Here is a 144179-nt window from a genome sequence, read left to right as displayed (position 1 = left end):
GAGGGCTTCTGCCGCCACCCTCATTCATCACAGCGATGATAGTTTTCTCTCCATCTCTTCTCTCCCCTCTCTTTTACTCCCCATCTCTCCTTCTGTCCCTTTTCCTCCCTCATTCCCGCTTCGCCACATTTGCATTTGTACCCTTTCAGCCGTTCATTAACGCTTGATAAATGCCGCCGTGCAAAAAGGTTTCCTTAAAGTCATTTAGTTCACGAGTCATGAATATTTCCTCCACCTCGGCTCAACCTCCGCCACACCCATCATACGCAGTCATTTTCCGACTGCACGGCTGCAGCTCAGCTTTAATGCAGGTCATCTGTCAGACACCCACTCCTTATTATCTCTTACCTCTGTAGATGTGGCGCGGTCCTGGACACCGGCAACTAATTTCACTGCCGAGAAATGGGAGATATTTGACTTCGAGCACACCCCAGAGATTGGTGTGGACTGACATCATGTACCTCTCATCCCATCACTCTCACTCTGCGCTCAGTGTCTGAGCCAGAGGGGTGGCACCGGCCTGCAGCTATAATCTGACCGCCAACCTCTGCTGTAACCCAGTACAGGAGTCAGATGGCATCAGGTTATTGGCTCATTAGCGCCATAAATGAATACTGCGCAGGCCTCATGAATACAGAATCAAAATGAAACTAAAACTAATAAACTAAAGTAATCACACTATATTAATCCCCATGGGGAAATAGTTTTTTTTCCACCACATTGACCAATCTAATTTCTCGGATGCGGAGGTGCAGCCACGTTAAGGCGCTACAGGGAGCTGATGGGGGTCAATGGTCTTAGTCAGAGACCTACAGAATTTGCAATCTCCCGATCCTCCACTGTTCAGTGTTTTTGTGAGGGAAGTAACAAAGAAGACATATAGTCAGGAAAAATAAAATCCAAAAATGCTTAAGAAAGAAAGAAATTACAGCCTAAAAGGGTGTGACAGTGACAACAAAATCACAATAAAGTAACAATATTACCACAGAGATACAAAAACGACAAAGTGCTGCAAAGAAATGCCATCGATCCACCTTCATTCAATTTGAGCTCTGTTTGCATGGCAGAGTTTTCAAGTGGAAACAGTAAACTGAGGTTGTGTTTTGACTCTCGGCTTACACAACAAAGGCACTTTATGAAAACTGTTTCGTGAGTGCAACTTTTTTTTAAACACCATGCGAACAGGGAAAAGGCAACATTTCTGAAATATACATTGCTGTCATAGTCACATGTCTGAGTAGAAAAACAATAACAATGCAGGATTCAGAGTGTTTGTGCTGCTCATCTTTTTTTGGAATCTAACAATGCTTTTCCAATGACGTGTACATTTATTAACATTTACTACACAATCGTCTGCATATGTCATTATACCAAATACTGACTGGCTTATTTGTGACCTGGTGATACTAAATGCAAAAAATCCTAAATAAATGGGAACAAAAAACTGAAACACCCCCCCCCCCCGCAAAAAAAAAAACAAAAAAACTGAAACCCCAGATAAGACAAGAAAAAAAGGAAAATAATGCAAAGCAGCCGCAAAGAAACAATAAGTTCTTACAAAACTGTTTGCAGTATTGTATTTCCGTGTTGATTAAATTCGTCTGTGTGGTTTGAAAGCTATAATGTATTTTAAAGCCTGTGGAGGAGAATGTGTTTATGTTGTGTCCTGATCCACAATGTAATAAAAAAAAAAGAAACCAAGCTGAAGTAGGTATACAAAAGTTTACAAAAAGAAAAAAAGAAAAATCACAGAGGAAAACTTAATTATCAAGCATTGCCTGCAACATAGAACAGCCACACAGAGACACCAGACAAAACTCTGATTTCAAGTCTGTGAATTACAATAAAATCAGTTGTGACCTAGTGGAAATACTTCTAAATACAGATGCAAAGTCAGTTTGGATCTCTTTCAGCCTTCAGGGTTCTCACTGCCGTCCAGAACGGTCGGAGGAGGGAGCGTCTGTGTCCGCGGCCCTGTTGACTCATGATCCATTCATGACGGAAAGATATTTGGAGTTACTGTTAGCAGCTATTTACTGAGATGGTTTCGCATTGAAATATTAATTTCAGGGGGCATTTAAAACGGGCAGATTGCCGTTTCCAGTTTTTGTTTTGTTTTTATTTTGTTTTGTAATTTAGAGTCTTTAGAGTTTTATTCATTATATTGATGCGCTTCAGTGATACGTTTCCTCTCCTGGAGTTTCAGACCCCTCCAGTGACCACTCATCATCAGTGCTTACTCTTTCTTTCCTCTTTCATTCCTCTTTCACTGGGACTTCTTTACCCTCTCCCTCCTTTTTTTTCCCTCTCACTGCTCTTTCTCCTCATCTGCCCTGATTTTGCACTTTGCAGCAGCCATTAGTCTAAAGTACATGTCTCTCATGCATTAACCATCGGCCCACATTGGCTCCCATTAGAACTGCCGTCCCTCACACAGGAAGAGAAGAGGTGGGAAACGAAAAGAGTTGGTGAAGGGGGGGGGGGGGGGTTGAACAGCTCGGCTTGGAGAACGGGAATAAAACATCTTGTGCTTATATTTTCGGGCACAGAGGACAAGATGAAAGACTGCTCATTGTGTTGCGTTGACTTGATGGATCGATGTCAGACATACTGTCTGAGGCAGCGTGTGGGGAAAAAAAAACCCAGCAGGGAGAGCAGTTTCTCTTGTTGAGAAGATTGTTTCAAGAAGCAATGCAAGTTTATTTAGAAGTGGAAAATGTCAAAAAGTGCTTTAAAATAATCAGACACAGGCATACACAATGAAATAATAAGTCACTTTTCAAAAATGTGTACCGGATCCACAATCCTCCGAGGTTTGTAGCAGCCACCTTGAAAATCTCCTTTAGTTTTCCACCTGTTCAGAATTTCGAGCAGGACCTTGAAACGACCTGGACGCCTGTTAACTTGATCATAGGTGTTACATGACAGCGTCTGACGCCCTTTGTCAGAAGTCTTGCAGCAGCGCTTTGACCTACTGGAAGGTGGTTCCGACATGTTCCTGCAATACAGGTAGACAGTGAACGAGAGTAAGAAACAATAGCTTATACGATCATTTCCAGCTGAGCTCTGGAGGGAGAGCTCAGCGTAGAAATGTTCTTTAGATGGTAAAGCCATGAGCGAATCGAACCATTTACATGCTGACTGAGCTTTAAAGACCATAAGGTCCATAGAAACAATGAAGTTTTGTGAGGCAGATTTACCAGCAGAATAGAAGAAAGCCAGACCTTCGGTCACTTTAGGTTTGACATTTTGCATTCAGTTGAGAGAAATGTTCTAAAATATTTTATACAGTTCACAGATTCCAGCCAAACTTAATATTTAGACAAATCTAAATGAATGTCATAGAAATGGTTCAACATTTCTTTAAAGTTTCTTATAAGACTCCCAACAGATACAGAGACCAAAACTACCACAAAACAAGTAAAGTCCATCCATATTTTATACGTTTCTATCCTGTTCATGGGCACTTGGAGCCAAATCCCATGAGCAGGTTACACGCTGGACTGGTCGCCAGTCCATCAAGGGCAAACACAGAGAGACATACAACCACACACTCACATTCACACCTATGGACTGTGGGACAAAGCCATAGTACCTGGAGGAAACGCCAGCTGGTAGTTGAACCCATGACGACCTCACTATTTAGGAGGTGAGAACATTAACCACTGGCCACCGTGCAGCAAATTAAGGCCAAATTTACACAACAGTGTTCCACGTGAAAACACATCGCTTTTGCATTTTCATTTCAGAAAAGCTGCTGCTGTGCATGAGCCTGCGATTCATTGGAAAAGTTGCATTTTCACGTTTCCACAGAAAGTTTCATTTTCATTGAATGGTTTCATTTCCATTGAATGGCCATTTTACACAGCAATGACCATTGCTGTGTAAAATGCAAAGAAATGTTCCTGTTTTTACATGTTGTCATGAACAGCTGGATTCCTCCCGGACTAGGAGTATATCGAAGAATATGTGGGTATTTACCGCACATAACTTGAGTTTCATTCATTCATTCACTCATTTATTCATTTTACATCAGATACAATAATGGCAGTATAATAGCTAAAGGGGCTGAGCTACTCAGAAGGTGTTTGTGCAATGGATCTTGTCCCAACTACTATGGAGCAACTGGACAGTTTTCTAAACAGTGTTACAAGAAATTCACGTGGATTTATTTCACTAGAGGCAAAATACTGCTTTTGTTAAATATTATTAAAGTTTAAGATTCGGAAAGGCAAGCCCTCGAGCACCTGTTACCTCCCTGATTAGCAATGTGTATTTCACTGTGTGTAAATAATTAAAACCTCTTCTCCAGTCATGTCTACCCAGACTACCAGCACAAAATATATTCAAATAGAGGCAGATGTCAACTTATCCGCAGTGCCTGGGAGGGTTGTAATTCAGCTTTGCTGTCAGACGGTAATGTTCAGGCCCAAAAATATCTTTGAAGATCTGCAACACACAGTCAGGTGAAATTCATGTCTGCAAAATCTGTTTTGACCATTGTTAAATTAACAGTCTAGGAGTTCAAGTTCAGTCCTGAGGTGCAGAATGAGACAACAGCAAAATAACTAAAATTAAGATATGCACACGTTATTTGCTTGAACGTGTGCTCTGTCAAAGTAACCCATTGTCTAACACATCTCAGGTGTGGTGCTTTTTATTAAAAAAAATTCTCTCAATGAAATTTGATAAGACCCAACATCATGGCTTTGTTTACAATCAAGTGATTTAATTTTGATTTTATGTCCAGTAAACTATTGCTGTATATGGCTAATAAATATCTGCGTACTTTGTGTTGCGGCTGGTGCGTCCGTGTCTGAGGATGTTCAGTAATGCAGCACATTGCAGAATGTATCATCACTTTAGTAACAGGAACACTTGGGAATACTCTGGTGCTGTCCAAACGTCTGCACCCTTTTACTCAATATGGTTTTTTTATGGTATTTCTGTTCAAAGCATGTATGTTCTCCCTGCACATGCATTGACTTTCTTTCTGCAGTGCCCACAGACAATCCAAAGACATGCCTAATTAGTGCTTAATTGAGCCCTAGTTGCAAGTGTGTGTGATTGATTATATGCATTGTCCTGCATTGTCTTTGGTTCAATGTCTGCTGGATAGATGACTCTAAAATGTCTATGAGTGATAGGACAGAAGCTGGCACATAGTATATGCTATATTTTCCAACACTGAGTGCTAGAACTCCTCACAAGGCTCTGCCAAATCTGTGGTTGTTACCATTTACCAATGAAATCCACTCTTCGTGTTTTTTTTCTCACTACTTCCTGAACATCAGTACTACTTTATCCAAACCAGGGGATTGGGGTGCTGAAGCGACTCTCGGCTTAATACCTTGGACAGGTTGCCGAGCCATCATAGATTCGCATCACTGTCATCACACAGCGTTGTCAAGTAATGAACGAGGCAACGCATCACTCAGCAAATCCTTGATCGTCTGCTTCCAATTGCAAGTCTCACTCTGAAGGTGACTGTCTTCTGATTACAGCCTGATTATACGAGATACAGATTTGCACCTTGTATGATTGTGGTTTCATCACAGCAGTTATGTGATTACGTCCACATTGCGTTTCTTTTTATGGTGCTAATTTGAAACCCGTAAATGTTATTTTCTACAAGATGCTTAATTTGGTACATGGTGGAGAAATCCGTGTCCAGACGGCTCTCAGACTTTGACAAGCTCACTGAGAGACACTAAGGGGGCCTTGTCACAACCACAAATTATTTATAATGAACCATAACACAACAACAATAAATATGTCCTGAGGGTAAAATGAGTCAAAGCAGCAAAATAGAGTCGTCAAGCAGAAAATAGAAAGGAATTGACTTAAATAAAACTGCAGTGTGGGTGTTTTTTTTTTTTTTTTGTCGCTACAGGATTTTCTGGTGTGACTACCTCCGTTAGCATGTTGGATTAAGCGCAGTGCGTTTTTTTTTTTTTTTTTTTGTAAGACCCCATATCCTGCAGCTGGCAGTGACACCGAGACATACACTGGGAAAAAGAAAAAAAAATATTGTGAATGAAAATAACTGCTTTGGCACACTTTGGTCAATGTCAAATTCTGGTTTCTTCAAAGAATTTTAAACAGTTTGCCAAAATATTGAGAAGTGCGTCTCTGTTTCCCGTGTCATTTAATGGGGAGGGGGGGTCGTATAATGACGTCTCTATTTTGAGCTCTTGGTGCTTTGCCTTCCTCGCAAGAAGAATGTTTGTTTTGCTACTATAACAGTCTCTTTGAATCCCCGCAGGACTCGGAGGCCTCCACTCTCCCGGCCTTGATATTGATGCAACGTGATGTTCACATCTGTGTATCTGTGAGGCATTTTATTTTCTCTGGCTGGTTTCTTCAAGCACACTATATACTTTAAGTTTCCATGCAGGAAGGATGACATAATTGGCCTGCGTACAGTTCTGGTTCCACCTTTTTTTGCTCCAGCCCATCACCTGATATTAGTACAAGCTGAGTAAAAAAAGTACAGCGTTTACTCTCCTGCCATGTTGATATGGAAGATCAAGACTCCGTCTTATCAAGTATCACAAGAAGAGAGGAAACGTTGCACCATATACGTATCTATATACACACTGAGTCAGGTGTGCAATCAGGTCAACAGAAAATGAGACGCATGTTAAATTAAATAAAACTAAACCAAAAAGGGTTGAATTTGTCAATCGTCTGTTGCATACATAATTGTGTTAATGCTTAACTATCTCAGGTCTGTTGTTCTTTATCCAACCACAGTTTTGGAACATGCGAAATAGAGAAAAAAAAAATATCTAAAACATCTATTATCTAACTGTCATACATTGCAGGTTGAAAGAGCTGTAAATCTAAATAGATACAAAATAAATAGATAAAAGATCCACCAAATGTAAGATAACTTGCATATTTTTAAAAAAATTATACTGTGTATATATATATATATTTTTTTTTTTTTCCTTTCAAACTGTGTTGTGTGCCAGTGAGCATGTATTATTTTTAGTAAACTGTGTCTGCATTTGACCCCCATCTCATCTACTGGTCGAGCCGGGCGTCAATCTCTGATCACGAGGTGAAGATAACAGCTGTGCAACATCAGTCAAGCCTTATTCCACACAGCGCAACAAATCTGGTGAAGACTGATGAAAAGTTATTGAGAATTAACCAAGCTGAACATTTGATAGTACAACCTACGAGCCGCTCCTTGCCACTCATTCCGGCAAATCGCTGACGGTCCATCTGCTGCAGTAGCGTCATGTTCACAAAGTAAGGACGAGTGGGAAAACTCTCCGACAGCCGTGAGCGGAAGTGCTGCATCTTTCATGTCTGTACAAATTCATTTGGATTTTTTTGTCAAGTTCATGCTTCACCTTCTTGGTGGCGTTTGCCCTTGTGCCTCATTGTTGGCCAGTTGAGACGAGGCATTGTTTCAAATCCAATTAGCACAGGGCGCTAGATTAGCATAATTAATTGAATTCTGTGGCGAACTGTAGCTTCCACTGACAAAAATGCCAAAAAAACAAAAAACAAATCATGGGTCTTGTTTGCACTTGCATATTTTCAAAGCTATTTCAGGGGGTTATATGGGCCAGCTAGGGTAACCAGCAAACCATTTCAGAAGTAGTAATTCATGTTGTGCATTGTACAATGAACTCCTCCCGATATTTTGCATGTGCGTAATACGCGTGTGAGGATCCAGGTTTACCTGTACACATTCAGTCTATGAGGCCCTGAAGAGGAGAAGAAAAAAAAAAGAGCTTTCTGATGTTTGTACCCCTTCAGATTTAATTATCCCTGCTGGAATTCTGCATCCTTAATAGTAGCAGACGTCCCTGTATAATGTATGTAATGTTATCACACAGGGTAAAGTCTATATAAAGTGTGGAGCCGAGCAAACATCTTGGCTGTGTTTCCAGTCCAGTGGAGGGCAAACACAGTGACACAGACAGCTGACAGCTGGGGAAAGAAGTTAACTGTTCAGTGTCTGAACGTCATGGGAAGGAAGAAAAAGGAGGAAACTGGAAAGGAGGCAACAGAATAGTAAACTGCAAGGAGCAGAGATATTTTTTTTTTTCCCCAAAAGGTTTTAAAAGTTTATATATCCAAATCTTTACAAGGGACTTTAAGATTTTTTAACATTATTCATCCACTTTACGAACAAAATGAACATAATCTTGATCTATATTAAATTGGACATGAACAAGCATTAATTGTTCAGAAAAATAAATGAAATTAAGAAAATTGTAACAGCATTTACGACTCTAACAGTATTTATAAAAACAAGTTACATATTAGGGGCATGTGCAACATTATATCGCAAATAACACATTACACTGGAGAAAAGGGCTGTACGAAACGTGTTGCACAAAAACTAGTGAGAAATATTTCACATTTTGACACATTTTTATATTATATATCATCAAATCTGTGTGAATTTGCTCAATATTATACTTTACTGAGAGATTTAATAAGAAATAAATGGTGCACAGTTGTGGAATTTTCCTATTTTTGTGACATTAACAAACCTTGAATATGAATTGACTCTTGAAAAGCCCATCAGAAAGAAACACGTGGTTGAAATTTAGCACGTTTCAAAAATAGAAAATGTTGAGGTTATAAGCCATTCTGACTGTCGCCTGTCTATATAAATGTCTGTGCACCCGTCATTGTTAATAGCATATTAGCGTATAGTGTTTTTAGCATATGTTAGCATATACCGCATTGTTTTCTACACACGTGTGTCTGGCTTCATATCAAAAATAAACAACAGTGCCACATCATGGCCAGGCATGCCAACTAACATAATTTTCAGCATTTCTACCGTCGCCATCATTTTCATGATGTTGCTGTGTATACATGAGAACCTTTCTGAAGCAAAAGAATTTGCCTTAATCCCACAAAACAATGCAACTCATAGTGAATAAATCAGTTTTAATTTAAAATGACATTCATTTAAAAAGTTTATTATCCAACGTTGCAAATTGAAAAAGTTTCTGATAACATTTTTTTAATTCATTTGCAGGACAATTTTAATTTGTCATTTAGTTGATAATTTGCACATTATTTCCATCTGAACATCAATGGCCATGCAGCACATGTGCGAAAACATAATAATCCCAGAGAAGAATCCAAATTGAGCGCTTACTTTAAGAAGTGCCAGTATGAGCCACTGAGTCGTTGCGAAGCTCTACAAATATATTGGATTTGTTGATGAGCATCAGGGCCTCTAATGAAAATTAAATAGCCCCTCAAGTGTTTTTAGCCTTTGAATAGAATTAAATCTTATCCCAACAATTCTCCCTTGTTCTTCCTTTTCTGAGTTGAGGGAGGGAATAAAGAAGAGCGGGAGAAGCTGATTAAAGAGACAAAGAAACTTCTGGCTTGATGACAATGAAGCTCATCTAATCTAAAGCTAATCCCTTTTATTCTCTCCCTCTGAGACCCAGCCCTCCCTCACTGACCCATCGCTGCCTCCTCCCTGCAGTCTTTGCGCTCTCCGCCGTCTCACCATTTCGGTCTTAATACTAATTCTCCGAGGCCTGACTGCGCATATAACTCTTCATGGCTTGATAAGCCCCTGATAAGCAGTCTGTGTGCCGTCCCCAAGGACCTGGGGTCTTGTGTTTTTTTCTTTACGACCTCTCTTTGAGGTCCAGGTTTCCTCCCTGTGGAGAAGCCCGGCCCCCAGCTCTCATCCGGTGACCTGTCCGAGAGAGCCGCTCAGAGCTGACGGGATCAAACGCGCCGGCGCCGAGCTCGGGGAATAGAGACGCTCCGCACACGCTCAGACTGGAGAGGAGGGATGAGACTCACTCGCTTTTCATCTCGTGTCTCTTCCCTCCGTCCATCTCGCTCTCTTTCGCGGCGAGCGCTGGTGCACGCGTTTCCACTCGGACGTGCCGCTGCATACGGATGCGCTCGGGTTCTCTGCGGCTTTGTGTTTTTACTTTGTTGACACTTCTTGGCAGAGGCGCGATGGGCTGACTGCGAAGATGTTAGTAGGTAGATGTAAACAGAGGCACTGAACCGGAGAGCGAGGTGGACGTGTGCTCCCACATGGCGGCGATACAGCTAATCACATGATATCATAGACAGCTTCCACCGGGTCCCACAGCGGGGGGCCGCCGCCGCTGCAAAGAAGAAGAAGAGTTACTCCAGTCTGACAATAGCAGACGGAGACACAAACACCCTGAATTCATGGATCTGCAGTAACATTAAGTGACGAAATGTTTCATTTTTCCAGCGTTTAATATCATTCGCATATGTGTTTCTGGCTTGACCATTCCAATACTGACAACAGTCATGATATATCATAACCTCCAATCTGAAAAATACTAAATGTAGGCTGACTCGTCTGTTAAGAAAATATTCATGTACCGGTACTCATTTGCAATAGCACTTCCCCTTAGTTTTGAAATCCCGCAGCAAGTGGAAATAATTATTAATTCCTGAAACATGATAAAAAATATATTTGCATTCAGGGAGAGAGACTGACTTCTACTGACAGCCCATAATTTAGAGGTGAGCTCTAACTGTGAGAAACAAGTTATTGTAAAGCATTAATTCGACAGACTAAATGAGACCTGGAGAGTTTTCTTTTTTATCCCAATGTAATTCTTTATTACCTCCTATCTCTTTTGTCCTGTCGTGATTCAGAGTTGCAAAATTCTGAATCACAGATGCAGAAAGAAAAAGTTGGAAAATATCTCGCGGGCAGACGTGGAGTATTGAGGAACAAGTGGCGAGGAAGGCCAAATAATTGATATTTGGCCTGAAGACTATATATCGTGGTTGTTTTTGTGGCTACCCATTAGCCACAAGCTAATTAGCGGAGCCACCACGACGTCTGCTTTCGGCAGGACTTCTGCTTTCTATACAGACCAATCAATGAGCCTTGTTTCTTCTTTACTTCCTCTCTGCTCAAGTGTTTGTTTCAGGCAACAGCGCCCCCAAACCAGCAGCTGTTGTAATTGCGTTACATTTTCCAGGCGATTTGATCATGCAGCATAAACACAAACCAAACCAAACCAATACCGCCAAGTGAACCTAGTACCAGACTATCCGAAGGTGAAGAGCCCCATAGTTGCCCAAAAGAAGTGGACTTTCCAAGAAGGTCGCAGAAGAGAACTCTGGTCCAACATTATAATGCTCAGCACAGGATCAATGCAAACAAAATGATAATGTCCCCAGTGTGGACATGTTCGTCTATTTAGATAAATATTTGCTATGTACCTGTCCATCGTTGCGATTGTGTTAGTACATACCATATGATAAAAAAAAATTATTCGTAAGAATGTTTTTTGGGAAATTTCTTTTCTGACAAGATCAACAGAACACTGAAAATTTACCATCCTCTAAAACATTAAAGACAAAGATGTTTTTTTTCAAAAAACACTTTTTTCTTCAGTCCTGCACATACTGTAAGTACAACATTCATTTGTTTTCAAAACTTCCATCATTTAATTCCAGTTTCCTCAATGTCACTGTTGTTATTTAACAATAATCAGTAATGGAAATATATACGATTTCCCAAAATATAAACTTTATTGCGTCATTAGTTTTTGGTTAGTTTCTTTCTTTCTTTCTTTCTTTCTTTCTTTCTTTCTTTCTTTCTTTCTTTCTTTCTTTCTTTCTTTCTTTCTTTCTTTCTTTCTTTCTTTCTTAACTTGATCTAAACACAGATTTAATCAAAGTTCTTCAATTTGATCAAAGCACAAAGGAGGATAAATAAAGAAAAAAAAACTATTTTTGAAAAAGTACTTTTTCTGAAAAAACAAAATGACTGAATTCCATTTAAATCCAGAGTCCAGTAGCTGAAACGCACAAGAGTGTGTGGCTGCAGGGCCTCGCGTGCCTCTGCGGACAGTACGGTGGTGCGAAACAGGAGATACAACCTGACAGAGGCCTGTTCGACCGTTGATCACCAGCAGTGGTAAAGCAGATAAGGAGTGACAACAGAGTCTCTATGATAACACAGGTCAGATTTTGGTGACAGTAACAAAGAATTGGGGCAGTTTTCTTTATCTGTATCGAGACAGATAACAGCAAAAAAATACATTTAACCCACAGCAAAGGTTATTATAATGATGATGATGATGATGATGATGATGATGATGATGATTATTATCATTATTATCATCATCACAAATCTGTATTTTGAGGTGTGGGCAAAGGAAAATATTGAACATATCAGAGCATTACAGATGATGAATTTTGAGTTTGAGGCGAACAAAAAACACAATAAACAACCACAGGATCTGATTTCAGATAAAAAAAAACAAACAAGATATCTCCTGCAAAAACAAATTTCATCATAATAACAGTATGGATTGTGTGTATCATGACATCAGTTTCCATGTTTCTGCCCATTTTTATCCACATGACCCTTTAGCTGTTCAGGCCCTTATCGCTCGATATCATGACCGTTGACCCTCATTTAAAAAGGTGATTCAGGCTCGTGTGTTTTCACCCGAAGTGCTTGTGAAGTGTGCTTATTGTTGCTGCAGAGCCGCTCACAGCATGGCTGACGATGACTTGAGAGCTCGTCTCCTGTCTGAACTCATTAGCATAGACGTCCGTAAAGGGAGCGAGAACGTATGGCTGCGACGAACGCAGTGACCTGGTTTGCTTCAGACGATTGAAGGACCATCTATAAATAATTATGAGGGAGTGAGTCTGCTCCCTTTTAGCTCCGACTCCTCAGAGTCACCGATTCTCGCCGAGCCACTGAATCTGACCTCAGGGACTATTGACACCAGGGGGGTGTCAAACATGCTGCCTGCTGGCCAAAACTGGACAATAACAACGATGTTTGCCTCCAGAGTGTCATGACTTCCAGCCTGGTATTCTTCTGGGACTTGGTGGTTTTTATACTTGAGAGTCACCCATTATAGCAACACAACTCGCTCGTCTGTCCAACTCGTGGCCTGGCATGATAACTACTTTTTCTTTTCAGCTTTTTTTTAAAAAAAACAACAAACTTTATTATGGGTTAGGGTTAGGGTGCACAGAAACAGAATAAGAGGAATACAATATAACAATACAGCTATATGATAAAAAACTACAAACATATAAAAACAAAAGTCAGTGTATTGGAACAAACAATGAATTACCAAATACAAAATGTGTGCGTCTGTGTGAATTTAAAAATGTTATCTATGATTTTTCTCTGTTTTCACACTGTTGATATTTAAAATTAAGCTAATGGCAGGTAATATTACGTGGCATTAGCAATAGATGATGGAAGTTCCAGGAGGCGGTTGTATCTGGACCTAACAAGCAAGATCAACATGACTTCTCTTATTTGTCACCAGAAGTTGTGAATTCTATAATTCCCTTTGAGAGTTCAACTGCAGAATTTGTCGCACGACTGGGGTAGAAAGCTGACATACACGTAACCTTATTCAGTTAGAATATTTATAATTTCAGCTGGGCTCCTCATCGTCACGTTCCAAGGAAGGAATAAAGAAAATAAGTTGCCGTGTGTTAAGTGGAGCAAATATTGCTTCTTTTTTTTCTCTCTCTCTCTCTCTCTCTCTCTCAAATTAGCAAGCAAAGATAACGGAGTTGGCTCCGGGACATGTTCAGGTGTGTGAAGTAAAGGGAAACGGAAAGAAAACATCTGGGCTTCATTCACCCGCCTGAGTCTGTACACACATTGCAAAGGATAAAAACACATGAACGCATTGAACCCAGCACTTTAACTGTTTCGCTGGACACACACGAAAGGTTTAAACTAAGTCTTTTCCTCTTGGAGCAGCTGGCAGGTTAAATGCCTTGCTGAAGGGCATTAAGAAATTGCTCTAGAGTTATTTATTTCCCAGAATAACTCTACCCACACGCACACACACAACGGTGTGTTTAAACCAGTCAGCGAAATGATTTCAGCGACACCGTGTAGTATTGGATCAGCAAAAGTGAGCCAACAGGAATCCCGGGCTAAGACCACTCGGAGGTTAAACTGGCGCTTTGCTCATCAAAAGCAAAGCGTTCCAGTACAGAATGACTGTGATTGACGCAAATAGATCGCCAAACGTTGTGCAGAGACGGCAGCCAGGGGATTATCTTTCTCTCTGACCTCCGCGGGAAAGATGCAGGAATATGTACTCCGTCTCCGTTTCTCCCCGCGGTGCTGCGTTCTCACCTTTAGACGTGAGTGACGAGGAGTGACCTTTGACGGGCATCGTGTGAGACGGAAAGCGGTGGAGTCCATTAGCGGAAAGGTCTGGACCAGGCGGCGGGTGTGAGCGGTCGGCGAGTTGAGTGTCCACACTTGACCTTGCTGCTCCTTCCAGGTGGAGGCACGGCCAGGATCTCGCTACGTCAACAATTGTCATCATCTGTGTTTGTGGAGTTTTGTATATTTAAGTCAGAGAAAGTAGCATTTCAAACTATTTCATTCAAATGAAGAATCTCTCTTACATAAAAAAAACTAAAAAACAATTGATGGTTCATTAAGAAGAAATGAATGCTTCCTATTTTTAACATACATAATCTTGAAGTTTAGAAAGTTTTGTGCTTATGAAAAATCTAAAGCATTCGTCTCTTTATAAAGTTATTCAATAGTTTGGGTATAGCAGCTTGAAAACACAATTATTTAATCTTTTTCAAATAAAAACAAACGGAGCAATAATGAACCAAAAAAAACAAAAAAAAACACGTAGACAATAAAAATCCTATCACTTTTACTGTCAGTCTGGTCGCATCCTGTTTTTTTGTTTCTTTTAAATCACATACTCATAAACTCAGGAACAAAACAAGGTAAAGCAGTAAGTACTCAGATAAACAGAAGTAAACCTTGTTGTTGATATAGCCTATGTTTGTTGTCTTTTGAATCATTCCTTTCTCATTTCACCGTCTGATCGTACTGGAAAGCATTTTGGTCACCTTGAGGATTATAAAGCACTTTATAAATACATTTTGATTTGATTGATTTTCAGTAAATATAAAAACAGTTAGACTTAAAGAGAGAACAAAAAGACATTTGCTGAAGGAGCAATTGAATCAGATCAGCCAGACTCCATCTTGAAACTGGAAATGTCATTGTTGTTGCATTTTTTTCAATATTTCTTAAAGTCATCAATGCAGACTTGGAGATACCAGAAATGCTGAAATCATAGCCATTTGTATGTCAGGCCATTAGGTAGTGCTGTATTTTTTGTAATACAACTTCAGTCAAGCCTTGTTTTTCTCTGTCCTTCATGATATAGGATCATTTAGTATCTGACAAAGAAATGTGTCTCCATATTTGCAGGTAATCTTGTGCTTAATGTACTAAATGGTAATTTTGTTAGAGAAGAACTGGAGTGAAGCACAAATATTCAGAATCTATCTTATTAATCCAAGTAAATCCACGATGCCTTTAGTTTGTTCTTGAGTATGGGATCAGCTTTCTAATGAAGAGGGAAGAAGCCTGTTGAAACATATCAAAGAAATGTTGTAAAAAAAAAAAAAGACTTTTCTGAAAACAAGAATGCAAAATACTTAATTCTTGTTTTTGTTGAGGTGCTCACACATTTGTGATTCAGAGTTAAAACATTGCATGCTGGAAGCCATTTTTTTTTTTTAAAGACTCCCCACATCGTAGCCTTGTTTGAACCCAAATCACTTTATGATGTAATAAAATCATTACAATGTTAAGGAAAAAAATGTTTTGCCTCTCCTATAAAGTTATATTTAAAAGGTTTGTAAGGTTTGGGCTCAGTTACATTATTGACCAGTTGTATTGACAGTTTTTAATTACATTTCAAGCTCGGCTCTTTTGGTACATTATCAACCCGTTATTATATTTTGGGTTTTATTACATTATATTTTATTACATTTTGGGATTTTGTTACATATTGGGCTGTAACAAACCTTTCAGCAATGGGTGTCAAATCCAGGCTCATGCAAATTAATTTGTTTAATTTTACCTTGACAAATGAGGCTTTTGTTAATGATGTATTAATGGAGAGGCTTCTTGAATTTTGAATGTACAGCCTTTCTTTGTTAATGATACAAAAATTTTTAAATTCATGTCTTTTATTTTAATTAGTTCAGACAGCACTTCAAGATATTTCACATTGAACAGTCCTGCTATGTTGTCAAGTAACTATTGTGCCTGTAAAATCTCACCAATTAAGTGTATTTTTGTTCTGCCTCTCTGCATTGATCAATCTGATCGGCAAACACTCCATCAAAGCAATCGTTTGGTGGCTTCATTAAAATTCTTTTTCTTTCTCTCTTTTAGTGTTTTCGATGCTTTCCCACCAACTAATTAATAAATAAATAAACAAATGAACCTACAATTGTGCTTCTTGCTCACATATTCCTCCACGGTCATTTAACACAATTCAAAGTGCGCCGTTAAACCCACTGAGTGCAATTTCCTAACTCGGTGACAAAGCGGCGTTCTCGACGTAAGTGACAAGTGTTTCTCACAGACGTACATGAGGCATTCATCACATCCAGCAAAGGGGGAATCGCACGCAGCCGTCCTTTCATTTCCTTTCAGTCCTCTCTGAACTAATGAAGAGTTATTACCGGAGTTACTCGACCACAGGAAAACCCTGTCGCGCTCTCTCTGGCGGAGAAATTAAAGTTAATTGACTGTACTAGGATTAAGTCTGAGCCACAACCAAATCAGGCAAAGTTATTCCAACATCCTAAAATTCCACATTTACCTTTCAATCGTCACTTTATGCTGTTTTTGTGTATTTTTTTCTTTTTTTTTTAATCATCACCAAGTATCAATAACGTAGCTGTAGTTATTGCTTTCTGTGCTTTCAGACCTTTCAAAATATTCTAATATTTATATCTGGGATCATTGTGTGAATGCTGAAGGCAGTCACACACACACACAAAAAGACCACCTTGTCAAACCTTGCTTTTTCTTAGCCACTCAATTTGCAGCTTTTCAAGGCCATGTATAAGTCAGTCGCTATTGAAAGACTGCATATATTTTTAAACCATCAAAGTTGTTGAATTTGAGGAATAAAGTTCATTTAGTTGTTTCAGCTTGCCGTGACGCATCAATTAATTAATTAATTACTGTTGATGTGAAGTTTACAACTTCCTCCAGTGCTGCTGGAATAGAACGGGGTTCATATGACGTTACGCAGCTGTTTAAGATTTTATTTCCTTCAACTTTAAATTGATTTAGTATAATAATAGTAATAATAGTTTGCCAAACTTCAAGGCTCTGGTCGAACATTCATACCTTCTTTGAATGACAAACTATGAGTCCAACAAATTCTAGAACTCTTACACTTTTTTAAACTCTCACATGTTCTTGAACTAGATTTGTGAAGATGGTCTCTCTTTAAACACAGCCATTACCTCAGTCATGAGTGTGCATTTAGAAGAATTCAAAATCAACGTCTGCCCTCTATACAGTATGTAGTCACTTGGGTGATAAAGGATTAAGTTATATATGTATATTATTTTCTCTTATGACTTTCATATGTGCCAGCAGCCCTCTGTGGTTGAAGTAGAAATACGATTTCATTGCCGGTTTTTAAAGTCAGTTGTTACCATTTAGACTCTATAGCACTGAAAATGGGCAGCACTTACTGCCCTTTAAGTGAATAATCAATATCATGGCCCATTTATCGTCCATAAAATAAAATTGAAATTGAGTCAACTCTGTCATTTTATAAGCTGGAGAAGACCACCTATGCATTGCATTGAAAACAAAACAAAAAAAACTTTTTACAGCAGAGCACTGACCTACTTTTTATTTCTGATTTCTGCTTTTGAGTTTTCAGTACAGATCTTTTCAAACCAGGCTTGAGTGATTTGCTGTGTTATCTCCCAAAATTCCATAAATCTTCCATCTTTACCGACATCTGTCTTATCGCCCCTTCTGGAGTTTGCGCTCTACCTGTCTGCAGGTTTTCCGTCGGTAATGTTACCCAATGCCTCGATGGGCTTTTCTAAACAAGCGGTTGAACTTTGCGCCGACCTCCCGTTTCATCGCTCGGAATCTTTCATTATTCCTTTGTGTGCAGAGAGCTGCAGGAGGCTCGGCTATACAGAAAGAAAAGATTTGAGCTGGTCGTCCGCGTGCGCTTTAGTGGGGCTTCGTCTTCTGTAAAAGACGTAAAGACCAAAGCAAGAGAAACACTGTGACGTGAATGAGTATTGTAACGGAAGCTAAAACACAGCTTATCTTAACAATAGGTCATTTTTACCGTTTTGCTCGATGAAGTGCTGAAAAAGAAGCTTCGCTCATAGCCAAAAAAAAAACTTAAAAAAAAATGATTACTCTTCATTGTTGTATATCATTATCATTAGGATGAAATCATCCAGGAAAACCTCTCTTAAGACCTGCCCTGTTGATTAAATAGGCCTGGATTATCCTGCGCTAAAATGCTAACAACAGCATTTTTATCGAGACCATTGTCGTACTTGATCTGAGTTTTAAGCACACGAAAACATTTGGCATGAAGTCATGTGTTTTATTAATCATTTTATCATGCAAATCAGGATCCTCTGCATAGAAATACTGCAAATGATGCCAGGAGACGATCGACTCAAAACCTTCCCGAGATGAACTGAATTTTCTGGACACTCCTTTAGAGTCAGATAGAGTCAGATAGAGTCAGATAGAGTCCCCACTTCTTTTCATCTCAATGGGTGAAGTCAATCCACAGGTCCTCCACTCAGCAGCTGTGTTGAAGCCTCCTGTACTTTATAAGTAATTCTTTATAGCAAAGTACCTTCTAGCGATTGCTATGGTAGCGCTCGTCGGCCCTGTATACGCAATAACGTTTTCAAGTGAAAATGGAAACCTTTTGTTACCTGTTCCGTGTCTGTTTACGCGACGATGGCGCTCGGAACCACTGAAAACGCGACTTTTTCAAATCAGCTCCCATGGTGGAACATTTTGAAAATGTTTAAACTCAGAGTGTCATGATTCCATATTCTCCTGGGACTTGGTAGTTTTATATTTCTGAGTAATGTAATTTCAAATGTTTGAAAGCACGCCGCACTGCTTGTCTTTCAGCCTCTATCTTTAAACCAAGAGTGCCATCTGGTGGAGTCAGAAAATAAAGAAAGTGGTTGCATGAAGCTTAATTTGCTCATCACTAGTTGAGTCACCATAATGCCAATCCAACTTCTTTGTCTGTCCACAACAATGTCCGTTTACTTGCAAATGTTAATGTTTGTAGCCTATTGTTCTCTGCATGCACGTGTGTGTGTGGCTTCATTACAAAAACAAACAATAGCACCCACTAGTGGCCCAACATGAAAACTATTAATGATGGCCAAATGACGCTTCAATTACATTATAACCTCCTCTATCTCGCTTCTACACTACAAACGCAAAACTCACTGACTGTGTGAAGACAGTGCGTGATGCTCTACCTCTCGCTATCTCCGTAATTAAGAAAATTGGGGGGAAAACAGAGGTTGAAAAAAAACCCAACTAAATCATTTATATGAGGAATCCGAAGTTACTTCAGCCAGATACATTATTTATATAGCTTACACTTGCACTAAAGTATAAACTTGTCTTGCTCAACTCAGCAGAGCAGGAGAGGTGGCAGTGGAGGGTCACATTATTTCAAAATATATCCTTTTCCTTCAAATATTGTTGCTTGGCTCAGTCCTCCAAGGCCATAAGTCTTTCAATGAACTAACTTTTGTTTTTAAACATTGCTTTACATTAATAAAGTAGTAACCATAGTTTTGACATCCAATTAAGGGGGATAGAAGTAACGGGGGAATGGACAATCTCTGGCATTACAGATTCCCGACCTGAGTGCTCTAATCTTTACTCATTTATTCAGAGAAGATTATCTGTGTATATATGTTTAGATATGAAAGTAGCAGGGTGCGAAATACAGAACAGCTGAATCGTAACCCTTTTAATAGCACTCATTTATATACTTTGAAATTGTTGTTTAGGGATATAGCTATACATTTTTAATCCTCTCAATTTCAGGAAATCGGACATTTATAGAACTTTAACAGATTTTAGAATGCTCATGTTCAAGAACCGTGACACAATCTATAGCTAATGAAAATCATAAAACTGGCTCACATTTTAGCTCTCTCACAAAGTCTAGCACAACAATGTTCAACAACATTCTGGAACATTCATAAATTATAGTGCAAACAAATTCAATAACTCTGCCACATGCAGACAAAACAGTAATTCAGGAACACATTATTTAACGCTAACAAACGGCCTATCACAAATTCTAACAGGCACACAAATGTTAGTACTAGTTATTTGATATGGTCACTCACCCAAAATGCTTAACATGGGAAATGAGCTTCCTTGAGTTGATTTTCTTTCAGGCATTTTGCATTTGTATGTCATTTAATTATTAAAGTGAGCATGTTGGTTAGGAAACCTCAGGTCAATATTAGTGTAACTGGAACAAACATAAGCATCTTAGATCTATTATTTGGTATGTCTGAGTAATATTCTTTAATTTTACTACTTTATTCAAGTTTTCAGATGCACATCTTCTGTATTATTTCCAACACAGTTTGCTGACATGGCATCTATATGGACCACTTCTGTCCTCTGGTGGGCAAATATAGAAATGACATAAACAAAGCCACAGTTTCCATTTGAAAAATGGGAACAAATCTATGAATTCTTGGTTTGCATGACCCTTATGAATAAAAAAGGAGGCATTGTGGAGTTTTTAGCTAATTAATCTGTGTATCCCACACCCACTGCTTTTTGTTTTTTGTGAGTGAAATGTTACATTTCTTAGTGTACATTTCGTGCCTCATAGTCATGGATCTCATGACTCTAGTCATCTTTGTATACTTTGGGGAGATATTTTTATCCGGTGCCCTATGACTGCAGGCCTACAGTAAGTGAATTAATTCATCCAGCACAGTCTGGCCCTGTGGGACTGGTATGGTGTGTGTGTGTGTGTGCGCGCGTGTGTGTGTGTGTGTGTGTGTGTGTGTGTGTGTGTGTGTGTGTGTGTGTGTGTGTGTGTGTGTGTGTGTGTGTGTGTGTGTGTGTGTGTGTGTGTGTGTGTGTCCAAAGGGACTTCAGGCCTCTGTTTTCACAGTGGGATCTCATCTGTGCTCTGAATAACGCTGACCCACAAAACAAGCTGATCATCAATTGACTCACACTTCATGAGGGGTTATTGTCGTGCCATATAAAGCTAAGGTTGTTGATTTTGTTGGTTTGTTTGTTTTAATCCTTTTCACATTACCGAACAACAGCCATCAATGTTCTCAACCACCTCATCAAATTCAGGGGATTTCTGGAGCCGAGCCCAGGACCACCACCAGGTCAGACACACACACACAAGGTCACAACACATACAGTATTCATGCCTAGAGGCGGCTTAGAATTATCTATTAAGCTCAAATAAAACCCTGCAATGCCCCTGTGTCGACGCACAGGTAATACTGTTTTGGGACTTTTGCAGAAAGCCAGAGTACATTTAGATAAATCTACTATTTCCCATCATCAACACTCATTTCAGTTGCTGTAGTTGTCATTCGAGTTCTATTTCTCATCAAGTATTCACAAAGTAATTCCTGTCGGTGCATTCAAATGAAGCCCCAGCAGATGGGCTGTTTTTTTTTTTTTTTTTTCCAGTAGGAGACTTAAACAAATCGAAGTTTACTACATTACAGTCTGAATATTCAGTGCCATCTGTTTTAACCCCTGCTCCGCATCTCTGCCTTTCAGTTTGTAACTTCATGAACACACCGCAAGCAACATTTGCGTCCTCAAGCGATGAAAAATGCACCCTCACTGGCGCTTGTGTTTAATTATTAGAAATGTGTGGAAGGTGTGAGGCAGTGCAAGAGCTTAACTGGAAGCAGCTGTGGCTGTTAGATAATTGATGTCACCTTTGGGGGTTGTATTGATGGTGGTGGTGGTAGTGGTGGTGATGGGGGGGGGGCATCATGTTGTACCACAAGATGTCGCTGCTAGGTTATTTATGAACCGAGTGCATCCTGTGAGTGCGTCCCTGTGTGTGTGTGTGTGTGTGTGTGTGTGTGTGTGTGTGTGTGTGTGTGTGTGTGTGTGTGTGTGTGTGTGTGTGTGTGTGTGTGTGTGTGTGTGTGTGGCGCTCCGTCAGTGTATCCTATAAGCACCTGGGGATCAAACTGTCTGGTGTCACTCCATCATGAAGATCATATGCTGTCACTTTGATGTGCGCCTGTCGTTGCTCACATTAACACCTTACACGATGGACTGAAAATGTCTTGTGACATTTATTGTATGTGAACCACGTCTTCCCCTGAAAATTAAGGTTTATAATAATAATAATAATAATAATAATAATAATAATAATAATAATAATAATAATAAACTGGTGGATAAATAAATAACGTGGTTCATGAAGCTTCATGTAGCTTCCTTTGGCTGCAGTACCCTTGGCCTGCCGGTACCTGTCAGCTCGACGGCCCGATCCCCGGACACAGAATGTGGTTTTTAAGATATAACAGTTTATTTGGCATTCTTCAGCCTCATGGATGCAGATGGTCTTGAAAAAACCATTCCAAAAGAAACAGTCTGACCCAGATACTATACATGAGAAGAGAAACTGTTACATCTTAAGAACCAAAGCTGCACAAACAATCATTCTTTCAGCACAAACAAGCAATAATGCAGCACTAACAGTAACAGTAGAGTGTGTTTTTTTTTACCACATCATCTTTTGACCATCTTCACCTTGAAAATAAGCCACAAATCTAAATGTTTGGGAAAATGTCACACCAGTGGTGGCTGGTGGTAAATTTCTTCGGTGGGGCTCTTTAGTGTTATTCAATTTCAACCCATGTTAACTTCATTTAAATACAGTGCATTTATAAACTATATTACAACAATCTTCCCATTTTTTTTTTTTTAGATTAAGAGAACGCCACAGTGATGAAATATTATAGTTCTTTTTAAAAAAACAAGAGCACTTGTTTTGGTGACGCTTTTGTTGACATGTAAAGAAATATAAGCAGATGCTTCATTAGTCCCTTTGAGAAAATGAATGTGTTTTGGGGATGGTTTACTTGAAATGACAGGCAGTCTGAGTTTAGGGAAAACAAAAGGTATATCAGGTATATTTTCAAACCGCATCAATCCCGTCAGGCCCTGGCCTGGCTCTGCTCTGCCTCGGCAAAGAAGCGGAGCCAGCATCGTCCCGGGTTAGCTCTTGTTTCACGGGAGCTTTGGCAGTGGAAAGACAAAGAATTGGTGCTCAGTCATGCCCTGGCTCCGAATTAGCCCCTGGTTCTTTCCGGTGGAAAAGCACCCTAAGTTAGTAAACAAAACGCTGACAAATTTGCTCGTTCTGCGTTAACTCTCTTTGACTCTGGTGCTATCCGAGAGCAAGATGCCCCATCTAATATGGCGGCGACGCTGCATCACTCCCCAGCAAGAAAAGAGGCCTATTGGCACACTCTATTGATGAATTAATGCAAAGCAAAGAACAGTTAGGCGACACATTAAAATCAGAGCTGCTTGTGGAGATTTTCTTCTAAGATAAAAGACAAAACCCCAAATTCAGACAAAGTTTAAATAAAATGAGAAAAAAATAAATAGTAAATTTTGTGGAAAACTAACACATGTGTAAGACAGTACACAACTGAATGAGATTTTAAAACCTCCCACATCCAGTGAGGAATATCTTCCATGTGTCTCCCGTCACACATTTCAGGCAGAAAATCATTCAAGATCTTGAACAGTTTCCCAGATCTTCTGACAGAAATCCTCCTTAAAGAAATTACGCATAACATACAAAATTGTTTGTTTTATAATTTATCTCATTTCATGCCTGTCAAAAAAAAAATTACAGTCTCACAATGAAAATATATCCTTCTAGGGTTCTTATTTTAAGTCTCTCCGTGAGTATCCTGTGAAGGAATGAAGGCATTTAGACGAATGCAACCAAAGCTAGTCTCACAAATTAACTAATGATGTTTGGGTGGGTAAAAGTGGTTTTAGTAGCATACATGACCTCTGTTCAGCACAAATAAGCATAAGCTGCATTAAGTAATCGAGGCAAATCCCCAATTGCTCAACAGCTCCAATTTGTTTCCAAAAAGAGGTGAGACTCCACAATAATTGTTTACCTGCTTCCCCCCACCCCCCACCCCCACATTCTTTAAAAGATTTGCTTGTGCTTTTGTACATTCTGAATTCTAACATTTCCACAAAATGATACTAAGATGTTGTGTTTTTGCTTTTGTTTTCTTTTAAGATTTCCCTGTTGTCTGTGGATTGTTTAATGGATTATTAAGCCATTTTCTCTCCTTAGTGCAAATAAGTTCAGCTGGCTTACTAAAATACCAGATATGTTGTTTGCTCTATTGATTTCTGTTAAATATTACCCAGTGAGTGGAACAAAAACAAACAAACCTTTACCGAAATATTCATGTCACTTTAATGAGACATACCTTGAAATCATCACTTTGGGACAAACACCTGTGGAAAGAAAATCAAGTCACAATATGCATCATGTCCTCATTGTTTGACTCATTGAGCACACACACACATGTCTTATTTATTTATGTCAACATTGTGAAGAAATTCTGGTGTTCAGTGTTTTTGCTGAGCTGCTGCTGGTGTGTGCGTGTGTGTGTGTGTGCGTGTGCGTGTGCGTGTGCGTGTGCGTGTGCGTGTGCGTGGTCATTTCCTCTTTTGAAATGCCCCCTTTGAGCCTGAGCTCGTACTTGGAGTCTGGGACACACTCCAGTAAACCATTGTGAAATCCCTCCCTCTACTTGTAAATCTTCGTCGTACAACAGCGTCTCAGTCTCCAGTTCTGTTCAGTGGACGAGTGGGACTGAGAGACAAAATGCAGGCGGTAATCAGAGGATGCGTCCTTTTTTTGTGCGTGACCCTGGTGAAAAGCAAAAGTAAGTCAGATTCCTTCCAAGCGATCAAGCGCCTCCTCCACGTTTCAGGCTAATGTTTGAATATTGCAATCATGCAACAAAAAGTGTGTTTTTCTTCGAACGCTGTCCCACAGATTGCACACTGGAATCATTTTTGGGAGGAAAGTTGCACGGGCCTAATTTTGACACGACTGGTATGGAGGACGTCTACACCGACACGAGACAAGTGAGAGTGGGCTGCAAAGTTGGCTTCAGTGGCTTTTTTAAGCTCATCTGTGAGAATGGAGTTTGGAAATCAAAAGGCGCAGGATGTCAGGGTAAGTTGGGGCTTGGGAAATATTTACTCCGCCGTTCATCGGTGGGAATTACTGCACCAAACACCAAAACTGAGCAAAGTTTTATTCGTCAATATTTTAACACTGCACAATCTGCAAAAAATAATGGCGCTCAAACAGTGGAGTATGCTTGTTTTTTTTTTGTTATTTTAAAACTCTGATTAATTGCTATTAACTACAGTTGATGTATGTGTAACAAAGCAGAAATGTAGCAAATTGATTACAAAAGTGATTATTTTAACTACTCGTAAACTCACCATTTCTAGTGTAAATTGTCTTGGAGTCTTTAAAAACTTTATTGAACAGAAAACCTCTAGAATTCTAAAACATTCTAGAACTCTGGCAAAAAAAATTCAATAAATTAAAAAAAAAAATCTGTCAAATTCTACAATTTCCGCAAATACTAGAAATCTTAAATGTTCTCGATGTCTGAAATACATTAGCATGCCCAAAAATTACAATTGTGACACATTTTAGGAATCTTAAAGATTGTATAATGCACTAATGTTCTTACAACTCTTCTTTTTTTACTATACCCACAAATTCTAGAACCTCTAGTAATTCTCATAACTCTTCAAAATCCTACCATTCTGCAATCCAGCAGCCACACCAAAACAATTTCTCAGGCCCCATTTGTGTGACATTTTCACTTGACAACACCGAATCCGTTAAAAAAAAAAGCAAAACAAACAAACAAACAAAAATACTGCAGCAGCAAACACACTGATATTGCTGTAGTTAGTATGCCAGGCCACGGGAGGATGCTGTTGCTTGTGTTTGTAATGAAATCACACAGACGTGTGTGCAGCGAAAAGTACCCTATAAACATAAAAAAAAAAAAAACAGAAAAAAAACGAGAGAGCCAGACATTCTTTTGGACTGATGGCGAATCAGATGCTACCAGGGGTGAGTCTCAACTATTAAACGATAGGACTATATGGATTTAATATATATCAAACTATATAGATGATAAAACTAGAATATAGACCGCAAGTCATACCACTATGGGGTCGCCACATTTGTTTGCAGGCACATGAACAGAAGGAACTATTTACAAGGGGGGGGGGGGGCTTATCTAACAAACAAATACAGTAAAATAAACAAAGTCTTCCCTCCTTGTCTAAAATAACCCCACACATATGGGTCACATCCATCTGATCCACTGGAGATCTTAATCCTTCCCTCTTTCAGTACCAGTGTACTTGGTGGATTCAGCCAATCAGGTCTTAGGGATGGCACAGCACTAATTACATACTTAATTGGCAGATCAGGGAGAAGCACATAGAAGACAGTAAAACACTAAACACACAGAAAGACTGCAGTCCTAACAATGGTCAATAATGTGCACACACTTTAAATGAGCTGTCAGCACAGTTTGCATCTGTTTAATGAGTGAATCACACGTTCATTCACAGGAGTTCATAGAAATAATAATCACCAGGACAAAAGATTTGACGAACATTCTTTCACTGCAGAGAGAGACAGCAGCTTTACAATGGTTCAATGCACGAGAAATGAAGAAAAAAATTCCACTGGAACTTCAATGTTTCTATTTATGAATAATTTCTTAATAGTCATGAGCTATGCTATACTGCCAAATGTAATGTTTAAGATGCTATTCCTGGTACATTTGTGAACTCAGCATGGTCTACTGTGTTCGCCATTCAAACACATTTTCAAGTGTGACTCCCTGCTACATATTCATATTCACTGTGTCTGTTTTCATTTTTTTTTTTGAAGCCAGATCGTGTGGTCATCCTGGTGATGCCCCATTTGCCGATTTCCAACTGGTGAATGGGACTGATTTTGTTTTTGGATCAAAGGTTTTGTACATCTGCCAAAAAGGGTAATAACCCCCCCCCCCCCCGTGCAAATCGGACAAATTAGTGATTTTTTTTCTTCGTATTTCAAACCCCTTTGTGAGCTCCATTATTTATTTTCTAACTCAGTTACCACATGGTGAGTCGCAGGAACCACCGGAATTGCATGATGGGAGGTTGGGATGGAGCTGTTCCAGTTTGTGAAGGTAACCTTGAACCATGCATCTCTTGTTTGTTGTTTCAATACCACGATGTGTTTATTTCTTTATTTCTTGATGTAATACAATATTCATTTTCCCTTGCTTGCCAATAACTCAGTGTGATCAGAGGTTTTATTTGCCATCCTGTTTATGCATCATTGTGCTTCTTTTCCATGAAGCTCAACAGTGTCCAGCGATCCATGTGGAGAGTAATGTCAAGGTGATTGGGGATCCGGAGGAAGCAGCGTTTGGCAATGTGGTTCTATTTAGCTGCAAACAAAGTTCCGAAGTCCTGAACGGACCACTAGAGGTTTATTGTGATGAAACAGGCCGGTGGAGTGGAATTGGGTGGACTGGTCGCAGTCCAAGATGTGAAGGTAAGAGGCAGCAGAAAGTGTGAGGAACACCATGAAAACAGGCAAATACCTTTAACAACTCACTGGAGCATTGTCACATCTCAAATAGTGATCCCAAAACCAAACTGGTGAAAGTTTGAGATCCAAGCATGGCTCTATAAAAGCCAAAAGAAAAACCCAAACACATTGGTCAAAGCAAAATGACAATGTCCCTTATTGAAGTGGTGATTGGGTTCGGTCTCCAAATTGGATTTTTTTTTTTTTTCACATTGAAAGTAAAGTAATATTGGAAAAAATTGGAGGAGACACAAAAAGCCTTTTAAAGTTTAAGAATTGGGAATTTTAAATAGGGATGCGTGATGATATCTGCACAATATTGGTATCTGCTGATACAAAGAAAAAAAAAAAAAATCTGCATCTGCAACACAACAAGCATGAGCACACTGAAAAAGGTGTTATCACGCATAGAATGTCCATTGTGTGTGTGTGTGGTTGTTTGTGTGCGTGTGTATGTGTGTGTGTGTGTGTGTGTGTGTGTGTGTGTGTGTGTGTGTGTGTGTGTGTGTGTGTGTGTGTGTGTGTGTGTGTGTGTGTGTGTGTGTGTGTGTGTGTGTGTTCTTTTAACAGAGATAAAATGCCGTCCACCCATAATTGAAAATGGTGTTGTGGTTGGAGATGTCGAAGAGTACAGAGAAAACGAACCGCTGAATTACAGGTGTAATCCCCAGTTTAAAGTAGCGGCTGTAACGTCTTCGAAATGCATGAAAGTGGGACAAGCAGCAGAATGGAGTCCTGCACCTATGTGTGAACGTAAGAGTGATTTCTGATTCACTGGTCACATCACATTGAAATATAATGTTCTTACTAGTCACATTAACTCAACCTAACGGCTACTGATCTTGTCACTAACAGAGAGGATTTTGTTTTTTCTCCAACAAATACAGAAATAACGTGTAAACTGCAACTGCCGGCTCTCAGTGGAACTACATATGAACCTGCTTCTAAAAATATGTTCATACCTGGAGACACACTGAAAGTCACCTGTGGGAGCACATACTGGATTGGGAGGCTTGAAAAAACCTCAACAAAGGTGACTTGTAAAGCAGATGGAGAGTGGACTGTCAGACCAGTGTGCCAAGGCAAGAAACAAACAACAACAAAAACAACATACATGACCTTCAAAGTCAAGACACATTTTGAAATTATTAAGTGTTTCTCTGACTCAAAGTTACTTCTGAGTAGAAATGTGCTGTTTTTATGAATACAGAGGTTATATGCTCCAATCAACGTGATCCACTTCTGTCATACTGGGGCGTCCAGTACTGGCAGCAGAAGAAAATTGGTGACACTGCAGATTATACCTGTAAGAGCGGCTACATGAATACAAATGGTGAACGTCGGGCCACATGCACCAGAGAAGGATGGACACCAAAACCACTTTGTCAAGGTATTCTGAAGTTCACCTCATACTTTCCCTGTTACTCATCTTACAGTTTTATTTCATTTAAAATAAAACAACTGTTGTTCTGGAGTTCAGAGATCTGAAGACCCACAGATAAATACTGTTCCTCAGTCTTTTGGTCCTACAACTCAAGGACCGTCATCTCCTGCCTGAGGGCCGCAAGTTAGGATCCAACAGTTTTAATTCAGAACTTCAACTAAATATTTGACACTCAAATGCAGGGGAGAGGACGGGAGAGGACGTGACGTAGTGCGTAATGCTTTCTGGGTAGTAAACTGTCAGGTTTAGGCTACAGACATTTATTAAATCTGCAAGAAAGAAGAAGACAACACGAATGAGCTTTGGTTACTCGCGAGGAGAATGGCCTAGGAGCGTGTTCAGATTACACCTCCTACCCACTCTGAGCTTCAGACCATTTCTCCTGCGGTTTTATTTCATTAAACAAAGGGGAGGGTTTACAGGATACACATCATAGTAACAAAACATTCTGTGAGTTTTAACAGTTTATCAACTATGAATACAATCAAAGGACATCCCGCGCATGGGACGTCGAGATGGCAGCTGTGTGGAAGACGTGGCTCATCTTGTTTATCAGCCTCGGTCAGGTTGACCTGCTCAGAACATGTGATTAGTGAGCAGCGCCTGAGAGGCGCTGCTAAGAGAGAATACACAGAAATAAGATGGAACTTGAATATGAATATAATTAAGCACGAATATGGCAACTACATATAAAATTACTCTGACATATTCCCCCTGTTTGTCATATCTTATGCTTAATTTCTCACACCACTTGTAACCAACCACTTCCATATTGATTTTCAGTTGCAAGATCATTTTCGCAAGAACACAAAACATTTACACTCAGGTTTCTAATGTTTTACTGTTACTCGTAATCTTCAGGGTCTGAAAAAAAGGTCGGGCAAGGATGGAAAGTCATCATCCTCGCTAATTTCAGAGTCATGATCAGCATTCCCCAACAACGGATAAGCCTGCGCCAGGTCCTGTCTTATGGGAGAGATAGCAGTGTTGATTAGGCGGGTGAGAAGGGCGCGGATACATGGAATACAGCAGCAGCCACACGGGGTGAGGATGGCGATGAATATAGCCGAGGAGACCAAAACAGACATTACTAGAGCTTTGTATCTCCCAAACATATCAACCCAACCATCCCACATAGATGTGTCCACGCCAGAGTGATCTTTCATCTTTTTATTCAAAGTACGAAGACCCTCCACGGCGCGTGTGAGCGTTCCATCTGCTGCTGTGTTGTTCGGAATAAGGGTACAACATTTGTCACCAAACATCGAACACACACCCCCCTTCTCTGCCAACAACATATCAACCACTATACGTGTCTGGAAAGCCGTCGTCGATGTTGCTGAAAGCATCAGTCTGCAACAATTTCTCAGAGATTTGAGTTACATGCAGGGGAAGGACGTTTTACTGGAATGATTAAAATTATGAGTGCACACAATCCTTGAGCTCGCTTAGGAAGGCCATCATAGATTTTGTTTGGGCCACACCACCACCACACGTCTGCTCGTGCTCATGGTGTGAATTTGGCTGGAGCTTGAACTGTTTCAAGGCACCAGGAGTTGTTTAGGCTTCCAAGGAAATGTTTAGGGTTTGTGCTCGTGATGTTTATGCAGGTGAAGTTCTGAGGTGCTACGGTGTATCTTTTATGTCATTAGTTAAGTAGTCAGTAAGTCTGTTTGGAATAACAGTACAGCACATTTTCATATGTTGACAATGAGACAATGTCTAAAAAGAAAAAAAAAAAAAAAAATCAAAAGTACCTCCGATCTAAGGCATCTGTTCCTGTCTCGAAAATTATTTTCCCCAAAAATTTTAACGCAAACTAAGTATTTGTTTTTCCTTAAACAGTTATTTAAACTGAATTTATTAATATTAAACAATTGAAGTTGATCTTGTTGGCGGTGCAGCAACATCAGTTCAGGATCCACCTGCAACATCTCACATCAGATTAGACAGTTCGATAATTTTATTAATGATCAACCACCAAAGAAATACTGACTTTAAATTATTGTCATTAGAATTTATTCTATGTGCTCCTTATTACCAAATGTGTCTTTTGAAGATTATCTTTTAACTCTCATCATGTTTTTTTATTGCTTTTATATATATTTATTGCCATTCCCCCTTTTATAACAGAAATAGAAAACATTAAATAATCTTTTACTTTTAATTTAACATTACTTTTAATTTAAAGTATTCCCCATTTATCCTTTATTCCACATCAACACAAAAACATCTCCAGTTGGGTCACTGTGCTCCTCCTGTTCTCCTCTGTCAGCGTCTCCCATGAGAACTGTCCTGGACAAAACATCGTCTCGTGAGGAAGTCATGTTTCCACCTCATGCTCGTCGTCTGTGGTGTTTCTGATGTGTCACAACAATCTCTGCAGAGAACCCACGGTCTGTCCTGAACTTCTTATCAGGCAGGTGGTGTTCACTTTGTACCACAAACAACGTCTGAGTCTGATGAGGGACTGGACAGCGATGGTCAAGAGGACAAGAGGCTGAGGTGACAGTCCGAGGATGCATCAGTAGATTTAATTATCATCATTTGAATTCAAAGGGAATGGCTTTGCCCGTCGCATTAGTTTGACTTTAAACAGGTAAAAAACCGTAAAACTAGTTATTTTCATATCTCTTGGTTGGTTCATTTATTGGTTTATTAACTTTATTCATACACTTTTTCCTGTAGAAAGTTGAATCACTAAATTTGGAGTTTGAAAGTATTGCCCTGGTGGTGGTCTGTTTAAATTGCATCTGATGGTTTGTTATTTGGACTTTTAGTTCAGTTCTTTTGATATTAATTGTTATGAGACCCACAAGATCTCTTTCTGAAACTTTTACTCCTGGTAAGTAAGTAATTAAGCAAAATTTATTTATAAAGCGCTTTTCACAGATAAAAATCACAAAGTGCTGTACAGGAGAAAAGGTAAAAACAACAATATAAAATGTATATACATGTGTAAAATTTAAGTGACACTAGTGAAAAAATACCCATCAACCAAAAGCTCTTCTAAATAAACATGTTTTCAAATCATTTTTAAACGAGACGACATAGTCTGCCAGGTAGACAGTATTAACTAGAACCTGTTCTGTTAGTTCTTTTAACTAAACCTGCTGGTTGGAAGTGATAACTTTAATTTAATTTAATTTAATCAATTTATATTAACCATGTTTCTTTTCATTTATTTTACTTGTTAGATTAAATCTACATCAGTTAAAAACATTATTTTAGAATAATGGCTGGTAGTGTGTTTGATCTGGTTTGGTTTCTTTCGCTGTGTTGAGGCGGTTCCCACAGGAACCACACTAAGGCAAAAAGCATTATTACGATTGCTACGACGGTTAGGGTCCGTTTGACTTTGTCATTACTGCTCAGTTCGGCTTCCGCTAAGTCACTTCACGGCTTGTAATGGTTCTTCTGCTGACTTTCAGGTCTACCCAGGCTCTAAACGTCTGAATCCACCCTATTATCAGTCTTTTGCTCGCTAGGTGGGGTCGGAGACTCAGCAGTGATGACTTTTTTACAATGTGATAAATGTATCTAAGTTTGCCTTTCTGCTATTTTGAATATTTTTCCACTAAACCAGCTCTTTCTGGACAAAAGCACAACGATTTTTAATTTAATTTAATTTTGTTCCTAAATGTTCTGATACCTTCTATATGAATTTGTTTACCGAATGGCTTCCATTATCGCTGTAAATTGTTTTGCTATTCCGTATGTTGGGATTATAATTTTTTGCAAAGTGCTTTTGCTAATGTTCCAGTATCTGGATGTTATGTTGGAAATAGTTCAACATTTTGAAACAAAGCTAACCACACGAATCAGAAGAAGCAGACAGAGAAAGAAAAAGTTGGAAAATATCTCGCCAGACGTAGATCAGTGAGACATCTCAGACCCTTCTCGCTGATCCGGGGGACTCCGAGTTGCCTCCAGTTCAACCTCTTCAGCACAGCAGGGGCCAAACTGAGAGCCTCCTCCCAATTAGATATCCATGAGACAACTTTAATGGGAGACATTGTGATCAGATGAACCACCTCAATTGGTCCGTCTTCATTTGTAGGACATGTAGGTCGGTGTTGGATTTCTCCTGGATGATTCAGCTCCTCAGTCTATTACATAGAGTGAGTCTTACCACCCTCCAGAGAAAACGCCATGACCCAAAGTTCATGACCAGCTTGTTCTAAATCCCTCCGGTACCGAATTAGTACTACCTAAATGTGGGACCAATCGCAGGATCAGTGAAGGTTTTGAATAGGGGCAACTCGTGCACCAATTCTGCTACAACTTCAGACAATAAAAGAACGCCTTACAGAGATGGGAGTTGAAACAGGGTCCTCAGCCAGCTCTCTCCTCCACGCGTCCGCAATGTCTTTGATTGTTCATTGATCTGCCGGGACTGGTCTGAACTCTTTCCAATTCGACTCGCCAGCAGATGATCACCTACAGGTTTAGAAGGGCTGTGTGAAAGTAGAAAACTTGCATTTATCCACCAATGTCATTGACTTCAATCATTTGTTTCTTTCAGGGACATATTGCCAACGGCTGGACATTGATAATGCATACATTACCTACAACAGCAAGCCGAGCTACAGCAATGGCGAAACCGTCTATTACGCATGCAGAAACGTCGGCAAACAATTTACCATCTCCTGTTATGATGGCGCTTGGACCGGAACGGAAAGGTGCCCAAGTAAGACCACGCAACTATAGTACATTTTACAGAGTCATTATGGCATTTGGAGTATGATGTGACGTTTAACTGACATTTTCATCTATAACTGAAATTCATTTAAGATTTCCAAACTGTAACAACCCATTTAAATCAGACTGAGCATTTTGAACTGTGATAACTAGTTAGTTAGTTAGTTAGTTAGCTAGTTAGTCGGTCAGTCAGACAGTCCTTCAGTTAGTTAGTTAGTTAGTTGCCAATAATACCAATAAAATTAAGTAAAGAATTAAATAAATAAATAAATCTGAAGCTGGTATTTCATGAATAACAGCAAGCAGTGTACATTAATGTACATTGATGAAACATCTTATCTTATTAGTCATCTTATCTCATCTTATTGTTTTGATGGGATGAATGAATGAATGGAAGGTTTATTTCAAATACAGTGCAAAAATTTAAATTGTGTGCATTCAGTTAATAGTGTAAAAAAATTCAAACATACTTTTTTTTCCTGAAATTATTATATATTTTTCCTTTCCCTTAAAAATTCAAATTTCTCCTAAAGATAATAAACCTTACTATGATCTTGATGATGTCGCCTGCCCAATTTGCTAAACGGAATAACTAAAAATACTTTATGTCTTTTCTTTTAGGTGATGATTCCTGTGTAAAACAGGTGTTTCCAAATGGATTTGTTGTTGGGCCTTTCAAAAATACCATCTTCTACACCTGTAATGTCGGTTATAAGCTTCCCACCAAGGGCTGGTGGGGAACTGCCAGGTGTCTTGGTGGTCAGTGGTCTGGACTCCAATCATGTATCGGTAAATATCTGTCTGTCTACAGTATATCAGTCGCTGTTAGTCATTGCATAGAAGCATACCTTTGACACGGTGACTTTTGCTGCCTTCTTGATTACACGATCTAAGCTTTATGCTTTGTAATTCACCCCAGGGAAGACAAAGTGTGGAGAGCCTCCAGAGATTCCTAATGGGAAAGCAACAGCACTTCAACGGCCTGGCAATGAGGCTCAAGTCCTGGAGATAACCTGTAATAAAGGATACTCCTCTGATATTGACCAATTGACCTGTCAGGATGGAAACTGGCATTCAAATACAATATACCTTAAAACACTATGCACACGTGAGTGACATTTAGTTTTTATTGTGGTATATACAAGTATTCATTGGTATGGTATACATTTTAAAAAGCACATGTGTTCTCTTGCAGTGATGACTCCTGTCTGCAGTTTTCCACCCGAAGTTGAGAACGCTGTTGTTTTGGAGGTTTATCAGAGGGAGTTCCTCTCTGACTCTATAATAACTTATCGCTGCCGTGACAATTTCACAATGGAAGGCGAGGACACAATTAAATGCATAGCAGGACAATGGGAGGATAAGAACACCAGATGTATACGTATGTACACTTTTCAAAGCCATTTTTGTTTGGAAGCCGCATATAGTCGATTACCTCAGCGCAATTTAATCAGATAAACTGGGTTTCGTCTAATAGATATATGTGGTTTCATCAGTCCATGCTGTTCCCTTAAATAGTCTGACAGGCTGTTCAGGGGAATGACCTTGTGCAGAATAAGCAGCTAAACCATGTTGGTTGACTTGTGGGAAATGCCGGTTGAAGAATGGGATCCATCCCCACCATGTGTGGATAAAGTACTTGGACCAGACCAACTCCATGCAGGCAGAGTGCGTGGCGTGTCAAACACAGAATAAAGAATTGCGCGTGTTGAGAAAAAAAGAGCGTTAGATCTTTAGTATCATTTAATCCCGACGAGCCCAAATTTTAAGCAGCTCACTCGGATTCCTTCTGGTTCTCATGATTGCCTACCCCTGCTGTGCACATTCCAAATAAAGCCCCAATATCCCGGTTGCATCACAAGCACAGTTATTAGGAGGCAGATGAACTAATGTTAGTATGAGATAAAATCACTAATAGTTTGTTGGTAGTTTAAACGAAGGTGATTCAACAACAGAAGAAAGCAAAAATAAGAAACGTTTGTTCAATTTTCTATTCAGATATGTGATTAACCTTCCTCTTTTCTCTTTTTCTCCTTCAGAAAAACCATGTCCATTGCCCGAAGATACTACCGATGGGACATATAAGATTATTTTTGGTAAAGGGTTTGTTTTTGGAACCACGATCAAGTACACCTGTAATGAAGGGTATGTAACATCTAGTTTAAATCTCATGTGTCGATGCATGTTCTCATTTGTCCAGGCAGCAGGTGTCAATAAACATCCCATCCATTTGTATTTCAAACCCAATAACACACTGGGACAGACACTGCGACATCTACGGGGTCACAAACCACTCTATGTAGATTATCCATTATGAATAAACTTCATAATGGAGAAACCAAACAACTACTGGAAAAATGTTTGGTCCAATAGAAAAAGAGTAGTGATGTTCAAATTACTGAAGAGGCATAATGAGAGGTCATTTATAGCAAATTTTCAATATTCCATTTTGTAATTGTGTCTGGAATTACATTTAAAAAATATATAGATACATGTATGTATTAAAGCGGTTGTTTAAAAAATGTATAAAATAAATATATAATAAAATATACATTTAATTATAAATACAATTCTCACAAATATTAGAACTCTTACCAAATTCAGAACTCCGACACATTCTGGAACTCATACGAACATTAAAACTTTCCCAAATTTTGAAGCTCTCACATGTTCCACAAGTATCACAAACATTTATATTCAATTCCTAGTTCTTCAGAAGCTTCCATTTCAGTGTCGTTGTCACCGTTTTCCTCCTGTGGTCTGTTGCTCTCACTAACTTGTTTGTCAGTGACGAGAAGAAATTAGAGATTTTTCTGATATGGTTGTCTAAAGTGTTAAAATTACAGACCAAACAATCTTAAAAAGTAAAACGTAAAACAGGTCATGTATAATGTAAAGATCTCCATTTCAGTGATCATGTGTTTTGTTTCAATATCAAACTGAGAAGCGTCATTGTAACATTTCTTCACAGTTATCGAATGATTGGTGAGCATGATACTCGAACATGTTTGCTGGACGGATGGACCAACAGAGAACCAACATGTGAACGTAAGTCTCTGCATCACAAATGCAACATCTGTGTTTGATTTCTTTTTTCAAAAAGGACGATCTTCAAATAGTTTTTAACATATTGTATTTATGTTGAGGAATGTAGTTGTGGGATAAACTATATAGACTTTAAACTGAAAATGAAAAGGACATGTAACAATTAAACTCTTCAAACATTAAAAAAATAAAATAAAATTGGGAATAAACCAAACTTCCAAATGAAGACAAATTATTCTTTGGGAAATTAAAAGGAAAAGTTGGCACAGTGTGACAAACACATTAAAACATTGCAAGTCTTCACTGGTTTCTCCACTTCATCAGGGAAGAGTAAACTTTTAAGTTTTTCCTTTTGCAAATACAAAAGTGAAACAACGCAAATCACAACCAAGGATGTCAAACTCATTGCAGTTCAAGAGCCACATTATGTGCTTCCAAGCTGAACTGATTAAAAAGTAACCGGATTGTCCAAAAGTACCAACAAGGTCAACGTTTTCTTCATCAAACTGTTTCCGTGGCCTGTTCTGCTTTACTGGAGCCCACTTTGGTGAAAGTTGGAGTTTCTGAGCCACTGGAGGTTCCAATGCTACTGATATACATAGTTTTATGATATGAAAGCTTGGACATTGAAATCTCACTCAGATCTCCTTTGAATTTATACTAAGTAGTCCGTAACTTTGATTGTTGTTTCAACATCAAACACTTGTTTAACTGCTCGTCTTGCTTCTGTATATTTATTTGCACAGAGAGGCTTGACTGTCAAGTGAAAACTCACATTCTAACTGTGGCAAAAAACAATATATATGTATTAATATTCACAAGATAGTCTAACTCTGGAAATACTGTATGAAATTTTCAATAGCAGCTTTTAAGAGAAAGCTTTCATTCTTTTCAGGCACCACCTGTAAAACAGCCATGACACATCCGAAGCTCAGTGTGACCGGATTGCCGACAGGAGGACAAACAATGGAATATGGACACACTTTAGGGTTTGAGTGCAACGATGACTACCATCTGGATGGGGCTTCACAAATTCGGTGCTTACAAAGCGGCGAGTGGAGTGCGCCCTTCCCAACCTGCTCTGGTACGTTGTCATTCGTTCAATTCAATTCAAATTTATTTGTATTGCACCAAATACAACATTGTCATTTCAAGGCACTTTCACAGAGATGAAAACGCAGCAATTCTTGCTGCGGTTGGAGAAGGGCCGGAGGCTCAGACCACGAGACATATTAGTGGCATGTAGTAGTGAAACATATTGAGCCAGTTCAGTGTGAAAACTGCTCAATTCATGACTTTACCGTCAGAGGTCTCTGTGATCTGTTGGAGCCACGATCATAGAAAAGTTCATTCAAAATGTTGCTTGATTGACACATTTGGAGCATGCCATTCAGAAATTAGTTCCTGTTATCTCAACAAACTTTGCAGTGAGGTAGCCTCTCAACTCTGGTTCATTAGATCTTAAAAAAGACACAAGTTAAATGTGATGACAAAACTCTTGTGTTCTTCCCAACAGAAACGTGCAAAGTCACAGGGGTGCCACACAACGTAAACCACCAACATGTGCCGGGCAATGAGCTACTGAAAGGAAGGAATCTGACATTTACATGCCAACTGCGCAGCCACTTCATTCAAGGCCATGCAACTGTTCAGTGTTTGGATAATGGACGGTGGAGTCATCCGTTTCCAACATGTGGCAGTAAGACAATTCTCTCACTACTTATGGGTGTAAATGATCCTGATGTGCACAGCTGTGTCTCAAGCAGAACTGAGAAGCCAGATTGTACACGAAATGAAACACCCTTGTTAAAAATAAAAGGTTCTGATCATTTGCTGAAGGTGAAAATGCCACTAAAAGTTGAGATTTGTGTCCCTTGATTCTCTTGTAGCTCCTGTGAACTGTGGGAATCCTCCACCTCTTGTCAACGGTGACACCAAAGCAACTCTGAAATATGACTACAGCCACAATGAAAGGGTTGAATTCCGCTGTCAAAGATATCACATCATGGAGGGCGAGCCATACAGAACCTGCTTCAATGGTGTATGGAGGGGAGACATGAAATGCCTCAGTAAGTCTGACTTCCCTTTATATTTACGAAAATGTGTTTTGTCAAAGGGCTGTAGGGATTACCACTCCGGTGTGCTCGCAAGAAGCTTCCAGGTTCCATTCTAGGTTGGGCTTGGAGGGACTGTCTGCGTGAAGTATGCATGTTCTTCATCTGCATGTGTGGGCTTTTTCTCTCTCTCTATAGTCCTGTCTCTTCTCACATCCCAAAAACATGTGTATGGTGATAATGACTGCTGTAAATGTCCCATAGGTGTGAGTGTCAGTGTGTGTGGTTTGTCCTGTGATTGACTGTGGAACCTGCCTTCACCCAAAGTCAGTTAGAATTGGCTCCAGTCCTCAGCAACCCAAACTTCGATGACGCTGACTGGATACAGAAGCTCATTGGCTTTTGAATCATGAATAACTGTAGTTATGTGTCGAGCATGCAGTACTTTCTTGTATTTCACTCACAATTATGCTTCTTTACGTGTGATCTCTTGCAGAACCATGCACCGTGAACGCAGGAGACATGAATACACGTAATCTTCGGTTCAGATATGTAGATCGAAGTAAGCTGTACTCCCATCATAATCAAGAAATAGAGTTTGTGTGCACAAGAGGAACTCCTGTAATGATAAGCCTCATGCGTACGAGATGTCTGGATGGGGAGATTCGCCTTCCAACGTGCCAGTGAAGATTTGAAAACATCTGAATGGCATGAACACATAGTAATATGATCTGGAGGCGAAGTTTCAATACCATGTGTGGTCATGAATAAAATAGCCTTGATAGCAACTTGTTTGCACCTCAGCATTCTTGATTAGAAAAATCTTTGGGTCCTATCTTTGTTTTTAATTTTATGGATGATGATATTTGACATGTTCCATAAATGTTGAGCATAAAATAAATAATACAGTGTACTCCTGTGTCCTGGTTTGTTTTTATACTTTTGTATCACTATTCCCACCCTCTTGTTTGGCTCATGTTTTTTTTTTTTTTTTTTTTACATGGAACTTTCCTGGTCCTCTCTCCTCTTATCAGTATCCATTCATCTGTATATGTATAATCACTACACCCAAGCTGAAGTCCATATGAGTCATGACAAAACGTTTTTAACTGCTTCATAAAAGTATAGCAGCAGTCAACAGATCTCAGCTGAGGGGGAAGAGCATTCCACAGCTTAGGTGCGAGAGCTTGAAACACACAGTCACCACGGGTTTTGCGTTTGGTCCGGGGGCCCGCAAGCGGCATTTGTTGGCCAAACCAGAGCGCTCTATTTGGGGCATAGGGGTGAAAGAGGTTGGCAATATAAAAAGGTGTTTGACCATGTAATGCTTTAATAGTTAGCAGTAGTATTTTAAAATGAACAAGAAAAGTAATGGGGAGCCAGTGAAGGGAGGATAAAACAGGGGTGATGTGGGCTCTCCAGTTTGTTGCTGTTGAAAGACGAGCAGCTGCTGTTTGAAGATGTTAGAGATGACAAGTAAAAAGGGCGCTACAATAGTCTAAATGAGAAGAGATAAAAGCATGTAGAATCATCTGCAGCTCCACCTTGGATACCGTTACCATATAGTTTAGCTATGTTGCTGAAGGAAACTTCAGTGCAGGATGGAAGCTGGAGATAAAACAGACTTCAACGATGCTTCTTCGGTTGGTTAAAAATGTTTTAATATTGAATAGGATGACATAAAAAAAAATCAAAAAGCTGATGACAGGACAGGGTGAAAGAAGCGACTTCAAACATGCAACTCTGACACATAAAGGAAACTCCGTCGCTTATATGGTCAGCAACACATGCATCTAAATAGTTCACGACAATAAACATCACTGATGCCATCGCATCTGTGGTCCCACGTAGGACACCTCCTAACTTCCAGAAGACCAAACAGGAGATATATGGTGTAACATTTGGCTAAAATATTTGCCTCTGTCCAGACTCTTCGGAGCCGGCCTGCATACTACAAAGAAGAGCAGCATGATAGTAAAATAAGGAATAAAACATATATGAGAAGATATAAGAAAATATACTTCATTGCACAAGTGGAAAAAGCAGGAAGGTGGTAACAGGCTGACATGGTCAGAAACTCACGGCTCTCATGGCTCAAGATGGTGAACCAATGTGGTGAGTAAGTGGACTTCTGTGCTGGTCATGCACTGTCCATTACAAACATGTTTGGACACAAGGAGGCTCATGAGTGTACTTGGTGCCAGAGGTCTCAGGTATGATCAACTTTGTTATTGTTCACAAGACCTGAGACCTAATGATCTGTACATTAAGGCTGTAAGGGATTTTCGGTTGGCCTCAATGATATCCTGGGGCACTATACGCCAGATCAGGAGGGTCTTTGCTCAAGATTTGCTCAGCAAGAAAAGACATCCTTAAACTGTGAAAAAGGATATTGTCTTATTCCCATAGAAGACCTCCTGAACCTGAGGGAATGGCCTTCCTCAGACGAAGCATGGCTGGAGAACTCTAGAACGTCTTCATCCAATTTTCCTGTTACTAGGTTAGTCAAATTTAGCAGCGATTTGGATTCATATAAAATAAGTCACCGAGCATCTGCGTAAAAATCTTATGCTGATAAAACTAAGGATGAACAGCCAGGATTAAACTCTCAGTGTGGATAATGGGCCATCACGGAGAGGGACAAGAAGATGCTCAGGAGGGTGGTGCGCTGTGCTGAGTGTATCACAAGGACTACACTGCTTCAGCCCGGGGAGCTCTACAAGAAGGGCTGTGTGAGGAGGGCTAAGCAGATTATGGCAGACATTCATCATCCCCATCATGGGCTGTTCCAGTGGCTCCCCTCTGGAAGGAGGCTGCGCTCTCTCAGGGCAAGAACTGAGAGACTAAATAGGACCTTCTTCCCCCAGGCTGCACGCCTCATGAACACTTTGGAACTTTAGTTATTGTTGTGTTTTTGACTGCTTAAACCAAACCGCTAAAGACACATCTATTGGTTCCTTGTCATTTCACTACATGTTATTCACTGTGTTGATAACATTGTATGTGACAAATAAATGAGCTACTGAAAAAAAAGAAAGAAATCAGGATGATATTCTGTGTCCTAAAACAAACATGTTTGTTTACACTTTTGGCCCTGATTACAAAACGATGTGATTTAAAAGAAATGACACAGCGTCTGGAACAAAGGACTTTAAAGACTTCGTCCCAACAGCAATCGGTTAAAATATTTATTTTAAAAGCAATTGTATGACATCTTATTTCCTGGATAAGAGTTGTATGTGATATTGAGAGGGTGTAAGTGGTTCAATAAAGTTTGGCTTGAATTCAGGGGGCATAGGACATCTACTTTCTCCAGGGGCAGTCCATGTTTACCTCTCCCCTTTTTCTGCATCAGGATTCAAACTTGACGGTAGAAATTACTGAAACCTGCCTCAGAAAACATGAAACTGACCGGCTTCTTTCTGTCCCTCCACCTGTGGGCAATTGTGGACGTTTCTCTGTCGCTGGATGGTGAGATGAACCATTTTACAGTATTTCTGTATCTGTGACAGTCACAGGGTCTGCAGTGATTGAGGAAAAACAAACATGGAATTTTTGGTTCAAGTACAGTCGAAGCGAGAGAGCAAATTGAGTAAATGAACAACAGATTTAAAACTTAATTTAAGATTTGAAAGTCATATATCGTAATATCCTGTGTTATGTTCTTGTATTTGTAGATAGATAGATAGATAGACAGATAGATAGATAGATAGATAGATTGATAGATAGATAGATAGATAGATAGATAGATAGATAGATAGATAGATAGATAGATAGATAGATAGATAGATAGATAGATAGATAGATAGATAGATAGATAGATAGATAATTGTGGACCTACTTCAGTTTAATGTTTTTCACTTTGTGTTTCATAAGCAAACACCACTTCTTTTTTCAATCGTTTTTTTTTTCCTCCCACAGCATGTTCAAAGGTCCCAGACATTCCTCACGGCCATGTATCAGACGGCACCAAAAAATCTGACTACCAGGAAGGAGACGTGATCCATTTCTCATGTGATGCAGGCTTCATAGCAGCTCAAACCTCCAAATATGTTTGCACAAGTCAAGGGTGGCTGGTGATCCGTCAGGGAACGTGTTATTGTGAGTTCAGTAACTTCATGCCACCTGGAAAACTTTGTTGGAGCAAATGTTTGTGCAGCAGTGCCAGCTTGTAAACCGTTTGTTCCCTTTTGGTTTGAAAAATAGGCTCCCTTTCAAAAAAAAAAAAAAAATCCACAGAGAATGAACAAGTTAAAATAAAAAATGTTCTCTTCTTTGATTAATTTTAGATGATGGATCCAGGGTAGCAGGTCTGAAAGACGCCAGGAACCTTCAGGACAATCCTGTACCCACCACTGTCAATGTATATTTTGTGCTCAATCACCTAAGACTGATCATGTTTGCTCCTCAGCGTGTGGTACACTACCAGACGTTCCTCACGCTCGCGTTTCCGTGGAGACCAGAAGAGATCAGTATCGTGAAGAAGACATCATCCACTTTACCTGTGATCAGGGCTACTCGTCAGAGTTCCTCATCAAATACGTTTGTACGAGCGACGGCTGGCTGACAGTCCGTCGAGGATCCTGCAACAGTCAGTTCACCTCTGCTCTTACATTAACATGCTGCTTTGTTTGTCATTTCAGTCTTTTCAGGCTGGTTTGAGTGTCATTTTTTTTTTTTTTTAAATGATGGTCACTATAATGAAGCAGAAGATGGGACATGTATAAATGTAAACCATTCAAAGCTTTGTTGACTGGTAGTTTTATTTCAAGGACAGTTTTCTGAGAGCTGATAAGTGCCCTGACGTGATGGATCCTATTGGTCTTCATGAGGACAGCTTAACAAAAGTCCCTTCTAATGAAAATTAATGTGGGTACTAGTTTCTCTAGACCTTTTGGAAAGACCAGTTCTTTATGTCTTGCTATGTTTTTCAGGGTGATGGTCAAACATCTTCATCATCTCGTGCTCCGATTAGAGTTCATGATCATATCAAGATTTCAGGCTTTTTCTTTTTTCTTTTTAACCTCCCAGAATGGAGGAGGCCACCAACTATAAATCTTCCCTCTTTTTCTCAAGAATTGACTACTTCAGGTTTATTTTGTTAAACTGAAGAAGGTTCTGGAACATCCAAAGATCAACCTGTTCTATACCAACACTCAGTGTTGGTACTGCTCTGAAGTCTCCGGGTGAAGCACTGACGTAAAACTGTTTCTCATCTGCATTGTTATGATAACTCATGTTGGTGTTTTCTATCATCTGAGCCAGTGGAAGCATGTAGATCTTGAACAGTAGTGAGCTCAGGGTGGAACCTTATGGAAGTCCTCATGTGGTGTTTTTCAAGCTCTCACTTTAAGTTAGATACAGACACAGCCAGTTTACAGCTCTGTCACACATTTGGTGATATTGATTGATAATTGTATTCTGAACTGCTTATCTTGTCTCACTTCACTGACTCATACTCCTGTTTTTAGTTACAACTTCCAACTGTGAGCTCTTTGATTAGGCTGTTGCAAGTTAAGAGAAATTGTGCCATTGTTTTGATGGTATCTCTTACAGCAGTGTTGATTCTGACAATCATAAAAAAAAAGAAATTGTCATATGAGAGTAACTGGCATTACAACACTGCTTTTTAGTGTTTGGATAATGGACAGTGGAGTCATCTGTTTCCCACGTGTGGCAGTAAGACAATTCTGTCACTACTTATGGGTGTAAATGATACTGATATACATAGTTTTATGATATGAAAGCTTGGACATTGAAATCTCACTCAGATCTCCTTTGAATTTATACTAAGTAGTCCGTAACTTTGATTGTTGTTTCAACATCAAACACTTGTTTAACTGCTCGTCTTGCTTCTGTATATTTATTTGCACAGAGAGGCTTGACTGTCAAGTGAAAACTCACATTCTAACTGTGGCAAAAAACAATATATATGTATTAATATTCACAAGATAGTCTAACTCTGGAAATGCTGTATGAAATTTTCAATAGCAGCTTTTAAGAGAAAGCTTTCATTCTTTTCAGGCACCACCTGTAAAACAGCCATGACACATCCGAAGCTCAGTGTGACCGGATTGCCGACAGGAGGACAAACAATGGAATATGGACACACTTTAGGGTTTGAGTGCAACGATGACTACCATCTGGATGGGGCTTCACAAATTCGGTGCTTACAAAGCGGCGAGTGGAGTGCGCCCTTCCCAACCTGCACTGGTACGTTGTCATTCATTCAATTCAATTCAAATTTATTTGTATTGCACCAAATACAACATTGTCATTTCAAGGCACTTTCACAGAGATGAAAACGCAGCAATTCTTGCTGCGGTTGGAGAAGGGCCGGAGGCTCAGACCACGAGACATGTTAGTGGCATGTAGTAGTGAAACATATTGAGCCATTTCAGTGTGAAAACTGCTCAATTCATGACTTTACCGTCAGAGGTCTCTGTGATCTGTTGGAGCCACAGTCATAGAAAAGTTAATTCAAAATGTTGCTTGATTGACACATTTGAAGCATGCCATTCAGAAATGAGTTCCTGTTAACTCAACAAACTTTGCAGTGAGGTAGCCTCTCAACTCTGGTTCATTAGATCTTAAAAAAGACACAAGTTTAATGTGATGACAAAACTCTCTTGCATTCTTCCCAACAGAAACGTGCAAAATCACAGGGGTGCCACACAACGTAAACCACCAATATGTGCCGGGCAATGAGCTACTGAAAGGAAGGAATCTGACATTTACATGCCAAATGCGCAGCCACTTCATTCAAGGCCATGCAACTGTTCAGTGTTTGGATAATGGACAGTGGAGTCATCCGTTTCCAACATGTGGCAGTAAGACAATTCTCTCACTACTTATGGGTGTAAATGATCCTGATGTGCACAGCTGTGTCTCAAGCAGAACTGAGAAGCCAGATTGTACACGAAATGAAACACCCTTGTTAAAAAAAAAAGGTTCTGATCATTTGCTGAAGGTGAAAATGCCACTAAAAGTTGGGATTTGTGTCCCTTGATTCTCTTGTAGCTCCTGTGAACTGTATGAATCCTCCACCTCTTGTCAACGGTGACACCAAAGAAACTCTGAAATTAATCTACAGCCACAATGAAACGGTTGAATTCCGCTGTCAAAGGTATCACATCATGGAGGGCGAGCCATACAGAACCTGCTTCAATGGTGAATGGAGGGGAGACATGAAATGCCTCAGTAAGTCTGACTTCCCTTTATATTTACGAAAATGTGTTTTGTCAAAGGGCTGTAGGGATTACCACTCCGGTGTGCTCACAAGAAGCTTCCAGGTTCCATTCTAGGTTGGGCTTGGAGGGACTGTCTGTGTGAAGTATGCATGTTCTTCATGTGCATGTGTGGGCTTTTTTCTCTCTCTATAGTCCTGTCTCTTCTCACATCCCAAAAACATGTGTATGGTGATAATGACTGCTGTAAATGTCCCGTAGGTGTGAGTGTCAGTGTGTGTGGTTTGCTCTGTGATTGACTGTGTAACCTGCCTTCACCCAAAGTCAGTTAGAATTGGTTCCAGTCCTCAGCAACCCAAACTTCGATGACGCTGACTGGATACAGAAGCTCATTGGCTTTTGAATCATGAATAACTGTAGTTATGTGTCGAGCATGCAGTACTTTCTTGTATTTCACTCACAATTATGCTTCTTTACATGTGATCTCTTGCAGAACCATGCACCGTGAACGCAGTAGACCTGAATACACGTAATCTTCGGTTCAGATATGTAGATCGAAGTAAGCTGTACTCCCATCATAATCAAGAAATAGAGTTTGCGTGCACAAGAGGAAATCCTGTACAGACAAGCCTCATGCGTGCGAGATGTCTGGATGGGGAGATTCGCCTTCCATCGTGCCAGTGAAGATTTGAAAACACCTGAATGGCATGAACACATAGTAACATGATCTGGAGGCGAAGTTTCAATACCATGTGTGGTCATGAAAAAATAGCCTTAATAGTAACTCTTTTGTGCCTCAACACTCTTGATTAGAAAAATATTGTTGGGTCCTATCTTTGTTGTTGAATGCCACCAGAACCAAATGAAGGTGTGAAAATTCACCACCAACCAGACGGAGTGCATATTGCTATTATATCTTTTATTTTGGCAACATTTTGCAGCTTCGTTTTGTTTTAGGGCCCCTGTACCTTCTGCCACTGGGTTCTGTGCTCAGGAGGCACGGCATCTCTTTCCACTGCTATGCTAAATTAATGTCCCGCTGAAAAAGAAAGATGCCTTCTTACTTGTCACCTCAGACTCATGTTGGATGTTTATTAATTCATTTATTAATGTTTTTATCACTTTGCTAATCTTGGAGAGAAACAGTTTCACGCAAAGCTAAAAGGACGTTATAAAAATAGTCTTTGAAATTAAATATAGCCTCAGTGTGTTGAGTCGACATTAATTCTGTGGTTTTCCCTGAATAAATATCCATTACAAGCTTTGGTCTTCCGTAAAAAAAACTATGCGATTGATTGCAATTAATTACAGAAAATTGTGCAATCGATTAGTAAATTTTGTTTAATCGATTGACAACACTAATACAGATAGATATAGATAGATAGATATGTAAAAGGTGTGCAGGTGTTTGTCTCCTGCACAGACAATGTTGATGTAATGAGGGGAAACACAGAAATGAGATCAGCCCTGTGTGGAGGGTGACGGTGTGGTGACACTACGTTCTTGCCAATAAACATTTGAGTTTGACTGGAAGTGGCGTGAGCTGCCTGGACAAACGTGAATGATTAACAGTGGGGGTTGAAAAAAAAAAAAAAAAGGGAAAAATAAACTGTTTGTCTGAGCTAATACTTTGGAACCACATTACAACAAATGATTGAAAATGCACTTCAGAAAATAAAGACAGTGGCTCATGAACTTTCATTTGGCCATCACTACTGCTCGGACCCCAAATTAGCCTTATTATTCTTATTATTAAAGTGTAATTTCTACCAGGTATCAACGTATTTCTTGCTGCAGTCTTTATATACATGATCTACAATAATTTATAGATGGCAAAGTGGGTCATGGTCTGTGAGACTTCATGAAACTTTGTGCATTGACAACAAAAAAACGTTGAAAATATGGTTTATTGACCAACAGATTCACAGATTGAAAACATAAAAACTGTCATGTAAAAAAAAAAGCAGTTAAAGTGTTAAAGACACATTGTTAATATTTACAAGAGTTTTTTTTGGTTTTTTTTAAACTACAAACAGAGCTTCGGCCACCATCTGAATTGCCCTGAGGGGGTCGTTGACGTCTTTGAGTTTGTCTCTCCTCAGAACCCAATCTGGTGCAAATCTGTGGAAAGAAAAGAAAAGAAAAAAAAGAAGCAAAATTTGAATCAATTCCTTGAAATTGTACGTCTCCCAACAGCATTGCTCATGCGTATTACACAAACCAACGGACGCACTTTGGTGGAGGCCGGGACTTGTGAGGAGTCGTTGTAAAGACGTGAGCCCGGTTGTTTGAGGCCGACATCTTGTTTTTAATGACGGCTCTTTCTGCGTCCATCTTGTGTTTGCGAACGGTGAGGCGGTAAATACTGCGGACCCTGTCCACGACGCTGGGCTGCTTCAAGACCTCCTAAAAAAAAAAAGGAAATAAAGTTACTCATTTGTTTTACTTTACAATCAGTCTCAGTATGTCATGGCTTTGGGTCCAGGTGTTGGTACTAACCCCAGCATGACGTTGGTCCTGCAGCAGAATGGCAAGAACGAAGCAGGCTTTGGTGAAGATGCTGCCGCCCTTTCCTGCCGCCTTATCTCCTGCCTTGTCTCTGTATCTCTGCAGCAGGTCCAGCAGTGTCTCCACTGAGTTCTCCACTGAATACACCATGTCAATGGTCTTGTGGTACTGAGGGGGGGGAAAAAAAAAAAAAAAAAAAAAAAAATCGAGAGCTTGAGATAAAGGTAGTGCTGAAACGATTCCTCGAGTAATTCGATTACCAACAAGACTCCAGGTAAACTTCCCTGCCTTGAGGACTGTGCCATACGCACACAGTGGAGCTGCAATTTATGGCTCCATTCATGTTATTAACTTAACCAGACAGAAGTGATACGAATCAAAGTGATAGAAAATGTCAGGAGTTGACAGAAGCAAGAATAATTATTGCTAGATTTCAGATGAAAAACATTAAAGTCACCACTTTTCCATAAGGAAAAAAGAGCCTCATAGCTATTCCAAATGGGAAAATTTGGCCGGCAGACTTAAAAAAAAAAAAAAAAGGGGGTTCGGCTTAAATTGTAATTTCCTTTAGACACTAATCAGAATCAGAATTTATTGGCCAGGTAAGTTTAACAAATCAGGAATTTGGCTTTAGCAAACTGTGCACTCTTTGAACAATGTAAACATTAAATAACAATAAACAAAAAATATGACTGTCCAAAGTAAAAATTCTCATACTAAAATATGATGTCTAACTAATGTCAAACTACCTTTGCTGGCGTTTTTGTCTACCCAGAAATGTGAAAAAACAACAAAGTAAAACAAGACAGTTCCACAAACTGAACCGTGGAAATGGGAACAGTGTGTTATCCAGGACAAGAAGGAAGAGAAAGTCTGCAGGGAGGTCAATCACAGCATGAAAGATCATTCTCACTTCCCTGAAAACAAGCTGACCAAGTGACCGTCACACAGTTGGTGTGCAATTGTGGTGTGCAGTCATGAAATAAGATCATTTTCAAAGTGGTGCGAATAACTTAGTCCTCAGTCCAAAGGAACTGAATCCATGGTAAATTAAACTTGTTCTCACGTCCTTCGCTGTCCAGACAAAATACCTTAATTAATTAATCTCAATTTCCTTACCCTTTTAATATTTTGTGTCTTTGAATGCACAGGAACTTCATTTATTGCATTTTGGCACTTTGAGCAGTCCCCAATGCACTTTCAAGTGTTAATCATTCACCCCTTCACACACATTCACACGTCGATGGAAGCAGCTGCTGTTCAAGGAGCTCAGTCCATCCATTGGGAGCAATTTGGGGGTTCTGTGTCTTGTTCAAGGACACTTACAGACAGACAACTCACTCTCCAAACCGAGCGACTGCCAGCCTGTCATACATGTGATAAATTTCCGACATCATATAAAATCCTGAATTAAGACAACTGAATTCCAACAACCTTAACCACACGTCAATGCCATCAAATTCAAAATGAGAGAAAATTTGTCTTCACCAATCAATATGGGAACCAAAGATCTCTCAATTCGCTGCCGTCTGTTTTTTTTATAACTATTTCATTTCCTCTGTGATTTTACATGAGAAAAATATCTTTGTACCTGAATTGAGGCCAGTTAGCATCAATAGTGGCATCGATGAAGGTATGCGCTCTACCGAGTGCCTGTTCAAGTTACTTAATAAAAGTTATTACATTCTGAGTTGGTAAAAGGAGATCAAAATAAAATAGCCAGGAGTGAAAACGACTCAAATGGAGAGTAAATCCTCCATTAATAAAATAACTTTTCTCTGAATGTACTCGACGACGCTGCTTCGATAAGGGGTCTGCTGCTCCGTGTCTCCACGATACCTTGGACAGGTTGAGGAGGATCTGGACGGAGAAGGTGATGACCTCCATGCTGGCGATGCTCCTGTTGCAGCTGCGGATCAGCGTGAAGATGACGATGGTGACGCCGCTGCCCAGAAGACGCTCGCAGCACTCCGGGGACAGCCTGGTGGTCGTCTCTGTGCCGTTGAACACAGACACATATTTTAAACCTCATTCACACTGCATCATCTGGAAACTTTCTCTAAAATCCGAGAAAAAGGATAGAGTTTCTTCTTTCTACAACCACATAAATACATCCTGTGTGGGGGTGAAAGGTGTTATACACCGAGTAGCATTAGAGTCGCTGCAGTGTTTAAGTTCAACAGTAAAGCGCAGTGGAAGCGAGAAGCCGTACCCAAGTTTTTCAGGGCCTCCAGGAGGTAGGAGAATTGTTTATAGTGAAGGAGGTGGTGAAGGGCAAACAATGTCTTGTTGATCAGTTTGTCCTCCTCTCTGGCGGCGGCGGTTATTTGACGCAAGCGGTGCCTCAACGCCACCAACTTGGGGTTGTCGTTCAGACTGCGGGAAAGGTGGCCTCTCCAGAGAGCCTGGACAGAATCGAACAAAAGGCAAAAGACGACCTCAAAAAAATGTAATCTTAATGCAGTCTTGTAATCACAGATTATTTCACACTATGGTTCTTTTTCGATGCCGTTAAGGCTTCCTTTATGCGCGTGAACTACAAGTTACAAACGTTGGTCTGGGATGTTAATCCATGTGACCAGTAGGGGGCAGTGCATGTTAGGTTCATGTAGGACAACAGTTCTAATCCATACATCTATAAAACTGGTTTAAAAAGTGCTAAAATAAGCATCCACTGCCCCAGTATTATTTAAAACTTTTCACAACTCATCTGAAGCTCCATTGAATTTATGGCGATATAAACAAAGCGACATTACCTCTGTTTACATCTACATTAATTCATGCAGTATTACCCTGAAGTTTTTTTTTTCTTGCTCCTTTCTCTGGTTGCACATGAGCTACATCTTTGATCTCTGGACCAGAGGTGAAAAACAATGATCAAACCATGTCAAAGTGTCTCCTGTGACTATTTTACCTGTGCTTTGGCGATGCCTTGCTCTGCCCTCTTCTGGCGCCTGACGAGGAGGAACCTCCTTACGGCCTGCTGGATGATGCACGCGGCTTTCACACGACGAGCGAGCCAGCTCCTGACGGCCCTCTGGACTTGAACCACCTTTCGTCTGTCTTCCAGAAATTGTTTTCTTTGCCGTCTTGCTCTCACCCATCGCTAGGAAAAGACAACGGACCGCTTTTAACAAATATAGCGCTCAGTACCGGCGATGGTTCTGTGGGCTTGTGACTGAGGTACCTGTATGGTGACAACATTATGAATCTGCCTTTTAGCCGACTTCAGAGCCAAGTGGGCCCTGAGAGCCCGTTGGATCGTTATGGCGCTGAGATGATGGAAGGCTGCGGACGTGAAACGGAGCCTCCTCTCTACCTGGGCGGCCTCCAGTTCCTGAATCACATTGGAGTCCATTTAAGATATTCTTTAAACATATATTTAGCCTGTTCAATCATTTTCAAGAATATGAGATAAAAAAATAACATGGCCAGGTGGCTTTTAAATGCTTGTATTACTACAGGGTTAGGAAAGGTTTCTCTTACCTGCCGTCTTGTGATCCAGGCTCGGCAGTGCTTCTGAAGTGTGACGGCAGCGTGCCTCTTTCGAATGTAGTTGGCCCTCTCTGCTCTGGCGAGCAGCACTGCCCTGAACGTCTGTTGTAGTTTCACAGCTGCTTCTTTCTTCGTCTGGAAGATGCGTCGTTGCACTGAGCCCTTCCAGCAGGCCTGAAGAACAAGCGCTGCTTGATTCTGTCGTCTGATGTCTCTTGTGACACGCCAGGCTCTGAATGCTGCTTGAAGGACGGTGACCGATCGTTTCAGCTCCAGAAACCTTTCTCTTTCTTGCCGCTGAAGGGTATAGAAGCGATAGTGTCTCTGGATGATGATGGCTGAACGGCGCATAGCCTGAAATCTGACAAAATCTCTGTGCTTTCTGAACGCAGACTGAATCACAGTAGCAGCGTGACGCCGGCAGGCTGTGTCCTTTCTGACCAGCTTTCCCCTGTACACCGACTGCAGGATGATAACTGCTCTGATGGTTTGTTCATACACCTGTCTTTGTTTCTTCATTGCCACATTGGCCCGATACCTGCGCTGCACGGTGAGAACGGAGGAGTTCAGTCGAAGGTAATGCTCACGTTCACGGTGGGCTCTGTGAGCTCTCTGGATAACTGTGGCAGCCCGATGCCTTTGTTGGAGTACCTGCCTGGTTTTCATTCTACAGAAGGCGGCTTGTAAGACAATGGCAGCATTTCTCTTGACACTCAGGGAGAGCATGTCTGCCCTCATCTGTTTATTTGCTCTGTAGTGTGCTTGCAGGACACTGGAAGCCCAGCGGAGCCTGACAAAGTTCCTTCTCTGCTGGTACTTTCTGACATGAGACTGAATTTTTACAGCTGCAGCCTGCTTGATATGTAGCTGCTTCCTTGCTTTGAATCCTCTGTAGGCCGCCTGCAAACAGACGGCTGCCCTCAGCTTCCACAAATAGTCAAGACGCTGTTTTCTTGCCAGTGTCACTGCTCGGTACCTACGTTGACAGAGCAAAGCTGCTGCCTTGACTGCAAGGAAGCGCTTTCTTTCTCTGGTGGTCACAAACTTCCTTTGGATGAGTGTAGCGGCCCGGTGCATCTCTGCCACCTTCATCCTGACCAGATGGCCACGGTACGCTGCCTGGAGGACGACAGCAGCACATTTCATTTCCCTGTATGTCTGAATCTGCCTGTCCTTGAGCACCTTGGCCCTGTAGCGATCCTGAAGAATAATGGCAGCACATTTTAGAGCCAGGTAAGCCATACGTGTTCTGTACATCCTGAACTGGGCTTGGATCACTGTGGCGGCGTTGTGCTTCTTCCTCAGGTTTTCCCGCACTCTGTAACCCCTGAATGCAGCTTGTATCTTTATGGCAGACTTCTTCAGTTCAGTGAATTCATCACGTTGTGCCCTGCAGAGCAGAAGGGCTCGGTATCGGCTCTGGATGACAACTGCTGCGCATTGGAGGAGCAAAAATTTCTTCTTACAAAGGAACATCCTCACTGACGACTGAATGACAGTCGCTGCCTGGTGTTTTCTCCTGAGCTCCATCCTAACTCTCATGCCTCTTAATGCAGTTTGGAGAGTAAGGCATGCTGCTTTCTTCTGCAGGTAAGCATTCCTCATCTCTTTTCCAGCAACGAAGGCTCTGTAACGCTGCTGAAGGACGACAGCTGCCGCCTTCTTGGATCTGAACTCCAGTTGCGCTTTGTGTCGTTGAGAACAGGACCGATAGTGTCTCTGGATGACGATGGCTGAACGTCGCATGGCCTGAAATCTGACAAAATCTCTGTGCGTTCTGAACGCAGACTGAATCACAGTAGCAGCGTGACGCCGGCAGGCTGTGTCCTTTCTGACCAGCTTTCCCCTGTACACCGACTGCAGGATGATAACTGCTCTGATGGTTTGTTCATACACCTGTCTTTGTTTCTTCATTGCCACGTTGGCCCGATACCTGCGCTGCACGGTGAGAACGGAGGATTTCAGTCGAAGGTAATGCTCACGTTCACGGTGGGCTCTGTGAGCTCTCTGGATAACTGTGGCAGCCCGATGCCTTTGTTGGAGTACCTGCCTGGTTTTCATTCCACGGAAGGCAGCTTGCAAGACAATGGCAGCATTTCTCTTGACACTCAGGGAGAGCATGTCTGCCCTCATCTGTTTATTTGCTCTGTAGTGCGCTTGCAGGACACTGGAAGCCCAGCGGAGCCTGACAAAGTTCCTTCTCTGCTGGTACTTTCTGACATGAGACTGAATTTTTACAGCTGCAGCCTGCTTGATATGTAGCTGCTTCCTTGCTTTGAATCCTCTGTAGGCCGCCTGCAAACAGACGGCTGCCCTCAGCTTCGACAAATAGTCAAGACGCTGTTTTCTTGCCAGCGTCACTGCTCGGTACCTACGTTGACAGAGCAAAGCTGCTGCCTTGACTGCAAGGAAGCGCCTTCTTTCTCTGGTGGTCACAAACTTCCTTTGGATGAGTGTAGCGGCCCGGTGCATCTCTGCCACCTTCATCCTGACCAGATGGCCACGGTACGCTGCCTGGAGGACGACAGCAGCACGTTTCATTGCCCTGTATGTCTGAATCTGCCTGTCCTTGAGCACCTTGGCCCTGTAGCGATCCTGAAGAATAATGGCAGCACATTTTAGAGCCAGGTAAGCCATACGTGTTCTGTACATCATGAACTGGGCTTGGATCACTGTGGCGGCGTTGTGCTTCTTCCTCAGGTTTTCCCGCACTCTGTAACCCCTGAATGCAGCTTGTATCTTTATGGTAGACTTCTTCAGTTCAGTGAATTCATCACGTTGTGCCCTGCAGAGCAGAAGGGCTCGGTATCGGCTCTGGATGACAACTGCTGCGCGTTGGAGGAGCAAAAATTTCTTCTTACAAAGGAACATCCTCATTGACGACTGAATGACAGTCGCTGCCTGGTGTTTTCTTCTGAGCTCCATCCTAACTCTCATGCCTCTAAATGCAGTTTGGAGAGTAAGGCATCCTGCTTTCTTCTGCAGGTAAGCATTCCTCATCTCTCTTCCAGCAACGAAGGCTCTGTAACGCTGCTGAAGGACGACAGCTGCTGCCTTCATGTATCTGAACTCCAGTTGTGCTTTGTGTCGTCTGTAGCACGACTGTATCAACGTTGCACATTCCTTATACTTTTCCAGTCTCTTCCTGTCTGCTCTACCTCTCCAGTGAGACTGTACGGTGAGTGTGGCATTTCTCAGAGCTTCGTATTTGTGTTTTAGTCTGTGAGCCAAAACTGTAGCTCTGTACTTTCTCTGTATCATGACTGCAGCTTTTTGCAAGACCCTGTAGCGCCCCTGGACAGCATACCTCCTAAAAGCTGCCTGGATTACCACTGCTGCTCTGTCTCGCTCTTTTAGTGAGTCTCGAGACACTTTTCCTCGATAAGCCGCCTGTATGATGACGGCCGCACATCTCATCCTCAGAAACATTTTCCTTTCCATGTTCATCAGCAGACAGGCCCTGAAGCGGCGCTGGATCAAAACGGCAGCATGCTCCATGTTGGCCACCTGCTTTCTGACTACGTACCCTCTGAAGGCGCTCTGGATGACAATAGCAGAGTTGTGCTGCACCTTCGTCATTTGAAAGCGGCGTCTTTGCACACTGCCTCTGTACTGAGCTTGAATGAGCACAGCGCTTCTCTTCATGGCTCTGTACTTCTGGAGACACATCTTCATCCTGTACCAGGACTGAATTCTGACAGCAGCAGATTTTCTGGCCATTCTCTCCACATACCATTTCTTAAACGCCGATTGGATGACTTTGGCAGCGCAGTCTTCCTGGTGTGTTTTCTGTGCTTTCCATCTTCTGTACCCCCGCTGTATTGTCACCACAGCAGTCCTCAGAGAGACATAATCTGCTCGATCCCTTTTTGACAGAGCCCACGCTCGTGAGTACTTCTGAATGACTGTGGCTGCATGGCGAAGCTTTCGATATTCAGAAGACGCCCTCTTCATTTTCCATTGTGCTTCGATGACAATGGCACAACGTTTGAGGCGCAGAAAAGCCCTTCTGGCCGAAAACCTCTTCCAGTGAGCCTGGTTGGTCAAGAGAAGAAACTTCAATGTAAAAACAATCACATGGCTCGACAAACTCTCTAGTCCCTTTTAATAGATTTTGCTTCACAATGTGGCTTTGCAAAAACCTGCCTGGATGATGGTTGCTGCTTCATGCTGCTCAGCACGAAGTCCAGCCTCTCTCTTCAGTCTCATCTGGTTGCGGACGGCGTAGCCCCTCCACAGTGACTGGATGGTGACAGCAGCTCGGCTCTGCCTCACAGCTCTGCGTCTCTGTATAAAGCTCCTCACCGCCTTCTGGATCTTCACTGCTGCGACGTTTCTCTCCTATATGCATACAACATTTCAGAATTATAAATAAAAGGAGTTCACCTATACAGATCTTTTATGTTATTAATGTTGTCAAATATCCTTTCAGTGTCGTTCTATTGTCCCAGTGGTGGTGGAGCTTGAAAGGTCATGACCCTCCCTCACTTCAATGTGTGTTGAAATTGTATGAAAATGTCTTTGAAGTTTGGAGAGTAGTAGTTGTGGTCCTGGATATACAGTTTCAAACAACAATAAAAAAACATTGTCTGACCTTGTAGAGCTTTAATTCCTCCTTTAGTTTGTATTTCCTCCAGGCACCCTGAATGACCCGAGCAGCTCTGCTTTCTTTACGCAGGTCCAGCAGACGAGCGCACAAGAAGGACAGGTGGGATATCACAACCTGGAAGTAAATAGATGAAGATAAGAGTCACTCTGAGGGTCTCAAACATCTTTATATTACACACACGCACACACAAAAGAGACAAAGAACTTTCATAATAAACATAAACCATTGTTTCTTTTGGTCATGTGATAACAAGGCAGTTGTTTGAGATTTCACAGACAAAAAGGTAAATTAATCAAACTCACTGTTCAACACAGATAATTTTACTCATGAGATATAAAACCAATAAACAATTATGTTTAATTCAAGTAAACGTATTATATACTTTCTAACTATAAATTAACATTTATAGTTAAGTTCAGACTGGAACAGGTTGGAAATATCAAGTTTACGTGTTCATTGGATCAGGGTAAATATTCATTACTGCATGTATGGTTTATTAGAGCCTTGTAGTGATAATATTGTATTGTAAAACCCTGTTTCCTGTGCCTATAGAAGAAGAATATTCAGACAACAGTTCTGGTCACTTCACAGTGGGAATCAATTCGATGTGTCATTTACATGGACTCCGATCAGAGCAACAACCGGCTACCTTGATCACATGGAGCCAATCTAATCAGACAGACCAATGTGTAATTGGTAAAACAGGCCATCTGTAAAACTGAGTCAATCAAAAGGAGAAGTGACTCTGAATGTGAGCCCACCTTCTCGTTGGGGATCGTGTTGGACATGTCAGCTGGGTTCATCATTGCTGGAACACCTCCCAGGTAAGCCAACGCAGTGTTGAATGCCCTGAAGTTGTTTTTCTCATTTTTCAGCAGGTTGTGAAACAACTGAGAGTCTGGTCCTGTTGGCAAAAGCAAACCAAATATTGTTATTCCAAGTGAGTTTTCCACAGTTCATTTTAACAACCCCAATGAACCTATCCAGTAATTTCTTCCCATAAAAACTCAAAATATATTGATGGCTATTCATACCTTGACTCCGCTTGCTCAACATTGTACAATGTGAAACTCCCAGTTCGTGATTAATTTTCAAAGCAAAACAATGCGGATAAAGCTATTCTTTAAATTAAAAAAAAAAAAAAAAAAAGTGCCCATGGCTGTCAGATACCTGTAAGGCCTATTGTGAGACAGTCAAAGGAGGCATCGGGGTCATTGGAGGAGTGGTCCAGCTCGAGTTGGCCATCCACGGAGCACTCCACGGTCTGGGTCGTGCTGTGACTGACAGCCTCTGCTGGCAGGAGACCAGGGTGGTAGTGGTGGATGAGGTAGCAGAGGACACGTCCATCGGAGAATGCCACGGTGAAGTTGTCCACCTGCACAGACCAATGACAGACGTCACTTATCACATCCAGATTGCAATCCTACTGACTTATGGCCTGTAACTCCATTATCAAAATAAAATCTATATTTGTGACGTGTGACTTTTGTTCCCATCAGGTCCACAGCGAGTGGCTGAACTGGAGAAATTGGCTATATGCTGAGATTGCAGTCATTTTTGTGGCTCACCTTCAGCCTGTAGAAGTCGCAGACAGCACACACCCATTCCATGAGCAGGGTGATCTTTCTGCTGCTGTGTTTGAACAACACGGTTTCCTCAGCAGGACCTGGCTGAGGCCCCTGGTCACCTTTCAGAGACTCCAGCCTCCGTTTGGTCCTGATGGTGTCCTTCAGGAAGCCAATCTCCTCCCTCAGCTCGTCCTCATCCAAAATCACATCCAGCTGAACATCAAGCATTTCAATTAACCATTTTCACCCAAATTCAAAAGTTCAGCCGCCAATTTGTGGGAGAAATATTTGTATACACACGTGAAATGCAAGAAGGATTTTCCACAGGAGACCCAGGGTTTTTTCCCTGTGACCATCCACGATGTCCCTGGACTCGATGGTGGAGCCTGAAGGCGACATAAAAAAACAAAAACGATGTAACATGTAAACTAGTTTTGCCATTTAATTTTAAAAGTTGATTTTCTTCACCCCATGATTCTTGTTGCATATCATTGTCTTCCAAACAAAGCCCGCTAACTTTGGATTAAACATCAGAAACAGTGGAAGAAAAACAGAATAAGGTGTAGCCTGGGTCAATTGTTTCAACACCGTGAAATTCATCCATTACCGCGCTCGTCCTTGAGGTCGACGCTCTTGCTTCTCAGTGCCTGCAGAGCGATGTCAACATTGTGAACTTTCTGGAGGCGGCTGATGGTCGGCATACGTAGTTTCTCTGACAAACTCCAGTCCTGCAGGAAGAGCTCCATCACACGCCTGGAAGCAAAAAAACAGTTATGAAGAGGTCTTAAGGGGCTATTCTTTAAGATCGCCTTCACTTCAGTTTCCCCTTTTGCCATTATTATTATTAACTGCTCACCTTAAAAGAAAGAAGAAAACTACCCACTGTCCATCAAATCAAACTCATCTGCAGCTGCTAAACATGTTCAAAAATGGTAAATACAGCAATAACTGCATGTATACAATGCTATAAGTAGGGATGTACGGATACAGATTTGTTGGAGTGGGATTGTTTCAGGATCAACTCTTCAGAGAGGTGCAGCTGGAAACCCAACATTCATCTCCAGAAGTTAAATTAACTTTGCAGAAGATGCAGATTGTAGCTGACAGACTGAACCAGGGATGCACTAGACATCACACATTTATAATTAGGAGGAAATTGACATTCGTGTTGCCACACAGTGCAATTTCAAATATTATATTATTATTATAATGTCATCATGTGAAAGTGCAAAAAAACATATAGAAATCCCAAATTAATTGAGCTTGGTGCAGTTAATTTATTAAGAAAAACATATTTGTTGTGATTGTTATTTCATTGCTGGTGGCCACAGAGCAGAAGCCAGAGGCACCAAAAATCAAGCAAGTATAACCAAAAGTAAAACCAAAGTAAAACCGCTCAGTTTCTGAAAAGCCTCTAGTGGAAATTTCCACAAAATCAAAACTGTCTAGTCACTGCTGGTGTGACCATATCCTCCTGGGACTTTGGTAGTTAGATGGATGAGATTCACCGGAATAAAAATTTTACTTCATCTGTTCACATGAAAGCCCGAGTACTCACCATTGTTTGTTTATAGCATGTGTGACTAGTTTTATTACAAAGACAAACAGCACTCTCTTGTGGGATAGATATTGTTTTGAAAACAGAGTAAATGCGAAAGTGAAGGCCAACACTGACAAACTCCTCCAAACACCGAGGATCACGGTGTAACATTAAAAAAAGAATTTCTCACTCACACTAGACGCACGCCGCATCGCAAGTCCACTGCCAGGTTTTTTACGGCAAAGTTAAACTCGTCCAGGGGCTTTTGGGCATGGGAGACAGGTAACCCAAGGTAGCCCAGGTGGCGCGAGAGGATTCCTTCTCCGCTGAGGAAGTCTCTGGAGAAGGCCAGCAGTAGGTCTTTGCTGGTCTGCAAAAAAGACAGAGATTGAAATTCAGGGAGAAAATGGGAGGAACGATGGGCGATGTAATGGGGGTCTGCACTCTTGATTTTTTCATCTATTTAACTGGTGTTGTAACTGCAAAAAAAAAAAAAAAAAACCCTCAGCTGAACTATTCTTTGGTTGTCTGCAATATAATCCCAAAAGACGTACCAGAGCTATGACTTCATATTGGTCTTTTAGTTAAAAAATTGGCCAAAAGGCACCACAAGCAAAAGTTTGATGTGCTGAAAAATCTACCCCACCCCCCCAAAAAAATCTGATGGATGGGTACAAAAACACAAAGACGTCAGAGTAGTGGAAGGAAATCTCTCCAATAATAGTTTTATCTGCCATTACATTTTTCTGTTCCTATGACCACTCGAATAATCCGTTGGCTCCTGTTGGATAAAGGTTGAGCTTGTTCACGGGGACACAGAAAGAAAACCGCTGTACAAGGATGCCTCTGAAGTACCTTAAACTCGGCGTCCACACAGAACAGACATGGGTTGTGCTCAATAAGACGGGACTCCTTGGCCTTGTCCAGAAAACACACCAAGAGCAGCAGTTTCTTCAGCGTGAAGCGGGACAGCGCCTCCTCGTGGCCTGGACAGGAATAACAGAGCAGATGATAAGCAAAAGTCTGCAGGGAGGGACTTTGTATCAGTTTGACGAATGCTCTCTGTCCTACTCTTTTCACTCTATTTCTTAACCCCAACAAGAACAACAGAAAGTCTCCACCCCTGAGTTCAGCAGGTTTCTTCCTTCCTTTCCTTCTTCTCTGATCGCTCATTAGGAATAGTTGTTTTTTTCTCTGTAAGAGTGCTGTGTTGCTGCAGAAAGACAATTTAACTGAATATGTACTATAGCCCTGCCAGACTTTGTGTCTCACTGACTGGCTCCTGATTGGTTGCATGGAGAGACCCCAGGAAAGACAAAGAACCCCGAAAATGCATGTAGTTGTGATTAGTCCAGTTATTTTAATGTCCCTGATCACACGCCTCCATTTAGATCACTCATTACAAGAATCATATATTCTTTAATCACCATCTTTGTAGAGGTGGGCCACACTGGGGTGTCTGTATTTGGCGGCGATGTCTGGGTTCCAGAGCAGACGCTGTAGGATGAACATGGCCAGGCCCAGTGTGTCGCTGTTACTGTGGAGCGAGATCATCTCCCCGTAGATCGTCTGAGGACAGACAACACTGTGAAGACGAACAAACTCACAAAAGGCAGCAGCAGAGAAGCAGCGGGCCGTCAGAATACCTCAAGTCCGATCCGTAGCCACAGCGGATTGTACGACAGCAGCCAGTTCAGGACTTTTTTGCGTTCGCCTGAAATGTGATGAAGACCAAAAAACATTTAGGGATATTCGCGTGAGCTGTCAAATATTTGAGAACTCTGGGTTTTTTCCTAACACACAGCTCGTACCGATGTCTTTCCACAGGTGGCGGTCGGGGCGGACACGTAGCCGGCCAGCCTCCACCTCCACCTCCAGCCTCTGGATGGCTTTCGCCATGGCCTCAGACATGAACATCTGGCAGGCAGAGCGGCGGAGGCGATTCAGCTTCCGCCGGGCCGTGTAAGTACTGAACGACATCTCCTCTTTGGTGGGAGCTTCAGGCGCGTTCAGCTTAGCTTTGCTGGCAATGGCAAGGGATACTGCAGTATCTACATACACACACACACACATAAAAGAAGAATAAATAAAGTACAGCAAGGAAGAATAATACACTGGAAAGTTAGCATCACCATAATATAAACATTTAAAAATGAATAGAAAAACTGACAGGCAACATCATTGAACATGTCATTACAGCACATGACATGCAGGCGTAGTTTAAAGTTTTGAGGAATGGTGGCGTGACGGCTCAATCCAACAGGACGACCTTATAAAGTGTCAAAATAAACAAAATGTTTCGTGAGATTTTTTAAAAATAAATAAATAAAATAAACTGCTGTTCCTGATTCGTCCTCAAAGAGTTGCACTGTTTCAGGTCATCCACCGAGTCCCGCAACTGAACACAATAATAAAACCCTAACCCTAACCCAGCAAATGCTTGTCTTATTGCAAGCAGTGCAGCATTGGCATCAACTATACAGAGACTACAAGAATAAGAAAACATTCATGCAGATAAACCGAGTTCTAATATGCAACACTCTCTTTTTTTTCTTCATGGCCACATTTATTAGAATCCCATTAGACTGTCACAGCATGAGCTTGGAGAGTATAGAGAAAATGCAACTGAAATAATAACAATACCTTTATTGACTTCGCTGTTGATCTTGAAGTCATCGGGAGTGAGCACATAGTTGATCCACCATGTGAACCCTCTCTCCTGCTTCTCCATCCACCTCTCGTCATAGAACATGTTCTTGGCGGCAAATGGCATGGGGTGCCGAGGCAAAGCTAGGAAGAGATAACATGCACGAAGATAAGCGAGGAGGAGAAGAAACAAAACAAGATGCTTTCAAACATTTTGTTCGTGTACTGATCATATACCTGTCTGCACTGGCTTGATGAAGGTCAGCTTCGACTGAGCAACCGCAACCACTTTTGTTCTCTTCAATGATCCGGTACCTGCAAAAAAAAAAACGAAAACAATGCTAAACCCATAAATACATACATCAAGATCTACAAATTATGAAAACAGATGAAGTGTCAACAATGCAAATGCAGACTGAAAAATGTTTAAAACTCAATATAAGCACCAATAACAGTTTTGGGCATGATGCTGCACCGAGTGAGAACTCGGTGCAGCATCAAATCTTTTATGAGTATAAAAGATTTGGTGGATGACGCTCATTAGTATCACACTGAATAGAAGTCAAGTACAGAGAGATAAACAACAGCTTGCTGTACTCGTCATGTAAATGCACGAGTCATCTTGTTACGTGTTCATGAGCCACAACGGCAAGAAACGTCCTGGGAGAGTATTTAGATGGGAGACAACTCAACCAGATTGCGGCCCTGTTTACATAACCGTACTCAGAGACAAAGAGCATTTTCAAAACAGCTCGTAATTTGACGTTTTTGTAAAAATACGCCCCACTCCGTCTCTGTGGAAACTTTTGAGACGCTACAACTGCCCATGCCCAACGCAGCTGGGAATAATTTCCAAAACGTTGCAGAGTAAGTTTGAAACTTTCTGAAATGAAAACACAATAACGATGCGTTCTCAGGTGAGAGGCCGTGTTGTGAGCAGGGCCTGTAAATGCAGCTACTGCTTACTTTGTGAGGCGGCTCTGGAGTGCGACGGCTTTGCTTGGGCAGGAACTCGAGACTTTGTGATCATTCGCATTGACATAGAGCAAACCGACCCTGAGGAAAAGAAAAGAAAAGAAAAGTTCAACTGATATTCAATGGTTAATGCATGAGCCAGTAGAGTGAAAAAAAAAGAAAAGAAAAAAAAAAACACCCAAAAACATGAATTCAAATTTGCAAACAGGAATTTTGTGGATGGAATTATTAACTTCTAATTCATTAATCACCATTTCTGTTGCTGGCAAAACAGGCCTAACTAAGAACAGGAACTTGCGGGCCCTTTTATGCTGTATCGCCACAATTGTCCCATCAAGCACTGCAAATACCTTAATCGTTTGTATATTGACAATTTTCTCAATAGTTATTTTGTCTTTAAATTTACTTAAAATAATTTTGGTTTAGCCTCCTACAGAACTCTGATGTGTAGCTTAAAACATCAACAAAAGTATGAGAGCTATATACATATCAGAAATCGACTAATTATATTGGTGCCATAAATCAACACAAACAAGGAGTTTTGACTTGTGTTACAATGAATATCCCGTGACATTACACTTTGAAATAAGTACGAAAGGTGTCAAATTAGTGTCAATTTCTTTACATAATTTCCACATAATGTCAATTTACATGAACCGCATGAGGAAGACGAGCCGGCTCACCTGCTCTCCTCTGTCCCGGTGTCACCCCTTTCTTCTCCCGAACCAGTCGTTGCGCCTCCAGCTGAGTCCTTTTGGGGATTTTCCCAACATTCTGATCCTTGTGAAGATGCTCCTCACTCTTCCTCTTCTTGGTATTCAAGATCAAGTGTAGTAGAAACAAGTCTTCCTTGACCGAGGGACACTCTGAAGCAGTGCTCGTCTGCTCTTGGCTCGGTGAGCCCAGCAACGCCGTGCAGAGCATGGGAGAAGATGAGCTGAGAGGCAAAGGGATGGATGCGGGAGCCGGAGATGAAGAGCAGCCAAAAGGAGTGCCGGAGAGTGTGACTGGTGCAGAAAGAGACTCTGATTGCGAGGTGGAGGGCGAAGTCTTCAGGACCTGATCACCATCGCACGAGCTTCTTCCTGAAGACGAGTCAATGACTGGAAGGCTCGGGGTTCCCGCTTGAGGGGAGCTCGCTTCACTGCTGCTGAATGACAGCTCCAGAGTTCTATCCAAGAGTCTCCGTCGTGACTTCTTCACCGTCCTTTCACGCGGACGGCTTGCCACCGCTTCCACCGGCGCTTTGCCTTTGGTCACAGTGGCGGAGGTAAAACGCACCTTCGCGCTTTCCGCCATTGCCTCGGGCCGCCGGAGAACCGTCTGGCTGACAAAAAAGGTCAACCTTTGCTCGTTGACGTTGATCAACTGGGGGCTGTCGGGTAAGCCATGGTTTCCTCTATCCGACTCCAGCGAATCGGAGAATTCACAGCTGGAACTGACGTCCAGATCAGACTGAATAGCTGCCAGAGCTTCTTTCAAAGAGGGAACCTTGGTTTCAGTTAACTGGCTGTCCAGTGTGGACAAAAGCTGCATTTCACTCTGGACAGAAGGCATCGGGTTCCCCTCTTGTGCCCCAAGCGGTACCCGGGTCTTGTTAGGCGTTTTAGAGACACCTTTAGTCTTCCGGTTCCTCCCCAGGAGGTCTGACCTGGCAGACACATTTCCAGAGTTCCCGGGCTTGACAGTCGGACAAAGAATGGAAGGAGGTTTCCCTGATCTCCTTGGCCTTCGTCCTGTTTGGCCACTCTCTCTTCCACGTTTGAGTGTGTCCCACAGGCTCTTCTGAAACACAAATAGCAAGTGAGAGGTTCGAGGTGACGAAATTATGTTGACTAAAATCAAATTTGAACAAATTCTAGTCGATTAAAAAAAAAAAAAAAAAAAAAAAAAAAAAAAAGGTCACAGTAAACAGTCCACATGTAGTACACATTATGAGTGTTTCAGTCTGTTTCAGAGTGGTGCAATATGAAATGGAAAAATGAATACGAAGATTGGATTGACCGAGAAAAATATTTCGATTTTACCTTGATTTCTTCATTATTCTCCAACCGTTGCTAGAGTTAAGATTGTCAAAACATTTACCTTTTTGTTGTGGGGGTCTAGGGCAGTCCCCAGCAGAACAGCCTGGTACTTGCCGGGGCCACTGGCATTAAAGTATATCAGCTCCCGCACACCTCCTTCCTTTACTGGAGTCCAGGTTATGCGCAAAGAAAAGGCACTTTCAGGCTGGAAACACACAAAAAAACAGAACAAAATCAAGACCCACACTGACAGATGAAATCAACAAACAGATCCTGCACACACCGTTTCAGCTACGTCTTTGATAAGTCCCTGCTTTAACAAACCTGAGTCTGATATTTATGTCATCACCAAGACCACCAGGAATCATAATCAGAAGCCCTTCATTGCAATCAGATTGAAATTTTTGTGGAATTTTGTGAGACAGACATTTTTCTTTTGAGTTGCAAAGAATCCAGTGTTTCCTCAGCTTATACAGAAAAGCAACAGCCCTCAAGGCACCTGGCCTGGTGAACTTGGGGCCCCTCCCCAAAAAAAGAAAAAGATATATTTGTGGTACAAATTATAAATACCTTGGCATAACCATCAACAACAATCTGTCCTTCAAGGACCATGTTGATGCACTGTGTAAAGAAAAAAAAAAGCCCAACAAACGAAGAAATTTGAATATTATTGTAAGTTTTGCAGCATATTTTAACTACACTCCCCAGTCGTTTGTTTTTGAACTTGAGAAACCAACAGACAACGGACAAATTAGAAATCATCCAAAAAGTACACTACTCAAAGGGCCATGGCACAACACATGGCACACCACCTCTATGAACTAGAGAAAGACCTGGTAGAGAATGTGTCTTCCTGAAATCTATCCACATTTCTTTTGTGGCACATTTATACTGAGACAGGACTCAGTGCACCATTGACTGAAGCCTTTTACGATGAAAAGCCTACGCATTTCACAAAATGTCCATCATTACACCCAATTTGAGACTGAAACTAGAAGACAACCATATAATGGCGCCCATAGAAATTCAGCGGCAGTTTGTGATTGTTCCATTCAAAGCAGTGGCAGTCCACATTTTGCAATAATTACTTTGAGTTATTTCACATTGAAATCCAGCAGCAATCCTCGATCTTCCCTGGGTGATATTTGACATTATTCCAAAATCATGGACTCTTAATTTAAGGCCAATCGTATTATTACTGTAGCTTGAAATTCAGTTTAACAATGTTTCTTGTCACAGCAGCATGTGGATCTATCGATATTCATTATAAATCAACACAATAACTCAACAGCAAGTTTGATAATATGACGCTTTTTAAAAGTGACTGATGTATATTGAATGACTAAAAATAGAGGGCACAGCCTTGAGGGGGCATATAATAAAGTTTAAAAAAAATTGTCAATAGAGGCAATATTAAAACTAACATATCCGCTGAATTATGCGGATGGATATAGTTAGAAGTTCATACAAAGCAGATGAATGGAAAAGGACTTCAAGTTATGGTGACGTTTATAAACCCTCCTTTTAATTGTATCTGCTTTTCTGCAGTTTGAGACTCACCTGCACCGTGAACTCGCTGTGGTCGATGGAAAACCCTTTGTCCGGGCCGACCCCCTCGACCCTCACCGTCACCTCTGCCTCCTCCGAAGGGTTCTCGACCCGTAGGAGAGCCGACTTGGAGGAGCCCACCTTCACCGTCCCGAACGACACCACCGGGGGCTTGGAGAACCAGGTGAAACTTAAGATCGGGACGCGGTTCTCCTTGTCCGTGTTGTTTCTGCTCGGAGGGCTGAAGACGAGCAATCCCGCTTCCGCCATCCCGCGTTGAGAAAGTAATCCGCGAAATCAGGAAAATAATCACATTACATAGTGCTCACACTACACCGATAAACGAAAACCTATTGAGCCTCACTGCTCACGCTGCAGAGCCCACAGCACCATAACAAGTTTGAACCGCGACCGTTGGGCCGAGACTCCGAGTCGCCAATCAGAAGCCAAGCGTGCCAGGCTTCACGTCCAACCACGAACGAGAATGCGCACGAGGCAAGATGACGTGGGATGCAAGTTAGTCGGGGTTGAGATACTTTTAAACGTCTCGTAAGCCCCGCCTTGCTTCTCAGGCGCATCAGATATTAAACCAATTTGTTTTATATTCAAACACAATAATAATAATAATAAAATAATAATAAAATGCATATTTTTAGTACATGGGATTCAGGAAGAAATCAAATTATAAAATGTGGTTATTGAATATTGGGGAATGGATAGGATTAAATTACTTTTATATCCTTCTACGTCTTTTTAGACATGATGAATGAGACGTATGTATGTATGTATGTATGTATGTATGTATGTATGCATGTATGTATGTAAAAGTGCACACAACCGAGGCTGGAGATCTAGGTAATAATTACCAACTAATAAACAAACTGCAAAAAAAAAGGTTTTTTTTTTTTTAAAGACCTGACCTGAAGATAAACTACAATGATACACTACTGCCACCCAATGGACACACAGGGCATTACTTAAATGTGACTGCACGTTTTTAATCATAGCAAAATGTCAGGAAACTGTGTGGAAGACAAAGCTTGTGGATTAACTATACAACAAAGTCTGTTTTCAGATGACATCTATGAACTCAAAGTGTTTGGTCCGGCTTGATGTGGAGTGACAATTGATTCACGAGATAACTGAGAGCCAGAACATTGAGGACCTCAAAGGCAACATTCAAGGAGATGAGAAAGTAAAGTTTGATCAACTCGACTCAGTGAGAACCTCAGATGGTCAGAAACACTCCTGTAATTAATACCATGAGTTTGTTAAACAACAATAAAGTCACAAAGGTCTTGCAGCTTTTATTTGTATTTATATAAGGTTTGAGCTTGAATGCCTTTTGAAAACAAAATTTCTTCATGTGGAAAATAATTCCCCCATTCCACCCATTGCAAGGTTGACTTGGTCTTGTACCCTGATTTTGTCACTTTTGGCCCGGATGTTCTTCCCCTTTTTGTCTCAGTTCACTTTATTAAACCCCATTTGCTGAAACAACTTGGACTGATGGAATTCCTTTTCCTTCATATGTTGAATAGTCAATCAAGCCATGCTTGTTGGATTATTGAGATCTTCACATTGAGGACAAGCTGAATCATTTTGTCTGTGTTGAAGAGCTCAAGGATGTCTTTGGGCTGCTAATCCTGGCAGACCTTATAAAATTGATATTAACACTATTAACAAATGAAAAGAGCAAGAAATACACAGACAGGCACACAGGGGTCTAAAAGTTAATATCTTAATGTGAGAGCAGAAACTGGTCCATGGAGCCACTTCAACCCCTTTGGAAATGACGCACAAAACGGTGAGGTTTTTCAGTCCATTCACAACAAATCTACAGTCCATTAAGAATTTCTGTGCAGTGGATTTCACTAGAAGCCCCACTAAATCATGTCGTTACGGTCTACTAAAGAGATTTTCTTTGGTCATTTTGTCCAACAGAATATCAAAACTACATATCATTTATGTAAAACATCACCCAAAGATTCAGCGGTTGTCATATTTACGTCTACATAGTGCAAAAGTCAAATCAGTGTCGTTCAAGTTATCCAAAATTATAAAAGTGAACACATTTTTGTATAAATTAAATAAGGTTGACAGTTATATCCCAACACCAGACAGATGTACAACTTTTCGAGCGACGGCTGAGGTTCTTCCTCCACGCATTGAATTGTGTGGTCAGCGGTAGAGGCACATGCTGGTGCTCTGATACAGGTACATGTAGGCATCGCAAAAGAGACGCTTGGCCTCGCCCTTCATGTCTCGGGGCACCTGATTGGCCAGCTCGGCAGGTGACATCTCCAGGTACATCCCGACCTCGGGGCAGGCCTTCACCTCTGGGATGTTGTACCCGTCGCTTTCTCCTGGAAAGTGACATGACGGTTAGTGGCTGAAGTACAAGCAGCGACTCTGAAGCCGGACTGAACGAGGGAGCTCCCACCGTGTCTGTCTGCCATGCTGTCAAAGAAGATCCAGTCGCTGCTGTTCGGCCCGTGTTTGACAAACGACACGTAGTGACTCGTCTCGATGCAAAGCACCGCGAAGAGCTTCAGCTTGTCTCTGGTCCGACTGCGGCGGCTGCCGTGAGCGGTGTACTCGGTGGGGATGTTCAGGGCAGCTGGCTTATGGGATCGACGCAGAGGATGGGAGTGCACCTACACACACACACACACACAAATTCAGTTTGCTCATTGCGAATACTATACTAATGATGTACACATTCAACACGTTCTGCTCAAGTTACATCAGTTTGTATTGGGAGGTACTAATAATCTGGATGTTAGAACTTCTTTAAAGAAACAAGACAAAATACAGGAAGCAGCTGAGATAAACTACCAATATGGACCCATCTTAGAGGAATTGCAGGTTCTTTTTTCTAAGGATGTCAATTCGAGCTCCACAACATACACACGGCAACTCTTTTAATATGATATGGAAAATAACTTGTAGTGCACCTTAATAGAGCAATCCCGGCAGAACACTTTGAATCCAGTCGAGCCAAAAAGAGCATCTTTAAAACAGTCGGCGCACTCATCCCGTGCCAGCTCTCCACACAGTATGCACTGCTGAGGGCCTGAAAACACACACAGGCAGACTGAACACTCGTGAACGCCCGTCTCTTGTCTCGGCACTACCTCACCAGTGTAAACTCCCTCCATGTTGCATATGGGTTTGTGTTTGCTGGTACCTTCATTGAGGAGGTCAGTGATGTCCAGCTCCAGAGAGGGAAGGATTTTGTCAAACATCTTGAATTTCTTCCCGAAGCGCGGCATCTGGAGGATGAGGCAGGATGGCACCTGCCCACATGAAAACAGAGAAGCTTAAAGAAAGGAAGTGTCCGACACCACCACCTTTATTATTTTCGTATAAAAAAAAAAAAAAAGAAATAGAAAGAAAGAAGCCCAGGGTGACCTCGTGAAAGCTGAGCAATTCTGAGCCAAAACAAAGGATAAATCTTAACAGCATCATTTTCACGTTGACACAGCCGGCCTTCTTTAAGATGAATCCTCTGAATAGTTTCTTGAATTATGGACTTCTTGTCTCTGTCGGAGGGTATGCTGATGCAATGGAAGCAGCAGGTTTGTGCGAGAATAAGACCGCAGGCTCACAAAGAACGGTGCAGCACAAGAGGCTTGACCCACAGTTGAACCCAGACGCAGAACCGGAAGAGGTGATAACACACCATCATACTAAAACTATCTTTTACCAATTGAAAATGAAGAGCCTCTTCACTACACATAATAGCGTGAAGGACTCGTGACCACTCAACTTGAGGCTAATTAGAAGGCAAGTGTCACACGGCTTCTGTAACTGAAGGTCAGTAAAATTCTGAAAAATCCGGACTTCACCTCAGTCTGCGTGTAGCACAAACTGCCCAGAGACCAGAGAAGCATGTTAATGCTGTGCATTTCTCACCATTCTTAGTGAAATTACACTACGGTGACCAATTCCTCCAGTTACTGTACCTTATTCTTTTTTTAAATACAAATTTAAATCTGTCCACATGTCGCTATTCACATAATGAACAAAAATGCATATTATATATTCCAGGCCTTTAAGGGGTGCTGTGACTCACCAAATCATTTTCCGCAATTGCGTGTCTTCGTCCATCCATAGATCATTGCTGAGCCAGTTTTGATTTAAAATTTCCCCACTTGGAACCCGTTTAAAAAAAAACTATTTCTGGGTTCCTAAAATGCCGTGTGGCTGATTGGCAAAAAATCCCCAATGTGTTTACATGAAATGGCGATTTTGTGTGGACAGAAAATAGGAGTCACCAAAAAAATTCATTACTCCACCATAAAAAAAGTGTGTTTGTAAATAACTGCTTTTTATAGTGTAGTAGCTTTCATTGTAGCTTGAATTTTTAAATTGGTGCTTCTTCTGCCCCCAGCCTGAAGATACTCTACATCCACCCCTGCTGACCAGCTGTACTCTAATCAGTTGACCGACCAAGGGGCATGCTATTCCATCGTAAACAGAGACAATTGGCTGGATCTCACCTCTGCTAACTTGAGCTCTGCGGTGTGGAAGGAATGTTCCAGAAGCTGCTGGACCGTCGGCAGAACCAATCTGTGGTTTTGGTCGAGGAAAATCTGGTAGCAGTAACTCTCCTGTATTTTACCACTGACTGATCTGAAAAGTGAAGTAAAGCAGGGTTTAGAATTCACAGCTGGATAGAATGCACCTAAATTCAATTTTTTTTTTTAAATCAGAGGAGCTGTAAGCTTACAGTTTGAGGAGAGGATCCAGAGCGAGGATCTGTTGCATGATTACAATAAGAAACTCCTCTGGATCTGTGAGGAAAGGAGTGGAATTAGACACTTTCAAGCAAAGACGTCGGCATGTTTAGCATCCCCCAGGTGGAACTGACCCTTCTCGTCGAAGGTAAAAGAGTGACTGCAGCCCAGTTTCTGCAGCTGCTGGCGGAGCTTCATGATGTGGCACCCTTCCACAAAACCCTTGCTGTCGTCGACATGCACAAAAACACAAGTGTGAAAAGAAAACATCTCCGGGGAGGGGGGGGGGATTCACCGGACGTGAGAGGGTACAAGGACACACACCTGCGGAGCGGGTTGACGATGTTATGGAGCAGCATGTTTTGGACCGGGGCGTTTTTAGGAGAAGGTACCTTGAATAACAAGGGGTCCATCACAGGGGAACAAGAAAATAAGCTGGGAAAACAAAGAATCGGTCAATATGTTTAGTTTTCTGCATCATATAAAGCCAATTTGAATTATGCGGTCAGACCTTTTTTTTTTTGGGAGGATCCCATTTGCACTTTATCTTCACCTGGTGGATGTGTACTGTTGTATGAAATACACCCTATCTCGTGTGTGTGTGTGTGTGTGTGTGTGTGTGTGTGTGTGTGTGTGTGTGTGTGTGTGTGTGTGTGTGTGTGTGTGTGTGTGTGTGTGTGTGTGTGTGTGTGTGTGTGTGACATAGAGTTTCTTGACCTGAGGTTTCCAAAAGTAGGTTTGCATATCAGACTGAAGCATTATCTAGAATCCAGAGCAGAACTAAGAAATGGCCTGATGCTTTTGTTGAAAGTTTCTGCTATTTTATTTTGGAAGTTGTTGTGTCCACCAGTGATTACATTTTGGCAAAGAGAGGGGATACACGAGCCAGAGCCCTTCCTATTAATATGCAACAGTGCCAACAAACATACTGCCACATATTTCACTGGCTTTCGGTACATCTTGCACCAAACTTTCATCTTTGCCGAAGCAAGTTACGTTACATGCTTAATCTATGATCTTTTTCAAGTAGCACTGCATCTTTTATTACATTTTGCTTTAAATTTAAGAAATACCTGCAAGTAAGTTAATTTCTTTTCCCAGTTTGTGACACAATTACAAGCTATCAAAGCCCAACGGGCCTCGATTTGATCTCCATGGTTAACTGGAAAGGCTTTAACAAACTGCTGGCTCAGTTCCCACAAAGCACAGAGCTGATTAGAAATTCCTCCTGCTGACCTGAAAAGAGCTGCGTCCATATAACACGAGTTACAATGGCCTTGGATTCCCCTCATTCGTCCAATAAGGACCTCATCAACCCGCTCCGTGCTGATAGGGTCTCCAATCTCCAGATTTCCTGAACTGCTCGCCACGTCATCCTCTGAAGCAAAACATGAAAATAAATGCAACAGGTTACACCAGTGGGATATTAGCTGGCAAAAGCTGCAGTTTTAATATAATGGTATTTTTCATCCAGTTTAGCATATCTGTCGTTTTATACTTTCGGGGAAAACAAATCTAAACATTTATACGGAATTAGCAAGTCCACAAGAGGGTGCAAATAATTACAAAACTATCCGGAAAAGCAGTGGCGTTCAGCACAGGTCCTGGAGGTTCCAAGTCCTTCGCGTCTCTCCTCTTTAACACACTTGAACCGAATGATCATGAAAACATGCAGGACAGTGGTGACTCTACAGACCCAGAGTTCGACATCCCCGCATAAGTATTCCACAATAACGGGGACACATGACCTACTTAAAAGTTGTTTTCTCAATCCTGCACCAACCTCTTTCTTCCAGTTTCGGTATCTTCTCAGCGATGCTGCCAGATGAGCTCTGAAAGCGCGAGTCAGGACGGCAGGAGCTCTGCTTGATGAACAGAGCTCTCTTCATAGGGCATGTGAAATACCGATGTTTTTTAAAGGTGCCGTCACTCGTCCCTTTGTCTTCCTCCTACATTTGGAAACGTGTGAACCAACCAGACCAACAGCGTGATAAACAACAGAACTGAAAACCAAAGTGTGTCTAAACAGCCAGTTTTCAATCCTTGGAAAAGCCATTAGGGTTCCTACAGGTTTCTACAATTTAAATTTTTTTAAGTCTATTTAGAGCAGAGCCACAGGTTGTAGACCTCTGGTCTATACAGAGACTCAAATGGTAAATTTAATATGGCCGTTCACGATACCATATTTCCTCTTCAGTTAAAATTGCCCTCCATATCTTGTAATACTGTGGCCAAATCGATCAGATTTACCAGCTCAAGTCCGACCGAGGATTCCTCTCGACCGGGCAGCTTGCCGATCCAGCGGATGATTCCATACAGATTGCCCGATTCCACAGTCACCTCCACCAGCGAGTTCACGTCCAGACTGCAGTCGGGAGCAGCAGCCACGTCCTCGGGGGCCGTGTTGACTTCCATCCTCTGAGGCTCTACAGTGAAGAATGCATCTCGTTGAGACGTCAGACATGGCGTCAGGATTCATTTAAAAGAAGAAGAGGCTCCGACCTGTAGGCACCTCCCCTTTGGCCACCCTGTCCAGGTGAACTTGGACTAAGCCGCCTCTCTGTCCAGACTCATCTGTATCCTGACGTGACGAAACGAAGAAAAGAAGAAAAAAAAAAAATGCTTGGTCAACTTTATGTCTTCAGAATCTTTTATGGATTTTAATCCAAAACGAACAGTCAGATTGCAAAAGCAAAACTAAGCCCGTGTCTGACCAACAAGAAAATATGAGTAGCACGTTAATTTAGCTTGCTCCAAAGTTCAAAGATGATAGTCTGAGGAAATGTTTTAGTTTTAATAACAAAACAAGAGAACGATGTTTTATAGTAAAGTAAAGAATTTCAAATATTTTCCAGACGAGTTAGAAATGAATGCAAGTTAAGTTGATCTCTTTGTCAATGCTAAACTTACTGTTGAGATCTGCACCACGTGATGTCCAGCCTCCTCCAGAACATTCACTACCATCCCATGCCGACATCCGTCGCTGACAAAGTAAGTGACTCTGTCCCCTGGGTTTAGCTCCTCCGACTCCAGTTGTTGCTCATGCGCCAAGGGTAATGGGGAATCGGGCCCGTCCGTCCGGATTGCAGAAAATGGGACATAGATGTCACAATTTTTATTGCAGGAGAAATATTTCACTGAACCAAACCAACCGTCTGTGTTTCCTTTCCCGTGATCCGCTTCCTGGAAGCAAAGAAGCAGAAAGTAAAATCAATCACAAATAGTCCTGTGGCTCATTCACTCGTTTCTGATTTCTGAATTGCCGATGTACAACAAATGATGCCAAGGTTGCTACACGTGTTATCTTGCTAATGCTTTGATGTTGCCACATACACCCGTGTGTGTGTGTGTGTGTGTGTGTGTGTGTGTGTGTGTGTGTGTGTGTGTGTGTGTGTGTGTGTGTGTGTGTGAATGGGTGGCTTCATATGCAACAAACAAACTGTCAGTCAAACCCATTCAAATTACAGTCTTGTCTATTTTTCTACTTTCAACACTGACAGGTGCCACAACAAAGAGACAAGTGTAATCTTAGTAAACCTACGGTGATAATGTTATGGCGGTTGTAATCACCCATTATTACGGTTAAAGTCTTACCTGCAGTTGAACTCCAAAGTATGCTGCCTTCATTGGATAACTGTGATGGTCTTTCGGTCCAATGTAGCGGATGATGCCTCTCAGCAACTGTCCATCATCCTTCACGGTGACTGAAGTGCCCACAGTGAGTCCTCCTGCGTTTTGGAGCGCGTTTCTCTCGTCGAACCATTTCAGCCTGGCGTCGTCATCCGGTAGAGCCAGCAGCAGACTGGCTTCTTGTTGACTGAGCTCCTTGACGGTGCTCCTGTCTAGATCATAAGTTTTATACAATTTTGGCACATTCATGAAGTGAACTGAACGGATCTTGGAAGGGGGCCGGTTGCCACGGTCAGATCCGACACTTTGATAGGCGTAACAGAGGCAGCCGAGGTTTACATCTCGAGGGGATTCTGGTTTTTTGATTATGATGAAGTACTTGTAGTTTTCTGTTGCCATGTTGATGTGGCCCGGAGATGAAGCCGGGCAGCTGTACAGAGACACAGAAAAGAGGAATATAAGATTAGCATCCCCCTCATACAAAATTCCCCAGATAGTATTCACACAAATGTACTTAAATTCCAGGACATAGTTAGCATACCGGGCCATGAGACGGCGCTGTTGCTTGTTTTCCTCGTGAAAACACAGGAGAACATAGAACAATACTCTAAAATCATTAACAATGGCGATCACACGGACATTCATGGCCAGACGACCAAGTTGGATTGTTATTACAATGACTCTAAGCTATAAATATGAATATATCTTAAGTCACTGCAGAATATGGACTGAAAGTCATGACTCTCTGGAGGCAAATCATTTTAAGCCGCTTTCACAGGCGTGTGCAGATTTGTAGGAAGGTTTGAGCACGTTAAAGCCGTCAAAATGGAGCAGTTTTGGTATAATAACAATAACAACAACAACAACAATAGTAATAATTAGGTAGTGGAAATGCCTTAAAAAATACGGGTGTCCATCAGTATAGTACAGAGTTCACCCAAAATCCTACTCTGTTAAAATGAAGTTCGTATTTGGAGCTGATTATTCAGCTCCAAATAAAACACTAACTGTGATAATCGCCTCAGTTCAATTGGACAAATGTTGAGTCACTTTGACAACTTCTGCGCAAAAAAAACCTATCATAATGTACGACAAACAAAACGCGTAACAAACAAATTAACAAACATGAATGCGTGTTTGCTTTACCTCCACTTTTTAAGCCACTTTGTTGAACTTTTCCTCGCTGTTGTAAACGTCGCCCCTTTCGCTTGTAGCGCAGCTTTAACTTTCACTTCCTCTTTCACTTCGCGGCGGCGTCGTTTGACGTCGCAGTGCCTCTGGGATGGAAAACTACAGCCTCAATACAGGCTTGTTTTTGAAATGGTGACAACTTCACGGTCGTCTCTTTTAAAAAACGTTCATGTTGAGGAATTTTTTCTTTTTTTTCTTTTTCCGTGGATTGTTTGAATGACAGCTGGGAGGCTAAGGGGGATTTAAACCCTCAGCGCGGACTTACAGACTGCAATAACGGTGAATAGAATAGAATAGAATAGAATAGAATAGAACAGAACAGAACGGAACAGAAATGAAATGAAATCCTGTATTAATCCCAGAGATGCCATTTAAACGAGGTCATTCCAAAGAGCACGGATCGATAAATCCGTGCTCTTGTTTTTTTTAAATGTTTTTTACTGTTAATGATTACACATTTTTTACGTTTTTACTGTTTAATAATTGTCTTAAAATGTTATTACACTTTATTCTATTATTACTTTCCTGAAAATCTGCATTTTATCATTTAAACTTTGTTTATGGATATCTGAACTATCACACTTTAACTATTGTACTACGTTAACTCACGTTTATTTGTCATAAATATAATGATGTGACGTGTGCTTTGTACCTCTTGGCCAGGTCACCGTTGTAAAGGAAATATTGATCGCAAAGGTTTTGTTTTGTTTTTTTGTTTGTTTTTTGTTTACTTTCCTGTTTAAATAAAGGTTATCTGCCTGACAGTCCACGCAGAGGATCCACTTGCATTTCACTCACGTTGTGATTGGCTAAATCTTTTACGTCATCTTTCAGCGCCGTAGATTACGACGTTTGGTTCTGGTCGTAAACATGGAGGAGAGGGAAGCTCTGAAGAGTCAAATTGAACTTCTACAAAGTGAGTCTTGTTTTCGCAGACAGCCCGCTGTTACCTGGATTGTCACCGCGGTTCGGTTTACACACTCGGCTGCCGGAAGGCTGTCGGGACCGAGTCTTATACTAATTCGACACACGCGCTCGTCAAACATTACCTTGAACCCAGTTCTGCAAAACTGACGTCGCAACAAAACTGTTAAATACCACTACCTTCTTAGCTTCTGTACGTTTTCTACAAGGTATCTAAATTCTGCCTTATTGTTACTCATTATGATCTAAAAGCAGATTACACGCTTTAGCAATGCCTCCGATTACTGGATATAAGAGAATCAAGTGAAAAATGTATGTTTTTATAAGACAGTACAGTCACAGTATTGTCAATGTAAAAACGTTCCTCTTCCAAAGATTTTAAACGTGAGATCACTTTATAAGCCCCCCACTGACTAGCATAATTTTACACGTTTCTGTTAATATACACCATATTTGAAAACACCTGAAAGTTAACTCTGAAACAAAGTTCTGTTGTGGTCACATCATCACCGCCAGGACCCGATATTCTTTTTAATACATTTAACAAAACACTGGCTGAATGTGATGGTTTTCCACTGGTTATAAATGCACTTGGAACCAATTTGCTGATATAAAACGATGGATAAGCAGCATTATGTTACACAAGTTTACATCCATTTCTCAGTTTCTGTATCCACTGATCTAAGGTGGGTGGGTGAGGCTTCAGCCAATTTACTGTAATCATCTTATGTGCTATCAATGGAAGAGGTCTTGGAATATCTAGTTTATTTTCCCCAACCTTTTAAAAGGCACACATCAACAACACTTGTTCTGATAATCTTCTTTCGACTCTCTCATTTGCTCTAATCCACAAACTTGCTTATGTTGAGAGCAGCACAGCCGTGTGTTTCTTTAATGATCTGTATCAGGATCCCTCGGCTCACTTTTTGTGTTCCATTCCCAGATCTCATCAATGAACACAAAAGTATCCATGGCGACGTACCGTTTGCAGGAACTGTGCCGAGACCATCGGCAAGTTCCACAACAGGACGAGGTCGTGGTCTATCTGCCATCCATCCTCATAGTTCCAGCCGGGGTGCGTATTCCTCTCAGGGTGGCGGAAGCTGGACGAAAAAGTACTCTCTGAAAAATAAGACCCCGCCAGCTGCCGCCGTGGCCGCCGCCTCCACATCTTCTGCTCATGGCCAGCCTGTAAGCCACAGCATCTCACTGCCCAGTCACAGCGGGGTAACCCAGACTACCAGTTCATCTTCAGGGAGTTCTCAGCATCTTAAAGACGGACACACAAAAATGAGAATAACGGGAGCAACAGCGGTTGCAAACAAACCTGTAATTCCTCAGCGTGACCTGCAACACAAACCGGTTGCTGAAGTAGGAGCGTCATCAATAAAAGCCAGTACCTCAACCAGCTTACAGGGCTGCCCCAAAGTTCAGATCAAACCTTCATTTACCATCAAGACCAGCTCCACCAAGCAGAGTTACAGCGTGAGTGCTAAAGTCTCAGCGCCAGCTGCCGCGGCTCGGTTCACAACATCCACGGAGCCGCCTTCCTTTACCTCCTCAACTCAGACCAGTCAAACCCAAGTGTCTACATCCTTTTTGAAGAAGTCCAAGTTCACTTGGGTCAAGAGTCCAAACAAAACAGGAGGGGATTTGATCACAAGCAGAACTGCTTCCGTTCCTTTAGCGTCGGTCGCTAAACCTGCAGGGAGTCCGTCTTTACTTATCCCAAGCAAAAAGACCCCGGCCAAGAAGTCTCTTCGAAAACTCATCCCAGTTTCTGTCTCTCCGAAGTCTTCGAAGTACAAGTGGGTCCGCTCGGCAGGAGCTCAGGCGAAGTCCTCTCGAAGGTCCCCCTCGCCAAAAACCCTGAGTTCTACACAGAGAGCGTGTGAGAAGGGGGACTCGGCCAAAAAAGCTAAAACAGCCACGTCTGCTTCCACAAGACTGAAGAAGGGATACGCAGGCTTGTCTGGCAGTGCGTCGCCGGGAAGTCGTTATCGCTGGAAGGCCGGCGGCGTGGGAGAGTCCGCCGGAGCGGCAGGAGGTTCAACGGGCATCCGGCGCAGATCGTCCTTCCACTGGACGGCAGACAAAAACAGCAAAGTGTTCAGAGGAGGGCTTCTTGTTTCTCCCACCGCACCTCCACGAGCCTCCTATCCGTCGTCTTCTCCCAGCGCGTTCAAGCTGCGCAGCAGAATGAAGATCATCAGGAAGTCCGACAGCAGGTGATCAACCACAAAGTAGACGTGTGTCTAGTTTAGTCTCAATTTATTAAAGGGGTCATATTATGCAAAATACACTTTCTATTGGTTTTCCAACAGTAATATGAGTCCATATACCTGGATTGACGCCCCACAAGTGAAGAAAGTCTGTTTTCTTTCTCCCTGGCTTCTTTCAATTTTTAAAAAGTGTGTCGCTCCAACCAGCCAATCAGAAATCAAACCCTATAGAGTGTCATCGGGGGTTGAGCCAATCCCAATCAAGATAGGCCCTCCCTTTGACTCCTCCCACAATCGGGCAGCTCTGCTCTGGCACATCGCACCACGAGAGGAAGTACTTCCTCCTCTTCCCAAGATGGGCATGTGTGGGTGGAGCCAGTTCAGCTCACACAGACACAGCAGATTCTGAATGCAGCTCCTTTGATCCAATATTCAGATGGATGAAAATGAAGGAAAAGCTGGATTTGGGGCAATAAACTTTGAATACAACATTTGTGGACCAACAAAACCCATGTGGAAATGTTGAAAAGCTGCATAATATGATTCTTTTAAGTCCTCATTTAATGTTACAATCTTTGACCAGAAGATGGCAGCAAAGTATTTTATTTGCTCCTTATGACTTTTGGCTTAGTTTAACTCATTTCATCACTTTTTTTTTTTTAATTGTCTATGATTTTGACTATTTGAACATGACTTCAGTGAAACACTCGAATTTGATTCTGAATGAAAATATGTGTGATGTTCAATATGATATTTACGATGTAGTTTGTTGTCATTTATTTTCAGCATCTTTTCTTTAGACATCATCAGATTAGCATCTATTCGTTTACTGAATGTCCTCTTTTCTTTGTCCTCTGTGCTGTACAGCCACGGTGGCGGAGGCACGGAGAAAGGCAGCGCTCCAGCAGCGGCGAGGCCCAGCCCACGGGCGAGAGTTCACACTGTTCCCAGGAGACCGGCGGGAGCCCGGAGGACGCCCCCCAGGGAGCTGGTGGCTTTTGGGAGGCACAAACTGAGACGGCTGTCTCCCAGCTCGTCGAGGACAAGTAAGCACCACACACTACAGATGAAACACCAAAAAATTGCTCTTCATTTTTTTTTTTTGGTCATCTCTTTATGAACTGTCAAACACATGGTCATAATTTAAAATGGAAATTTTTTTTTTATATAAAATCGGAAAGAGTCTTTATTTTTTAGTCAAGAAGCTGCACACTTCTCAAGCAATGTTTCCCTCAAGCACACTTATTAATATTATTATTATCACTCTATATAAAATGCACACTGTCTGTGTATTTTGCTCTCATTGCTATGGGACAACAATCTTTTCTTTCTCCGAATCTCTTTCAGTAAAAACTATGGGAAAATGTAATCATTCCACTGTTGTACATCGGGTGGCGGTGTTGAATCACTTTGCCACCATTTGACTTGGCTCCAGTTTAAATGGCCTATCAAGAGCTTCAGCCATGGTTGTGTCGACTGTTCCTTCATCTCCTTCTCTGCTGCAGGGTTCAAAGGTTAACACGGCTTGGCCAAACTTTGGTAGATATACCAGCAGCGCATTACCAAAAGTCACTTTTCAGATGCGAGCAGGAATGTTGCCTATGACTCACGAACGGGTAGTTGAAGCAACTTAAACAGTGGTGGTAGGCCGGAGCTGTTTTTTCAAATGTAGAATTCGGCAACAATTAAAAGAAAAGTCAGTCTTGAAGAACAGAATATTGGGGGGGCGGGGGGGGGGACACTTGACAGCAGCAGCTGTTCCAGCTGTGCCCAACAGAGGGAAATGGCTCACACCATGTCCTCCTTGTTGGAGCTCTGAGCCGCCTGCTGTCACTGTCGAGGAGTACAGGCTGGCGATAAGCGGGGGAGGAGGCGGAGGAGGAGGAGGAGGAGGAGGGGAGGAGGGGAGGAGGTTAATTGATTGCCCAATTCAGCCGTGATGGCGAACAAGTGCCGATAGCGGGTAATTTGCAGAGGTGGAGGCAGGCAGCGCTGCCGCTATCAACCCCTGGCACCACTCTCCCTCCAGTAGATAAAAAGGAGCTAATGCATAATTATCCTTTTGCAAATTGGATTGTTTTAACGAACTGTAGAATATAGGCCTAACCTGATGGAAAGCAATCATTGTTTTTACAGCTCTCTCCCCCCCCCTCCTTCCTTCCCTCCCTCCCTCCCTCCCTCCCTCGCTCGCTCCACTTGCCCCTCCAACCCTCCGGTCATTCTCCGTGTACCCTACACGGCTCATGCCCATCTTGGTGCAATCTCCCATACTCAATGGAGTCAGAAGACATTAGAAACTGCCATCACTATTAACATCAGGCGATTTTTCCGTCGCCTCAATCCTCTCTTCTTTTGCTACTCTGACCCAACTTTATGCATTCGCCCATTACGCATTCGTCCCTGTCCCCTTTCCTTCATCTTCCTCCTTCTGAGACAGTTTCTTCTTTGACACACCTGAATCGCTTCCATGCATTTCTAATTAAAGACATGGCATTCCGCATCGGAGTCGCAGGGAAAGGTGGAGCAAGGGGGGAGTATGGAGTGAGGAGGGCCGCTCTTAGCCGTCTGTGCCTCCGATAAGAGCCACTAATAAAGAGCAAATTGAATTACTAATGACGGGAGGCAGAGTCCCTATAGATGAGCCCGTTAAAAACCAACCTTATGACCACTCACACATGCATGATAATACACTCGCAAACAATGTTTCTTAATTTCCTCCTCAATGGCCGCCCCCGTCCACGCTAAGGGCCGACGTTTTTCCGAGGCGCTCGGTTATCTGTGGTTTAATTTAAAGACGGCATAAGCCTAAGTAAGCAGTTAGCACTGTAATGAATCGAAAGAGGTGTGTGTGTGTGTGTGTGTGTGTGTGTGTGTGTGTGTGTGTGTGTGTGTGTGTGTGTGTGTGTGTGTGTGTGTGTGTGTGTGTGTGTGTGTGTGTGTGTGTGTGTGTGTGTGTGTGTGTGTGTGTGTGTGTGTGTGTGTGTGTGTGTGTGTGCACACGTCTATAGATGTGAGCGTGTGTACGCGTGCACCCAGAGGCAGCCATGTAGCCCAGATAATCTAATAAAGCTGATAAATGTCAGGAATGGACAGAACAGGGAGGAAGAGTGCTGAGGTGTGCGGCTTCAGGCCCCATGTGACAGACTTCTGGAGCATTTTAGGTCTCTATCTCACTCCGCTTTCTCTCCATCTCTCATGCAGTCTGGCCCGAGCTGTGGCTGTCCTCACCATTCAGCTAATAAGCCCTCTGATATATATATATAATTTTTTTTTTTTTTTTTTTTTAAGCCTAGTAGACTGCAGGAGGTTTAGGTCTGAACTGTACGGTGAAGTGTAATCACACCAATTCCCTTTAGAAAAAAAGAAAAATTATAATACGCATGGTGAAGTTTAACAGATCAGCATTTTTAAGTAGGATTTTGTTACGTTGAAGTAACTGCATGACAGGAAGTAACTTATAGCGATATTCCATATCAATGGGCGAATTTTGGATTTTGTTATCAGGTGAGCCGAAACTCAGTTCTGCCTCGTGTTTACACCAAATCAAAACTAACTGATGCATGTTGTTCTATCGTCTTCACGTTAGTTGTATCATCAAAATAAAATGGTTTCTCTGGATCGGAGAGAAGTGCATAATTTTATTTGAAAACATAAACTTTAGTCTGGCTTTTTGGAGTGCTTTATAGTTTGTAATCGTATCATTATACCTTCATAACCTCTTTTATTTGTTTCTAACCAAATTAGCCTCGACGCTTATTTCACTTTAATCAACATCTTTGTCAGTTTTCTTGAGTTTTCCTCTTTTCTATCACGTCATCATGGGTTATTTGTGAAGCACTTTGAGAGGCAATCTAGGTGTTTTGCAAATAAAGTTTGATTGCTGTAGAAACAAAACAACTACCAGTCACAATTGTACTAAGATGTTGCTCTTTTTTCGTGTAATTGATTTTTGAGAAAACGTTCACTTCGGGTTTTTTTTTTTTTTACATTTATAGGAGCTTTTTTGAATTGTGCCATTCAATAACAAAAGACTGTGTCCATATTTCCCAGCAGACTTTGTGCTTTGAATGATTATAAATACAGTTTGAACTCTTCACATAGGCTAAATGTGAACTTGTGATCGTAGCACGAGCATCATTCCTCAGGATCTGTGCCAAACGACTTTTTAGGGTGTTATTCGTAGATTTATACGTCGGACCACTGGCCGGTCGCACTTTTCTGTTCCTGGGAGTCAGTCTGTTGACTTGTTTGTGTGTTGTAGTCAGAGGCTCTCTTACAGTTGCAGCACTGCCACCTTTGCTCTCTCAGCATCAGCTTACCAACATGCTGCACCCCCCCCCCCCCCCCAAACCCATTACCACCACAAAAGATTCCTCTTCCCCTGACTTGTACAGGCATCCTGTTACCGTGCCTACAGTGATCCCACTTATTTCTCCCATAAATCATACGTGGTGTTGCTCTGCATGGAGGCCCCCCCCCCCCCCATCACATGGACATTTTCCACTTTCTCCAGTCGCACATCGGCACATGCTCGAGTACGCGTCAAATGCGGGCATAGAGAGGATGCTAATCACTTACAAATGAATAGATAAATAAAAATCTACACAGACTATATCATAAAGGCATGTATGAATGTATTTGTTAATGGGACAACCAAAACAAAGTTACAAAAGCTTTAAATCAGTCTAACCTGTGGGCTCGTGGCTTCGTTTCTCTGTTTGGTTTTTAAACAAATACACTAAATGCACTCACAGCGATACGTGAGGATATAGTTCAAATCAAATCAAACTTTGGTTTGTGTGATATAATGAGATTTGAATGTGTGTGTTGAAGTCTGTGCATTAGTAATATGCCCGGTGTGCGTACGTGTTGAGACGTGTGCCTATCTTCCTGTTCTCACCTCCATCTCAGACGGATCTTCCAGTCGTGGACTTTGCTCTCCTCTCCTGGCAGACGTTTGTCAGTAACCCTGTGTTTTGTCCACAGCAGATTGAGACTGACAGACTCATGCTGGTCGACTTTGCTCTGCTCTGCTTGTACTCAGCTCAACAGCCTTTACCACCTGAAGTATCGCTGTCGTAGCACTTGGTAGTTATAAACATGACATTACAGGAACTGGAGAGGTCTAGGTTAAAAAAAAAAAAAAAAAGATCCTTCAAGTCTTATGTGAAGGCAGCAATATTTCTTCCTTTGCATGGGAGCAAAATCCACAAACCTGCTTGTAGTCAGGCATACATCTCATTATGCACACGGCAAGCATGCCTATCGAAAAGCTGATTTCAACAAGAGCTGTTTTCAGAGGCTTGCGGCGCCTTTGTCACTTGGTGAAATTCCGACTGCTCGTCTATCATTACTCGAAAACATTGGGAATGCACGGAGGTAATCTCATTTATGTACGCTGCACACTGAAGTTAAATTTTCTTTGTAAGAATGTACACACGTACAAATGTATTGTTGCAGAACCACATGACTGCATTATCGAAACACGAGTATCATTACACATTAATATTTACATATTATATATATTTACATATTAGTTAACCTCTTAATGTACTGGCGACTTGTCTCATATGGATGTTGCCTTTCACCCACTGGGAGCTGATTTCCCCGGCCTGGATAAAGCAAATGAAATGATGCATGAATGGATTCAAGGAAAAGTTCTTGCGACTGTTTTCACTGTGGTGGTTGAGACCTTGTATGCCAAACCAAACTTCACATGAAGAAAACGAGTCAACAGGTGCAGGTTGTGAGTCAGCGTGTTATCTTGGGAGTATTACGGTATGTGTGTTTCTGTGCATGTATTGTCACATACGCCGTCTGTCCTTCTTTGACTCCAGCTTGGCACAAAGCACATTTGTTTATTTTTGTTTGTTTATTTACACCGCTCCCTGGTTCACACTGGCTCCAGTTTCTGCCACTTTTCCTTTGCACTGTGGCCACTTGTTCTGTGGTTTCCTATCACTGACTCACTCGCCCACATTTACACACACGCTGGCACACAAGCCCATGCAGACGCTCTCTCTCGGAGAAGCGACACAGTCGCATGGGAGTTCGCACGGACAGACATCATTTGTACGCGCATGCACACATGCATACACACACACACACACACACACACTGGTAGCTCGCAGAGGACTTCCTCGTGTTGCCACGTCTCTCTAGATCTCGTGCATTTGTCCACCGATCTTTCTCAGAAGTTTTTATTGGTCAAATGGTTTTAATAGTTTGTTTGTGTGCGTGCGTGTGTGGATGCGTGGGTACGCTGGTGTGTATGATCCTCCCATCAGCTGCTTTTCTACATGCCGTTCCCCAAATGCCATTCCCCAAGCAGTGCTCCCATAGTATTATCAGTTGGTCCAAACACACTTGCACTGTGTGGACCTGAACCTATGACACACACACACACACACACACACACACACACACACGCACGCACACTCTCTCTCTCTCTCTCTCTCTGAGGCATTCTGCTCATTCCTCCGCACTTTCTCAGGCTCTCCGTGTCAAACAGGTGGAGCACTGTCTTCTATGTCCGTCTTGATCTGTCTGTGGCCTTTTCCTCTTCCTCTCTCTTTCTGTCCATCACCATTTGTCTCGCTCGCTCTCGCTCATGCACACACGCTGGGCCGGGCATGTGCGCCCACACACATACACACACGCAAACAAAAGCACGAATCCAGAGCTTCTGCACTTCTGCATGGGTCTTGAGTTAACTTTTACACATCTCTCTGTATCGCTATCTGTTGGAAAAAATGTTAGATTTTGAGAATTCAAGAAAAGGCCTTATCTATTTATTTATTGGATTTCTTTTTAGATCTAACACACCTAAATGGCTATATGCTCAAATAAGCTTTTTTTGTGTACATATATTGATTTCCGCATTGATGTATCTTTAATATGCAAATAAATGAGAGCAAAAATGTAATTTATTTATTTATCCAAGTTTCTACCTTTATATATTGTATATCACAATACAAGTCTTCACTTATGCATATATATGTCTTATTTCCACATTTTGATTTTAGAATTCGTCTGTGTATTTCTGATTTATTAAAAAAAAAAAAAATCACAGTGCATTGCTTGAATAAAGGCAGAATGATGAAATTACTTTAAATAAACGCTTACATAATAGATTAGCGATTAATATATGCTTGAAACCACAAACGGCTATATTCATCTCTTTCCTTTTGTTTACTAATTTTCACGTTTTCATGTGTTCATTTATACCTAATTTTCCTCAGTTATTTATAGTCCTGTCACAGTTTTTCCTAGGAGCGTTCATCTTTGGGTCTATATATAAAAGGTATGGCCTTCTGGTTGCATGATTGATTCAGTTCCTCATGTACGACGGTGTCCTGTGCAGGACAGGCTCAGTATAGCTCGCTGCCACAGTGCACGGTAACATTTGGCATTTTGATTAACCTCTGAAGACCTCGGAGGAGCTGCGCATGCCAGCGACCTAACCGCGCGGTTACCTACAGCAAGCCCGTTTGGGCGACCTCGCCGCAGCTGTGTCGTAAGAGTCTTCCGCCTTACCCGGACCCTCATCAAACTGTCAACTGGCCATAATTAAAATTTTGACTCATTTGGATGGAGCCGGCCGGCAGCACTTCAGCGGTCTCTGAGGGGGCGCACTAACTAGAGTGAAGACGTGCTGTAAAACGGGCTCCTGTTGATGTCTAAACTTAAATAGAGGAAAAAACTATGATAAATGTTGTGCTCTAGCCATACATTTGCACATACTTAATGTAACATATCTGTTGTTACACTTGCATCACTGGATAAGACCCACCCTCCTTTCCCTCGAACCCTAAATTGAGTTCAGAGCACCATGTGCCGTCATGAAGTAGTGTTTCTATCCTAAATGGGCTGAGGCGGAGGCGAAGGAGAAGATGAGAGGCATGTGTTGAAAAGTGTAATCAATACTATTGAGTCCCGAAACTTAATCCTGAAATGATTGTGACTTCTTTCCCAGTTAAGGAGGTAAATGTTTTCACGGTATCCAGAGGAGTGGCCCATGTGTCAGGCTGTCTGAATAAATCAGAAACCTAACAGGCAGAGCGATCCACAGCCCTACTAATTATTTGAGAACACATGGCAGGCATTATGGGTGTCGTGTATTGGTAAATGGCTTGGCAGGGCAAGGGCCAGTTGCTATCTTCAACGTCAATGTGAGACCTTAAATCCGTTAGATAATCCAGCTTTCCAGCAATTGGACGGACAATTTACACAGGTTCTCATGACATCTGTCAGCTTTGGCCGGCAAGAATAGGGATGTTCTTTCTGTGTTGACTTAATACAAATTTTAATAAAGACGAATTGCCTTTTTTGTAGTGTTTCTGGGTAAACGATATCAAGTAAGACTGGCCAGCATTGATAATGGTAGCTGCTGTTTTTTGATGCAGATTAATATCCAAATTCACGAGTTAAATGTGGGGACGTTTTTATGTGCCACGTTTTTGCCTACATGTTAGCTTGCTTTCTTTTTCTCGGTGAAATATTAATAATACTAATAATAAGACGAACTGAATCCACAGGAGAGGTGTTAATCATGGAACATAACTTTTGTCAGTTAGGGTTCTGCACCTGCGCACTACAGTTGTAGTAAATACTTAGTAGAGCAACAATAACGGTGAAGAACACCAGCCGGCTGTTTGGGCTGTTCACTCATTTAAATTCAACAATGTTTCTCCAATAAAGTGTACATTTACTACACCATCATAGAGAGGGATACAGCAGATAGAGAGATGGTCAAAATGACAAAGAGACAGTTTAAAGCAGCGTCAATGTTTACACTATCGTGTTCATGAGCTTACAACTCATGAACAGCTTACAGTTGTAAGCATAAAGCTTACAAGTGCCCCCCCCAACAATACATGGTCTCTCCTCAAGCATCTTCTGAAAAAATTCACAAGCTCTTTGATGAAGACCACACGGGCACACTGAAGGATTCTTTTAATTTTTGTCTGCATTTCTAATTCACTGAAACCAAATTTAGCAGGGTTTGAGAGAGAGGGTTTACATCACAACAGTAAAAGCTGATACGTGGGGCTTAAATGGTAGAGCGGCTCATCTTTCAGTCCCACGGTTGGTGATTCGATTGCCCCGCCTTTCCCCGTTCGTATGTCTGAGAGTCCTTGGACACGACACCGAACCCCGTCAATGTTGTAACCTGGCATCGTCGGATGCTCTGGTTCTTCCAGCAGACATTCTCAGCCAGACGGCCCCACCAGGGTTCCTCAAACCAGGACCTCTGTCCAAGTTACAGTCGCACCCCTCCTGTGTGTGAAGTTTCGCTATATTTGTGTTGTCCTGGAGCCCTCCAGCATCACCACCCCGTTACCCAAATTAGTAGAATATCAGAAACGTCTTTAATAGTCAAATCAACACTTTCCCAGCAATTTAGAGCAAAACTTAGTCTTAGTATTAAAGGCAAAGACGATTTCAATTGTAGCCGTGGACCTGATTAGTTGAGCCTCTTTTGTGGTTCTCCTTATATAGATGAAACACTCTCAGCAGCCTGCAGCTTGCTTAACTGCACATCTGGTACTTAGCTTACCAGAATAAAACCGGGAGCGGGATATTTGTCGCTTGTCGCCATGGACTTGGCAAGAATGCATAGGTGCCGGCATTAATTTAGTTCAAGCGCCACATATAGCTGAATTTGATTTTAACTGGGTTGGATAGCATAATAGCTTATAAGTGTCCATCATGTCAAAGGTTTTCTATTTGTAACTGTAATTTGTAGCTGTTTTTATATCACTGCTCCGATTTTGACAGCCTCAAGCATGTTTTCACATACTCGCCCTCATGGTGTGGCTTCAGTGCGAATGCTGTTTTGATAGCGTTGACGTAGCTAGCTTTCGTAGATCTGTGAGTGTTGCTGCCATCTGCTGTTCCGTTTTGATTCTGAATGACATGAAAACCCCAACCCTCAGTAAACGACAGTGTTCGTTGTTATATTTCACTCTTTGAAAGGCCACCCACTGGGCATGATCAGACCTCAGACATCAGAGCACCACTTAAGAGCAGATGAGTTTGACCCAGAGAGAAAAAGTGCAGTGATGTAACGGTGTGTCGAGTGGCTGAGAGGTGGGAAGCACCAGAAGTGGGCGTGGCATCAGAAAAAACCAAGCACTTTCTTCAGAATTGTATCACCTGAGCTTGACTTCATCCTTCTCCTCGTTGATGTGACGACAAGCTTTAAAAAAATTTTTTTAGGAAATTAAGCAGTACTACTAGAAGCATCCAATGTCGCCCGGTTGTTGTTGCATTGTTGATGTTGTAAACGGGGAAATACTAGCCTTCATCGGTGGTAGTGATCCGAGTTCCCAGCTTCAAACTTTACTGTAACAAATCACAACTTTTATTGCTAACCAGCCTTACTTGAATGTGTGTATGCGCTGGTGACGGGGAGGGGGGGAAAAGTCAGGGGTTGCCGGGAGCCGCTCCATAAATCTTCGCCTTTTGTCAGCTGGAGAGCGTGCCGGTGAAGCTGTCCGGCCCCCCCTCACCCGGCTCGACCCTATGACAGTAACCCAACACGCCCCAGCTCCCCTCCATATGTCTGCACACACTGACGTGTTGCCATAATAATCATTGGGGGTTCGCCGTTTACGTGGGAAGACGAGCAGAGAGTCCGAAGAGCGCTCGGCATGTTAATTATGTCCCACACACACACACACACACGCTCGGGCCTGGGTGGGTTCACACACAAACTGAACACTTGATTAATAGAAATAACATATTAATTAGTTTCCTTATTACGCTTTTTCAGATATATCCGAATTGCAAAAAAAACCCCCAAAACAATCATGTTTTATTTACAGTATGTGAAAAGATGAATTCCCACTCAGAGAGTCAGGCCCTGTCCACACAACAATGCCGTTTCATGTAACTGCATCGTTTTTTTTGGCCAATTGTCCACACGGCACGTCGTTTTAAGGAGCCTGAAAACGGGGTTGTTTTGAGAACAGGTGTCAGGGTGGACAAATTTGAAAACACCGTCTCAGCGTCAACACGTGGATGGGCGAGACGCACATTTAGCGAAAACGATTACGTCATCGCCCCGCCCCTCGACCCTATCACCCCGCGCTCCTCTCCGCGACGTCGCTTGACAGCAACAATGGCGGACGACATGCTCCAGGTCGTGCTGCAGAAGCTGTTGATCCTGCATGTAGATGTCGATACTGCATGTATTTAAAAAAAAAAAACATAGAACAACTCAAAGCCTAAATAAAGAGTGTAGTTGCTTACATCTTGTCCATTTCTTCTTCATGGCTATACATTTGTTCCATTCCATGTTTATTGTGGAGGGGCATGTATGCACATATATTAAAAAAAACAACAACAACAAAACCCCAAACTGATGCTTTCAGCCGGACTCGAGCGTTTCAGGTGTTTTGGATAGGCAGGACCGTACTATGAGGAGTCGTCTTCTTTCCACTGCTGCCAGCGTTGTCTCAGTAGACGCTACACTACAGTCCAGCAGGATCGGAAACGGCACTCTGTCTGTGAAATGAAAATGCTGGCGTCTCGATCCCTTTCGTGGCGCCATCGTTCTTGGAGTTTGTTCTTCTTTTTGCAGTAACAACGTAATTACAAGAACCTTGTCAGTTCCAAGTATGGATGAATATGTCGTCTTTGTGTTGTTTGCATCAGTAGAATGTTGGAAACGTGCGTCTTGGGGAACATTGTTGTATCACGACTGGAGGTGGTTTGCGATCCTCCTTTCATCCCTATCAATTCCTCATCGCGCTCTTTCTACTCGTATATTGCAGTTGCATTTTGAAACCGTTCGCTCACACCCTCGCTCTATTCCTCCACTTCCTTCATGTCGCCGGGGCTCAAGCACTATTCTTCTAATTGATGACTTGGCTGCATGTCTCAGTGGGTTGCTCGAGCCAAGTGGAGGCTGGGACCCACATCCCCAACGCCGGTGGACCTGGTCATCGATTCCAGCTTTGTCGTCAAGCTTTTATCTTTTTAATCCATCTCCATCTTTCTGCCCCACCCCTCCACTTTGGACCCCGTGCCTCCTCCACCTGGCTCTGTCCAAGTCTGCCAGGCTTCAGGTCGTGGCTCCGAGCAGAGGAGAAACCCGACCCCCACCATCGTCTTGCCTTTTTTTTTTTCCTTTTTTTCCCCAGCCTTTCCAACTTTCCATTTCTGTCATACCGGCCTGGACATCCGAACCCCCCCAAGTCTATTCTGGTCTTTGTGAGTTATTCACTGACCCCCTACTACCCCCCCTTCCCTCATACGCCTTCCTCATCCATCTCAGTACCTCCCTCACTCTCCTGGTTGCCACTTGCTCCCTTAATTTCTTCCTCTCCTTTGCATCTTTGTCCCTCCCTTGGGTAAAGTTAAGTTTCGTCCGTTCTCTCGGGGCCTCTCAGGGCCTCTCAGGGCCCCTCGGGCATCCAGCCTTGTGCTTCCAACCACGATCGGCATCCATACCTCTAATCTCACTGGCCCTCCCCCCCGCTTTCCCTCATGACCCTGACCCCCGCACTTCCAAGCAGAGGGTAAGCTTCCCAAAGCCCACCATAACCTCCCTACAGGTGTCTCCCACATTTAACCATAAGAAATAATGTCATCAGTTCGGGACAAATGTGGAAGGAATTCGTCGGCTAACGCACAGATGAGAATTCTGCCATGACACAACTTCATCTTTTGAGTTTCATCTGTGGAAATTGAATAGGGTTTTTTTGTTGTTGCAATAAGCAGATGTCTACAGATAAAAATTATATATATATATAAAAAAAATCTTATATGAATCAATCTGTTTAGGAAGATAATATTGCTATAGTTCATCGCATTTTTACATTTCCAATAATTGTTGCCATATGACCGAGAAATGTTTTCACTCTCGATGTGAAAATCCATGTTTTTTATTTCATTATTATTATTTATTTATTTATTTATTTTTTGTCTTTTTGAAATCATGAACTTTAGTGCATTTTGCCTTCTGGCTGTTTAATCATGTAATGTTGCTAGATTGATACTGATTGGCCTAATATATATTACAGAGCAATGTTTTCAAGTGAAAATGGTAAACTTGTGAGTAAACAAGGAAACCAAACTTTTATGAAACACAACACTGGGATCTTTATCATAAACGCTGCCGTTTGGATGTGAAACTTTTTCTTAAACAAGCGTAAAAACTATGCAGTTTCCAGTCGATCGTTGTCATGTCAACAGGCCATAGACAGAGCAGAGGACTGTACTACAGAGCTGGATTTCCCCTATCAAGGTAACTTCAGGGGTTAATCCAGGGTTTTCAAACCTATGAAGCTTCTTACTGGGTTAAATCACCATGGTTAACTTGCACTGAACAGCGAACCTGCTCCACAGCAATTGACTTGCTGGATAAGAGATGGAGTATAAAAGCACTACCTCCTGACCAATCAGTTCTCTTGGAAAATGACATCCATTCTTTGTCGACATTGGTGAGAGGAGGGCTTGGGAGAGAAAATATTTAGGGATTGATGCAATTTAATGTCCCCGATGAAATTCGATTGTTTAGAAACAATAAACGATATTGGATGGGACTACTTATATTAATCCTGTCAGGAAATTCTTTCTATGAAGTTCTACATGATCTTCACAGTTACACCAATGCTTGACACCAGCGTCTGGCATCAGTTCTGATGCAATCTGTGGGTCTTCACAACTTTACAGCAGCTTAACAACAACAACCCCTCAGCAGTGTATTGTGTTGTGCCTCTGCATCTGTGACAACACACAAGTACAAAATAAGGACATTTACTTAAAAAAAAAATTTCTAATTACATATTTGTCTATTTCCTGCCTCATCCTTCATTCATAGCAGCGCTCTTCTTCTATGTGTGGCCTCCTCCTCCTCCTCCTCCGCCTCCTCCTCCTCCCCCGCCCAGCCGGCGTTTTGGGATTTAATAATGGATGATTGTTTGTGTTTGTCAGTCAGCACGCTCTTGTTAAAGGGCTTTAAGATAACTGCTAATTCCAGCAGGGCTGTATTGATTAGCTGTGCTTGGTGTGGATTGTTTTATTGCCCAAGCAGAAGGCTGCAGCCCCCCCACCCCCCCACCCCCAACCATTCACATGCTCCTTCAGTTCCCCAACGCTCCCCTCGTCAGGAGTCCCTCTCGCTCTCTGGTTGAATAATTAATGCTTAACCTATTTAATTAGTGAGATTTGCTCCGAACAGAGGCAGAGTAATTGAGTCCTCGGCTCTCCGAGTGGCCGGGGCTGAGAATGGGCTCGTGTTTATCTGTGTGTCGCACGTACTATGATTGCACCATTAAGTGGCTGCCTTCCTCCAGCGGTCCGTATGATTTACAGGAGCCACTGTCATTGAGCTAGTATTAGTGGCGCTGGCATCTGTGGCCGCGCTTTTAGTGTGGCGACTCCTGCAGCCGCGGTGCCAGCTGGGTTGGCATGGGGAGCTCCAGGAGTTAGCAGTGATGGGTGGCGAGATCATACCGCGATATTAATAACTGTAACAGGCCAGAACAATGACGAAACGTTTGTTGATCTTCTCTGCTGTTGTAATTGGGGCTCAACGCCTTGTGATTGAATGGACTGATGCGAAATGTTTCACAGGTCACAGGTTCAGCTGGGGAGAAGGACTGGCGTCACTACTTTTTTTTATAGCTCTTTCGGAGATGCTATTTGCTTATTGACCAGCGCCACCGTGGAAAAACTAAAACCATTGGTTGAACCAAGTAGTTATCACAGGAATTCTTTGATATTGGCTCGATGTAAATTCTTCAATTACGTCAAATTGCATCAACATTTTGGAGCATTTGCAATTAATTCCATATTAATATAAATGGCTTGACTAAGTACTTATTCAAAAATGGTCTCGTAGACAGAAGCAAACATTTAATTATTATATAAAGCAATTGAAACTTAAATATTGATTTTAAAACAATTGATACATTTCAACAATGAAAAATTCTTTTGAAGAGTCATTCATTTCTCAGTGACATTTATTTCACTAAAAAATATTCAAATTTGAAAGATTTGGATCCAAAGACGGGTCGAGACTGAAGTCATCCACGACAACATAAAAACGATAAAATTCCTCATTCCACTGTGCTGCTCTATATTTCTGCAGACGGACGGTAGATTTTGTGCCAAGTATAGGTTCTTCCCAGGCTTTGAAATCGAGAAGACGTATTAATTTTGCTTCAGATGATGCAAAAGCTTTACTGTGCATGCATCTATGTTTCCAGTTCAGTTGACTTCAGTCAGCTAATTTTCGACATTAACAGCATTTTCTGTCTCCATCCGTTTCTGGATGTATCGGCTGCAGGACAGTATCAACTACAAATATTGAGGAATGTGATGCATATTGGTAAGGACATCTTCTTCTTTGTGTGTTAGGCTTGCTCAAGAGTCAAATCATACATACAAGCTACTGCTGTTTAACAGCTGTCTGAACCGTTGCTGAGTTGTGTAGGAAACGTATAATTTGATGTAAGTTGATCATTTGGTCAGCTCCTGGCCGGAGCAGTGGTTTTCAGTGTGTGATCCCTGCGGTGACAGAGGTTTGACAATGATCCCACAGCCGCAGACTACGGCAGGCAGCACCTGATTGGTTAAAGAAGGCTGCCGGTGTCAGTTCTGTTATGTGTTTTTGGGCCAGCAGAGACTTGGCAGGGAAAGACAGAATTCGAGGGTCAGTACTATTTATACTCACCTGAGAGTGGGTCAGGGTGTACAGCCAGATTCGGGGTTCATGCACGCACGCACACACACGCACGTGCACGTGCACATGCACTGACAGATCCTTTCTCTGTATTGATGCCAGTGAGCTGCAGAGGGGGCTGTGCACATGTGCATTGCTGGCTCAGCATCCTTTGTCATCCTCCGAGTAAAATCACTGCGCCACTAAATTCAATTTTATTTGTTGCTGATGAATGTACAGATTTTCTGGGAACTTTATTTGTGTTAGCATTTTTTTTTTATAGCTGTTTTTAACACTTTAAATTAACCTAACTCCGCCAGAATGTTTATACTTTTTGTGCTGCTGCTGAAAACAGACGAGCATTTTATTCTCAGTTAGTATGATTTTTGAATGAAAAACGTACTAATATGACACTGTGCTTTTTTTTTTTTTTATGTTGTAATTCAATATGATTTAATGAGTCATTTGGATGAGTCTTCTTTTATTTTCATCATTCAGATGTTCATCTTTCAATGAATATCTTGGTAAATAATGCTGACTTTGGGTTGAAATCCTCAAATTATACCTTGCCATTGATAAACAAGTAAAAGTTTTATTGAAGGCCTGCTAGTGAAAGGCTTTTCAATTTGAAATCTCCAATTGGCCTTCCTTATGTGCTTACTTATGCAATTGTGTACCTTGATTTAAAAAAAAGATATATATATATATATATAATACAAATTTGAGCCTGAATTATATATTTTTTTAAAAACCATGATTTCTCATAAAATTTCACAAAAAAATTGTACGTGCAGGTAGAGGCATAGCTTCCGAATACCTGAATGAATGTGAACCATGAGTAAACAAAGTTCAACTGCACTGTACAAAAACTATTTCTGAACTAATCGAAGTCTGAAGAACTAAAGTTTGACTGAGTTTTGTGAATCGTTTCAGCCCTAAAGTCGCTGACGGTATGAATCGGCACGACGAGCAAATGTCATCATTATCGCCAAAATAAAATAAAGACAGCCACACGTTGGACCAGTGGCGAGCGCTCTTGTGCCACAACGAGAAGGCCGTGCGTTGAAATATACCAGACGGGCCTTTCGGTGTGGAGTTTGCATGATGTTCTCCCCGTGTGTGTCGGGTTTCCTCTCACAGTCAAAAATCATGCCTGTGAGCTTGATTGGTGATGCTGAGTTTGATGCATTTGAATATAGTAATAATAAGTGTAAATAGAAGCCAGCAAGATGGGACTTTTTCTGTTTGATTGATTTTAATGTATTTGTAGATATTTAGCTACATCTAAATTGGTTAATTCATGAAAAGGGATATTGAGTTGCAGTGTATAAAAGCCGCATGTAACCAGGTTGACCTTAAGCCCCCGAGCAAGACAAATTGCCTGGCTGCATCATGAAAGTAGTCACAAAGATACCCATGTATTTATTAGTTTCCTGAATTCTCCCTTGTGCTTTCGAATACGCTCCCACTCTTCTTTTCAGTGGAAGATTATGTAAGTTAATGATTCCCGAAATAGAATTAAAAAGGGAAGTGTCTTTTTCTCGGCGGGCCACTCTTCGTGTGTGTCTGTGGAGGAAAGCCCCGCGACTGTGTTGAAAGAGTGTAGTATTGATCCGGGGCAGTTCATTTTCTGCTGTCCCCCGTGAGTTGCGCTGGGGGAAATGGCTAGTTTGTCTCCTGTCACTGTAGCTTCACAGCTAAAGAGGAGTTGGGGGGGTGGGGGAGTGGGGGGTGGGAGGGGGGGGGGGGGGGGGGGGGGGGGAGGAGGAAGCCACTCCTCTGATGGAGACAACACCAGAAAACACACGCTCGGACACAGAGGAGCTCAAGAATCAAACGGTCCTCATCTGGGGCTCCACATGTTACAGTGGATTGACGTAACCCCCACAGTCATCTGTTGGTGTGTTTTCACTTGTGTTGTATGTATCTACATGTGGGGGGGGCATAACGTGTGGGCTCTCCCGAAGAAGGCAGTATTGATCATTTACCGTTTACTGTCCCCTGCACCCTTGTGTATTGCCCTGTGGGAAGTGGTTAATTTGTCTCCTGTCGAGGTGGCTTTTCTCCCCGTGTGTGTGTGTGTGTGAGCCCACTGTGGCTAATTTGTGTTCTGTCTTTCGAGGGTGGGCTTAGCTGTTAAATACCTCACTCTGTCTCTGCACAGACACATACTGATATCATCGATTGTCCTGTTCGATGACAGTAATGCAGGAGTGATCACCAAATAGACGCCATTAATAATAGCGTCTCCCCACCCCAATGTGCATGACGAAAACCCAAACCTGTGTAAATGTCATTGTAGAATGGATGCGTCCCCATCCTCGCCTGAAACATTTAAACTCATAAGTAATAACATCCATCAGAAAATAAAACAGAGAAATGATCTTGCCATTGTTTTTTTTTTTCCCAATATAAAAAGTATACTCATTTAATGAATAATTAACAGCAAAGCAATTTGTACACACATTTACAAATGGAGGGATTTCCAAGCCAATTGTAAATTTTAAAAAGAAATCTTGAAACGTTCATGCTAATAAACATATATAAAAAAAAAAAAAATATATATATATATATTATGTATATATATGGTGTAAAGTTTTTTGGTATATTTGAAAAACAAATGTCTGTGAGAAAGGACTGTATTGGTAGTGGGAATGTTTAGATTTGAGAAATCTGCAGTGGCCTGCTGGAGCTCCAATGCCGATGTCCAATCACAGAGGAAACAATGTTTTTTTTGTTCCTACTCGCATTGTGACAGATTCTGAAGTAGCCTATATTGTTTCTTCTACATTTTGTGCAGGTGGGCTATACACCCTGTTTCAAGTCATTGAAAGACCACGTCAAACCACGTTGGGAAAACATTTTGTAAACCTTTCTCTCTTGTTTTTGTCTACAAACTCACTGGACACTACCTACTGCTCACGCCTTTTTTTCATAGCAGCCTCCTATATGCATCAGCGCCCGTGATACCTAATAGCATAGCTGCTGTCTTACAGTTTAGCTAGGGTACTTGAGGTTCGCGACCCCGGATCTATTTCAGAGGGGATTACCACACTGCTATTTCCCTGCTTATCTGCCTCACACTCAAGCTTGTCTTTCATTGCATTCTTGCTTTAATGCGTTTGTACATAGAATAACCAGTTTGGATCCACGAGAGTCGAGTTACCTTGGCGATGGTGTCGACAGAAATAATATTCCTGTAATGTTGTCACAATTTTATTCAGTCCCATCGACTTCTAATATTAGTTGCTCTTAAAAACCTCTGCGACTCGGTTACACCGAAGACTCGTGTAACTGGAGTTATTCAGAGGATCGCAACTTTTTAAAGCGCGAGTCATGACTTCATGTGTTTTGCCGAGGCAAATGGCAGCACAAGCCTCCCAAATCCAATACACAAGCAACAAACACAAACATATCCATTTAGTCAGATTGTTCAAAACAAAGATGATATTCTGTGAATGTAGTTGTTGCACAACTAGCACTAGCAACGTTCAAACCCTGTTGGAAACCAGGATGTATTTTAGCCAAAACTCACATGCATTCAGCTGTTGGGTTTTTTTTGTTTTTTTTATTTATAAATGGTACAAATAAGATTAGAATTGATAATAATAGATCAACATAACCAGTATTATACATAGTTCTCTCAACTCAACACAATGTATAATTCTAAATGACTCCTGCACTCTCGAAAACATTAAACTTAATAACATCCTTTAATAACAAACATATCTGGTACCAAGTAGAGCACCCGTTTACTACTATGACCTGTTACAAACTTGATGCTTTCGGTGACACAATGTTCTCACAGCATTCCCGAAGAGTCTTACCCCATTCCTCAGAGGCAATAACCTCCAGCTCTTTTATGCCCATGGGTTTGGATTTGGCAACTGTCTTCTTCACTTCACAACAAGTATTTATTGGGTGAATGTGAAGGCCACCAGTACCTTCCAAAAGCCAAGCCAAAGTGAACATTGAGACATACTTGGGATCAGTGTATGAAGAAGCCCCAAGCTTCAGCTTCCACAATATCGTGACATTTTATCCTAGGATTTTCTGAAGCTGGCCTGAATCCATTTTGGATCGTAAATTCTGATGGTTTCCAGTGCCAGAAGAGACAAAGCAGCCCCACAGTGGCATCCAAGCCACGGGAAGACATGGAGCAAATACATGGGCGACGGACGGCCAGGAAGCTGCATCTAGCTGCCATTTACATATTTTTCTGGCCTGTAAACCAATTCCTAAAACTAGTTATAACCACATATTTACTGGATTGAACCCCACTGTTTCTGGATTATTGCTGTATGTTTCTGAGCAAGGTCCAGTATCCCAAACTACTCAGGTTGGGCGAGGAAGGGCGTCCAGCTTGAAACCTGCCATATCTAACATGCAGATCTGTGACAACCCCAGAAGCTTCAAGCCAAAACACATTTTCTCTCCAGTTGTATAGTATTGAGGGCAATACACGCTAAGTTTATTGTGCTTTTAGGTCTGTAGTTGTGTCTGTCTTGAGTTCCAAAATGGCGACCTTAAGTATTTACCATGGAATTTGAAACCTCCTCAGACACATGTTGGTTTCCTTTTTCTGCGTCTTCCAGGTTGTGTATCCACAGTTTGTTTAAATTTGACCTCATAAACTCTGGATCCAAGACCATCCAGTCGGGACATTGGTGACCTGAGGGTGAGAGAAGTAGACTTGGGATCCGTAATATTTGTTTTTTTTTGTTTAAATTCCAGTGCTGAGAGTTCACCACTGTTTTCCTGAACAAGGTCCTCGATCCCCACCAGCTCCCTGCAGCCCGCTGCCCCAGTTGAGGTTAACTATAAATAGGATTGGGTAAAAGCAGAGAAGTAAATTCACCCAGAGGAAACAAATATTATAATAATTATAAAGTATATTAAGAGATATGTAACTTTCAGTTGTTTCCTTCTCTAAGTTTTATGTAAGTTTTGCAAGTTTTGGCAATCAATTATGATTTGCATTGGTGATTTCAGAATTTTGAGTTTAACTGCAGTTTAACACTAAAAGGCACAACGTTGACTTTATTGTAATATTATTTCACCCTCAAATCCCTGAAGTTTCCACATAATTCTCAATTTATATAAAAAAAAAATTCCTGAAAATGTGTTTGTTTGACTGGAACTGTAAAAGTCATTGTTGAGAGTTGAGTCAAGTTGAACACTATATAACCATTGTCAGAGTCTGGTACCTTTTGCGCTTTGTGTTATAAATTAAGGTAACAAAATGGGTCAACCAAAGTTTTTGTGGTAATTTGAATCACTTATTAGAGTTTGGGGCACAGTATTAATGGTTAAATTTTTTGTTACACTTAAAGCCTGCACCAACGCCTTTCTAAAATGCTTATATTTGGCCTTGCTAAATTGAGGCGGATGTATCCAATATACCTGCGTCAGTTTTTATTAGGAAATCCACATTTAACTTTGGCAATTCAGGGAATTCTTCCTCATCATTGTCTGCGATGTGTAATCGCAAAAATGCAAAAATAATGTCATTTCTGGGATTTCTCTTAATAAACAGTCTGACTGCTGTCTGATCTTGCTGAACAGAGGCTTTGCTGCTATGCTCTGCTCCGCTGTGACTTTGAAGGACCTTTATTAGTACGCGTTTGCGCGTGGATCCTGCCAGCGGTTCAGCCGCAGCGTCCGCTCCGAGCAGATGCCCGCTCCTCCTGGTTGCGATCAGCATTTTAGCGGCCTGCTGCCAGTTCTGCCCCGGCCCAAAGGGACCAATTAGGCCCGGGCAGCTGCACCCAGAATGGCACCGTGGTGGAATGAGGGGGTCGTGGGTGGGTGAAGATGCTGCGCAAGAGAAGGGCATATAGACGACTACCAGAATAGGGTTTCCAGAGAAGGGAGCTTATACTTCTGAACGCGAAGAAAGGAGCAGCTCGTCTAATTTGAGAAGAAAGCGACAAATTCCCGGCGAAGAGCTGACGAGGACAACAAAGGTGGAACGCTTTCAGGGAGTCACTTTGTTTATTTAGAGCCAGTCTTCTTCAAAGCACCTGCTCTTCTTTTATAGGACCAGAAAGGGGAGAGTGGAAGCCCCTTGGCCTCCTGCCCTCACCAAATTAGCACCCGGGCCGACGAGACTCGTCTGTTCTGCGCCACGCTGCCATCCCACTTTCTCGCCCGTGACCTTTAGCCCCCGAACTCTCACTTTTCACCCCCGGTAATGCAGTGCAATGTCAAGAGCCGGCCGCCCAGCGCCGCCCCCGGTTACTGAGCCGATGGTGGTCGGTCACCAGAGTGAACCGTCACACACAAGTAGTTATTCTAGCAGACCCTCTTCATTACATCCAGACTCAAAGGTCAAGTATCAGCATCACTGCTCTGGATGATCAACTTGGTAAAGACATGAGGAACTTGCTTGGTTTTGCTTATATTTTTAGGAAAGTAGTGCCACTGTGTGTCCCAACCTTTCAACTACTCTGCCACTTTAATATGCAGCAATGAGTTGCTGCCAAATATGAGGTGCTGGGGAACGAGTTGTACAGCTGTAGTATTTTTATTAGTTTCCTCCCCATTACTTCTTAGAAAGGCTGGAGACCCCCTTCTCCAATTATCAGATTAAATAAAGTGTTACAGTGTAGGCAGATTCTCATGGTTACACTAATTCTCATCAACAGACAAAAGTGGAAGTCACCAAAATAAATGTTAGTTTTCCAGGCCCCCTATGGATTCCAGGAAGTGAAAATCTTCTTTTGCACAACTTGCACACAGACAGAGACTGGTTGTACTTCCCAAGATGGTCAGGGATCACAAATTGGGAACCACTGTCATATGTGTTAGATCATTTATGTATTTTGTCCTACAGGCAACTTGTGCAAAACTCAGGGATTCATGTTGCTCCCAGTGACGTGTGTGGTCCCAGCCAGGCAACTGTTGTCTGAATGTGTCTGAATGAGACTGGCAATGTGAATGGAAACAGGCGTGTGTTTAACAGCATATTGATGTAGAACGACAGCATCAAAATGGAGTTTTATTTTGCCTGTCAGAAAACTACATCTGATTAGTACGTGTAAACTGATGTCCATTTAATTTTACACTCATAGTGATAATCCATGAAACTACCATTCAGCATCGCCTCCATTCTTCTCCCTCCATAAATTGAAATGACAGTGGAAATAATGCCGGCGGGTTTGGCAGTGTGGGAACTCAGTGGCACACAGAAGCCAGTGTTTTGGCTCTTTGACCTTGCGGCAACGCAGTTGTATGTAAGAGTGACCTTTCTCAAAGATACGCTTCTGCCTTCAGTGTGAAGGACGCCTACTGTAAATGCTCCGTATGGCTGTCTGCGGTTACCTTTTCGACACCCTCCTCCCTCCTTCTCTCTTAACACTTTGACACATTCATGATGCCTGTGTGTCTCCAGGCGGGTGTGTACTTCACCCCCTTGTCTCTCACTCAGTGGTTGAAACAGAAGCTGAGGGCTTGGTGTCCGACCGGCTGACTGGGGTCCATCACTCATTGGCCCCAAAGAATCGGCAGTATGATGGATTCCCTGCACACTGGCATCTGCAACCAGAACCTCGGTGCTGCGTTAAATCGGTAGCAGAGAGCCACCTGTGTCTGTGTGTTTGTGTGCACGTGCGTATATGCATGCTGACAAACCAAATGTCCATGCATGTGTCTTTTTAACATGTCAGTCTGAGTCAAACCAACATAGTGGGTGTCCACACAGAAGCTTTTCCATCTCAGTCTTGCTATATTCCAGTTTGTCAGCCAAGATGTCCAAGAAAGCGTTTATTTTTTTTTCTTTTTCTGGGACGAAAGACAATGTAAAAATTGTGTAGTTCAGAGGGCTGGCCTCCTTAACATCAGAGACCAGGATACACATACTGATCTACAGGAAACTGTAAAAGTCGTAAGGTGGTTGATGTCTTCATAGCAGAATACAAGCAGCAAAAATGATTAATATATACCATGCAGTAGTTTACCCATCATGAATTCTTGTCTATCAGCAATATGTGTCATGTTTACATATCTGTTGTGTTCTCACACATGCCTACATGCATGTATCTCCATCTCCAAATGTATCATACGCGTTGAAAAATAATAGTATTTTCAACTTGCACGGCCAAGTGTTTTGACATGATTAAAGTAAGATGGGTCTCTTAAACATTTTTTGATCATGTAAGAGTTTTAGAATGTTTGGAAAGTTCTGAGTAGAGGGGCTTGTGTGCTTAAAACTATGGGATCTAAGAGACAGGAACTATAACGACTATTTACGACTTTTAATTCTTTGGTTGAAGAAATGCATTCAGGTCATTGTTGCAGTTTCTTTTTAATATCTGAGGCCAAAAAGAAATGCTTACAGTCACTAATCCCCACTGCTTCCCACCCCCAGCATTGCTTTAATGCTCAGGGGTCTTGACATGTATTGTTAAGGGCAGAAGTTCACATCCCTTGTGAAATCTGGCATTGCCCTTTAGGGATTCACTCACTTAACCTTCAAGTGCCCTGCAGTCACACTTGAAAAAGGTTTTTATGACACACGCTTACCCCCTTCCTCTTTCCTTCTTTCACTCACAGATACCCAAACATGCACACCCTCCATACACTCGTGTAGATGCACATACAATCTATGTAATCATGGCCGTGCTTAAGTGGACAAAGCCCCAGGCTTTTCCTCCTGGTGCGTCTAATGGCATGCACTGATTGACAGCTGAAGTCATGCCTTTGACCAAACACGACACCTTGTGTGTGACATAAACATCATGTGACTCACAGGAAGTTGTTGGGAGGAAAATCTCAACCTGACGGAGTCCCGATAGTCGCCTGGGATTTTGTCCACTTTCAGGGTTGGGGTCAGGGTCAAGGTTGAGTTCACAGGAAATGCATGTTTTATCATGTCTTATTTACACCATTGATGTTCTTTATGGCTACAGGAGCATATTGCGACTCCGGAAAAAGCACACATAGTAGGCAATTATCATTCAATTATTCATCAAGGATCTTGTCGTGTCTCCTTACATATTATTCCAACATTTGAAAAACTACTTAGTGATGGGGCTGTCAAGATAAGGAAATTGTCTATTTGACAGTAGAGATGACATTTTTCTTTTGGAAAATATACAGATGTAATATAATGATTTACAGACTGATTTCATCATTGTGGATATTATGTAAAGAGAATTCTGACATCCATGGAATTGATAGTAGCTGCAACTATGTACACCCATGTCTAGCATTCGGATTGATTTATTTCTGAGTAAAGCTATTGTGTAACTTACATAATATGGAGTAGTGATTCTCAATAAAAACATTTTTTTAAAACATTTTAAATATAGATGAGTAAGCATTTAATTCATTTATGTGGAAAAAAACTACCAAGCAAGACATTTACATTATTGTAGTGTATTATTTCTATAAAAAAAAAAAAAAAAAACACGATTGAAACCAATTTCAAAGTCTATATTGTGATTTTGGGCGTGAACATCCTTTCTGCAATAAATACAAAGGAGAGCTATCAAAATAAGCGACCCAGCAGGAGAAGACATGGCGACGTGTCAGGGAAAAGAGAAAGACGAATCCATCAAAAAGAAAAAAGTGTGTGCCAAGAGAGTTACATAGAGTATGGCGTCATATAAGTGATGGACAGCGGTTGTGCTGAATGTATCTTTTGCTGTAAAAAAAAAACAACCCCAAACTAAACTGGCAAATGAAAATTTGAAACCGTTCAAGCTGAAGCGTCTCAAGTTCGCCAAACAGACCCTTTTGCCAGGGCTTGATGCCATCCGAAGCAGGCAACGGTTGCATCTTTTGAGTACTATCAACAAGCCAAAAAGCCACACAAATGTGGCACTGGCGATGGTGTGTGCTCTGCCGAGTCCCCCTTTCTAGTTGATGTAGTTAATGCACACAAAGCACAGTATTCCCCGTCAGAATTTGGTTACACGCTATGCAGATGGAGGCGCTGCTATGACGGGGGGGAAAATAAGGGCTTCAGCAGCTGACTGAAAGAGAAGACGCCAAACTACATTCACTGCATGATACCCAGACACACACTGACAAGAAAACACCTCTGTGAAGTCCTGGACGTAATACAAAAGGCTGTGCTTAAAATTTTTAAAAAGTTTATTAAATCTTCCCTGATCAACAAACAGATCTTTGTGCAGCTATGCCGGGACAAAGTCTTTGCATGTTTCATTCAACTTAAAACCAAATATGGGCTATATTTAGCCTGTACAATGATAAAATAAAGTGCATTCAGGGCACAGTGGATGTGTTTGTGTATAAAATGCAGTATAAGGACACTAAACACAAGTAGCAGCTTCAGGAAAAGAAACATTTGCATTTCTTGGACATTTGTGACCATTTCATTAAAGACGCATGGGTGTTTGAACTATTTCTTGCAACAGAAAATGATGTGGAGGACTCTTGAGATACCAGCATCTTTCCGAGGAGTGAAATCAGTTGTACGCTGAAGAATGACCAATAGGTCGTGATGAGGGTGACGGAACATATGAACAGACTGCTCCCTCCCTTTAGAGACACACTAATTTGTAGGACTCCTCTTTCCCCAGACATCACCTGTTCTCAGCTTGAAGGAGCCGACCCTCTAATTATTTATTATTTACCATTTTTAGACTACTTTTAGGAGGGTTATGTTATATGGGAAGCGGCCTACAATGTTGCAGTTGTGTTTGCATTTGCCTGGATGGAGGAACACCCCCCCCCACCCCTAGTCCGAGGTTCCCCGGGTCAGCTGGTATATGTTACAGTTGATGGCTCCGCTGCGATGATGGACGAGGCCACAAGCCCCCCCCCCCACATCTACTTCCACAGCCACCCACCTCCGCAGACTACCACCTACCACCCACCCTTCCACCCCCGACACGCCTCCGTGTGGTGACATCACCGCCACCCTGGCTGACAGCATCTGTTGTTGGCACGCACAGGCCGCCTCCCGTGTCATTATGCGGCCCCATCAGCCTGTCACTTTGTGTCAATCCACCACTTCATCCACTCACACACTAATGGATCCCCTGAGTATTCCCCTTAAAAAAAAAAAAAAAAAAAAAAACCTCACCATAGCAGGTCCATCATACAGAAATACTTAAATATAATACTGCACATCCTCTGGCATCTAACTTTGTAGCCGGTGTTAATTTGGTCACGAACCGAGGAGCAATTGATTAATGCCGTCTGTCTGTCATCACATTTACAGTAACACCGCTTCTCCGCTGGCAGCTCTGGTTTTAGTCTTCAGGAATGAATCCAAAGGCATATGAAGTCAAACTGCAGCCCTAAAAAGTACACAAACATGCACCGACGCATCCGTTTGGCTCAGTATCGTTTCGAATCTCAAATAGCAACTCACAAATGTCAAGAGCATCAAACTCATCTGACTTCATGGGTAAACAAACTGTTTGAGAGTTTTCTTCATGTTTTGTTAAAAAAAAAAAAAGAAGTGTTGGTTTATTGTGCTGTTATTGTCATATATATGTCGGGTACGCCATAACAATGGCTGCAGTTATTAATTGGTTGGTTTATTAATTAATGAACAGTGGAGGAAACCATCATGAGTCTAAAATGATGTTACACTGGACAGCTTTTGGCTGCAAAGTGAACCCATACATCTTGTAAAATGATAATACCTTAACAGAAATTTGAAACAGTGCTTCACAGCAAATAAAGATGGATTATTAAAGCAGAAGAAATCCCTCTTCAAACCAATGTAATTTCATTAAAACACTCAGATTAATTCCAAATTGCATTTAATTAATGGTGTATGTAAAGGTGCGTTTAGAACAAATATTTAAAGGGCATAGTTGAGGTTCGACTGATTTCCACGGGCTGGTCATCCCAAAGTGACAGTTTTTAATCGAGTTCTAGTTATCGTTCAAAGCTTTAGCCGGAAATTGTGGTAAACAGAAGCTTAAGTTCCTTGAATTGCAAATTGATGCCTGTTTACTTTACAAAGTTTACAACGCTAATATCATTATGAAAAATGCTATCAGTTGATTGAAAAAATTAAAATAGTTGATTGCACAATTTCTGTGAATTACTTGAACTCAATTGCATTGTTCTTTCATGTATAATATGTCATTTTGAACAGATGATCACAGGTCATTCAATCTTTTGCAATGTTTTTAATGCTGTCAAGATAAATTTGCAATAAATTGTGTTACAGCCTTATAGTACAATCATTTTGAGGCCGAATCAACAAAAATGATTATAAACGGTTCTGAAGTTCTAAAAAAACAGCTGCTGAGTTCCAACTGTAGTCTTGACAAATTTAGCAGAAACGTTATACTCTTCTTTAGGTCTGGTGCTAATGGAAAGATCGAGGCTAACTTTTCCGGGTGAAGCCGAAGCTGAAACTAAATATTCACTATGTTTAACAATAACTGACTTACACTTGAGTCTACACAGATTCCTCCTCACTCTCTATGCCACAGCTGCTATTTGCTTGCTCTTACGCACCTATTCTAGCAAATCTGCCAAGCACAGAAACCAACAGTACTAATGACACATTTTATACTCCTCATATCTGTAAAAATCTTCCAAATCAGTTTGAATTAAAAAAAAGTCCTTGTATGAAAGTCTGGCTAAAATGGGATTAATTCCAATTAATTAAGTAGATGCATATTTTGAATAACTTAACACAAGTAACCTCGGGTTTTAAGTATATTCATGAAGCTCTTCCAAAGTTATGGCATATTGCAAATGACTTTTCACAGGCTTCATGATAAACCGCTTTAAACTACTTGATGTGAATCAATCAGGGAAACACATGGTCAAGAATTGATTGGCGATTCATTCTATTGTGTAATTTTGGAGTCTGTCCCCATATTACTGTGTTTTCCCTCATAGATTTATTAAAACAAGCTTTAAGGCCATTCACACGCAATGAATCCTGCAGCCGCTCACATTCTGATCCCACTGTAGGAGGACACCATCCTTTCCGACGAGTTACAGGATACCAGTATTTTTAAGTCGCTGGAATGCAGCTCTCTGTAACCAGGGTGGGGCATCAAACTCTGTTGACACGTCCCGGTAGTCTGTCAGAAAGTATCACCGGGTGTCACGCATGCAGAGATCACATTATCATAACGGCGCCAGCTCGCAGAGGGATCCAAAAATTGCGGCAACTCCCTTGTTAAGTCTGATGTTGGCATGGCACCGCTGTCTCCCGTAAGAGCGGCGGAGCCGTGGGAGTCAGAGGATGAGCCCCGGGGGACCAGAACATGGGATGGCAGAGGGAACAGGCACTGTCAATAATAAGATTTATGATCCATCGGGTCGCCCCAGGGAGGGGGCAGACAGAGACCGCTGTTCTCTGGAATTAGCCGTCAGGTACCGAGAGGCATGCTACTGGGGGGGGGGGGGGGGGATCCCTAAGAGGATGGAGGACATGAGGTGCAGTGCAGTGGCCTGTCAGCCATTTAAACTGGGTTCTACTGAGGATAGAAGGCAACTTTACTTGGTGTGAGGTTGGCACTGCTTACACGAGACTCCGTCATCTTAGGAAAAAGACTCCAGTTTAACACTCTTAAGATCCATTTATATGATGCTCTATCTGTCTCTTAGCTTTGAGACAGCAGGCTGTATATTCGTGGCCTGTCACCAGGTTTGAGTGGATTCCCCATCCGGCCTAACAGAGCAGAGTTATGATACAAGTTATATCATGGAGAGGATAAATGTTTGAACACCGTAGATTTAACAGCATTTGGAAAATTGACTTTTAAAGAGATTTCAACTTGAGCAACTGTGTTGCTCACAAAAGTTGGAGCAAAACTCCCAATCTGCACCAGACCATGGAAACTTCCCAGTGCATTTATTTTGAAGACTTTTACTAAAAGTAGGTGTGTCCACTAGCATTTGGGTTCACACTGAACTGCTTTGCCAAATCAGAGGTCAGAGAGAGGGTCAGCAGCGTTTGTTAGAGGCAATTTGAGGATACTTCAGGGAAGAAAAGGATTACAACTACTGATCTATAATGACCTTTTATATAATGAGTATGAATGACTGCATCATTAAAATGATTGAATTCTAATCATTGTAATAATTCTAATAATGCAATTACAATTATTAGAACGACTAAAGATGGTTCTTTCCATTAGAAACGGGCTTTGTGGCTTTTATTACTGACATGTGAATTAAATGTGTTTTTCTTAAACATGACATCCAAACACACTAAATATAAAATACTCTTAAAATATAACCACACTGTTAAAGTGTGCTTTTTGACTTCTAGCCTGTTACGGCTAGGTTAGAAGTATTTTTTACTGAATGGAGTGAAAAACAAACCTTTTGTACAAGTACTTCCTGTCTGTCCCAATCTGATCCACACAACTTGTCATTGTATTGTTTGTAGAGCAAAGCACTCAGCTGCTTCTAGTGAAAACAGGAGCGCGGTGTAGAATGGCCACCGATCGTATACAATGTGCACCTGTGCGGCCATGCCTGGTGTAAATTAGCAGTTAGTAACACATCTGCCACAACATATGCTGCTAGCATTCCTTAGCTTCTCATTAGCATTCACTTAGCACCATTTAGCTACCTCAAGTTTGGAACGCGTGTGTTGGTATTCTAGTCTTCTTGTATTGGCAACAGCAAATCCTTTATTCTCATATTAGGGTTTTACATGACTCCTATGTTGGTTTTCATGATTTCTGATGATGTACAACTCTTAATGACCAACACACAAGAGAGTCACCCTCCTTTGTCAGAACTGTGATAGTTATGCAGGAATGATGATGAACATGTCTCTTTCGCCTTTTTATTGTTTCACTTCAAAAGCAGCAGGCTCAGAGAGGGAAAACCTGTAGCAAATGTGTCACAACAGCCCTTGAGTGGGGGTCGTGGCATCAGGGCAACCTCCTTGCGAAAGAAGCAATGAGTGCAACCCGAGAGAGCAGATTATCTGTGGATTCACGGTGGCGAGTCAGTGAGAGATGGATGGACGGCGTGCGATGCTGCATGCGTCTGCAAATGGTGTCTTCACAGCACAGGGCACACTCACAAGGCAGGCCACTGTCAAAGGTCTATTAGGGAAAGATTGAGACCCCAGGTGTGTGTGTTTGTGGATGTGTGTGTGTGTGTGTGTGTGCATGCGTGTGTGTGTGCTCACAAGCTCATTGGTCATGGTCCTGTAGTGGAAGATTGAGACCCCATTGCTCCCAGAGCCACTCAACCAACACAACCTGCAATGGTTTACAATCAGAGCAACACCGTCCATCCATCCCCGCTGACACACACACACACACACACACACACACACACACACACACACACACACACACACACACACACACACACACACACACACACACACACACACACACACACACACACACACACACACACACACCCACCAGCAATGCAGCTCACTATAGATGTCATTAAACAGTAGCCAAGGTGGAACAGTTGTGTGACAGCGTCTTGGACACGGTGGGTGTCGTCACGTTTGCGACAAAGGTTCAAAAACAGATTGAAGTGCCGGTTAGGGATGTGGAGGGAGGAGAGGGGGGGGGGGGGGGCATATGAGGTTGCTGGGTGGGAGGGGTGGCAGCACCTTTGACAAGCTCTATTTGTCATCTGCCAGGACGCCCAAATAGCTCTGACTGCACTTCAGATGGATTGTGGGAGAAAGAGCGACTATAAGCCAGGCAACTAATCCTGCACAAACCCCCACCCATATACTCTCCACACAGCTCATGCGTGGTCCCGTTTTTATTTATCTATCGTCACTAGGGCTTTCTGTCACAACCCGACAAACATCCTTTCTCCCACAGAACAAGCGGCAAAGGTTGTATTTATCCAAACGTGTAATTCTAATTGCTAAAATAAAGTTTTGTTGGTTTCAACACCTGTCAAGGATTCACAAGTTCTATCACAACTTGAGCCTGAGCTAGTTTGTTTGATTGCCATTTCTGTAGATGTGATTTGATGAAGCTTGATCACCGGATATTGGGGAAAAAAAAGCCACCAGTCATCTGACTCTTAGCGTTGTTTGGAAGTTTCAGACATCTGTGCCATTGGTAAATTCATCCCACAAGCATACAGAATCACCTTGTAAAGGCATAAACTTTTTTTTTTTTTATAATAAAAGTGACTGCTCACAACTGCTCATGTCCACTCGTCTTGGAAACACGACGTAACTTGTACTGCCGTGCTCAGTAGCCATGGAAACCTGATGCTCTGCCAGTTGGTAATTCATTTGGGCCAGAGCACGAAAAGCGAAGTACAACACCTACTAACTATAAGGTACCAATTTCCATTTTAGTTGGCACTGAATGTGCATCCTGGTCTGCACCAACAGGTGTGAAAACACCTGGACATACTTTAAACTGGAGGCCGGCTGTGGCTCAGTTGGTAGGCTGGGTCATCTTTCAACCCCCTCCTGCCCTGTCAGTGTGTTCATGGTCAGGACACTGAGCCCCAAGTTCCCTCAGTGATATGCAAGCACTTTGCATGGCGATCATCGCCATTTAGTGTGTGAGTAATTGTTCAGGACAGCTGTTTACTGGTTCTTTGGTTTCCCAGTCTTGTCACACTTTTAGAAAACATGTTCCTGCACAGAATTGTTGTGTGCAAAGTAAGACAGTCTTTTATACCCAAGCCATATCCACGCCTTTCTTGTAAATGTACACTTGTAAGCCTCACTCGATGTCGGTGTGTGTCCTAAACATGGAGTCGGTGTTTCGGCAGCCCCTTCCAGCTCTCAGTGATTTGTTGAACAGTAAATGTTTGTGTGAGATGAATTCTCCAGCTGATCCAGAGCTGCAGGAGCGGTGGGGGAGAGGGAGGGAGGGAGGGAGGGACGGGGGGGGAGAGAGAGAGGGGGTGGAAATGTGAAGAAGTGGAAATCGAATCATTTTATTGTTTGTCACCACGGCCCTTGTGGTCACGGTTTGTTATGGGACGCTAATTAAAACGGCAACAATCCCGACGATTGGCAATTAAAGCCTTGTGAACGAGGTGATGGGAAATGAGCTCCTCACCGGGAGCATAAACTCATTCGTTATCCCCCTCTCACGCCTCTCCTCCCTCTGTCTTTTCTTCACTCATTAGGAAGACAGAGTGCTGTCACTGACCACCGCAGTGACTGATGGATAGGAGGGGGACGGGAAACTGCAGATAATGACATTTTTTTAAAAGGGACTGAAGTAATGTGATAGAGGATGTTGAGCAATGTTGCTTTGAATCTTGATTTTCTACCCTGTAGGTTTGTTTTGTGGGGTTTTTTTTTAATTCATGAAAATGTTTTTCAGTTTTTTCAGAAGTGTATATTGTATGGATTTGTGAGGCTTCACTGGTAATCTTTTTTTTTCTTTTTTTTTGTTCTTAAATATGAGTATTGCGTCTCGCCTACCTATGAAAATACAAACAACCTAGCAGACATTCTTGCTAATGAGCTATGACTTTCTGACCACCTGATATTGCGTCACACTGTGTATTCATAAAGGTTTAAATTCAAACAGCATTAAACTTCTGTACCAGCTGGATCTACAGTGGCTTGTCCGTTGGATCGAACCAAAACACTAGTTCTCACTTCTGCAGTAACTCCTTCAGTCTTTCCACTTGAGACGTGTGCACCCATGTCGTTGCTCATGATGTTCTATGTAGCTATGGAACGAGGTTTACAGTTATATACGTTGGTCGGAAGATTGGTACTTTAACTGGTACATTGCAATATCTGTTCCACAATGTTTGGGTTATAATATTTCATGGTAAACATGTGATGTAAAACAGGTTCATTTTACACCGACATGTCGAAATCATATTTTCATATATAACCAGAATAAGACATTCTCAGAGATTTAAAGTGAATAATGTTTTTAATTTTAATGACTCCTGCTTTTTCATGTCATTGAGTGTGGGTCTGATCAGCGGTATTTAGATTTATCTGCTCACCTGCCTACATGCATACATGCTTTCCCGCCTACCTTTCTGTCTGACTTTAGATCTGGATGTAATCTGGATGGGCTTTTTGGAAAAAAGGGTTGAGAACCACTGGTGTAGAGGACGGCAGACTCATGGGTTGAACAGATTGAAGATGAGCAGGAGTCTTTCCAAATACACTTTTGATTTGATAACATTTCATAGGAAAATTAACCGTAATTGCGGCATCGATGAAGACAACCGCTCAGTGTAGTGGAAAAGATTTGACCAATAAAGGAGATACATTTCAACCCTTGGCTATATAGTTCAGACTGCTGCACCCATGTAGTGTCTGATCTTGGTAAACTGATGTAAACAAGTACTCTGACAATCCACAATGCAAATTCTCCTCTGTGCGAGCGTGCCAGCCCAGCTCAGGCCATCATAAAACAACATGATGGATATACAGCCACGCAAATAAATAAATAGATAAAAACACTTAGTCCTCTCTTTTTTTTCCTCTCTATTCCGATCTCCCCACTCTTAAGCCTCTTCCCTGATGGATTTGTAAAATGATATAACAAATGAGACTTAAAGTGAGACAGAAGGAGGGAGGCCGGGCAGGAGGAATGAAGGCGGTGAGGGAAGAGACGGTGCGTTTGATTTATTAGACTCATAAAAATTCAGCCTTTGTTATTCCCTCTCATTTTTATATGTGAAGCTTATTAAAGAGCACACCTGCCAGAGTCCTCACACCAACTTGTGTGTCTGTCTGTGTGGGTATGCACTGGTTTATGCATTTATAATGATGTGTTTCTGCTTGTTCTTAGTTTCATATGTGGACCTCCTCACTCATCATCTATTAATCATGTCTGTCTCTAGATCCCGCTTCCACCTCATCACATCCTGGCTCCACCTACCAGCGGGTATTCACGTCACGATACAAGATGGTGACCCGCCCGGGCTCCACCTTCATGTACGGCCAGCACTACAACCCAGCTCTGTCATGGCGTGCCAAGAAGATCCAATCTGCCAGGTAATCCACATTAACTGACAAATCCATGCACTCGCACGCGTCCTGTAGGGGTAAAGTTAATGTGGCTCAATGGCTAATGTTCCTCCGTGCAGAGCAGCAGCCCTGCCTTTTATGTCTGAGTCATGTGTGGCATGAGTGGAAGAGGTCGGAAATTTATGGCACTCATTTTTACACAGTAGATAACCCAGAGAATAAAGCATTTACACCAGTGAGCTCCTCACATTAATTTACACCAGCCGGGAAACCATCACATCAAGGGGTGATACAGAGGGACGGGGAGAGGGGAGGGACATTTTCTCAATCTCATTAAAGCCCGGATCATCTCTTTTCTTTTCTTTTTTTTAGGTTTGTATTCATCATGGTACTACCTGGCTGGTAGACAGCTAGGAATGTAGGTAGGCAGGTACGTAGGTCAGTAAATATGTGGCTATGGGGATAAGTTAATACTTAGATCTATAGGTTTGTGGGGAGGTGGAAAACAATTTAAGAGTATATATAGATAGGGAAGTATGTGGCAATTTATTAAGGTTATTATGTAGTTATAGGTTGCCATGTACTGTATGTGAGTCTGGAGATGCACAAGTAGGTTGGTCGGTAGGTTACTGTCCACCCCTCACCTTTTTCAAAGTATCAAGGGATTTCTTGCAAAAAGTTGGGAATCATGTTTTTTCTGAGGCTGGTGAGAGTACCGTCATGACGTAATTTCAATACTATTGCATACATTTAGATGCGCTCCACATTGAAAGGAGGCAGCTGAGTTGATTCATGAGGATGCCCACTGGTCACTTCCCGATAGTTCTGCAAAGCATACCTCACTGGCGTGAGCCCCTGGGATAGGTGCAGAACAAATTGCGGTGATCATATCTTTGTGAATTTGCTCAGGGGATAGTTAGAGTTGTCTCCCAAAGAGCTGCAGAAAGATGTGGGGTGATCTCTGGGCATATTTGCTCTCCATACTGCTGCCACAACCCTGTTTGAACTAAGTAGGAAAGAAGATAAACTAATAGATTGATGAGACATTTAGATATTCAGTGGTAAAGTCGTTAATACTCTCATCTCATTGCAAAAAATGTCCTAGTGGAAGTCCAGGTAGGGCTTTGTTTCCTGCCTATAAAGCGTCTGTGTGCATGCGTGGCCTTGGTTCAGATTCTCTGATTCCCTCCACAGTTCAAATATCTATAAATATAAATTTGAGGCCGATTGTTGTTCTTTAGCCTGCACCATGATGATATTTGTCTGTCTCTCGCTGTTTGCCCTGTGATGGACTAGTGATCTGTCCAGGGTGTACTCTGCCTTAATAATCCAATAATCATCTGGAATCAACTTCAGCATCGATAAAGCAATATTGAAGACAGGTGGATATATGGATTTTTTATGTTTTTATCACAATGCAGGATTCCCTTCATGGTCAAATCACTATGAACAATATACTTTCTGTATTTGTGTCTATTTAAAAGCCTTGCTTTTCAAGATAAAACTCATTTTGAAGTTCTTATGCAGTTCAGTAAAAACTGTAAATGAATAACTTATTTGGTGTTCAGTTTATTCACTATGTTTGATTCTCTCGTTTCTTTGTGATATTCAGCCATGTAGATCATTTCTGTGTGAAGAAACCAAAGATTTCAAACCCCAAACCTGACCCTTTAGAAAATAAACCATCCATATTACTGCAATTTATCAACGGCAAACATTATTTCTACAGATTATATCTATGTACCTACTTCAAGTCGTTGCGTTTGATAGTGTATATACAATGTTAAGCCATGTTGTGTATTTGCATGTGCGTTGTGCGGTAGCTGGTGATGAGAGTTCATTTGTGTAATCCAGATTTGGTGAGACAGAGGAGCCCGGCCAGTGGCTGGACTCAGCCTCTGGTGACTTATTACTATTCATTTAGCTGCTGTAGTAAATATTGATTCATCAAGGGATTTTCAATTTGAGCCCCCTGACATCTTGTGAAATATCACCAAGTGTGTGGAAGTGAGGAAAGAGATAGGGAGGGAGCGGGGGACAGGTCGAGTCCCCGGGGAGGGATGCCCCCCCCTCTCCACACTCCCTTCTCATCCTCTTACCTTCCCCTTTCTCATGCTTATCTATCTGTTTAACTCCAAAGACCACCGCCACTTTTATCAATTTAAGGCTATTGAGTGGAGCATGAGCTCATATTCTCTGCTCTTAACTACTGAGTGCCGCTCTTCATCTTTGGCCTATCAGACCCACTGATCCCTGTCCTCATACGTTCTCGACTCTTATCTCTGTGCCTGCTCATAGCTGAACCCTGAGCATATTTTTTAAAAGAAAATACCAGACCTCGAGTCATACTGCAGTCCACAGGATTCCGGTGCGTGCATGGTTACATAACGCAAATCTTAGTGAAGAAAATCACAGATTTTGCATAGAAACCAGTAGAATTTGCGGGCTCAAAGCTGAAGTCAGTTTTCCCCTAATCCCATGTTTTAATTTAAATTCTGCTGCTTGGCATATGGATACAACAGCAAGGTGCAAATGGTTGTTTTGATGTTATTGCTGCCCTCTAATGAGCAGATGGATCTGTCTGGGTGGTTGTACACCGTCCTTCACTTGGCGTTAACTCGGATCAGCTCTATCTGTAAACACTGAGAGTGGATGGATTTTAAAGAAGAAAAAAAAAGAGTCATGATTTTTTAAGGCAATTCCAGCCATATTACATTTATGTTTTTTGATCCTCTGAGTCCGGCGGCGTACCATGTTCATGGTCTGTTTGGATCGAGGCCTACCTCCACCCGACATGTCCAGCTCACTTGCTTAGGATTGAATGTGTCCAATTTCAAGAATATTTCAATCCCTGAGTTGTGGTACATGTCTTCTTTTTTTAACAGCTGAATGCCATGTAATTGTTTCGAGACCGACTTGAAGAATCACAAGAGAAAAGACAAAGGTCTTAAAATATTCTTCAACACATATACACAACACACATTTGAATTATTCTTTTTAATTGAGTATTTCTTTTAGATCTATCTATCTAATGGATTTCAAAGCTTAATAAAGGGATGGAACCTCGAATGGTTTATCGTTATCATAACGCCACTTTGTTTCACAGGCTTTGAGCATATGTTGTTATAGGCTGGAAGAAATTGGAAAGAGGCAGAATTAGCCCCTGACAAAATACTTGTCTGGCCAGTTCTCAACAATTTGAGCCCATAAACCACAACTCGTCAGTGAACATTATTCCTATCCAACCTCGTCCAATACATCTCCTTCTCCCAGACCTACAGGAAGTGAGGTTCCCCATACCCAGCATGCCGTGCTTTCGCCCAGATTCAGCCCTAGCGATTCCAGCGGATGATTTAGTGCAGAGGTGCGGTTTGACGGGGCGGGGAATCGCCTGCAGTATTTCAGACGCCTTCACCAGAAAATAGATATAATCTCAACATTAACTCCATTAATAGTAGCAGGAGTGGAATTAAGAAAGCCATAAAACATGCACATTTGAGGATAAATTAATACCGTGCGTCATCTCTCTCACACTGCCCCCCCCCCCCCCGACCTCCAACACGCATTAATTTTCTATATCCCAGTCTTAGTTGTGTGTGTGTGTGCGTGTGCGTGTGTGTGTGTGTGTTTGTGTGTCAGTGTGTGTGTCAGATTAATAAAATCATCTGCTTTTGTTTTCTGGTGTAAATGTGAAAGCTCCAAGATCACCACATATCCTAACTTGAAATAAGAGTGATATCTTTGAATGTGTATGCATAAATATACACACACACACACACACACACACACACACACACGGTCAAGGCGCTCATCTCCTTTAGTGCTTCAGTATCGATCAGTACAGGATGTAAGAGACTGGGCAATAAAGTGAACCAGCGCTCCCTTTTCTTCACTTCTCTCCTCCTTTCCCCGCATCCATCCCCCTCTTTATGCCACGATTCATTCATTTGCTCATTACTTATCACATCAGTCATTCACCTGCCATCCAGACCAGGGTTGTGCTTTATTATCATCTACCGCCTCTTTCACCATTGTACGCCTCATAAAATACACACAGAGTTCAAGTTTACACTAAATATCTTTTTTTTTTCCTTGGCTCCTTTGGGCTGCAGGTACTGCGGCAAACGTCTTTTGTTTTATCGATATCTAAGTCACAAATGTTTTTCACCTAATACCAGTCTACCATCTCTAATATTTATTCCATATCTTTCCCACATATCCATTAAGCTTTCTTAGTGCCGGTGGAATGATTAAGTGACGAAGCTGATCACTGCATAAAAGCTAATTAAAGTCAGGAGTTGGCAAACCTGGAGACCAAACAATAAAGGAGCAAACAAAGATGGGAAAACAATGTTTACCTCTGGTGCCACCTCTGGAAAAACGTTCTTTTTTGATTGTGCCATTCACAAGAAGCATCTGCTGACGTGACTAATGCCTCGCAGGCATGAGATCTCTGAAGACGGTTGTGAATTGTTGAGATGCACAAAGCTGGAACTGGTTCCAAAACCAACTGAAATACCTTAGATATTAGATATAACACCATTCCAGTTTGACAAATTGTCGTCCAATGGAGGTGATTTAGTAGAAGAGCTCGTCTTCCGAGAAGTGGGCCCCGAGCCAAGTTGACATCGAAGGTACAGTACAGAACAAACAAAAAAAACTCTAGAATAACGGTTTGGCTTGAAGGAGTCAGTGGAACGAGTGAACATGTCTGTTCATCAGTGCAACGCACGGAAACATCAAACACAAACAGTGTCCGTGACTGACATGTTAAAAAAAATAAATACAGTTGGGGAAACAGGAAACATAAAGCTGAATATTGGAGACAAAGTTAGAACAGAGAGGTTTCAAAAACAAAAATATAATCTTTTGGAGTGTCTCAGTCGGAACCCAGTTTTTAATCTGATAGACGTGATCTAAAATTACCTCAAGAGAGCCATTCAGGCCAGACAGCCTAAGAAAATGACTGAGCTGAAGAAAATCTATCTGTGAGGAAGGAGTTGAGGTTGGTTGAAGTTATTTCTGCAACAGTGGACGTAGACTGGATCACAATCTACCCCCAATGCGTGCACACAGGTAGGAAACTCCAAGGTGTTCACATACTATTTCCTGCCACTTGTGCATTTGATTTGAAAGCCTCATGATGTGTAATGACGCCTCTTTGGTTTCCTTTAAATGGCCGGAGAGAAACAGCAGCCTCCTCGCAGACTTGAGAATTAGCCAGATGACTGTTTTTGCTGCGCTCTGTTTCAAGGGTAACTGTTTCCCAATATGAGCTTACTAATGCTTGGGTTGCAGACAAATAGACAAGGGCAGCATTATTCTGAGCAGCCGTGCGACCCTCCAAATTCTTCCCTGCCACTAAAACAAAAGTCGGATCATTCATCAACGGCACCCGTAGTGCTGAGTTGCGCTCTCCTTTATCTGTGCATCACATGGTCAAAGCAGTGCTCATACACACACACACACACACACACACACACACACACACACACACACACACACACACACACACACACACACACACACACACACACACACACACACACACACACAGGTCTCACAGGGATTTCTTTGTGCCCTTACACCGTCCTCTAGTTCTTATTTTTTTCAACTTTGTTTTTTCAACTCTTCTTTTTGTGATGAGTATAAATTCTCTAACCATGACCTCCACACCTTGTTTTTCTAGTACATGGTATCTTCAAAAGGTGGTATTGCACAAAACAATTACTTTGAAGTATTTATGAACCTGCCGAGTAGTGAAACATTTACTGGCATTACATATCATTAATTACTGAAGTAGATCGTAAAGCAAAAAAATGTTTGATTATATTGTGATCGTTGTTTTGTCTGTGGTCTCTTTCATTTTATTTATTTATTTATTTTTACAATTTAATTTCTGTATTGGGAACAATTTTGACAACTGAAGCTTCAACTTCAGCAATTGTTTTTTTTTTTGTGGTGTTTTCAAAACACAACTTGATTGTGTATCGAGCTGCTTTTCTCGTAATAGCTGAATTGTGTTCATTTTTTAGTTCTAAATACATATGTATAGACTTTTTTTTTAAACTGGAGATTCAATCGCTTAATATGATTTGTGTTGAATTGAGGTTGTCCGTGTAACTTTACCACATTTCGACATGAACAGTGAATCATTTCATGCATTTTTCTTGCTATTTTTTTATTTTTTTATTTTATTCGCCAGGAAGGAAGACAGAATGTCGTTGAGATCAAGATCTCTTTTACAAGGGTCGAATATTTTAACCTCATGATTTTGCTCTCACTTATTTTCTAGGATTTCAGCTCGAGAAATGTGCAATCACCATAACAATGATAGCTATAGAAATCATAAATATAGCCAATTCATTTTTTTTAAATCATGAAACCACAGTGATGAATCTAGAAAGGTACGCATCGTAGTACTGAGAGGTTTCCTAACACTTCTGTACCTCTCGTTAGAAAACTCCTTGAGCAACTAGTCGATGGAAATCTGTTCATCAGATCAGTCTGGTGACCTCCTGATACCAGACAGAGGCAGTGAGGGAGAAAACGCACTTTTTTTTTTAATGTTTGGTTTTCTGTGCTGTGTCGACTGTTTTTCCTCTCCCTTTCTTGTTCTTTCCATTACTGGCAGATTACCTTATTGTGTCGGTAATCTGCTCCTAAAATGGCTGTTTTCACTAATGATGTGCGGCCTGAGGGTGAAACTCATTCACATAGTTGTCTTGTGTACAGTAGTACAAAAGTCCTGCAGTTGAATTTATCCACAAATGAAGCACGCAGCTCGTCCGCTTTCAACAATAAAATGAATCAGCAGGCTGACATTTATGTTCAGTTGATTATATATGATAATAGATGCTCTGACACAGGTGGTTTTTATCTCGGCCATTTCTCATACTGCCACACAGTGTCGTATTTTGATTGTGTCAATGTTCCACTTTAAACAGAAACCCATCAATAATGAAAAGGAAGTACATTTATGAGTACAAGTCATGATGGTGTCATTTATGTGTTTGAAAGAAAACAGGCATCCGCTGCCTTGTGAGCTGAATGATGTACTTATTGCCAATCGTTCTTATTGTTTAAATTCGGAGGTGCACAAGAGAGAAACTTTGAAAGTGTAAGTCGACTTAGTAGGTCTTTATATATACCTCTCATACTCTCCTCAGTATTGCTTTTTGGAGTCGTATTTGTCTTCATTGGATTGACATTACATTCATAACGTTCCTCTCACAGGTCTCTTCAGAAATTTTCCTCTGGAAATAGTCACTCGACAAGTCAACAATAATAAAAACATGAACAGGAGACTCTTCGTGATACAAGTCATTTGAGGAGAATCTAAAAATAACCAAAAAGTTAAAAACAAAAACTGCAAAACACTGGTGCAGCCCGATAATTAGTCTCTGTGGTCGTGGCTGCAGACAACAGAGGAGAGTTGTCGGGCATCCACCTGCATGTTGTTATGCTTTGCTTTTTTGTTAGAAAGCAGAAACCTGATGAAGCCCGCAGTCACACCAGCCAGATAATAACGAGGCCACCAAGGTGCAACTAAAAGCCGTAAGAGTGTCTCGTATAGTTTCACAATCTCAACTTGTATATCAGACAGTTTGCGACTGTGCTGGTTTTATCTTAAATGCCGGCCTTCACCTGCTTAAGCACCAGGGATGGAAAATGTTTGGATGGTAAATCTCAGTTCATACTGATGATGATCAGTAACTTTGTTCTGCTGAGGTTGAAGCTATCCTGTGCACAAATGTGTGAGATTAGAAGAAATAGTGGCATGTTGTTTGAGATACAATAAAACCGTAAACAAAAGTGATCAAACAGACGATGTAGAAAATGACAATGGAGAAACAGATTTGTATTTCTATACTTGCTCAGGGACTCAAAGTAATGACCTGTTGGCTGTGGGAGATTCTCTAACCTCAAGGCCACTATTTCCTAAGCTAAAGCGAGGCAGACAGAGATTTAAGTGACTTCAGGTCGGGTGTTTACTTCAGCTGTGTTGGTGTGAAACGCAAAACTAAACTTATTGGCCGGGCAAAAGCAGCCGCTCCAAGAACAACCTTTTTTTTTTTTTTTTTGCCATTAAGGTTAAATAGTAATTTGGGTTAGCCAGATGACAATGTGTCGTCATATCCAGTAGTCAGGAAAACAAGAGAGGAAAGGCAGTGTGAAAGCAGCAGCACGAAACTTCTCATTTAGTTCAATTTGAATGTACACCCTGGTTTGTACTAACTGGTGTGCGGCCCACATGAGACGGTGAAGAACAAGGCAAGGAAAATGAAGAGGAAGGAGAAAAAAAAAGACTATGACACCGACAAGACAGAGGAAAACGCAGAACAAGATGATTAATTGATGATGAAATTAGGAAATAAAGCTCATGATGATGAAGACGATCACTATGATGAAGCTATAACTAACATATATTTATATTTATATTTATATTTATATACAGCCATAAATGTTTAGCATTTGTCATTTAGTGCCAGTAGAGTCTGCTATCGACAGACTGTTTTATTCTTAAAACACACACAAAAAAAAATTCAACAAGAACTCTCCTCTTGGTGTGAGTGAAGTAACAGCTCCCCTTTCACTCAGATTTTAAAGACATTTATTTGACAATATTTGTTGGATTCTGTCCTTTACCTCCCCCCACAGCAAATCTCACCCCGGATCCACCCCCCCCCCGACAGCTCCGTGTCAGGGTTAACTGCCGTCTGTGTTAACCGTTCGTGTCATATCCCCATTAACCTCCATTGTAGCTCCCCGGGCCACACGGTCCTTGTTTAAGCCTCCCTGGGTGGCAGTCAGCGCTCCAACATTAGCCTCCATTACAGCTCCCCTGGCTGCAGTTGCCCCGTGTAGGGCAGCCACTGATCTTGTATCGGCGAAACGGACTGTCTGTGCTGCCTGAGTTATGGCACGCAGTCGGGTAGGCCCGCGCTCGCGGGCGCAGCCAGCGCTTTGGTGCTCACTCCGTTTCTTCCTCGTTTGCAGCGGCGCAACGTCCATGTCAGTTGTTTAGCGAGCGGCGTGCGTCCGGGGGTAACCCTCGTCTCTTCTCTGTAATGGGAGGCATGAACTCTCGCTCTAAACCCATTTCCAGCCCATCTGAAATACGGCAGCAAATTACCTCCAGCGGCGCCCTGCACACCAGCCCCAATCCACCCCAAATAGAAGTGACAGGACAGCGCAATTTATCGCCATAACCCCTGTGCCGCACACAGACACGCACACACACACACACACACACACACACACACTCCCTCTCTCACCTACTGAGTGAACATGTGTGAGGAGGCCTGCTTTTGTGTGTACTGTACATACTGTATAGTTACGTGCGTGCGTGCGTGTGTGTGTGTGTGTGCGTGCGTACGTGTGCGGTCTCCACACTCCAGTGTAGGGGCCAACCCGGCTGCTCTGGCCCCCTGCCCTGCCTATTATCTCATTGATTTCCTCCTCTCCTCTTTTCAATTCTCTCCATTTCCACACTGCCGTCCTTTCCATTAGAGGGGCAATTTAACAGAGTGCTGTGACACGGGAGGAGAGATCGAGAGAAAGCACGAGAGAAAGAAGAAGAGAGAAGGAGCGAGAGAGTGTGGGAGGGAGGGGTGGGGGGGCTACGAGAAGGAAGCAGAAAGTGAGAAGAGGACATGTAGTGGAGCAGCTGGAGGCACAATGGGTCAAAAGAGGGTGAAACTTATGGGGCGGATTACAGATAAAACTGTGGGGGAAACACAGCATGAATTAAAATTTTACATTTGTAAATCATATCATCCTAAGTTGTAAACATTTTTTTTAATTGTTTTATTTCATGCGTCTGCAGGACTTTCCTCCAGAGGCGCCGCCGACCTCCCTACAACATGCACCCGTCATCCACCCAGCACTGGAGAGGGACACAGATGTGCTGGATCGGAGACTCCCTGTACAGCGTCTCAGCCAATAGGCTGTCCCGCACGGCACCAGCCAGCCTGTCAATCAACCGAACAGGTACAAGTGTGGTGTGAGCATGTGTAACTGTGTGAAAGCGAGGACGGCAGGCGCACTGAGTAATGTGGCAAGAGTAGGTGCAAGGCTGGTGCAATAACACAACTCTCATACTTGCTATCGCTAATATCACCGAGTTTCAGTAGGTCACTTTACAACAACACAGAGTTTCTTGGAACAAAACAATAAATATGTTAACAAACCTCCGGACGAGGACACGCTTCCGAGACTCGCAGGATTTCGTGGATGAGTGTTGTGACCCCGGCTTCGTTGTCCTAGAGGAGCCGCCGGATGCTCCCTGCTGGCCGCTGCATCACCAACCAAGCACTTTGAGGACATTCTGAACTCCATTAATAATAAACTGTACAGTTATGAGGCACGGCCGGCCTTGGTGGAGGTACTTCAATGTGAGTTTCAGGCGTTACTTCACGTAGTGCTCGCTGGAGTCACTGCTGGATCTCCATAGCGGGGAGCTTGCAGGTCAAACTCATCTTCACTGGACTTGAAGAAAAGGTAGAAGAAGACTTCCCGTGAAGGAGATTCTGCAGGTACACTTCAAGCTGCCTGCAGACATTGTGAAGGGATATCACGTCACACCACGTCCACTGCCTCTCAGAGAGATCCTGAACTGGTGAAGAGCCACAGCGGGGAGCAGAGAGGAACTGACCTCAGCATTAACGATCAGTTTCCCGAGAAGATTCTGGAGTGCCGCTGGAGTCAAGTGATGCCGAAGTGATGGAGTCAAGCAATACATGAGTGACGATAGTCTTTGTGGCACTTGCTGCACTTTTCATCCCGCAGAGAGAGTATACCTTTTTCTCATCAGTGCACAAATTCAGCTTCTCACTCTTAAATAACTATTGCGCTACTTTGGTGAGTAACTCAATCCTTTAAAAGCCAGTGGACATTATTCTCCAAAACAAATTATATGTTTGCCATCTCTCGTTGTGTTCTCTGGCTAAAGTTGTCATGAAAGGCAAAAAAATTCTTCTTTATCATTTAAAACTAAAAAGTATAGAATAATCGAAAAAGAATTACAAGCTGAAGTCAAAGCCTTGAAGATAGTTCTTGCTGCTTGACTGGATGACCACTTGTTGAGTAAAGAAAATTAAAAATGGACTTCAGTAAAATAATTGACCAAAAAAAATGCAATTTAAGCTGCAGTTATTACTTTTGGAATTTACGTGCATGTCTCCAATAACAAAATAAACTTTCATTAGAATTCCAAATGGTAAAATAAGTCGTGACTCTCAAGAAATAAGCAACGCATTAAGAGAATTCTATAGCAAGCTGTACCCCTCACAGATAAACCCGTCATAATGTAATACAGAAACCCTTCTGAGTGCAGTGGACCTGAAATTAAAAGAGAAGATTGCAGCCCTAGAAACACTCATCTCAATTTCCATCAAACTCTACAAAGAATTCTGACCTCAAGCTCACCAATATTTTTACGATGATTAAGAGGATTAAGTTGTTTTCTAATTGCCCTCCATTCATGAATTGCATGAATGTCAGCCTGATTTTGAAACCAGACTCCACTCTCCCATCGAGCTATTGCCCATCATCACTAATCAACTAAGATCTCAAATAATCAGCCCAAACAAACAGAATAGAAAAAATAACACCCCGCAACAAATTAAAGGCTGATACTCCAATAATAATGCATGTAGATTAATTAATCTGATTATCTAATACACCCATAGCCCATTAACAACACACTGAACTTTTCATATAATCGTGGGCACTGGAAACATTCAACTACACAATGAGCCATCAGATGTATGCCACTGTTTCAACAGGAAGTGAATAAGCAGGAATTTCTAAATATCACCATGTGATTTTTACTCCTATTTGCGAGTATTACAGGATTTAGGAGCAACGAGCTAAAACAAAATATCAAACTGTGTTGAGGTTTGATATCCAGCCTCTCGGCAGAGTGTGAACACTCATGTTTGCTGCTGCAGCTCTGTCCACATGCTCTCTAATAAACTGGCTCGATTTGCCATCTGAAATAATAAAGTTGTCATCTGTCAGAGCAGCGGAGGGGAGGGCCCCGAGATTAAAGCCCGGATCTGCCTCTACACCTTCACACTTCTCTGCGTCTATTCTTTTTTTTTTTTTTTTTTTTTCTTGCCCCCCTCCCTTTTATTGTGCACATTGTGGTGCAACTGAAACCCACAGGTGAAATTGATGATTCCGTTTCCACTCGTGACCTGCATCCCAACATGCTCCCGGCGTCCTCGACCGACACGCCTCAGGTGTCTCCTCAAAACGGGATCTGCCGCTTCACGTCTTTGCCCTCCGCAGCGTTAGTCCCTGGAAGCGAGCCACCGGACTCTGTAATCCCGCTCTGCTGAAGTCACACTGGGAGTGCACACACTTGATGCGAGCCTTCCCGCAAGCCAAAAGAAAGCTCCAAAATTAGAGGGCCAAATAAGATGAACTGCACACACGCCCGCACACACACACACCCACACCCACACCCACTCGACCCTCCGGTGTTTTGCTGAGTGCACCGGGTGCGTCGTGTTTCTGATGTTCTCACACAGAGCGACGCGTCACGTTTGGCTTTGGCACCAATGCTTCAAACCAGCACAGTATAAATAACCAGTTGCATATCGGGCTGTTATTGCATCTGCCGGCACAAACACACTTTGCAGTAGCTTCAATAATATCTAAGCTTAGAGTGTAGAGTGACTGTAGCGTTTATTTAAAACTTTTGAGATTAGAGTTGTCTCTTGAAATAACTCCATAGGATTTATGTAAACGATGAAAAACTCGAGCAAAATTGCTTCGTTTGATTTCATGTGTGGAAAAACTGGCCAAAATTGCCCGTTGAATCTGGTATTGGTATAAAGTTTGTCTGAACCTGTCACCCTATTAAATGTACCTAATGGAGGTGGGTGTAAATTTCCCTTCAGATGTGTCATGAGCAGAATGCCTCTTGAGATCATGGAAACAAGTTTGTCCTGGTTTTGATGGATTTTGGTGTCAACATCTCTGTGCTGGTACATTATGGATGAGTGTTGGACACGCTTGCTGCTGTCGCCTTCTATGTCGTGTTTGTGATCTTTTGGATTTGGATCCTAAGATAATAACGTTCATTTGAACAAATTAATTTAAGTTATATGGATTCAGGAAAATGTGGATTTCGCCTTCATTTCAATTTGTTATTTGTCTCTTTCTTCCATGTTTAGGACGCTCTCCCAGCTCCCAGCACTTGCATCTAAACCGCACCTTGCCCCGGGCCTCCAGCACTCGTAACTTAGCCAGGTAACATGTTTTTTTCTAGTTTATTTCCAATCCTATACATGAGACTACATCTGCAAATGTGACCAAAGGGAGGAATTTAAATTTAAAGGAGTTATATATGGGCCGTCTTGCTGGCTCTCCTCATGCAGTGCCACAATCATGAAATCAACCCCAGCCAAGACTGTAGCGTCTGACCCACCGCTCTCTCCTTTCCATATTAATTACCTTTCATCACTGTCATCTCAGAGGTGTACAGCCAAAAGAATCTGTTAAAATTAAAATGTACATTACAGTACTGATAATCCTTCGCAGGGAGGAGGCACAAGGTCTGAAATGTTAAATTTAGCTTTCTTCAGTCACGACAAGCTGCTAATGGATGATCATGGATACCTGTGGTTTGTCTGTTTCCCGAACCAGCCGTGCCGTCCAGCGGAGTCTCGCCATCATCCGACACGCCCGTCACAAGAAGCAGCCGAGGCAGTACTGCATGTACTACAACCGTTTTGGCAAATGTAACCGCGGCACCAGCTGCCCCTACATACACGACCGGGACAAGGTGGCCGTATGCACAAGGTAACTTAACCATCGCTTGACCGTCAGTTTGGCTGGACTGTTAGACGGATACAAACGGGGTGGGAAATATACAGACAGGTTTGAAGCAGTTCAATGAACAGATCAATAAATAGATAGATGGATATATGTGAGATAAATGGAAGGATACATGTGGGATGATTAGATGGATAGACTGATCCATGTGGGATGGATGGGTTGATGATGAACAGATCGTTACTTGTTGTGAAACAGATGTGGGATAAATGGATAGTTGGTGAGCAGAAACAGACACATGTGCATTTTTTTTTTGGTCATCGGTTTCTTTTTGTGAATACAATGTGGCCAAATGTTATAGTAGCCACATGTTCATCTCATTCTGGGGAAACGTTAAAAAGCACATTGCACTTTTCATTGACTTGATCAAATTCTTGTGATGTTTAAGTCAAATGCAAAAACTCAAAGTATCTCGTCATTACATATACTGTATCTTCTTAAAATGAAAAACGTGTTCTTCGTGCACTAACTTCCTCAACCAAGTTTGGCATTTTGATACCTTTATGACTGATTATATGTTTGTGGGTTTTTTTTCCCTCCATCTTCATTTTTTTGCATGCAGGTTCCTGAGAGGGACGTGTCAGCAGGCAGACACCTGCCCATTCTCGCATAAGGTGGCCAAGGAGAAGGTAACAGAAGTTGTCACTTGTGGCCTGCATGTAAGGCAACACAGTGCTTTATGGGTTTTCATTGCAAAGGCCAAGGGGGTAGAGTTTGTAACTATAACATGTCACACACTGTTGGGTACAGGCATCGTGGATCAGATTAACTCACTTGGCACAGCTCCTGTTTCCATGGCACAGGAAGGAGTGAGAAAGACATGCCCTGAGGTTTGATTGGGGGGGCTTGGGTAGGGGTTAGGTTGGTGGCTTGTGTGTAAACAAGCTATGTATATAACAATACACTTTTTCAAGATTGAAACTTAAAACCTAACTCATCACTTTACTCGCAGCACTGAGAAGATGGTTCATTGACCCTTCAGGAGACCTTTTAATGACCTTCAAGACAAAAGTCATGTCTTTTAACATTTAGCGAAAACATATATGTATATATATATATATATATATATGTGGTGTGTGTGTGTGTGTGTGTGTGCATATGTACATAGCGAGGGCAGGATGCACCCTGGACAGGTCGCCAGTCCATCACAAGCATTGCAAATTAGGAATAATAATAATAATTGATATTCATCATATACGTTAAGGTGTTTTTTCATATTAATGCACTGCAGAGAGTAAAACCTGGACAGGATCATCCACAGTGGCTTCCTCCAAGCAAGAGGGAGCCTCTGGTATAATTTTGGACATTGTTCCAATCTTAGGAAATGAATGTTGAGAGAATATTCTGCCAGTCTTAAGCAACTGTCCTGCAAAAATATAGTGAATAAGGACAATGTTGAGGAAGAATGTCAGCGAATACCACGCTATGTTGGTAGAATATCCTGCAATTGCAATTCCATTTATACACATTCTATGATAAAATTGGGCGGAAAATCTGTACAATTGTGAAACTTTTGTGTAATATATTCAAAAGTACCAGTTCAATTGTGTTCAAATTGAAAATTGAGTTAAATTGGGAGTTTTTCTTATATTGTTGTGTTTAGATTTAGCCAGTTCTTAATGCTCAGAATTCAAATTTGTAGATTTCACTGAGCTTATACTTCCGCTCTCATTAATTACTTTGTACGCTTGGTTAATTGCCTCAACCCATCTTTGTGTAATTGTAAACATTTAAAAGAAGGTGGGGGTTTTTTTGGAGACAACAACCCTGCAACAGGTGCCCTGCTGCCTCAAGCACCACCCCACCAGCACGCACACACGCACACACACACACACACACACACACACACACACACACACACACGCATGCACACAATGCGCTGCACCTGTGTTGGTTGTCACCCCACTGCCTGAAAGTGCTGAGAGCCAGCTGTCTGTTTGTAATGCCACCTCTCCAACAGACACCCCCCCCCCCCCCCCCCCCCGCCATGTTACCCCCAAACCTTCCGCCCCTCTCTCTCCAGGATGCACTCTCTTATTTCATGGACAACCCTGCAGCAGGACTGTATGTGGGGGGTGGGGGTTGATATGAGGAGAGGTGAGGAGCGGGAGGAGGGGAGTGGTTCAGGATTATGCACCAGCACCCTCCGAATTTGATCCCAGCACTAGTGTGGATAGACGAGCCTGAATCCTGAATCCTGCTTGCCCCCCACCCCCCCCCCCCCCCCCCCCCCCCCCCCCCCCCCCTTCACAACCACAAATACTTCGAAATCAGATATGCCCAAGCCAACTCCCCTGGCATCCCTCCCCCCTCCCTCCTTCCCTCCCCTGCCCTCTTAGGCTCCTGCACCACACACACACACACACACACACACACACACACACACACACACACACACACACACACACACACACACACACACACACACACACACAACACACGCACACGCGCACAGGAACATCACAGTTCCAGCCTGCACACACATCCAGAGCACATAAACACATCATGCGAGCTGGACGAGCTGCAGCCTGGATAAATATTTCTGTTGCAGTTAATTAGGTAGAACTGATCCCAGCTCAACAAGGTGGAGTCCCTCTCACTCTCTGCCTCCCCACCCTCCCATCTCTATCTACCCCCCCCCCCCCCCCCCCCCCTCCCTCAAGGTATATTTAGAGCGGCCTTCAACCAGGCTTGTCCCCCTGCACACCAAACAGCAGGTCCTGTCTCTCGGCGCACACACACACCACACACACACACACATGCTGTCAAGATACACATTCACTCTCACTCCGCTGCTGTCAACTGCAATTAAGGTCATTTAGCTGCTCAGTGTGACAGATCGCTTGGCGCTCCGGACACATCTGAAGCGTACGGGACGGCGGTGTGGTTTTAGAACCGCATGTCTGTTTACTAACTCGCGTGAACCCATGTAATATGCTTTCAACGCCAACCCGGCTCTTACTGGTTTTCTCTATTGTTGCTGCCATTATTTACATTCAGTAAAGTTTTTGAGTTAAGGCATTGACATCCACTCCCAATATGCACACCAGGATTGTGTCTGTAGGGTTTTTGGAGATATTACAAAGTGTTTTTCAATCATTTATTCATTTAATGCTCTTCAGAGACTTGTGGGTAAATATTGGTTTGGAGCTCATCGTGTAATGTAGAAATGTTTATGGGTTTATAGTTGATTACAAGAGTGGTGTTTAGAAACGTGTCCTATTAATGCTGAATAGCATGTCCAGTCAGTACAGTTAGGCATCATCAGAATGAAAAGTCCAAATAAACAAACTAATCTTGAAAACTGTCTTACTATCCAAATATCACTATTTAACGGAAGTCACATTAATTGTTTGAACAAGAAAAGTGACCCTATTCAGTGTTGATGAAATGTGGATTTGTGATTGCCCTGTGTGCGCACTCTTTGAAACTTCCTCGGGTGAACATGACTTGTGTCTTTTTCCAGATGCCTGTGTGTTCCTACTTCCTAAAAGGCATCTGCAACAACAGTGACTGCCCTTACAGTCATGTGTACGTGTCCCGCAAAGCTGAAGTGTGTGAGGACTTTGTTAAAGGCTACTGTCCCGAGGGAGAGAAGGTAAAAACACACACAGAAACACATGAAATACATTCTCCTTGGAAAGTCAAATCTGATCTTAATTGGTACCTATACAGAAAAATACAGAGGATCACAAGAGAGTCTTTTCCTGTTGCATAATAATTAGCGGTAGCAATGAAATGTAGGCAAATTCTGCTCGATAATTGCGTTGGGAAAATACATTGTACTGCCAAATGTATTTGCTCAGCTCTCCAAATCATTGAATTTAGGTTTTTGAATCACTCCCATAGCCACAGGTTTATAAAATCAAGCACCTTAGCATGCAGACTGTTTCTATCTGGCACGTGACTCAGGCAAGTGAATCATTTTAGCAATATAGTTTATTTACCACTGCTCACATTCTGACCTCAGAGGTGTCACGTGTCCTTTGTTTCAGAGCCTTTTCAGAATACGGAGTGTTAACAATAGGAAAATGTTAACTGGGCCAACTGTGGGATTCAGTTTTGCATAAATAGTCTTTTGTTGTGATTTAGGCCAACTTTCTTTTCATTTTCGGGACGTTAGAGAGGAATACATTCAAAATTGAAGTTAATAAAGAGTACTAAATACAGGCCATCTGTGATGGAGACGAAGACGGACGTACAAATCTGTACACAAGTCGTAACATTTTCTCAAATTTGTTTTTAACATGGCTTTTCTATGTTGTCAGTTTAGACTTAGAAGCTCATTTTGTCATTGTCCGATCCATTTCCTGTAATGCATTTTTTTGCAATGTTTGTAATCACTACTTTCTTTTACAACACTGCATAGTTTTATGAATGTAGTATAGCAACGTTACAGTGCAAATGAAAAGGTATGCAGCTTGACAAGGGTGAGTCTGCTTGTCTACACTGAGGCGAAACAAATGTGGAGTGGATAGTGACGTTTACACATCGGTCCACGCACGTCTCAGTATGCACTCAAGGGACATGCGTGCACAAATGGTATTACAGACGTACAAAACTAATTATACATGGATAAGTCTTATTACGCACATCTAATTGTACTCTCTCTCTCTCTCTCTCACACACACACGCAAACACACACACAAATACATTGTGACATGCCCATACAAATCTGTATATGCACAAACCTCACTACAGTCACACAAATATCATGTTGGACGACACACAACTCGAAATACAGGCACATAAAAGAAGCCCCTTATGTTCCTCTTTTACGGAGTCATGAAGTGCCGCCCAGCCGAAGATCGCCGATCGCTTCCAATAACCTGCCCCGCGCGTGTTTGACTCAGTCTTTCTCAGTCTGATTGGATCAAGTGAAGTGATAGATGGCGATGTGCTGCCATAAATTTTTTTTTTTTTTGGGGGGGGGGGGGCTTCATGTCACTTCTGTCTGAGCAGAGTTTGATTTAACGCTCCGCCGATGCCGCGATCTGCTCGCAAAGTTCCTGCTTTAAGCTGCGCTCTTTATCTGAACACACAGTTACATTGTATAACATGTATAAAGTTCCACTGGAGTTAAACTGAGGCTTAGGTAAATAAGTAGTTTGGTAACCAATCCCCCACCCCACGCCCCACGCCCTCCCTCCTCTCCCTTCCCTTCCCCACATACACATGTACACAGTGACACACAGGCAGGAACAGCTGCAGCGGGTGGTGGTCCATAATGGCATAACTGTAGTGTCTGAGTGACACATTGAGGGCCTGATGGGTAGCCGAGAGCCACCTACACATGACGCACGACACTCGAGTCAACTCTGTACACCCCCCCCCACACACACACACACACACACACACACACACACACACAGTCACTCACTGTCCTCATGCCCACCTTACATACACCTCCTGCTCCCTTCTCCTCCTCTCCTGTGTTTCAGCCTCCCTTTGCCCCCCTCATCACCCCTTCCCCCTCGTCTTCTCCGTTTGTTTCTGAGCGACGAGTATGAAACAGATGCTTTTTCACACTGTCAGACCTCATTTAAATAGCGCACGGGGAAATGAGGATATAGAAAACAAAAGGGATATTAATATTTATTCTATTAGCCAAAGTGCTTAGGTCTGTGATTTTTTTTTTTTTCTCTATCTCTCTCTCACCCCCCATGTGTGGCTGTTTGTGCCCGAGCATGTGTGTTTATGGAGCGCCGCGCTGTGAGGCTCCAGCAGCTCTATGATGGATAGCAGGCAGTAATTATAGATGGAAAAACTGCTGAGGATGGCACTATGAGCCAGGCAGGCAGACACTCCAGCAGCTCAGGGGTTAAGTCGGCTCCTCGCCTCCATCCTCCTTCTTTTCCTCCTCCTTCTCCTCCTCGCAGTCCTTGTCCCATCCTGCCTCATCCCAGCTTTGTCTCATGCTCAACATCCACTCCAGAGAGCTGCCGCCACTTCCCTAATTGTCCGGCTGTTTTTTTTTTCACCCACAACAGTCAATTATAACGGCTTTTGCCCATTTCACAAGTTAACGTTAACCAAAAATTGAGAACCGTAACCGTTATCTCTCGTTTGGCTCTCATTGGGCTTATATTGTTTGCGGTTTGGCAACTCCAGCCAGTTTATGGCAAAACGCTGTTTGATCTGATGTTTTCAGATAAAAGGGTGTTGGTACTGCTCAACCCTTTTTGCGTTCTTTCTCTATGACGTTGCCGTCAGCTGGTATTGCCACATCTGCAACTGTTGTCCTCTCCTGTTCTTTGGCAACCATCCCTATGTTGGATTGGCCAGCCAGCAGCAGTTTCTCTGTTTATTCGTTTGTATTTCAGTAGCGCTCAATACAACACGGTCATTTCAAGTCATTGTTACAGAGACAAACCAAACAATTCCACATGAGAAAGCATAGGTGACGGTGACTGCTGTTCTCTTATGGAGCAAAGTCAGCTTCTTCAGCCAGTATGTATTGATCATATCAGGACCGGGTGCTGCCCAAAGCTTCATCTTAGACATTATTTCTTGGATCTCTGTTATAAAGATGTTTATAGGTTTGCTTTGGGAGGTTGCTGTGATCAGTTTTCCAATCGACGAGCTATTGGGCGTCAGTATTGTTTGATGCTTCCGTTTCCCATATGCCTTTCCAGGATTTTTCATCTCCGCTCTTGGTGGGTCTGACCTGCTGTTATTTACCATAACCCTAACCTGCCATTAGGAGTTCAGCTTAGCTGGTTCAGTGGAGAACAGCCTCTTTATTCCCCCCGACTTCAACCTCTCCGGTGTATCTTTTTAGCCGGCTGGCGAGAGCCGTTAACCTCTGTTTAGCAGTTTCAAGTGCCTCAGGGATGGAGAGCCCTTTTATATTTCGTATGTTCGTCTTTATTCAACAGGTTCCCTTTATGTATCCAGCTGGCTCTCTTCTGTCCGGGCGCCTTTTATCTTGGCCTCTAACCATCTTTTTCATGGAGGCTACTTGTTCTTGTTTATTGTTTGTCTTGTATCCAAGCTCCTGTGTGAATACCGTGGTGTCCACATTCTGTTTTTTAATTTTTTTTAATTTTATTTTAGAATTTGCATTTCATTTCAATTTATTTTATTTATTTTATTTTTCTCTGATGTAGGAGCTTCAGAAAAGATTGCACTGATAAAACTGAAATGTGGTTTTTTTTTCAGTGTCCATTGTGACTGACAGAATGACACTGCATGCACATTGTGAAAGTCCAGGATTTTGCCACATGACACTTGGGACTAATGAGCAGGGTGAAATGTGAAACTGCACAGACCGTGGAATATGTAGTGTGGACCGTTGGTTTACAGGCATCCAAAAATGAAGAGGAGTCAAACTCATCGGCCCTCAATCAAATCTCTGAAAATGCTGCCTTCCATGTGTAGTGTGAACGTTTCAGTGTTGCAGTAGTTGTGATAAAACACATTTCATGCAAGAGAGAGAAGTCGGTTAGGTTAGACTGTCATCCACCATCTACTGTCATCTCGCTTTTGCCAAAAAACAAATTGAGGTGAAGCCAGGCCGTGGTGTAAAACTGCTTTTTATTTTACCACTGTTTGACATGTGCAGGATCCAAAGTTTTTTTTAGAACCAATCTGGCAGTGATTGACAGTCCCATTGCAGTCTCATTGAAATGAATTAAGACATTCTAATGTTGACAGGATCACACCCTGATGTCTCCGAGCTAAGGTTTTCTCAATCTTTTCACCTTGTAATCTTAATAATCCATCAGACTGCACTCATTTATTGTTCACTTGCACTCACTTCGAGTCGCTCTCGGTGAGTGTTGGCTTAACGCCCAAGTTGTAAATGCATGCATGGTTCCTTTTTTTTTTTTTTTTCAATTTTACTGTCTTTTCCATCTTCCTTCCTCCCTCCTTTCTTGTTTCTTTTTTTTCCCCCCCTCTCTGTCTCTCGGTAAATGTGCTGACTCCTCCTGGTTTGGGCCCAGCAGAGAGCTCTCTAATAGGCCCCCGAGACGTCCCAGCATTCCTTAAATCAAGTGGAAAATTGTTAACTTGGTGTGGGATAAAGATGTTCCGTCCACTTTAGCGTTTTTTTTTTCCTCCCATTTCTTCTCTCCCTCTGCTTCTATCTCTCTGTCTTTCTTTGAAAATGAGGATGTATGCTGATGGAGCTGTGGGAAGGGGATTCGGATTTTGCAGATACTTTCTCCGACACTCGATGGCTAAGTAACTTGTTACGTTGTTTCTCTGCCTAAAGTGTGACGGTTCTGTGGTGTTTACAGTTGCAGGCAGACATATTGAATCCCCTCATGTCAAAAAAAAAAAAATATATAGATGTGGAAAGATGATGACATTGACACAAATATTTATTTTCTGTCTTGACACATACATGAGCCGTAAAATGCTCAGCTTCCTCCGACCATTTAAGTCTCTGAGACTGAGAAAGTGACTTGAAATTCCACTTTCACATGCTAGACCCGAGAAGGAATACATCCCCCTCTCTGCTTGCTCTACTCTAATCTTCATGCGTTTTCCATTTTTGAACAACTTTGCAGACTTTGGGCAAAATTTTGGATGCGTTTTTTTTTTTTCTTCTTCTTTTTTTTTCCCCCCACTACTTCAACAGCCTCAAAATTCTATATATTGTTGGTCCCTGTGTCTCATTCACACACACATACAATAAGTCAGGTAACTCCAGATGTACTTCAGTTCCTGGAAATAACAAGTTTATTCTGACAATCATCGACACACGCCACCAGTCCCTTCTGGAGATAAATGCGTTAAGTAGTAGTTGTATAAGAAAAAGGCCCCAAATGAAAAAAAATTAATGCTCTGATCGTTGCGTTGAGACAATGATCATGAAGTTGCTCACACTGTCAGTTGATTATCTTGAGCTGTCTGTAGCCGCACCACCAAGAACCCATCGTCTGTGAATCCCTTTTCACTGAGCAGCAAAAGACCACAGATTTAAAGCCCCAATCAGAGATATCACTTCAGTTGCCCATGTTTGGTCGGAGTCCTCCAGAATCACACAGCGTAAAGCTGAGAGACATCAGAAAGGTGCGTATTTGAGTTCATGGAAGGATTAGCCTGTGCCTCCAGTGGAGTCGGTACTGACGTTCATCACAGATTTCAACGAGGAGGAGAATGGGGAAAGTGACTCGGAGGAAGGGCAGTGATTAGGGCGATTAGTCAATTCCGTAAAGAAATCTCCCCGAGGGGACTAATAATAAAGTCTGATTAAATAGTGGGCTGTTGCAGGTTCTAGTAGACGAGGGCCCTTCGGATCCAGCACTGACGTCCTGCACCAGAAATAAAAATGTCCCCGTGGATACCAGCGAGCAGACCTGATTTGTTGAGGGAAACGTTTGTGTGAAAACCGCAGACCCTATAAGATGATCCGCAGAAACATTTGACAACGAGCTGATCCCGGGCCGCCCTGGCACCCAGGGGCGCAGGAACACGGGTGTGAGGGCGGCGAGAGGGCCTTCGATGGCAGCGAGTCAGGACTGCTGGGCTCCACGGAGGGTTGACCGAGAGTCCACGGTGTTCCTGGAAAATCGATCTGCACATCCCTCCTACCCTAACACACACACACACACACACACGCTCCTTGCAGCCTGCAGCCCACGGTGAATATAATTAGCTTTTCTGACAGGTGGGGGGGATCGGATCTCGTGGAGAATGAAGCTACCAATTTACACCCGTATTACACTGTCATACACACTCACTTGCAAACATGTGAAAGCTCGCTCTCTCATGCACGGCGCTCCCCAGGATGACACTAGCTGTGACCCACTTGCTCAACTTGCACGTTAAAAAAGAGGGTGACAGAAACACGGTCCTTTTTAAACGTATTAACTTACAAAGGAGTATCGGATTAAGTGCCTAATCAGGAGGCGGGCCGCACTTTTACTGCGTGAGATCACGTCTCATAAGTCCTGCGAGTCACGAGGGCAGCCGGCCACGTCTCAAAACATGCGTTACACTTTGTCTATCCCAGAGGATTGGTAATTAGTAGGATTAGTAACGGAAAACAATGCGTGTGTTCATGAAGCTGTGTTTGTGTTGGAGACAAAGCCCTCTTAAGAAATCTGTTACACTCATGGCGTGAGGATTTTTGGGTGGGGGGGGGGGGGGGAGTAGAACCACAAAAAAAAAAGAAGTCATGTAATTTCCAGTAGATGTCAAATATCTTCATACTTTAAAAAAAGAAAATCATCAAAATGTTTTTGTGTTTTGATTAGATTATCCACACAGCAGGAAACGTCATTTGTAACAGTTCTCCTATAAACCAGTGTGAGTTAACTACGTGTATTTTTCTTTCTTTATAGCGACAGTTTGACATCCATGTACACAAATCCATCTCTTGGACAGATTGTGTATTTGCAGATTAAATGTTCATACTATTTTGTGCGTCTTTGTACATTTATCTTGTTTTTCTGCACCTCTGTGTCTTGAGTACGTACATGCAAATATGCTTATTCGTCTATGCTGCTGGGGACTTGTGGACGGAAACAAGAGAAATCCATGCAGGTTTAGGTGACTTGTTTCAGGCAATGCGCACGACTGGGTTTACAGTAGAAAACGAATGCAAGTCAATGGGATATTCCCCGCGATACGTCCAAACAACGTGCGTGTCTTTTGCGTTCCAGTGTAAGAAGAAGCACACTCTGGTGTGTCCGGATTTCTCAAAGTCCGGCGCGTGTCCTCGAGGGTCCCGCTGCAAGCTGCAGCACCGCCAGCGAGTCAAACGCAGCGGCAACGACGACGCGGTTCCAGCCAAGAAAGCCCGCAGGGAGCCGGCGGAGAGGTCGGAAACACGGATTGATAACAGCCGCGCCAATTAGTACCGAGACAAATCATCACCGGACTGATATGACTTTTTTGTTATTGTTGATTTTGGCTACACTTTTGTCCTTCTCTCACAGGCCACATTTGTCAGTCATGATACCGCAGGATTCCCAGGCAGCTCAGGGGACGCCCAAAAGGAGCTCTCTGGCCCTGCCATCATACATCTCCCTTTCCAGCTCACCAGAGGAGGCGGACGCACCAGACACCCTGCGAGTCAAAGGTATGAATATCTGTCACCCAACAGACCTGGAGCGCGTTGGAGTGACCCGAGGTGACAGGAAAGACCAAACTTTACTATCGTATGAGGAAATCATTGCTTTAGTTAGCTGAAGCTGAAGAGCGGTATAGAAATGTTACATTTGCTGTAATAAGTCCTTGTCCCGGGTTTGTAAAAAAACACAGAAAACAGTATTATTACTCACCCAGAAAGATTAAACTGGGTATGAAATGTCACGTTCTGCTCTCATATGACGCTTGAGCTAAAACTGAAACGTTTTTGTCTCAAATGTCAACAAGTGTCGGCTGAAATCAGATTTTAGAAGTGAGTTAGCCACTGTAATGCTAGTGTAGCACAGAGTTTGTGGCAGTTATTGGTGAGATTTGACCATAAATTGTTTCTTGAAGTGTGTCTTGTAAATGGTTTTGCAGATGTTGAATACAGCCTTTTTATGAACCCTGACATGTCTAACATAACCAATACATCTTTAAACAAGTACATGATTAAACTAATGCACAAAAACGACACATTAATTCATAGGGTCTACTGAAAGAAAGAAAAAAAGTCATGCAGGACTGCAGATCTTCTCCTGCCTTGATTAAATTGTTTAAAAAAAACTATATTCATATATCACAAGTATCATGCAACAGCAGCGATATTTCATAGTGCTTTTTTTTTTTTTCTTTTCCTTGTTGATTGGCGATATACAGCTGCATTTCAGTCAGTACAAACAAGAAAGTTGTTTCGTCTCCTGTCACTTCACTTTCCCGTTCTGGCCAGGCTCCAGGTTTCCAGCGATGGACTTACACACTTAATTGACAGGAACGATGGAAAAAGTAGGACGGCCCATAACGCGGGGGATTGAAGGGTGGTGGTTGGCCCGAGCTGCAGACGGATAGCAGTGATCAGGGGTGTCTGTGATAATGCTCAGGGGAGGAGGCATAATGCTCCCAGGACGGAGGTAATAATATTTAGGTTTTGGGCTGCATGGAGGCACAGCTGAGCTCTCTGTTGACAGACATGACCGATCGAGGATTAGAAAAGAGGCTGCCTCCTCGGATCCCTCCCATTCCTCCACCCCCCCCCCCCTGCTCTCCCACTCCTCATTTTCACCAGCATTCACCATCCACCTGCCCCTGCCTGCTGCACGCAGACACGCCACAGCACTCTCACATTAAAATAAGAATGTGATCGCACAATTTTTACGTTGGTGGTGACAGAGGAAGCAGCTTTGTGCTGCACTGGTTTGAGGACATAAAGAGAAAAAAAGAATAAGTCGGAGATCGACAAACAAACAAACAAGTTGACATCCGATGGCGGGCTGATCCACTCGCTGCAGACTTGATGGGAACATGAAGCACGGATCACAATCCTCCACTTCCCCGGGGCAGAGATGCTGCAAGTTACAGGAGGAGGGAGAGAGGGATGACGCACAGACGAGAAGAGAGATACAGACAATGTTGGACATGAAATGGTGACATGAGCTTTTGGAGAGTTGGAAAAGGAAAGAAGCTCCGTCCATAAAAAACCTAAAGCAGCTCAACTAGAAACTGATCAGGTTGATCTGAACCGACTCTCGTAGTAAGATTTCTTTTTTTTTTTTTGAAGTCTTGTGTCAGAAGTTTCTGTTCAATTCACAAACTGAAGCTGGTACCTGGTCGTGCCCCTGGGTTTGTACTCTAAGTATTACTAATGGCACTCTGCTCTGGGCTCCAGCACTCCGCGCCGCCCGGAGCCTCATTAAAGGTGGAGCTCCGCCAAACAAGCTCCTTTTCACTTTGCATAAATTAGCTCAGGTACGATGTATCACTGCCAGACTAAACCCTCACACACGCACACACCTTCATCCATCCCCTTCTCTTCCTCATCAGCTGAGATGTCATCACTCACCGTTTGAGCCAGATTCTTGGTTTTTTTTTTGTTTTTGTTTTTTTACATACAGCCGATCTGAACGAGTTCCACTCCAGCGAATCCACAGTTTGTCAATTTAAACCTGTCCGTTTGTGTCGCGTAATTTCTGCCGCCGTCTTCTTTTCGTCTTCATCTCCTGTGTCTCCCCACAGAGAAAAAGCTGCAGATCAAACCCCGTCTGTGAGTTCACACAGCGTGCCGCAGAGCCGAGGGCGAACAGGACCTGATGTTTGAGCCTCTCTCTCTCCCTTCCCTCTCGGCGATTTCACTCAGGTCCGCAAATCTTTAAATCACTTTCACTTTTAAGCTGTTTTTACATATTTCTTGAAGTGTTTGCCGTTTACAGTTTGTCATCGTGTTTTTCTATGTTTTAAAAAAAGAAACAATAAAGGAATTCAAAACCCACTCGGTGCGTTGTTGAGGTCAGTGTTGTAAAAGTGTTTATAGATTGTGAGCGTGCGGCGGCGGCGGCGTCACGTGACCCGGGCGGGTTTTGCGAGGGCCGTCGTGGAGAAGGTGGTGACAGAAGCAGCAGTTCCTCCCGGAGAGGAGACACATGAGCTGTGTGTGTGTGTGTGTGTGTGTGTGTGTGTGTGTGTGTGTGTGTGTGTGTGTGTGTGTGTGTGTGTGTGTGTGTGTGTGTGTGTGTGTGTGTGTGTGTGTGTGTGTGTGTGTGTGTGTGTGTGTGTGTGTGTGTGTGTGTGTGTGTGTGTGTGTGTGTGTCACCCCCTCCGCCTGCTCGCCTCACAGATGTATTGACAGCAGCGAGCGGAGATGGAGAGCTCGACATGTTTCTCAGAAAAAGGCTGGAGACGGGGAGCCATCACTCTTCTTTTCTCACCGCACCTTTTTTTTTTTCCCCTTCTTTCTCCCCCTTCTCTTCCTCCCCTCCTCCTCCTCCTCCCCCTTGCTCCTCTCCTGCGCTGAAGACGTAAAGTGCCTTAGACAGATGTCTGCTGCCTCTTGTCTAAAACCCTCAACGCGAGCTGCTGAGCTCGGCAAACTCTAATTAAGATCAATATTTCAATTTTTAGTAAAAGCGCACGAGATGGGGAGAAGACAGAGGGAGAGAAATCATCTGTCCACGGAGACTCGCAGAGACAAAAAAGAAAGGTCAACTGTGATCCTTCATGGTGTGTTTGTGCAAGAGTGTGTGTGTGTGTGTGTAGGAGTTTATTATAGGAGTCTGCGGGGCTCAACGACTCCTTTTCCTTCAGTAAAGTTCCTTTTATTATTTCTCTTTATTCAGGGAATGATTTAGAATCACGTTGGTGGTTTGGATAACCTCCTCCATTCTGTGTTAAATTTCCATGTTATCTCTGAGCCAAAGATATGTGGCTTTTAACACATTGCTCATAGCGAATACACTCAACTGAAGTCGATTTCTGCAAAGTTTTTCAGAAAATATACACTGGAAAATGATCAAATCATGACCCAAACGCTGATTTACAGAAGTTCTCTTGAGTAACTTTTAGTGACTGTTAGAGAAAACCTTTTAAATCGCTCTCAAGTCTGATTCCTGTGTATTCTACCTCCATTACATTTTTTTACAAGGGAATTCTCCTGACTGACATTTCAGCCATTTCCTTAATACGTAATTTGGTTTAGGTGCTCCTGATCACTCCGTGTGTGAATTTTCCAATTAGAGACTTTTATTTTTTATTAAGTGAGAATAATAACAGGAAGCATGGCAGACCGCACCATAAACCAACCACTTCCTCTCCCCAAAGACTTTCACGCTGAATACAAACGGAGGACAGTTGGACGCCACCGACTCTGGACAGTCCATGTTTTGTCTGCTGCCCTCTACAGGGCAATAGTCTTCAACAACTGGCAATAATTGCATCAACCCAGAGGCACCTGAACTTGCCCCCACACTAAAAAAGATGTACTTTATTGATCCCTTTAAAGAAATCCTTCAGTATTATTTTAGCACAACACAAAAGTAATAAAGAAGAAACAATCTTCGCCCCCAAACTGCTAAACGGTCCATTCTGGCTCCTGGAAATAAAAAATAAATAAAAAAGAATTATAACAATAATAGTACCACATTAACTATTATTATACTGTAATTTCACTTTTCCAGAAATTTAATTTGAATATATGTATGTGGCAGCTGAACTAAAATGGCCAACCCTAATTTAAAAACAGGCTTCTTTAAAAAAAAATCTTAGAGGCAATGAAATTTAAAGTGTGTAACTGTCTATTAAGAAAGGAAATTGCAGAATCATCAGAGACGTTTTCGTATATCTACATGTAAACCAACTGCGATGATGCGAAATAATGTTGCAGGTTTCTGTTATAGTAAATCATCACCTTGTGTATTCTGATTATTATCACAGATTATGTATCATATCTAGAAAGTTTAAAAAGTCCCACAAAGTGTAGAAATACAGATTCTCATCTGTACGTTAAGGTGACCTGCAGTCACTGTTGCCACCCGACTTCCTCAGACCTCAAGCAAAGAAAATGAAGCCAGATTCACAAATATCTAAACAGCCGGGAGAGTGAATGAGTGCAGAAAGCCAAATTGCAATAATAAAATAGAATATACTTTTTTTTTCTTTCAGTATAGAACCTGTCAGCATGGACGAGATCCTGTTAGCCTCCTCGTAACCCGTCATAGAAAACACGGGTCACCGCATAGGTAGCATGAACTTTCATTTCTATTGCAATAAAAGCAAAATAAACAAATTCTTAGTTGTTAAAGGGTTAATATAACTGTCACTAATGGAGCTTTGATTTACCAATGAAGTCTGTAACAGGTTACTGATGTAGTACTTTGACGTCCTGTTCGTTTATAAAAAGGCTAACAGCCCCAAAGTCTGAAAAAGTTTTAGTTTTTTTGTTTGTGCCTCAGTTTGATTCACACTTGAGTTTATTGAAACCTTTTCAAATCAGACGATTATTTTTTTTTTAAATGGGTTGAAGCTCATCAATGACCCACCTCACATCATGTCTTTTTCTTTCCGCAGCCGATTTCACTCTTTAGAGTCTCCTCTCAGGTTTTCCCACCTGCAAATAAACTGCTACTGTTCACACCTGCATACTTGCTTTCCTGGACGACCACCACTTGTAAAATTACCTTTCTAACCGTCGCTCCAGCCTGAAGTCTTGGCTTGGTTCAGGGTCGTCCTCTCGAATTCACACGCGTAAAGAAATGTGTGTATTCAGGGGGCATGTCCAGTTTCAAGGTCCTATGTTATGCAGAATTCACTTTCTAAA

General features: G+C 42.2%; 6 protein-coding genes across 9 annotated transcripts; 4 read left to right on the top strand and 2 right to left on the bottom strand.

The window, feature by feature from the left end:
• Positions 1–25000: 25000 nt before the first annotated feature.
• On the top strand, positions 25001–30011 carry LOC308137566 (complement factor H-like; the record flags this gene model as incomplete). The annotated part of the gene is made up of 5 exons (XM_080506318.1): positions 25001–25121; positions 26880–26985; positions 27089–27165; positions 27339–27536; positions 29878–30011. The coding sequence occupies 5 exons, from the start codon at positions 25001–25003 to the stop codon at positions 30009–30011; spliced, it is 636 nt and encodes a 211-aa protein (XP_080362444.1).
• A 3662-nt stretch (positions 30012–33673) lies between these two features.
• On the top strand, positions 33674–39572 carry LOC308137565 (complement factor H-like; the record flags this gene model as incomplete). The annotated part of the gene is made up of 10 exons (XM_080506317.1): positions 33674–33706; positions 34362–34476; positions 34637–34825; positions 34913–35098; positions 35757–35862; positions 36689–36765; positions 37658–37846; positions 38279–38461; positions 38652–38831; positions 39313–39572. 10 exons carry the CDS (start codon positions 33674–33676, stop codon positions 39501–39503), a joined length of 1449 nt encoding a protein of 482 aa, XP_080362443.1. The 3' UTR covers positions 39504–39572.
• A 2645-nt stretch (positions 39573–42217) lies between these two features.
• On the top strand, positions 42218–46687 carry LOC308137563 (complement factor H-related protein 2-like; the record flags this gene model as incomplete). The annotated part of the gene is made up of 6 exons (XM_080506315.1): positions 42218–42287; positions 42738–42917; positions 43228–43407; positions 44841–45029; positions 45837–46016; positions 46497–46687. The coding sequence occupies 6 exons, from the start codon at positions 42218–42220 to the stop codon at positions 46685–46687; spliced, it is 990 nt and encodes a 329-aa protein (XP_080362441.1).
• Positions 46688–47894: 1207 nt separating this feature from the next.
• aspm (assembly factor for spindle microtubules) lies at positions 47895–67186 on the bottom strand (the record flags this gene model as incomplete). Its single annotated transcript, XM_080506314.1, has 26 exons — positions 47895–48124; positions 48237–48409; positions 48503–48679; positions 50351–50505; positions 50724–50916; positions 51426–51617; positions 51699–51848; positions 51998–56041; positions 56153–56347; positions 56601–56729; positions 57377–57519; positions 57786–57990; positions 58184–58396; positions 58484–58569; positions 58791–58936; positions 59918–60093; positions 60579–60709; positions 61151–61292; positions 61370–61437; positions 61535–61774; positions 62367–62513; positions 62607–62684; positions 63336–63425; positions 64028–65129; positions 65430–65573; positions 66929–67186. 26 exons carry the CDS (start codon positions 67184–67186, stop codon positions 48025–48027), a joined length of 8877 nt encoding a protein of 2958 aa, XP_080362440.1. The 3' UTR covers positions 47895–48024.
• Positions 67187–68207: 1021 nt separating this feature from the next.
• cyldl (cylindromatosis (turban tumor syndrome), like) lies at positions 68208–76513 on the bottom strand. Of its 3 annotated transcripts, none has more exons than XM_080506622.1 (15): positions 76435–76513; positions 75253–75718; positions 74569–74841; positions 74161–74239; positions 73909–74084; positions 73442–73607; positions 72895–73036; positions 71983–72093; positions 71793–71884; positions 71652–71715; positions 71422–71554; positions 70107–70215; positions 69874–70013; positions 69360–69573; positions 68208–69282 (listed from the first exon to the last, which is right to left on the bottom strand). In XM_080506622.1, exons 2-15 carry the CDS (start codon positions 75685–75687, stop codon positions 69098–69100), a joined length of 2319 nt encoding a protein of 772 aa, XP_080362748.1. In that variant the 5' UTR covers positions 75688–75718; positions 76435–76513; the 3' UTR covers positions 68208–69097. The 3 variants fall into 3 exon arrangements, with proteins under 3 accessions (XP_080362748.1, XP_080362749.1, XP_080362750.1); XM_080506623.1 differs by having other exon boundaries at positions 69874–69992; XM_080506624.1 differs by lacking the exon at positions 71983–72093.
• An 818-nt stretch (positions 76514–77331) lies between these two features.
• zc3h3 (zinc finger CCCH-type containing 3) lies at positions 77332–141301 on the top strand. 2 transcript variants are annotated; one of them, XM_080505656.1, is made up of 12 exons: positions 77332–77395; positions 78347–79631; positions 80493–80671; positions 114037–114190; positions 123993–124156; positions 127351–127426; positions 127823–127978; positions 128574–128640; positions 131478–131609; positions 138628–138785; positions 138904–139046; positions 141107–141301. In XM_080505656.1, the coding sequence occupies exons 1-12, from the start codon at positions 77350–77352 to the stop codon at positions 141136–141138; spliced, it is 2592 nt and encodes an 863-aa protein (XP_080361782.1). In that variant the 5' UTR covers positions 77332–77349; the 3' UTR covers positions 141139–141301. The 2 variants fall into 2 exon arrangements, with proteins under 2 accessions (XP_080361782.1, XP_080361781.1); XM_080505655.1 differs by lacking the exon at positions 141107–141301 and having other exon boundaries at positions 138904–139351.
• The last annotated feature ends 2878 nt before the right edge of the window (positions 141302–144179 follow it).

This window comes from Blennius ocellaris (assembly GCF_963422515.1).
Source record: "Blennius ocellaris genome assembly, chromosome: 12".
Lineage (NCBI taxonomy): Eukaryota > Metazoa > Chordata > Actinopteri > Blenniiformes > Blenniidae > Blennius > Blennius ocellaris.
The sequence above is the reverse complement of the archived record's forward strand: the minus strand, read 5'-3'. Positions and strand labels throughout refer to the sequence as shown.

Excerpts from the sequence above, each read along its gene's own strand:
- cyldl (XM_080506622.1), bottom strand. The coding sequence starts at position 75,687 with ATGGCAACAGAAAACTACAAGTACTTCATCATAATCAAAAAACCAGAA. Across the intron at positions 72,094-72,894 it reads ATGGACGCAGCTCTTTTCAG|CTTATTTTCTTGTTCCCCTG; the intron begins GTCAGCAGGAGG and ends TTGTTTTCCCAG. Across the intron at positions 70,014-70,106 it reads CACTGACCTCCTCAATGAAG|TCTGCCTGTGTGTGTTTTCA; the intron begins GTACCAGCAAAC and ends ACGAGTGTTCAG.
- zc3h3 (XM_080505655.1), top strand. The coding sequence starts at position 77,350 with ATGGAGGAGAGGGAAGCTCTGAAGAGTCAAATTGAACTTCTACAAA. Across the intron at positions 127,427-127,822 it reads AGCACTCGTAACTTAGCCAG|CCGTGCCGTCCAGCGGAGTC; the intron begins GTAACATGTTTT and ends TTCCCGAACCAG. Across the intron at positions 127,979-128,573 it reads AAGGTGGCCGTATGCACAAG|GTTCCTGAGAGGGACGTGTC; the intron begins GTAACTTAACCA and ends TTTTGCATGCAG.